The sequence below is a fragment of the Anser brachyrhynchus genome (genome assembly GCF_964034855.1).
Source record: "Anser brachyrhynchus genome assembly, chromosome: 18".
Taxonomy (NCBI): Eukaryota; Metazoa; Chordata; class Aves; order Anseriformes; family Anatidae; genus Anser; species Anser brachyrhynchus.
In genome coordinates, this window is record NC_137711.1 from 2,836,021 (window position 1) to 2,952,806 (window position 116,786).

The 116,786-nt window shown below is 54.9% G+C and overlaps 5 protein-coding genes and 1 long non-coding RNA gene across 9 annotated transcripts; 4 read left to right on the forward strand and 2 right to left on the reverse strand.

The window, feature by feature from the left end:
* Positions 1–1,421: 1,421 nt before the first annotated feature.
* Positions 1,422–15,434, forward strand: FAM20A (FAM20A golgi associated secretory pathway pseudokinase). The gene is made up of 11 exons (XM_080560608.1): positions 1,422–1,833; positions 7,674–7,858; positions 8,229–8,279; positions 8,485–8,563; positions 9,075–9,167; positions 10,365–10,480; positions 10,787–10,967; positions 11,815–11,924; positions 12,278–12,359; positions 12,438–12,497; positions 14,863–15,434. The coding sequence occupies exons 1-11, from the start codon at positions 1,502–1,504 to the stop codon at positions 15,125–15,127; spliced, it is 1,554 nt and encodes a 517-aa protein (XP_080416734.1). The 5' UTR covers positions 1,422–1,501; the 3' UTR covers positions 15,128–15,434.
* A 2,453-nt stretch (positions 15,435–17,887) lies between these two features.
* On the reverse strand, positions 17,888–33,764 carry PRKAR1A (protein kinase cAMP-dependent type I regulatory subunit alpha). Of its 2 annotated transcripts, none has more exons than XM_080560611.1 (12): positions 33,622–33,764; positions 33,060–33,127; positions 31,490–31,668; positions 26,348–26,521; positions 25,635–25,726; positions 25,293–25,354; positions 24,711–24,757; positions 23,877–24,035; positions 23,128–23,188; positions 22,726–22,847; positions 22,074–22,155; positions 17,888–20,366 (listed from the first exon to the last, which is right to left on the reverse strand). In XM_080560611.1, exons 3-12 carry the CDS (start codon positions 31,664–31,666, stop codon positions 20,194–20,196), a joined length of 1,149 nt encoding a protein of 382 aa, XP_080416737.1. In that variant the 5' UTR covers positions 31,667–31,668; positions 33,060–33,127; positions 33,622–33,764; the 3' UTR covers positions 17,888–20,193. The 2 variants fall into 2 exon arrangements, with proteins under 2 accessions (XP_080416737.1, XP_080416738.1); XM_080560612.1 differs by lacking the exon at positions 33,622–33,764 and adding an exon at positions 33,269–33,318.
* On the forward strand, positions 33,705–44,232 carry LOC308179862. The gene is made up of 4 exons (XR_013940640.1): positions 33,705–33,843; positions 34,379–39,529; positions 39,930–40,074; positions 42,988–44,232. It is a non-coding gene; the product is annotated as an uncharacterized lncRNA (long non-coding RNA).
* Positions 44,233–45,803: 1,571 nt separating this feature from the next.
* Positions 45,804–67,960, forward strand: WIPI1 (WD repeat domain, phosphoinositide interacting 1). Its single transcript, XM_080560609.1, has 13 exons — positions 45,804–45,954; positions 47,519–47,601; positions 49,113–49,282; positions 53,052–53,148; positions 57,031–57,128; positions 58,136–58,228; positions 58,553–58,623; positions 59,523–59,630; positions 60,404–60,568; positions 60,760–60,867; positions 62,119–62,240; positions 62,971–63,071; positions 67,403–67,960. The coding sequence occupies exons 1-13, from the start codon at positions 45,884–45,886 to the stop codon at positions 67,448–67,450; spliced, it is 1,335 nt and encodes a 444-aa protein (XP_080416735.1). The 5' UTR covers positions 45,804–45,883; the 3' UTR covers positions 67,451–67,960.
* A 1,430-nt stretch (positions 67,961–69,390) lies between these two features.
* Positions 69,391–112,931, reverse strand: ARSG (arylsulfatase G). Of its 3 annotated transcripts, XM_080560605.1 has the most exons (14): positions 112,401–112,931; positions 111,896–112,063; positions 110,859–110,984; positions 85,609–86,324; positions 85,141–85,328; positions 84,199–84,246; positions 84,018–84,129; positions 83,658–83,795; positions 81,012–81,184; positions 80,349–80,429; positions 77,250–77,358; positions 73,197–73,317; positions 70,074–70,164; positions 69,391–69,745 (listed from the first exon to the last, which is right to left on the reverse strand). In XM_080560605.1, exons 4-14 carry the CDS (start codon positions 85,800–85,802, stop codon positions 69,417–69,419), a joined length of 1,584 nt encoding a protein of 527 aa, XP_080416731.1. In that variant the 5' UTR covers positions 85,803–86,324; positions 110,859–110,984; positions 111,896–112,063; positions 112,401–112,931; the 3' UTR covers positions 69,391–69,416. The 3 variants fall into 3 exon arrangements, with proteins under 3 accessions (XP_080416731.1, XP_080416733.1, XP_080416732.1); XM_080560607.1 differs by lacking the exons at positions 110,859–110,984; positions 111,896–112,063; positions 112,401–112,931 and adding an exon at positions 93,891–94,930; XM_080560606.1 differs by lacking the exons at positions 110,859–110,984; positions 111,896–112,063; positions 112,401–112,931 and adding an exon at positions 88,863–90,349.
* SLC16A6 (solute carrier family 16 member 6) lies at positions 93,063–101,596 on the forward strand. Its single transcript, XM_080560604.1, has 6 exons — positions 93,063–93,260; positions 94,952–95,193; positions 95,787–95,930; positions 96,523–96,651; positions 97,827–98,654; positions 99,247–101,596. Exons 2-6 carry the CDS (start codon positions 94,959–94,961, stop codon positions 99,498–99,500), a joined length of 1,590 nt encoding a protein of 529 aa, XP_080416730.1. The 5' UTR covers positions 93,063–93,260; positions 94,952–94,958; the 3' UTR covers positions 99,501–101,596.
* Positions 112,932–116,786: the final 3,855 nt, after the last annotated feature.

Consider the following 116,786-nt stretch of genomic DNA (forward strand, 5'->3'; position numbering starts at 1 on the left):
TGAACCCTCGTGTTCAGCCGAGGTTTGTGCCTGTCGTTTTCTGACATCCTGTGGAAAATACGGAAAACTCGGTATTATAGAAAAAAAAAAAGTGAGCCCCCCAAAAGCTTAAGCCCCAAAGCTTCAAATACCAGAAGAACGGAGCAGAGCAATCCTGAAATTGCATTTCTGCAGGAGAATATGAACCAGCAGATGTGCAGAGTATGAACCAGCCTCTTCCGAAGACGAAGAGAGGGAGGGGAGGCGGAGGGGCACGGGAAGGCACTTCGGCAGGCCCGTGGGGACTGGGCTGCGGGCAGGAGCCCGAGCCATGGCCACAGCACGCTCGGGGACAGACGCACCCCCAGGGCCCTCCAGCCACCCCCCAGGGGACCAGCTCCTGCAGAAGGAGCACCGCAGGCTCCGGGACGTTTGCTTGGCCAACGGCTCCGCTGGTGGACGCCCGTTTGCGTGGCCCAAACTCCCCCGATCCCAGCACAGGACCCAGAGCCTCCCTTTGCAACGCTGTGAGGAAAGCCGAACTCTGCTGCAGGCAGCTGAGGACGTACTTCACTTTCCCTCTTTCTGCAGTTTATTTTTTGTTCTCCCTTCAGCAGAGCGCCGGAGCCAGGCTAGTCTGGTCACGCTCCCTTTGTTTACAGCCAGTTTCTCCTCCATCTCCCTCCCTTGGCCTGGTGCTTCTCAACCTGCTCCGTGCTGGCCCCCCCAAGCCTCACCCCGGGGCTCTCCGGCCCCCTGGACGTCCCCCAGCAGCTCCCAGTGCTCCCGCAGCCCGTCCCAGCACGTTCCCACCGCGAGCCTCTTGGAGCAAACTGCCGGGGCAAGTTTCCTCGAGTCTTTTTTATTTATTTTTTTTTAAGTCCTTACAAAAATAAAAGCCGAGGGGGAGCCGTGCGCCAGCAGCACGGTGGAGGGGCCGCAGCGCAGCTGGGGGGCTGCCCGCTCTGCACCCACACCTCGCCCCCACCCCGTGTCCCCCAGGACCCCCCAGCACCCCTCGGGACCCTCCAGCACCCCCCAAGACCCCTCAGCACCCCCCAGGACCCCCCAGCACCCCTCGGGACCCTCCAGCACCCCCCAGGAGCCCTCAGCACCCCCCAGGACCTCTCAGCACCCCCCAGGACCCCTAGGGGTCCGCGCCCCGCTCCCCTCCAGCAGCCTCCGCTTTCGGGAAAACGGGACCGGGGGTGGGGACAGAGGTTTGGGGGGCAGCTCCCCGAGCCCCCCTCTCTCCCTTTCTCCCCGCCCCGGCCTCCCCCCGCGGCGGGGGCCGGCCCCCAGCGCCCTGCCCGCTCCCCGCCCCGAGGTGCCCGCACGCCCCGCTCCGCCGCTCGGGCTCCCCCCCGCGTCCTGCACCGGGAGGAGGCGGCGGCGGCGGCGGCTGGGGCAGGGCTGCCGATTCCCCCACCCCCCCCCACCACCCCCCCTCCAAAAATAATAATAAGAAAAAAAAAAAAAAATTAACCCCCAACCGGGTGCCTCCCGGTTCCCCTCGCCGGCCATGCCGGGACCGCGGCGGGACCGGCCGGCCGTGCTGCTGCTGCTCGGGGCGCTGCTGGCCGCAGACCTCTACTTCCACCTCTGGCCGAGGGTGCGCAGGGAGCTGGCTCCGGGGGGACCGGGGGGTCCGGGCTGCCCCTGCCGCCCCCCTCGCCCCGCCGCCGCCGCCCCCGCCCCGCCGCCGCCGCCCCGCGGCCGCGCCGCCTCCGCGCTGCGGCGCCTCTTCGGGCACCCGCTGTACCGCGCCGCCGCGCCCCGCGGCCCCGCGGAGCCGCTGCTGGGCGCCCGCGAAGCCCTGCGCTACTACCGGCGGAAGGCGGCCCGCTGGAACAGGTGCGTCCCGCCGCCGCGGCACCCGGCCCCCCGCCAACCCGGCCCCGGCACCCGGCTCCCGGCGGCCGGATCTGGGGATCCAGCCCCGGCACCCACCTCTGGGAACGCCATCCCTGGGTACCCAGCCCTGGCACCCGTCTCTGGGAACGCCATCCCTGGGTACCCAGCCCTGGCACCCGTCTCTGGGAACGCCATCCCTGGGTACCCAGCCCCGGCACCCACCTCTGGGAACGCCATCCCTGGGTACCCAGCGCCGGCACCCACCTCTGGGAACCCCATCCCTGAGTACCCAGCCCCGGCACCCATCTCTGGGAACCCCATCCCTGGGTACCCAGCCCCAGAACCCACCTCTGGGAACACCATTCCTGGGTACTCAGCCCTGGCACCCATCTCTGGGAACCCCATCCCTGGGTACCCAACCCCGGCACCCGTCTCTGGGAACCCCATCCCTGGGTACCCAGCCCCGGCACCCACCTCTGGGAAGCCCATCCCTGGGTACCCAGCCCCGGCACCCGTCTCTGGGAACCCCATCCCTGGGTACCCAGCCCTGGCACCCATTATCCGTGCATCCATCTCTGGGCACCCCTCTCTGCGAATCCCATCCCCAGATTCCCATCCCCAGGTACCCATCCCTGGCATCTATCCCTGGCACCCACCTCTGGGTACCCATCTCCGGGAACCCCATCTCTGGGAACCCCGTCTCTGGTCCCCATCCCAGGCACCCATCTCAGGGAATCCCATCTTTGGGGGTCCATCTCTGGCACCCATTATCCATGCACCCATCTCCAGGAACCCCATCCCTGGCACCTATCTCTGGGAACTCCATCTCCGGGTGTCTTATCTCTGGCACCCATCCCTAGCACCCATTTCTGGGTACCCATCTCCAGGAACCCCATCTCCAGGTACCCATTTCTGGGCACTCATCCCTGGCACCCATCTCCAACACTCATCTCCGGGCACCCCGCTCTGGGAACCCCATCTCCAGATACCCATCCCCAGGTACCCATCCCTGGGCACCCATCTCTGGATACCCACCCCCAGCTACCATCCCCATCACCCCATCCCCAGCACCCATCTCTGGGTACCCATCTCCAGGTACCCTCTCCCCAAGCACCCCTCCCCACCACCCCCTGCATGGGCACCCCCCAGGTATCCCTCGCCCAGGTGCCCCTACCTGGACGCACACCCCGTGGCTCCCCCCGGCACCCTCTCGGTGGCCCATTTTGTGCCCCCCTCCTGGCTCGCAGCCCCCTCATCCTCCCCGATTTCCTTCTCCAAAGCACCCAAGGGCATGTGGGGCTGTGCTTGGGGGCTTCCTGGGGTCCCTGCTGCTCTGCTGGGGGAGGCGAGGAGGTGAAGGATGAGACCCTTCCAGCTGTGTCACCCCGGGGATAAGTGCCTCTGTGCTCCGTGCCACCTTTACAGCTTGGGGACCAAACAGCGACAGCCCCCGGGTGAAGCCCAGAGCCGGCTCCTTGTGCCCAGCAACCCCTGGGCTGGGTGACACCACAGCCCCCGACTATCGCCGTGGTCTGCGATAGCGGTGCCGGGGTGCCGGCTGCCCATCCGGCCCCTCTCCTGCTCCCCTTGCCAACTTCTCTGCTGCAGGAGAAGGAGTGGAGGCTCTGACTTTTAGCCAGCAAACGACTCCCAGCTCTGAGCCGCTCTCCCAGCACAGCCCTCGTCTTGCTGCCTCTCCCAACCCCAGCCATGGTCGTGGGAAAACTTCCCCCGTCCCCTCCCTTTATGTGGTGCTGTCACCCGAGGGATGGTGACCCTCGGCACGGCCCCTGCCCCTAACCCCTCACAGGATGGCCGTGTCCCCGTGTCCCAGCTGGAAGCAGACAGCATCCCCTGCATCCCCGCTCCTCCCTTCGCCCCACCGGCCTCTTCCTTCTCTCGCTGCCCATGCTGGGGATGTGACCGGGGACGGGGCGAGGCAGTGCTGGAAACGGGTTTTTACATCAGCTGGGTGGGACAGCGAGCGGCAGGGGGGCTGCAGGCGATGAGCGCACGGCTTTGCAATGCTCCCAGCGCACGAGGAGCTGGGCGGGGAGCTGGCTAACGGGCAGCAACCCCGCTGCTCCCCGCTCCAAAACCAGGCAGGGCAGGAGGGGATGTGGCCACTGTCCGACCCCGGACCCGCCGTGTCCCAGCAGAGCCCAGCACGGCCCTTCCAGTGCCCGCTGCGCCGCTGCCAAGCTCCGAGCAGAGCCGCAGCCAAAAGCAAACCCATTAATGCACGGAGCGCCGCCGGCTGCCCTTGGACTCATCGCTTAAACAGCAGCAACTCAAAATAACGAAACATGCACAAAGTGGTGGGGAGAGCCTCGGGGACGCGGTGGTGGCAGGGTTGGAGCTGCCCCGTGCTCTGAGCAGGGTCGGGGCCCCAAGAGGCTCTGCCCTTGCCGGAGGCGGCCCGAGGGAGGACGAAGCCTCCCCGGGATCCCCTCAAGCCCATGGAGCGGTGGGGAGGCGCAGGGCAAGTGGGTGCCGAGCTGGGCTTTCAGCACAGAGCACAATTTGGCAGTGACGGTGAGCATCCCGGGGACTGGGCTGGGCACAGCACCCGAGGCTGAGCAACGCCTCGGGAACGCGCCAGGATTTGGGAAGCAGGATGGGACCGCGGGGAGGGGGGACATGGCCAGCACCAGGCTTCCTAAGCACCGCCAGAAGAGCGCGCGAGGCCAGGTGCTCGCAGCAGCGCTGGCGTGATTTGCAGCCCAGCCTGCAGGACGGCCCCTGCTCTTTGGTCAGAAGGCTGCATCTCCCTCCGTTATTTACTGCTTTGTTTAAAAGCGCTCTCGGCGCTGACGCCGTGGCCGTGCGCTGCCTCGTGCTCGGAGGTTTGGCCCTTCTGCGGCCGGGAGGAGATCTGCAGGGCCGTGCGCCCTTGTTTGACTTCGCTTTGCACCTCTGGGAAGGAGAAGGGGGCAGCGTATTGATCGCGCCTCAGCCACTTGGAAATAAAATATATGGCGCTCGTAAACAGGGAACGCGCTGGGGCCGAGCTGACACCCAGCCTCTCCTTTCCTTGGCGCTGCAAACTGAGTGCAGAATGAGGAGGCACTTGCCAGGGCTGGTGCGTTTCGTAAGACCATTCGTTGCTGCGGGCACGGATGAATTTATGGCTCCAGGAGGCCAGAAGCACTGCACGGCCCGCGTCCTCCCTGCCGTGGGAGACGTCCCTCTGGCTGCCCAGGGGTGACAGCGGTGTCCCCTGGGGGGCGGGAGCCCTTGGCTTTCCCTCCTGGTCTGTGGGTTTGGTGGAGCTGCTGCGCCGCGTAGGTGAGGGCCGTGCCTGCCTTCCCCAGCCCGCCCCAAGGTACGACTGCATCTACGGAACAGGGTCAGGACCCAGTGCCTGTCGGCCACCCCGTCCATGAACAGGACATGGGACTCGTTTCTACACCATAGAAACTTTCCTGAAGCATAGAAATGTTTCTGCACCTAGGCCTGGCACATCCCTCAGCGTGCCCGGGTGCTCCCCTCGAGTGGGGCCAGCTGCAGCCCAACCCCGTACCTGCCGCATGGCACGGCTGCCTTTGTTTTTGTAGCCGGATGGGAATAAATCGGTCTGGGACTCTGCCAGTCTGTGGCGTGGCCCCAGGATGTGGCACGGTTGGGATACGTGACGCGAGGGGAGCACGGCAAGGTGCATCCTACCCACGCACAGCGCTCACTGCCCGTCCCGTCGCCTTCCCCCGGCATCGGGTGAGGAACGGAGCTGCAGGATGCCAGCCATCTGCAGAGGCTGGTGGAGGTGCAGGAAGGGAAGAGCAAAGAAACAGCCGGGCCTCTTCCGAACAGACAAAACAACCTGCTGAAAAACTCCAGAGCTTGTTTGTATCCTCGAAGGATATGCCCCAAACTTCGTATCCTCAAAACTTCAATGCCCCAAACTCTGTAGCCTGCTCAGTGCCAGCGGGACCAGCCCTGCCCGTGGCCAGAGCCCGGTGGCACGGGGACACCGGGGCCAGCAGCCACCAGTACCCCAAGCCCGGTGGCACCCAACGCCGTGCCCCTCGCAGCCCTGGCCTTCTGCTGCTGGATCCGGCTGAGCACAAAGCCTGGGCAACCCCAGGGCTATTTATAGCAAGCTATAAATGAACCCTTTTTTTTTTTTTTTTTTTTTTTTTAACATTATTATGTCTTTTGCAGAGCTCTGCTCTTACAGGGAAATATTTCTGGAATCCTGGGGGGACAGGAGAGGCCGAGGGAGCCGCGTTTTGGGTTTCAAGGCTTGCAGGGGGCCGTGGGCCCTGCAGCACCGTGCCCGCTGCACGGCGGGGCCAGAGCTGCCGGCTGCGAGCTGCCTTCCCTTGCCCAACTGCTGCATTTTTTCCCCATCAGTAATGTGTTGCTCACCGCCACCCCGGGGGGGAACGGGCTGCCTGCATGGCAAGCGGGAGAGCAAATATGGTAAAATATTCGGGCAGGGAAATTCCCCGGGGGAAAATTCCTGAGTCATTCCCCGAAACGGACACCGGGGTCTTTTCTGTGCCGGTCTGGGGATGCATGCTGGCTGCGTGCACGTGGCTGAGTGCCTCTGGCTGAGCTGGTCCCTCTGACCCAAAATCCCAACGCAAATTCAGGGAGGGAACGGGCTGCCCCGACCCGCTGCTTGCTGCACGGGTTGCCACATCGCTCCCTTCCCTCCGTTTCTCCCCAGCTGGTACCGAGGGGGGTCCCTCAGCACGGGGAGGAACCTTGTGGTCGCACCACCAAACGTGCTCGGGTGGAGAAGGCAGATGGGACAACCCCACAAAAGATGGGACAGCCCCACAAAACCCACTGCCTGCTGCCCTGCTCAGGGATAGAGGCGCTTGGCACCTCCCTGCCTCCTCCGTCCCAGGCCCCGGGTTAATGAACCACTCGTTATCAGCCCCCTGTTTGCCCTCCCTGCTGTGTCTCGGCACTTTCAGAGCAAAACGGACTTCGATTTCCCTCTGCCAGGCCTGTATCTGCAGGCTCCGCCGGCGTTAATGAGAAACTAACGCTGTGTCCCCTGCCGGGTGGATGAGGGACTTTTGGTGGCGGTTTAGCAAAGTTTGGGGCCAAACCACCAATGTTCCAAACGTGAGGGAAATGCTGGTGGCTTGTGGAGATCTCCTGGGTTTGTTGCAGCACCCAGGAGGCCCCCACGGCTCCATCCACCAGGACAGGGACGGATTCAACCCCAAATTTAAGAGGTCCTGGGCAGGACGCTGCCGGGCGGCCTGCAGCCTCCCTGCTCACTAAAGCACAGGCCTCAGGCCCTCGGGAGGCAATTTCAGGCTGATTTTCCGGCGATTTTCCTGACGTGCCAGCCCTGCTGCCTGGGACCTCTGGGCTCAGGAAAAAGCTCTGGCGTAGATGCAGTGATGGTAAAGAAAATCCTCTGTGGAGGACAAGCCCCCGTTGTTCCCCCGGGCTCTCCAGACACCTCACGGAGCAGCCAAGCCCCCAGCTATCCCCGTCACACCCCCAGTTCTCCCCGTCACACCCCAACCCCAGCTCCAGGGAGCATTTCCCCGTCACACGGCCTGCCTCTGGCGCTGCTGGAGTCCCGGGATGGCTCCAGGCATGCCCTGATGCCCCTCTTGGTCCTGACGGGGCAAGGAGAAGACAACGGGGCTTCTCGGGTCCTGTGTCCACAAGGGACTTTTCCCCGAGCCTCCATAGATGTGCTGGGAGCTACAGAGCACCGCTGAGGCCTGGGACGCGCTGCAGCCACCCCCCTGCCTCAGTTTCCCCTCGGGCAGCACCATACCCACCCCATAAGACTGCGACCCCCCCCCGGCACCGAGGATTTCCATCCTGCGGCCCGCCCTCATCACCCCCCGCCCGCTCTCTCGCAGGAGACACAAGCTGTACAGGGAGGAGCTCAACCTGACGTCCCCGGCCACGCTGCTGCCGCTGCGGCCGGAGGCCAGCTGGCTCCAGTTCCACCTGGGCATCAGCCGGGATGGGCTCTACCCTCGCTCCAGCCCCGCCGTCAGCAGGCTGCTCCGCGACATGCGGGACTTCTCCACCGTCAGTGCCGGTGAGCTGCGTCCCGGCACGGGGATGGGGACAGGCCCCGCACCCGGGGTTGGTGGCTTCAGCCCCGCCAGGTTCTCTTCTGCCACCAGGGCAGGAGGATCCGTCCTGCTGGGGGACGCTCCGAGCCCTGCACTGGCTTCCCCGTGGGTTTTGTGCTGCGTGGTGGTTGTTGCTTTGCCTTGAGATGGAAGAAGGGGCTTGGCCGGGGTCATTTCTCCAGGATTTTTGGTGCACCTCTGTGCCACGCTGCGGGCCTGTTGCATTGCAGCTCATCCCGACAGGCTGCAGGGAGCTGTGGTCGTGCAGGGGGTGGGCAGCAGGAGGGCGAGCCCTGCACGGCCCCTTCCTCACCGCTCCCCCTGTCCTTGCAGACTACAGCCAGGACGAGAAAGCTCTGCTGGGAGCCTGCGACTGCAGCCAGAGTGAGTGAGTCCCCTCGGGTCCCCGCTGTCCCCGCCAGCCCGCACCAAACATCCCCGCATGTCATCACTTCACCCAGCCGGGCAGGGTGACGCTGGGACCCCCCCCTTTCCAGCTCCCCTGCCCTACCCTTGGCAAAGGTGCCCTTCGCCAGGCAGCGCCAAGCCCCTCGCCCTCCTGTTTAAGCCAGTTTAATTTCCTCCCCAGTCGTGAAACCCAGCGGCGTGCACCTGAAGCTGGTCCTCAGGTTCCAGGACTTCGGGAAAGCCATGTTCAAGCCCATGAGGTAAGGCAGAGCCCCCCCGCTGCCCCCCCAGCAGCCCCACTTGGCCGCCAAGCAAGGAGCTGAACCGTAGTGGATTTATCAGCATCACCCATCTGCGCAACGAGCAGCGGGCACAGGGGTTTGCTGCAGCGAGGGCAGCGAGAGGTGTGGGCATCCTTGGCAAGGTCGGGTGTGCACGTCCACATCTCGTCTCCTTTGCTCAGCAGCAGCTGCCTGTAATTAGTGCTGGCTGCTTGCGCCCTCCCAGAGATGTGCAGATAAACGCCAGTGTTCCCACGCTGGTCACTGACGCTGGAAATGCCTTGTTTGGTAGATGCCAGACAGCGAAGGACCTCAGGGTGCTTTTCTCCCCCCGGCTGGCTGTTTTTCCATTAGGGACTGTGCATCCCTTCCCCAGCGGGCTGTTTTCCCTCGTTTCTCCCTGGATTCCCCAGGGCGCCCTGCATCTGCCCTGGAGCTGGGCGTGCAGCTCCCCGTGCTCGCCCCGTGCTCACCCCCTGATCTCTTCCAGGCAGAAGCGCGAGGAAGAGACACCCGAGGATTTCTTCTACTTCGTCGACTTCCAGCGGCACAACGCGGAGATCGCCGCCTTCCACCTCGACAGGTACGGGCTGCCGGGTGCTGTGCCCGCGGGCAGCTTGGAGCTGAGCCCCGCGGAGCTGCTGGGCCAGAGATCAGCGGCTGCTCTGCAGGCACCGTGGTGGGAGCTGGTGTGTTATTTGGGAACAGTCCCCAGCAGAAGCCCAGGACACACATTTGCCTTAGGGAAGGGGCTGGAAGGTGCTGTGAGGGGCTCGCATGCCGCAGCCTAGGCTCGTGGCTGAGCTAAAGCGCAGCCATGCGGCTTCGAGCCCTCAGCTAACGAGCAATTAACCTGGCACCCTTTCCCAGCAACCTTTGTATTTAATAAAATCAAAAACGCCCTGGTTAGAAGAGGAGGGCAGCAGCCTTTTCCCCTCTGTGGGGAAACTCTCAAGCACTGCGGGGAAGCGATCCCTGCTGCAGAGCTGAGCTCCCGGCCCTGCTCCCTGATGTGACCCCGCTCGGCTCCTGCCACTCTCCTCCCTGCACCCCAGCTTCACCGCCAGCAAAAGGAGGCAGGCCTGCTTTTCTGAAGTGCTTTGCAGTTTCTAGAGCTGAAAGGTGCTAGATGAGAGCAAATCACTTTTTTCCCCTTAAACACTGCTCAATAAGTAACAGGCCAAATCCCGTTTTGTGCCTGCTTCTCGGAAGCGGAGGGCATTGCCCAAGGAGCAGGGCACAGCATCGGCCGTTTTGCCCGGTGGTGCTGACTCAGCAATCAGCAGAGGTTTTCCATTCTCAGACGTGAATGTCTTCCTGCCCCGGGCCCTGTTTTTTTTTTTAAGACCGTGTGAGATGGAGCAGCTGGGAGTGAGCCCCTCGGAGTGGGGCAAGCCCCCTCTCCGCCCCCCAGTCCCAGCTGCTTGGCACCTTGCAGAAAGGCCCCGAGGGCTCGTCTGCCTCCCAGAAGACAGGGCGTGCATGCAAGGAGACAGGAGCAACTGGTTAGGGAAAAGACACAAATCCTGGAGAACATCCAGATTGTCCCAGGCGACAGCTATTAACATACCAGAATAAAACTCAGCCTCGTTTTATTGCAGAGGGTAAAATGATCCTGGCTATTTGCTAGAAAGAAGCCAGGGGGAAAAAAATCCTTTTGGGTGCAGTCGCGGCAGAAACAGGGGGACGAAGACCAATGGTTTGTGAACAGGAGGGATGCAGGCAGTGCCCGCCGCCCTGCCTTGCCGTCCGGTGCACTCACGTCCCTTTCCCCGTGCAGGATCCTGGATTTCCGCCGGGTGCCCCCCACCGTCGGGAGGTTGATCAACGTCACCAAGGAGATCCTGGAGGTCACCAAGAACGAAGTCCTGCAGAGCGTCTTCTTCGTCTCGCCAGGTAGGCGAGCGCTCGGCTGCGCGAGCTGGGGCTGCGGGCGGCTCGGGCCTGACGGGTGGAAGAGCGACTGCTGTGCAGGAACGGAGTTGAGCTCTCTTATCTGCCTGCTTTTCGCAACCTTTCCCTTGGCATGGACTGTCCGTCGACCAAAATGCAGGTATCCTGCATGATTTGGCAGTTCACGTCCATTTTATGGTTACAGATGCCCAGTACCCACGGCGTGATAGGGCTGGGGTCAGCGCGGGCTCCTCTGCAGCCTCCCACACCTCACGGCACCTTCCCCCAGCTCTCCTCTGTTCCCTGCAGCCAGCAACGTGTGCTTCTTCGCCAAGTGCCCCTACATGTGCAAGACGGAGTACGCGGTGTGCGGGAACCCTCACCTCCTGGAGGGGTCCCTCTCCGCCTTCCTGCCCTCCCTCAACCTGGCGCCACGACTCTCCATCCCAAACCCCTGGATCCGGTCCTACTCGTTTGATGGAAAAGAGGAGTAAGTGGGTAAATGCTGCTGCTTCCATATCTGCGTTTCAGGGGGTGCAGGGGGAGGAGAATGAGCAGGACGCGGGTGGGCAGACACTGAATAGGAGGGAGCAGCTCCAGCTGGGAGGGTCCTGCAAACACCATCGGGTCCAACTAGGCCTTTCAGTAGGCCTGTTCAGCCTGGAAAAGAGGAGGCTGAGGGGAAACCTCATTGCAGCCTACAACTTCTTCATGAGGGAGAGCAGAGGGGCAGGCACTGATCTGTTCTCTTTGGTGACCAGCGACAGGACCCGAGGGAATGGTGTCAGGCTGCGACAGGGGAGGTTCAGGCTGGACATCAGGAAGAGGTTCTTCACTGAGAGGGCTGTCGGGCACTGGAACAGGCTCCCCGGGGACGTAGTCACAGCACCAAGCCTGTCAGAGTTAACAAAGTGTTTGGACTGTGCTCTCAGTCATATGGTCTGAATTTTGGATAGACCTATGTGGGGCCAGGAGCTGGACTCGATGACCCTTATGGGTCCCTTCCAACTTGGGATATTCTGTGATTCTGTGATTCTATGATTCTATGATTCTGTGACTCTATGAACTGTCAAACGGAGGCCGGGCAGAGGCAGCAAGGCCGGGGTTCAGATCTGGCCCCTGGGCCCAACCTTCAGCCTCCCTGCACGCCCGAGGAGGGAGGGCGAAGGCGGCGATGGAGGCCGCGGCCCTGCACTCAGGGGCATCCCTGCCTGGCAGAGACGTGGTTCCAGCAGCAGGGCCGAGGCGTCCATCCCACCCCTCCACACAGGAGGTGGCTTTGGGGGCTGTTGGGACACCACTGAGGGCGTCCCCCCCTTCCCCTCGGTCTCCTGCAGGTGGGAGGTGAATCCGCTCTACTGCGACACCGTGAAGGAGATCTACCCCTACAGCAGCGGCAACCGGCTGCTGAACATCGTCGACATGGCCATATTTGACTTCCTAATAGGTAGGATGAACGGGGCAACAACGTTCTTCCTTCCACGGGGGCCTTCGGCAGCGCTCCCTCCTCCCTGCCCCACCTCAGGGTTTCCTGGAGCCATCCCCGCTGCTCCAGGGAGGGTTTGGGGCACGCGGGCACCGCCAGACGAGGCAGCCCCTAATGGTGAGCAGGCACGGGGCAGCTCCAGAGCCACCCCAGTCAGCTCCAGGGGGCTCCAGGGGAGCAGGGCAGCAGCTGCGAGTGTCTCGGACACTTCCAGCGAGCATTTTGCGTAGATTGAAAAGAAAACGCAGGCAGTTCAGAAAAATCACTCAGGCGCTTGCAAGGGAAACTCTGCTCCTGTGTCTCCCCTTTGCCAGGGAACATGGACCGCCACCACTACGAGATGTTCACCAAGTTTGGGGACGACGGCTTCCTCTTGCACCTGGACAACGCCAGGGGGTGAGGCGGGGAGGCTGCAGGGCCAGCAGGGAGGGCTGGGGCAGGCGGCACCATGCTGAGCTCTCTCCTTACCCGCAGGTTCGGGCGGCATTCCCACGACGAAACCTCCATCCTGGCCCCGCTCACCCAGTGCTGCATGTAAGTGCCAGCTTCGTTGTCCTTCCCAGACACGTCGGTGTCCCCCCCCCCCAGGCTGGGCCCCCCAGCAGCACCCCAGCTCCCCCCATAACCCTGGCCGAGGAGGCCGACTGAATACCAGACCATGGAAGCCACCAGATGTCCCCAACATGGGAATTAAGCTTTTATATCAGCATTAAGCTCTGTTGTGCTGCAGGCGGTGTCGTACCACCGTCCTTCCTGCACTGATGGACCCTGTCCCCTGAGAGTCCCCCAAATAACCCTAAAGCCCAGGTGAGGTTCCCAAATCCCTGTGAACAGCTGCCTTGCAGAGCAGCAGGCTAGCATAAGGTGCTTGAATGCCCACCGAAGCATTGGTCTTGCACGTGGAAAGGCTTTTGCTGCTTTTTCTGCTGGATCGATCCCTTCCAGCCATCGCCTGGCACTTCCCAGCCCATCGACATGAGGTGCTATCAGCCCGACACGAAGCTCAGAAATCTCCATCCAAAAGCTTTGGTAGTTAATCAGGTTTCTTCCCATGGCACTACGGAGAAGCTCATCAGTTTTGCTGTTTGAATCCTATCTTCGCTGCCCCTTTATTAATTCACATAAATCAACAGCTGAAAGTTAAATTACAGAGGCAGGAAAACAGCTGCTCTTCCCCGTGGTTTCTCTTTAGGAGATGCCTAACCTATTTCCTTGCTGTACCTGCTCCAGCTAAGCCTCGGGGCGGTAATTGCACTCTCCCCCCCCCCGACATTTGTATTACCAGATCTAATTTTAAAAACTGCTATTTGCACCTAGCGAGACTTTTCATTTGTAATTGCAGGCTCTCAGTGAATCCTTCACCTGAACTCCTATTTTGCGGGGTTCAAATTAACTCTGCCTCTTAATTTGACCTAACAGTACTAGCCACAGGTCAGATCCTTCCTATTCATCCAGATCCAACCCCCAGAAGCTGTCCTTAATTTAGTTCTCCTGGTGGCAGCAGTAAGAAGCCCTGCAAGTCGCACCTTTTAATAAGCCAGCTCTGGCCCAGAACAGCGTAAAAGCGACTTGTGCTGCCTGAGGGAGCCGCACAAAACCTTATTTCCTGGACCAGCCAATCCATCTGGTGTGGGGGAGCATCCAAAAATTTTTGGAAAGAAGTGGAAAGGTTTCTTGAAGTCCAGAGGTCACCGATGTGTCTGTGCCCTCCACGTGCCTGCTCCCAAGTACAGAAAGTGGCACAGATGCAGCCGTGCAGTGGTCCCTTTCCCGAGTGTCAAAACCCCAGACAAGGAGCAGATAAGCCTGAAAACAGCCCCCAGTTAATCTGACACGTGCATCTTCTTGGCTGAGAAGGTCCCTAGAAAGCTCTGGGTCAAATCTTCAACACTTCAGCCTGCTGGAGGGCTCACAGTGCTGTGTGGGAGAGGAGAGGAGCTGGTGGTGGGCTTTCCGTCCCGCGCTCCCTTCCACCTTCTGCCAATTTCTTGTGCAACCGTTAGGGCATTAAAAGAGCTGTTCCCTGCAGGGTCAGGCTACCCCGTTCTCCACCTCCCAGCACCATCGCAGAGCAAACACAGCTGGTGTTTACCCACAGCAGCTCCTAGGGTCACCCCTCGCCGGGAGGGACCGCGCAGGGCTCCTCCGGCAGCAGCAGAGCCGTGCGCTCCGACGGCGAGCTGGGTTTAGTGCTGGGCCAGTCCTTTTTTGTGGCTTCACCTGGATCACGCATGCAAGGCAAGCCCGTGAGCACAATTTTAAGCACCTGCCCTGGTGGCAGCCGGCCGTGGTGCCTCACATGGCTCCCCGGAGCGTGGCACAGCAGCAGCGGGCCGGTACTGATGGATGGCCTGGGTAAATAACAGGCATGCGAGGGCAATTTCTGCACCTGGCTGCAATGCTCCTGGCTGCGCCTTTTGCCGCCTGAAAATCCCAGCTAAGTGGGACTGGTTCCACAAACGTGTGCTGCAACTTTTCGGAAGTTTAAAAGGCAATAATTAAAATCGCCGATCGATTTCAGTAATAGAGATGCTGAAATCAAAACGCTTTTGCTAAGGATTAAGTAAATAATTTCAGAATACTTAGTTTCAGTCCCAGAAGTGTTCCAAGATTATAGCTTTTCATCCTGCTTTCTGTCAAAGGGAAATATGTAAGTCTCAGTCCCTCTTAAGGTGAGATGTCAGTTAGGTCAGCTCCAGAAAATATTCTCTTTTTGCTCAGTTTTGACAGGAGACTTTTCCTCATTCATCACCAGCTAAGATACGGCTCTTCATTTCACCTCTCCCTCTGCCCCATAAATATCTTTGGGAACATGGCACTGTTACTGATAAGACAGCTGGTTCTCGCTAGGATGCTGCAAAAAGCTCACGTTAGGCTGTCTGATTTCTCTCCCTTCCAGAATAAAGCGGATGACGTGGTTGCGACTGCAGCTCTTGGCGGAGCCCGAGTACCGGCTCAGCGACGTGATGAGGGAATCGCTCCTGCAGGACCCCCTGGCACCCGTCCTCACCGAGCCCCATCTCTTGGCTCTGGACAGGCGGCTCCAGCTCATCCTGAAGGCTGTGAGGAAATGCATAGACACCTACGGAGAAGGCAGGGTGGTGGCCAACGACACCGCGCCGCCCGGGGCTCCCACGTCGGACAGGGCCAAGCTGAGCACGTAAAGCCCTGAACTCGTGCTCAGAGGCAGGGGAGACCCCCGCGAGGCAAGCGGCACGTTTTAATAGCTGGTAATTTCCACCTACAAATTGTGCTTCCTCCGCCTGTGAGGAGAAACTCTTCGGGAGATCTTCGAGGATCGCGCTGTGGCCTGGCTGCGGCACCCCGAGGTGTGGGCACCCCGGGGAGGGACGTGTCCGGGGGGGCACGCGTGGCTCAGCCCGCCCAGGATCTCGGCCTTGCTGTGAAGGACACAAACTAGATCCAAGGATGAGGCTTGAATAAAAAGATGCCAAGAGCATTTTCCTCTTACCAAGTCTGTGTTCTGTAATCAAGAGCGCGTATCTGAGAACAGGGCGACCTTACTTCACCTGCTGCTCTGAGACGAGGTCTCCCAACAGAAAGCGCTCGACCCGCTCTGCTTTGACCTATGCACGGTGCCCAGAAGCCCACTGCCCCCCAGGGCAGGAAAATCACTTCTACCTGCCCCGTGGGTGGAAGAACCAGTCGGGGTTATAGCAGAGAGGCAGATATGTATTGCCCTTGACCCCACGAGTACAGCCCTGATAAAAATAATTAAAAAAAAAAAATCAAACAGCTCAGAAACACAGGACTGTATTTAGAATTCACAATGACACCCACTTCCAGTAAAAAACGTTTTGCCAAAGTGGAGGGCTCCTTCAAAGGTCATCTTCTCATAGCTTTGAAGTCACTCAAGTTACCAGAATTCCCTGGAAAATATAAACGGTCTCCCCTGCCCTTATCTCTGCTTATTTCGAGGAGATGCAATAGGAACTGAAGACCAAAAAAGAGTAGGGAGGGAGTTATCAGAGATCTTCCAATTTGTAATTTTCCCCTTGCCTCCCAAGGACAAGGCTTATGAATGGTTTGATTACTGAAGCTCTCTTTAATAGCTTTTTGCTTTAACTGTTCAAGAAGGATTACTCCGAGCTTTTTGGCAGCCTGGGGAAAGTCGTTGAGAACGTTGTTGATAATTTATCATCCTTAAGGAAAAAAAAACAATCAAACTGCTAGAAGCTCGTTCTAAGCTAACCTTTAAGTTAAACAAAAGCCAGCAACAGCACCGCAGACTCCTCAGGTTCGCAGCAAGCTGCTTCACGTACCACAGGCTCATTTTCCCCTAGGCTGGAATTGTGCCCAACCTAACGAGAGCTCGGTGACGCTGGCAGTGCCTGCAGCATGTAAGGAAGTAACAAAGCTTGTTTGGCCACCGCTGTTAGTTTTTCGCAGGGAACCGTACTGAAAGCCCAATCCAACCCCATAGTGTATCTACAGTCAACTGCCTGTCTCCACGCTGTAAAGCTACAGAAGAAAGCGTAGATGTAATTTTAATATGAAGGTGTAATTTGAGTACAGGTGCCTGTTCTGCTCATTTTTATGAGTGAGGAAGGTTGGAGTGTTTGTGCTTCGCACAGTGGGCTGATATTCTGAAGCCACAAAGGTCAGGAAAAGAAAAAACACACAAAGGCAAACAAACAAAAACCTCACACCTGGCTCTTTTTAGTCTGTCCTGACTTGTGGTTCAGCCACGTCCTTCCACTCCCAGCTTTCACTGAAGATTCACTAAAGAATATTTTTGGTAGCCTTAATCAGTCAGAGTTATCGACAGTGGTGGACTTAGATTTTTATTTTTTTTTTACATCAACTCTTGCGGACAGATAATAGATTAAAATAAAAGGATTTAACTCCCTCTCAGCATGCAGTCCAGCAGTTATTGCAGTACAGCACGCTGTATTCCCAGAGTTGCTTCTCCCTCTACTGGTGACTTTTTGTGCTTGTAACGCACATGACAAACCCCAAAGCAATTTGAACAGTGTTATGCAGTGGCTACTGCTGCAGAAGGTAACTTTAAATATGAACTTACAAGACTGGAAAAGGAAGTTCTAAAAAGTTTCATTTTAAGTTTTAAAAAAAACTGTTTTCAACCTTTTTAAAAAAATCAAGGGAATGGGACAAAGGAAGGCTAAGATGAAGGAAACAAACAAGGATATTTTAATGGCTGTTATGCTAACAGTGGTTGCAAGGTTTCCTTCTTCTTGTGTGTTCTCCCTTACATGGTAGCTCTTTAATGTTTCTTGAAAGTGTGATAGATTTTTATGATTTTAGATTTATGATAGATTTCTCAAAACCAGATTCAAAACATGTCCAGACTGAGCTGCTCTAGGTCAGATTCCACTTGTCAGACTTTTTCCTACCTCATCACAGAGTGAACCCCCCCCCCCCATATTTTTTCCACTGTCTGTACACTAGACCTCATTAATGATTACTTTTCAGATGTTCAAAACTTTCCCTAAGGGCATGATGCAGAGATGGGGGCATGATGCAGAGATGGGGACAGACAACTTACAGAAGTTTAGGAGCTCCAGTAACAGCGGCTGTGCCAGGAACGAGCTGCCTTTACGAGAGATCAAAAACAGCAGAAGTGACTTAAGAGAGACCCTCAAGCAAGCCGCCGGTACCTCTAAGCAGTATTTCTTTCAAAAGCAGATCTCACGCACCCAAAGCCAGAACTCCACAGAAGTTCCTGGGTCAGAGGCACAGGGTGGCTCGTGGAGAGCAAGCGCCACGAGCTCGAGGGCATGGTTCAGTTGTGCTACAAGCTAGGTTTTGAACTCGATCCTCCAGAGTTAACAAAGCTAATCCCTTAAGTTTCTTCGTTTCCACCAGCTCATTATTAAGGCATCCTCTAAGGCTGAAGGAAAACAATACAGGGATGGGAGGGAAAAATAAAGAGACTGATTGCATTTAAGAATTTAAATCATTTTATTGCTTTACCTGCCATTAGGACAATCTATAACAAAAGGAATATAATATATTAGCACATACAGTAAATCAGACTTATATAGTCAGGTAACAATACAAAAATGGTCCTCTGGTTGACTATAGCTTTCTAGGGCAATAGACTTCATATATTCGCTAAAGGTGGACTAGCAAAAAATTACTTCTAAAGCCCTGAATGTTAGCTAAGGCAAAACTATGCCAATTGTGGTTTCAAACATATTTAAATTGCACACAAAGGTAAAGCTATAACTGTGAATAATATTTAACTCAGACTTAGCTGATTTATCTTAAAATCTTGTAGGTAAAACTACAAAAGGGAGTAAACAGCAAGCTAAAAAGATGCAGTAGTGAAACTTGATTAGAAAGCCTTATATAAAAAAATGTGCATTTTTTTTGTGGAGCTCTAACTAGTTTACACAGTTTTTGGTGCTTTAAAGTAACGTGAAGAACACATGAAGGAAAAACCTGGATAGAGTCAAAACTGAAGGGAACAGTTTTAACAAAAAAAAAAGTAGCATTTGCTTACTCCTTAAGGGCTCTGGCAGAAATCATCTACTCAATATCTTCTGAACAGAGAACTCAAACCACAAGCATTTAAATTCCACTCTTGGAATTTCATGTTTGGAAATACCATGAAACCTGTTGTAAAAGCATGATACCCTCGGAATTATTTAGCATCAATTAACCGACTGTTTTTGACATGCCTGGGAGAAAGTCTGTTGAATTTGCATTCATATCATCTTGGAAAGGAAATAAAATGAGGGCTCCATCATTAAAAGTAGTTGCACAACAAATGCAAAACTGCTTGCTGTCACTCCCAAATACAAACCTACGCTACTTTATATAAATTACAGTTTAAAGGAAACTTTAAAAATTGCCTACCATTATTGAACCGTGGAATTCAGTAAAAACTTTCGGGAAGTATTGGTGCGCACAGAGTAATGTAACACAAAGCTGGTAAATACTGAAATACATTTAAGACTCCGCAACATACTGAACTTGGAAAAAAAAAGTATGAAATCTGTGTCATGGAAATTGGATAAGCAAGGAAAAGAATGCACCTTTTGTATTTAAATTAGATTCATAATCATTCTTTTTTAAAATTATGAATTTAAAAACAAACATACTTAAAATAACTGAGCGCTGCGGGAAAGTTAAAACATTCACTTTTTCCGCCTCACATTCTCCACCAAGTACAATGGCATCTATATGGACCAGCAATCTTGCCCCCTGCAACTAATGCTGGCCATAAGTACTCAAAGGTTAAAATTTCCCTGGTTTCGAAGGGTCACCTGAACTGATGATCATTTAAAAAAAAAAAAGTCAACTGAGGAATACAAAGCAAGCAAGAGTCACAGGGGAAATAAAACGCTTGCTTCCAATTTCTGCACCAATCTAGGACTTGAACATTAATATCAGCTAGACAGCTGCACCATTCTTACATCGATCTATGTACTCGAGACCAAAGTTAGGCATTTCATGTAATATTTGGTTCTTGCCACTTTGAACAGGAAGTTTCGAGTGGCAAATCTATCACCAAAGAGAGAACAAGAGAAATAATCAGTTGCGGCAAGTCAGCAAATTAAGTAACAACTGCAGTAGTTCACCAGAACTATTAATCTTGAAAGCTTTGATTTACACTGGACAAAAACATAACTAAGCAACCTTAAACCAGCAGACACAGGAACAATTATACTGTTAAATTCCAACTGTGGCTTTCTTAGCAGCTGATGCCTCACAATTGACCCCAGGATTACAGTACCCAGAAAGTTAAAAAAGAAAACCCCAAGCCCCAAGAAGCTCAATTACAAGGGCAGTTCTCATTTGAAAAGAAATACAGCAGATTATGACCACAGCCTTAAAGTCTGTCCAACAGCTTGAGAAACACCTTTAGATTTCCACCCCCCTCTTCCCAGTTACCTCCTTACTCTGTGGCAATTGGCATGGTGCCTGGAGATCTCTTCTTCAGAAAAGCAAGGCTGCATTTGCTGCATTTGCCCAAGTTGGACGCAGTTGCACAGAAAGAAGCCGTAACAGCAAACATCTCCATAGAACTTTTTCTATTTATTTAATGGGACAGAGAGCACAGAACTAATATGCTCTAAATTAAAAGTAGTGCCATGAAAAGCGATTTTACCTTTTGATTTTTGTTGTTTTTTTTTTTTTTAAACAGACAGGAAGCTGCAAATGCCAGTGGCAATGTGGCTCTGCACAAGGGTAATAAAGCAGTGTGCATTTGTGAAGCATGTTTCTGATAGGGAGGAAGGTTTCAGACAGACAGCGATACAAAACTGTTGTACTGCTGGATGTTTCGCTTGAGAATATCCGAGCACGGACCCAGGACACGTTCAAATCGGGGTCGATCGAGCTTTACACATTTCAACAGGCCACGAGCAACAACTGTGGCAGCACGGGGACGGTTCATCAACAAAGCTATTTCACCTAGAGCAACAGGAAAGTGTGAACAGCATTAAAAAAATCAAGGTGCAAAGAACCAAAGAAATTATCCTGTCATATTCCAAACTGCTGCAGGAATTGAACCGAAGTTAATTCAGGTTTTAATACTGATCAGAACAAGTATCTGTGTAGTTACATTAGAAGCAAGTGTGAAGCCCGTGTAAAAAAAAAAAAAGAAACCTTTATGAACAGACTAAAGTTTTTTTTATTTACCAGTCTGTCTGCATTCAAGTTTCTGAAGACAAACTAGAAAACTTTGAAGTTTCTATTTGAAAAAGGGTCACACCTCAGTTAACTATGTAATTTTCCTAACCAAGTACTCATTTTTCTAATATGTAAGGTATGCTACTGTTCAACCCAAACTTCTCGGACATGCAGGACAAGACCGTGGGGTATTGAAGTAAGTGTTAATGCACAAGACAGAAGCTTTTGACATTTAGCTAGCCAGAATCAAGAACGTGACCTTGCCATTGGATGGTAGAAAATGAGCATTCCAAGCCTGGGATTCCCATTTCATAAGCTCTGCACAAACATGACAAAAGCTTTGTTTCAAATACCTGTTACAACTACTAATGTGTTTTGAAATTAAGCTTTCTTCATGCCATTGTTCCCTTTGGTGTTAACAGCTATGCCTAACAAACTGAGAAGCGAGTATGAAAAAGCCCACATCAACTTTCAGGTTGGTTTGTCTTTAAGCAGTTAGACTGGTTACCTTCAAATTCAGGACTGAGGAAAGAACTCAGTGTTCCTCAGAGAATAAATTTGCCTGTATTATCAGAAGGGATGTTCAAAAGAAAGGTGAAAAACTCCTCCTCTGCGCCCAATTAAAACCCCAAACTCACTAGCCTCGAGAACACAAGCTTGCAAAAGAGTAAGCAGGTTCTAAAGGAGAGTTAAATCCTTGGGGACAGATCTGCAGCACCTGAACACAATGGTAATATTTAGTGTAGCAGTAGGAAACTCAGGGATATACATCAGGGGAAAGCTTAGAAGAGACTGAAACTTGACAAATTTAGAACAAACATCTGGTACTAGTTACTGAGCCCTAAGCAGATCTTTCAGCAGACCTTTGGCCTGAGCCAGCACTATTACTGCACTCCTGAGCTCATCCCACTTCAGGCCTTGCAACAGAGTATTTGCTGATTACATCATCTACAGAGCTGGAAAACTGAAAAGACAGCCAGAAGGCTTTTGCAAGAGGACAATTCAGAAAACAATGAGAGGATATACCTTAAACCTGAAGAAATATTTTTTGGTTGGTTGGGTTTGTTTGTGTTTTGTTTTTTTGTTTTTTTTTTTTTTTTGAAAGAGGGGAGTGTTTAAACATTAAATAGAGGTTGGATAAACAGTGGAAGAGATTGCTCAGAGAGGCTGTGGGATCTCCATCCCTGGACACACAAGGAACTCAACTGGACAGAGCCCTGAGCAACAAGATGCAATTTCAGAGTTAGCCCTGCTTGGAGTAGGGAGTTCGGACCAGATGACCACCAGTCTGTGCAGTAACCCACGGCTACTTTTCTGTAAGGTGCACGCACATTCAAATGCCAAGTGACTGATACTCACCTGACACTGACTGAAGCACAAATTAGCCAAAAACAGCAATTAACAAATCCATCCCATTACTGTCATCCACACAGCACGGGTAAAACTGACAGTGGTTTATGTAATCACAGGTGTCACGACAGAACTCACCGAAATAATCAGAAGGTGCCAGTCTGCCCACTTCAACAAATTCTTCATTTTCTGATCGACGCTGTAACACTGCAGCTGTGCCCTTTAATAAATCACAGCAATTAAGCAATTGGAATTTCTGATATCACTTGAGACACTGAATTCCAGAAGGAATGAGTTGCTTCACAGAAATAACTGTTCTGATATCTCAGTCTTTAAAAACCACTTCACAGTTCATGCATAGTTCACCAGACTGCTCCATAAGAACAGCTGGTCCTCCCTTTTCCTTAAGCTTAAAACATCTTGGGTGTTTACTTACCCACAGCACTGATTTCCTCCCATTTTTCTTGTATCAGTAAGAATATTACAGTAAAAATAGCAAAAAGAGAAGGCAATGATACCACTAGCAAGATATTGCTAGCTATCCAGAATGGGTCTCCTCTCTCCTAAACAGGACAAACTGGTTTAAGCCAGATTTTTTTTTCCTGGAAGTACCATTTGTAAAAATAGTCAAGCTAAATATAAGCTTCTGCATGTCCAGCAAGATTGCATCTCATGAGGAATTCTCTAAAAGTACATTCCTGCATTTTATTTTTCTCCAAATGTCTATTTAGGGGCAAAATAAGCAATGTTAAAAATATTAGCAAACACGACGACTTTCAGCCTTGCTTACCTCCAAGATGATGAAGAATTCATCTCCTGGCTCTCCCTGGACCACAATCTTTTGCCCATCCTCAAACTGTACCGGTTCTAACGCATCAGCTACAGTTAGGCGCTCCCACTTGTCCAGAGATTCTATAGAGTTAATAGCTCGTTAATAAATTGTCTTTTTGAGGTACAAGCTATACTTTTTCCTCTGTCCTTACAGAGAAGACAGCCTATAAACAGTTACATTTGTGCATCAGATAAAGATTTCAATTGGAATTACTTTGGAACAATGCAGAAAAAAACAATACAGGCTTTACAGTCTAGTTCATGGATTACCACAATACTCTGTAATCATAATAACACTAGGTAACACCTGAATTGCAATATGACAATTTATTCCACTTCAGAACAAAATCTTCTTACTTACCCAGTATAGACACTTTACTAAGGAATTCCTCATACATCTTTCTCTTTCTCAAAGTGCTCCCCTACAGGGGAAAAAAGAAAAAAACAAAAAGTAAGGTTTTTTTTGTCTACATCTCGTTTGATATGAGGTTTCTGCTAAACTTCAATGTAAAAATATACAGCTTAACCAGGCATTGTGCATCCTGTCACACACACCCCAAGCCCCACAAAACTAGGTGTTTTCAAATTTCATTATTTCGGTAATATTTCAGAGAGTTCAGCAGCCTTTGTAAAGCACTTATGTACTATGGTCTTGACATTGCTAACGTATTATTGTATAACCTTACAAAGGTTCACAGCACTTGCTCAAGTTATTTACAACTGCCATTCACACACAAACAACTTACGAACAGAAAGCTAGAATAGGAAAGCCAGAATACAGAGCAGAATCTAAACAACTGACAATTTAACCAGGCGTTATATTTTCAGCCCAATGAACTACGCTGCATCGATAGTGCTGGAATTGTCTCATTCCCTAATGCAAGGCTATCCCCTGCCCCGTTCCCGTATGGGCATGAGAAGCGATAAGCTTTCTGATTGCACAAGATAGCAGGATTTTGAATAAACAACCCCAGCAAAAGGCAAGCAGATAGAAAGTCAGGTGACCAGCAGAAGTTGACCGAACAGTTAAATGAAAAGCATAACTCCAGGTTAGCACACAGCTCCTTGAGCCAATTGCATGAGCCACGTGTCAGCTAGAAAAATACTTGCCATCAGGATCCTTCTGTAGCTATCTCTGTCAATGCCCCACAACTTCACATTCGTCTTCGCTTTGACAGTTGCGGCACGAGGAGTTCCATATATAAGGGCAAGTTCTCCAAAGCTTCCACCCTCACCGACACTGGTTGCCCACTCGTTGTTCACGTACACCTGGAAGGCAGCGCATGGTGCTAAGCCAAAGCCCACAGCGTCTTGCAAGCCAGCTGAAGACAGCATGAAGCTTTCGCTACCCTGCATTTCCTTCATAGTGAAGGGAAATTCTCACATCTGTACAGTAAAAGGGGACCATTCCGGGGTTTCATCAGCACTTTAGAGACACCCCCCAAGCCAGCCAGAAGTTTACTTTTCATTACCAAAGGGACTGTTCTCTGTATCACGTGCACAGACTACACACGTAAACTCCAGAGACCTTTGGGTAGGAAATAAAATCTTAAAGTCTCTATGAAATGCAGAGAACTCAAAAGGCCTTAGAAGAGGCTGTCACAGAAAGCTGTGGATGGTTTGGACTGGAAAATAAAAAGGCTGGTCATTCTTAAAGCCTGTCCCACACCTTAACTAGACCTCACCCTACACTTACAAAATATTAGTATTCTGTTAGCATCTGAATCCTTTGTTTGAAGCTCAACACAACTCACTCAGTCTGCGCAGCCAGACTGAGCTGTCACTAAGGAGTAAAATAGCTCCAAAGCAAAATAAGCTTCTACAATAAAAACTTCTTAAGAGAAAAGCTGTCTAAGTAAGGACCTGTAAGAGAGGCCAACAAATACCACACTACTCTTCTGCTAGGGATGAACGCATCATTAATAAACTACCAGTAATGCTTACATCCATTTCTCCTTGATCAACAACATAGAAGTTATCACCTTCATCACCTAAAGATGAAAAACAAAAAAAAGGAATGAAGATGAAAAAACTGAATAAACACTAAAAAAGTAAAGCCAGGCAAGCATTCGTGTTTTTACAAAATTGGCACCTCTGCCAGCCTTGATGTGTAGAATGTAATGAGGTTGGCAGGGACCAATTTTTACAGTTTGCAGGGTGAAATTTCACATTTTGCTGATTTCACACTCCTCTTAGTTCTGTGAAAGAGGACATCTACTGGTATGCAGTGTATCAGCAGCACTTCCAGGAACACTGGAAAGGCACACTGGATCCAAAAACTGTCGTAATGTATTCTACAGAGCCATCAATTCACAATCTTCCCAATAAATAACATACGCAATGGAACTGCATATTCCCACAATGGCTCCACTCCTTACTTTACAGCATGAGCTGTGCTCCAGGTAATGTAGCAAGACTCACTACAGCCAGACTGTTTTTATTTCCAAAGAAACATGCTAACACCATCACTAGGTCAGCCTGCTCACCACATCCATCTTATTTATCAATGTAAGCGTTGCCACTTGCCTTGCTGTATGACGGTCTCGCCGGCAATGTAAGTGACGGGGAACATTGCATCAAAGATGTCACTGAAAGAAGGATCCCAGAATTAGACAACTGCAGCACGTGCAGCAACCTAATCTAAGTGGAAGACAGGTTAGAACTAGCTGATCTTAAAAAGTCTCTTCCACCCCAACTAGTCTGTGATTCTGTGCACGCATTCATACATCTCCGACCAGCCACTACTTCCTCTGTAACCTCTGTATTGTTACACTGACTTATAAAGAGACTGTGCAGCGTTGTATGTCACAAAACATTTAGCTCTTCAGAAATCTACACTTTAAGACTTCTACAAAGATTTATTCCTACCTCCTCTCGTTGTCATCAAGATGGGCAAACAGCACGTTCTTCTCAATAGCTTTTGCCAATGCAGCCATAGTCTTATAATCTTTTGGAATAACCTAGGACATAATCAGAAAAAGTTACTGTTTAAATTCCTAAAGAAGAAATTTTGTATTCCCCAAGATAAATAAATTAATTAAATTGCTACAAAACTCTGACCAAGTTTTTCCAGATTCTTTCAAGCACTGTAGAGCTAATAAATACATACAGTCAACATTCATAGCCAGTTTATACAGAAGGTAAATAAAATCTTGAACTGTAAAAGACATCACTCCATGTTAACATTGTAGTTTCTTCTGCAAGAGTGCAAGTGTCTGTTCAACCTGTTTCCCTATGAATAGCAGCAAATCTGCTCTGCCACTAGGCTAAACTTAATATTGCTGCAGCTGCTGGATAACTGGAAGCACTGGGTGTGTATATTAGAAGTACGTATAAATATGTGTGCACACACATTACTTCAAAGGGAACAGGTCAAAGTTCCACATAAATGGTTTAACTGAATGCCAGTTTATCCTAACCTCCAGTGACAGAGCCACAGGTCTGCTTTTTACAGCCATCACATGACTTTAACAGACCACAGGAGCTTAGTGTGACTTCATACACTGGGTAGAAAGTGGTCTTAGGTAAACTCTTAGATTGCAGTTCCAATTCCTGGCAACATTTAAAAGAAATTAGAGCACCTTTCTAACGTAAGACGCAGCATCCTCTTCTGTATAGACTTCTGCACTGATGGCCCCACGACGTCTTCGACCCTTAACCACGGGGTTCACAGGAGGAGGAGGAGAGATTTCATCCTCCCGCGAGTCTGAGCGTGAACCAGACTTCTGTTGATTCAACAACTGCTTTGTTTCCTCCTGAACAGGAAGGAAGAGATATCTGTGTCACCTAATCCAGTAAAGCAAAAGAGCAGTTATATATCACATTCCAATTTAGTCTGCCAGTGCAAGGGAGCTTCCTGTGTACTCTTACTTCCACATTAAGGCAAGCAAGGAGATTACAGTAAGCAAGATCAAAGCCCTTTTTCAAGCAGGCAGAAGATATGGCTTTCATAACATTCATGTCACAATGGTGTTTATTTTAATTTATTAAACGAGTAGTGTCATTTATTAAGAGGTATAAATTTGATTCTACTTTCCACTAGTATATTCAACAGACAATGAAAAAAATCTGCAAATGATAAAGACATATTCCCAAATATGGGGGATGTAAATATATCCCAAACCCAGGAGCTCCTTCCCTCAGCTCCAAGGTATTGAGCCTTTTTTTCCTTTGAAAGGCAGAAGGACTCCTCAGAAATACACGTTACACGAGAACCTTCTGAAACAAGGTAGAGCCATGGACCAATTCAACACTTGGTAACCATCATTTATTTTAGGAGAAAGAAATATGAACACTGCTTACAGAAGAGGTGGAGGAAGGATACTAAAGGCCAAACAGTATTTTTTTTCCCCCCTCAAATTGCACATCTGTCAACTTTGTGCAGACTTTCTCCTTACTTCCCTCAGTTACCTTTCGTGCTGTGTCATAGTAATCTTGTAGAAAGCCAGCACGCTTACAGTAAAACAAAGCCTAGCTAACTTGACGCACAAAGACTCGATTCTTTTAGTAAGGTGAATCTTCTGGTACGTAAGATCTGCCTTCAAAAAAAAAAAAAAGAAGCCAACCTCAAAGCCAAAGCATTTGAGTCACAGCAGCTCAAATGACTTTCTCCCTGCTTTAAGGAAACAGTTTTGGGATATGCCTTAAAAGAACAAGGAGTCATCTGTTCTGCCAGAACTCGAGGCGCGTAAGAGTTGGGTTTGTCCTGGTGTCCTTGATAAGGCTGTCCCCAGCCCTGTTGGGCAGCTTGGCTGCCACACTCCTCCCCGGAGGTACACAGCGGCTATGTATAACACCACCACTTTGAGGAAAGAGACGTCAGATAAGCATTACAGTGAGTTTACATTTTATGCCTCTCGGATAGCCAAAGAGCACCGATCCGTCAAACGGCACTTCACTTCCTGCTCGTTGTCCATTAAAATAGTGCTACATTTCAATCCGATGGGGGCAAGGTGTATTTAAAGCCTTGGCACTTTTAAAGTGAGTGAACGTCAGCTGCTGGATCTCTTCCAGCATCACATAAAACACACAAACGTTGAAATCCTCTAACTCTCCGGGACAGAAGCACTTCAGTAGCATCGAGCCAGGGAGCTGTGCATCACAACAACAAGAGGCTCGCCAGCACCACGGCCTGCTTGAGGAACTGCACCAGGAGAAAAAGCACAACTGGGAACTCTGCCTGAGCTGAGCTTTAACATCATGTTAAGTCTGTTAAGGTAGGACATGGACATAGAAAGGTTACAGGCGGGGAAGACAAAATATTTAAGTATATCGGCTATTCTAGATGGTCTATTTAAACACGTATCAAGAGGAAGGTGACCCCCACAAAACAAATCACCCCACGTTTGCATTATGCATCGCAGGACAACCCTGTGCCACGTAGGGGCACACTAGAAGCTCACTGCTTTCCTAACAGCAGCTTTCCATGCATTCATGTTTCTAAAATACACCTTGTATCATTCCTGACGCTAAACCACACGTATTACGCCACCGGATCAAAGATAAATCACACTAGGCCCTGACAGAAAGGAGCGACAGCTGTTATTCTCTGGTACCCTAGAATACAACCAGTCTCATTTGTATGAGAAAACGTGTTTGTTCAAGTTTAGAAACTCCTAGAACTAAAATGCTCACTGGAGAAAGGTATTAATTTTGTTCTGTACTGATTAGTACAACCATCACTGGGATTTTAAAGAGTTTTAGTACCAAAGTTAGCCTGCATATTGCATCCAAATATCGAGCTTTCAGCTGACAGAGCAGACCAGACAAAGTTTTTATTGTCAATGACCACTAACTGTAAACTTTATTTTTCCTGACAGATAAGAAATAGTTATTATTAAACCCATTTAAATTATTAGTTGCAAGTAAGAAATATTAAAGTAATGAGCCCCACATAGTCACATTTGAATTCCATCAGCTACTGAAGATGACCATGATTTCAGAACTAAGTTCTGCACCGTGTACCCTGGTATCTGGTAACTGTCATTGCTCCAGAAATAGTTGATTTCGTCTGGTTAATTTGTACTTAATTCATACCATCTCTCCACATATTTGAAAAAACTCAGAAGCTAAAAGGTGCAGCATTAAAATTTCTGCTATACATTTAGGTATGAGTTTGTGGACACAGGGGGGTGATGAGGAGCAGGTACAGTGCTCAGACATCAATCACTAGCTTTATAACCTCAGTTTTCTGTGAAGTCCAACGTACACCCAACAGGTCCATCAGACAGCAACAATCTCTGCTACGTTTCCACAGCTCAAACCAGATGACGCAGCACGCCCAGCACTGGGTAGCTTTTAGCACGCACTGCTGTTATCAGACATGTTCACACAGCAGCAGAAGCCTTAGCGCCCCACAAATTGATTGTGTGCCATTTCATCTCCGTGCAGTAATCAAATTCATGGGAAAGCTTTCATAACCGACGAGGACATGCAAATTCCTATCGTAGCTATAACTGCTTCAGAGGCGGTAATTTTAATGTTGCAGAACATAAACTCAAAAGCGTGTTTAAACGTCTTCTATGTATTTTACTAACACGTCAATGAATCAGTTCCGTGCGCATGCTGCGAAGAGATGACTTGCCAGGATAACTAGGGAGAAAATAGCAACCCAGCTTCGGGTTTGAATTAGGTTCACTCAAAAGTCAGCCTTAATAAAAACTTAATCACACTGCATCTCAGCCTCGGTTTCGTTCAGTGCAACAGATTAGCAGATTTAAAAAGGGATATTGAAAAGTTGCTCTGCTTTACTAAAGACGTAACGGACGTTACTGGTGGGAAGTAAAATAGATTGTTTCACACATTTTTGCTCAGCCAGAACTACGTAGCAGGTTAGAGCTGGTTAATAACAGTACTTAGCACCGGTGCTTTCCAGACAGGGGTGTCAGAGGAGCTTGTTAAGGTAGTGCAGGACGTTCACTGCTCTGTTACCTGATAGCTATTAAGGTCCAACGTTACCTGGTCAAACTAAGACCAATCCATTAGACTGAATGGGGAAATTACGTCAAGAAAACTGTAGCAATTTTTAAATTCAGAAGAAAAAGACTCTGGTTTCACCATACTACAGCTGTACTAGTTGGCATGTACAACCCATGCCAACACTACTCATAATAGAAGACCGAACAAAATTGTAAGAGTAATTTGAGGGGAATAAACATTACCTAACCAGTTTTACTTTCAGCTTCCTTGTAGGCTGACAGAGTACACAGACAGGCTATTTGCACCAGAACAAAAACGTCAAGAGTTATTCAACTCCAAAATACACGTGACTACCAGGACGACAAGCCTAGCCCTGAACGTAAAGGCAAATTAAGTTCCCTTTAAAACTAAATATTGTATGTCGAACATCAGTCTGCTATAGAAAAGAACCTAAATATTCCTCTTTTTATATCCCTACACATGGATTGGTTCACAGCTTATTCTAAGTGCAGTCAGTCAGTTTACTGTGATATTTTTTAAAGTGAGAATTTTTTATATTACCTTAAACATTGATACAAAAAGCTTTAGAATCTATCCATGCTCAAACCCAAGAATATACGGTGGAATATACGGTAACAGGTGGGGACAAAGGATTTTTAAGAACCTGATTGCTACCGGGATTTTGAAAGAGAATGTACACAAGATGTTACCACAAAAAAAAAAGTCAGACATATTACAGAGTTCTTGTCCATTTAACAAGCAAAAATGTTCCTCAAACACACTGCGAGCTACAGGAGGTGAGTCTGCAGGATTTAGTCATTTTCTACTATCTGCCACGAACACTTCTATTAGAAGACTCCTTCCACTACACATACTTATGATCTCTAGCGCTAATCTTCCTTCTTTACTTCAGCAATTAGTAATAACTACCTAGAATAAAAAAATAAGACAAAGATACAGCTCCCGCATAAGACAAGTAGGTAGAGCAGCACCTGCAAATGACTGCTGCATAAGGTCACAGCTACATTATTTACTGATGCCATATCCTGAACACACTGGTTATGGCCAGCCTTTCCTCTGCAGGAGCCCTTAAAAACCTCACATTTTCATAGCAGCTTTTTCTCCTATCTGCTAGATAACGATACATACAATGAACGTTAAGTTGTTTCAGATAGGAGCACTGAACGGACAGAAGGCTTTCCGTTCCCAAGATCACAGAATGCTTCCAACAACAAAAACACCAAAGAGACCTTGAGGAAAAACAAGAGCACCAACAAAGCTGTGACAGTAACACTGAACTCCCAGCAGAAGGCAGAAACAGGCTTGCTCTCCTACAAATTTGGAAACCAAATACTTCCATTTGATTTCAGCTAGGCTTGGGTAACTACAACTGGCCTACTACTTCTGTGCTGTACCTGAATCAATGTAAACAATTTGTCTTGATGTAAGAAACCAGTGATTGTTGCCAGCCTCGACAGGGGTCACACACCACGGATATCTGACCACAGACAGGACCTCGCATCCTATAGCTTGTCAGTAAATACTAGATTGGGGTTACATCTGCATCCAAAGTAGGTAAGTCTCCTTGCCAGTTTATTTCTTGCCAAGTCCTTTTTTATGACAGAGGTGCTTTTACACCATGATCAGCTAACAAAAAACACTACAGAAAATTGGTTCTCCAAAAGCATCAATTCAAGTTCCAAACAGCCAACAGGAACACAGGCCAGACCTGAGCCTCAGTCACTACATCACACTGAGATGGCGTAAGTTTAGGTTGTTCCTTCTCTCACCGCACTTATTTTTACCTTCTCCAATCTTTCAAAGTATTCCCTGAGGAATCCCATGGGCCGTTCAGGTCTCACGGTGCATAACTGCACAATGCAATCCTTTAGGAGTTGCTGGATGTTGTGTTTTTGGACGTAAAGTTCACATTCCCGAAGGCTACGCTCCTCTTCACTGCTGCTGCTGCTAGAAGCTGCCATTGCTGAAAGTAAGAGAAAGAGAAGGTTAAATAATTAGTGGAAGCAAGGATGCTGCTGCCCAATAGTCAGGCATGTTGTGCTGCCTGAAAGAAAATGATGCTGCATTATCATCTTCCTGATATCAGAGTATAAAGCCACCTTTATCTGTATGACGAAGTTAAACTGTGAGAGAAAAAGTTATGAACTTATTTAGCACCTGGGAAGAAATAAAAATAATCTGGATGCTCTGTAGACACAGGCAGAAGAGGAAGAACATTTGCTTGAGCTGGAAAAGTTTCAACAACCCAAGCCCTCTGAGCACTTAGTCAGGAAAGGTTTCCATCTTAACTTTCTGCTGATTAAATCTAAGATTTTGCAGGATTGGAGGCTCACTTAGAGGCAGCGTTGCGTGGCCTGTGTGGGGTGGTTTAACCCAGCAGCCAGCTAAGCACCACAGAGCCCTTCACTCACTCTCCACCCCTCCACTGGGACAGGGGAGAGAACCAAAGACAAAATAAGAACAAATAAAACAAGTGATGCACAAGGCAACTGCTCACCAGCAGCTGACCGGTGCCCAGCCTGTCCCCGAGCAGCAGCCCCCGGCCAACTGCCCCCGTTTTATCCCTGAGCATGACGCCACGAGGCCCGGGACATCCGGACAGTCTGGGCCAGCTGTCCTGGCTGCGTCCCCTCCCAGCTCATCCTGCAACCCCCAGCCTCCTGGCTGGCAGGGCAGCACAGGAAGCTGAAACACCCTTGGCTTCGTAGAAGCACTGCCCAGCTAAAGCGGCCGCATGTTATCACCATCACTTTCCTCCTAATTCCAAAACACAGCACCGTAGCTGCTACTATGAAGAAGATTAACTCTGTCCCAGCTGAAAGCAGGACACGGGGTCAAGGGGATTACGCTCAGGAGATAGGTGGGTGGAAGCTGGGAATCTGAGAGGCAAGCATTAGAGGCATTAGGAAGTGAAACGTGGAACACGGTAAGGTCAAATCAGAGCAAGTTCACCAAGCACCAAGGCAGTTCGTTAATGAAAGTTATGGAATTAGAAGTGTTCCTCCTAAAAAGCTGCTCTCCGGGTTGAATTGCTCCACACTTCATAAACATTTCACTGCAAACCCCAAAACGTTTCTTCAGCTGTAAGTTATCAGGAGCACACCTTTAGACCTACCCATTATGATACCAGGTTTTCAGGTGACTTTAAAATTACGGTGTCAGCTGAAGCACTTTCATGAAAGCGTTCTTAAACAGCGTGGCTTTTTTTCCTTTCCAGTTACAATTTTTAATATATTTGTATGTACGTATATTTATAAAATACATTCACCTCAGGCTGTTTTTTCATAAAGCACTAGGTGAAGAATTAGGAAGCCATTTCTCAGGGCATTTTTGATGAAAGATAAAGACAGTTACCTGCTACGGGGACAGCTGCAGCGGCTCAGGAACACACGACACGAACACGTTGATCCCAGGATCTGCTTCTGAAAGGGAAAAAATGGAGTCAGGAGAGAGCCTTCGGGGAGCTGACAGGCCCTCGAAGCAGCTAAGGAGGGCCCCGCACAGCTCCAGCGCCTGTGAAGGGCGAAGGGCGGCGCTAATTAACGCGGGTCAGCCCTAATTACCGGGGGTCGGCGCTAATTAGCGACGATCCGCGCCAATTCACGAGGGCCGGCCCTGCTTAACGAAGCCGCGCGCGCGCTACTTAATGAAGCTCGGCGCTAATTAAGGCACCTCCGCGCCATCGAAGGCATTAAGGTAACGATAAATAGATGAATAAATACGTAAATAACGACCCCGGGCCCTCACCCCGCCCCCCCCAGCGCCCGCGGCCCCGCAGCGCAGGGGCTCCCCCCCGCTCCGCTGCCGGCCCGGGGCCGCTCCCGGCGGCAGGGCCGGGCCCCGAGGCCTCGCACCGGCCTCGTAATGCCCTCACGGCTCCCGCCGAGCCCCCCCCGGGCCGGGCCCCGGCGCCCACCTGCGCGGGGCGGCTCCGCCGGGCCCTCAGCGCCCCCCGGCCCCGGCCCGGCCCGGCCTCGGCCTCAGCGACGGCTCCCAACGGAAACGGAGCGCGCCGGCCAACCGCCGCCCGCCGTGACGTCAATGCGCCTCGCTCTTCGCCCCGAGCGCGGTCGCCATGGTAACCTTAAAGGGGCCGGGCTAACAGCGAGGTTAGCGTACGGGAAGGTTCGCGGAGAGGGTGAGTGCCCCTTTAAGGGGAGCCCCGGGATGGGCTGCTGAGGGGAGCGGGCGCCGCCTGGTGGGGCCCGCGGGGTGCTGAGGGAGGGCTGCGGGCAGAGCCGGCCGCCATTACCTCGCAGGGGGGGGTTGTGTGACAGAAAAATTTGTTTTCTGGTATTTCGTGCGTGTTTTGAGGCTAGGAGACGCTTGTGACAGATCACAAGCAGCCGCCGAGTTCACGCTCCTTCACTCTTTGAAGGCTTCTGTGGGTTAGGGGTTAATCAGAAGCCATGGTGCAGGAGTTTCTGACACTAAGCCAAAAGCATGAGGTTTTACAAAAAAATCAAGCCCATCTCAATGTGAATTGTAAGGAATCCTTAATATCGGTCACACAGAGTACAGTACATTATAAATAGATAACAAACTACATTCTCAGCTGATAACCCTCTGTAACAAAACCAACAGATTTTTCTGAACACTGAAAAAAGTTCCGTGCAGTCTCCCCTACACACTTCTTTATTTTTTTTTTTCCTTTTTATCTTCACTTTTTGCAGGCCGCCTGTCACTGTCACATCTCACTCCTCCCTGTTTGGACGAGTCCTGGTGTTTTGGAAGGGATCCCATCCGGAACAAGGCTCAGCCCCATGCGTAAGACCTGTTCCGCAACATTCTCTTTATGGAGAAAAACAAGCGTACTGTTGTGCAGCATGCTCCTGATGCAATCCTTCCCTCAGCTCTGGAGCCAGAGTTCAGATGGCAATGCGGTAGTTTAATAAAGGGAACAGAGCTGGCTTTCAAAAGCAGCCTTTGTGATGCCAACCTGAGGTTCCTCGTGTTAACCATGTACAATTCCTTCACTGTGAGTCAGCAGTGACTTATCTTTGAAAGCTAAATCCTGCTTCTCATAAGCATATGTTTGTACATATTCATGCGTTAATTCTTGCGCTGTTAAAGAGGTAAGAGAAAATAAAACAAAACCCCATTTCATTTGGTCTGGTCTGAATTACAGTCAAACTCCAGCCTTAACTGTCTAATTAAATAATAAACATTCCTGAGTAAATAACTTGCATTACCATCAGCACTGTTCCCACAACTTTCATTTCAAACAATTTCATGCGTTAGAGTTTCTCATGAAGCAATCTGTTGCCCGAGGCTGTGGCTGCTGAAGCACGGAGGAGAGCTGCCCGGCCTGCCAGCAGAACATACCCCCGCAAGCCTAAGAGAGAGCGGGGCCAGCGAGCCACCATGAGGAGGGGTAAGGTGGGGACTGTGCTTTCACAGAACCATACTAGCTCCTCCTGGTTACATTTATTAAGAACTCCATAGAACCATTTTTCTGCTTCAGCTTCATCTAACCTGTAACAGAAGCTGTCCTCAAGCACCACTTTATAATGTCCTTTTCAGAAAGGTATACAAGTCAGTCCTTGCTCCAACCCCAATGGCAAGCATCATGGGTTAAGCATGGCAGTGATTTCAGTGATGGTAACCATCACACGCTCTTAGTGGTGAGCCGTTCATTTTCCTACACTGGTAAATACCAGCGGAGTCTGAGAATGGGCAAGGAGAGATGACTCCCCAGGCCCAGGCAGGGGCTGTGAATCATCGTGTGCCGCAGCGTGGACTTGCGGAGAGCTGCAGACAGGCCTTCCTGGATTTTAGCAGCCTGATTGCTGTCACTTTTAAACCAAGAAACACTGCCTGAAGTATAATATTTCTAGGCTGATTCTGGAATAAAATGGCAAAGGCAAGTATCACAGGTCAAATTCATCCTTGGTCAGCACCCACAGGAGTCAGTAGTTATGTCAAGCCTAGAACTGGTTTCAAACAACAGTTGCTATTTCTTCGTGATCCAGGAGTTAAAAGGACAGACACTGTGGATGTGTGGGAATCCATGGCCCAGAATGTCCAAAGGTATTTAAGTCCCTGTAAGTTAAGAGGAGTTGGTTACCTTGGAGAACCTGGAGCGGTATGTCCACTCATTTTTATACAGTATTGTGTGTTAGGTTTATGTCGTTAGCCACTTCTGCTTCAGCTTCACAAGGAGGGATTCAACAGCACTATTTTCATTATTAAAACCAGCAGCCCTCTTCAAGATCATCACGATTCTTTTCACCAGCTGAGTGATAATGCCACCTCATCATTCTTAGGCATTTCGCTCACCTCCATTCTGCGTTAAGTCATGTCGGAGACATATTCCTGGTCCCATAAAAGACCAATAAATTTGTCTGTTAAAAGCATCTGAAATATCCCACGAGGGAAGATTTGTTTGCTTTTTAACAAAGCTTCCCAGAAGTTCTTACAAAGACTAAATTTATTACTATAATTTTTATGGTGCCATTTATCAACGTGGTGTTCAACAGTAATAGAAGCTGAGAATGGTCGCTGGGAAGGGAAAAATCAAGGCTTTGTACTCTGTTTACCACCATGCAATCATACAAATCCCAGAGAGATACTGACCGACTCGGAATTATCCTACAAGCATAAAGCGTTGCGGCGTTCACCAAGGAGGCCGACGAGAGCAGGCTGGCACAGCAGGTTAGCCAAGGGGACGGAGGTCCAGGCCAAGGCAGCTGGGAGAGAAGGCTGCACATGGACCAGTGACGATGGCGTGGGGCACAAGGAGCAGTGTTAACGGGACACGAAGAACAGCTTGAAGTGGCTGAGGAGTCACTGGATCCATCTGAAAGGAAAAAAATAAAAATAAAAATCCATCACTAGGCCAGAAGAAATACCTCCATGAACAATCGCGCTCTGCCAGCAGGGCAGTGACTGGGGAGGTCAGGAAAGAGAAGGCTGTATGAGCCACAATGAGAAATAAAAGCACAGAAATCGTCTACCCCTGCTGTGTGCGCGGAAGAAAAAAAGGTTCCCGGTAGGTTCTTCAGTGGCAGCGGAATTAAGAAGGCCTGCGGGTATCTGGAATGACGCACGGTAGTTATAACAGCAGGGATTTCTACCGAGGATACCATCCCAACTTAATATCATTATCTGCCCATGAGGTGCCACCGTCTCAACGAGCCCCTGGGACTGAAAGCAAATGAATCGAACAGCGCTCAGATTGAGGCAGCCTGTGTCTGTTCCCCCTTGCCTCCCCCCCCCCCCCCCCCCCCCCCCCGTTGGCCGTGTTAAATGTAAATGATGTCAATGAATCATCCTGAATGTACAAGCAGAACCCAAAGAGGCACAGCCCAACATGCACGCTGCTGTGCGCTGCCTTGGGGTTGGGGGGAACGGGGAATTAAAGAGCTTTAGTGATACTGGAAGGTTTCGTCTACCAGCAGAAACTGACGGCAGTCCCAACAGCCTCAAATTCACATCCAGCAGCAATCACAGCCAGAGGACGAAAAACCTGTGAGCTCACTGCGGACCCTGGCAGTGCCAGAGGTGGAGTTCACGCTGTGTACTTTGGATATATCTTCTTGTAATTTGGTTTAAGCTTTAACAAGCGTAGCAAGTAACTGTCTCTTGCTGCACACCGTGTCCCACTGAGCCGATACAGTGTGATTCCTAGAAAGATCCATAGATCTGGAGCCAAAAGACAAAAAAAAATCTCATACTGTTTAACAAGAGACTGTTTGAGGGCTCCTGGTTTCCACGCCAAGCTCTGGCATTGTCTGTCTGTATGAACTTGACAGCTTTCGGTGGGACACTTCAGTTTACCAGCCTGCAAGGAGAGCAGAAGGGTGCTTGCACACAGCGATGCACAACGCTGGCCAGGTGGCCTGAGCTTCTGGATGAGTGGCAGTGTGAATCAACCCGGTGTCAACATCTGTCATTTTGCCACATGAAGGAGGAATAATGCAGAGCAAGGAACTGGTACGATCACAACCCGTGCCATCTGACAAACGCCACCTGAGCTTCCTGCTCTAACCCCGTCATCACCTGTGCTGGGGGCTAAAAACCTGCCCGGACCCTGGAAGATGGTGCACGGATCCCAGCTTTGGTCCTGCCACACATCAACGGGGGCAGAGAGCTGTGAGAAATGGTCTCCACTGCAGAACCAGTTTGCTTTGAGCAGCAGATCTCAAATCATTTCCATATGTTACTTTGAAGAAGAAAACGCCTGGTAAGTCTCAAAGCAGAGTAACCAAGAGCCAAGGCAAAAATGCCCTGAAGTGCCCAGATCCTAAAGATAGGCCAGCCAGGGAACCCGCTTCCATCTGCGAGACGTGCCTGCTGCAACACAGCCCTTCAGACGCTCGGCGTGGTTCCCAGCGGGAAGGTTTCCAACACCCATGGGGCAACGCTGGGAACGTTTTACCTCCTGAGACAATGCTAAACAGCTCAGCAGCATGAGGAAGGCAACGCAGCTGGGGTGGCGTGATTATCCGAGCTATGTCACCTAGCTCCTGTCCGTGTTTGTTTAAGGATGGGCTCAGGGACACTTGGGAAAAGCCGTGATACCCTGATTAAATGCTGATAATTGTGTTCTGCCTGCTGTTCAACCACGTTTAACCTGAACTCCACGTTCTCCCTTTCTCCTGACTTATGGGATTGCATCTCGGTTAGCAATTAACCTGCACCTCAGCGGCAGGGCAAGAAGTCCCTAAGCACCCTTCCTAGATTAACCAGTAAAGGCAAGTCCTGACGATATTTAATGGAAACTCCCTGCCCAGGGGTCTGTGCACACATCTGAAGGACTTCGAGGGCTCTCAGCTCCGAGTGGGGACAAGGATAAACGCAGTGGGAAACAGATGCAGGGCAGAGAACCGGGAAAGAAAAAGCAGCAACTGAAACACCACAAAAAAAAGATCCGGTGGGGATCGGTCCTCCAGAGAGAGGGGAGGAGATGGGAAGGGAGAGCAGCAGGTTTCTGCCTCCTGCGATTTCTATGCAAATCTTCTTTCGTTTGCATTGTTAACTTTATACAACCTCTGGGCAGCCTCAGCAGCTCGGGAACTGCCCGAGCAGCTGCAAATGTGGTTCTTGACTTGTAAGGTCTCTGACGCAAACCGAATGAAAGAGCAATGAGATAGTGAGCAGCTACTGTTGACTTCTTTTCCAAGAAGGCATGTGAAGTACTACCACTGTTTGTTTTGCAATAGAATGTAAATGCTTCCGTTGAAAAGAATCCTCAGTTCCCTCGCTTTTAACATAAAAGCAGTCTGGGGAGAGCTCCCTCTCAGAGCATCATCTGTGACACAGTTCTGCTGCAAGCTAAATACACACAAAAACCTTTAAAACAGTCCTTTGCTTATGTGCTTGTCTCTGAAAGCAGGTGGCAAAGTAAACACATCATGGTCAGATCCACCATTCGTGGTCTGGACTGACATCCAAACAATGTCTGGACTGACATCTAACAAACCGGCCACAGAAACGAGCGATTTGTGATGCAAGTCTGTGCCTCCCTCCTCCGCCTCAGACACTGCTCCCTCCCCACAAGATAATGGAACATTTTTGCAGATGGAAGGAACCCACTTTAAAAACAATAGGTCCTGGAAATGTCAGCTAAGGCTTGCTTGGCATGTGCTGCGTGCCACAGCAACGCAGTTTGGCCTTTTTCACTCTTAAGCTGTACCCCTTGGATGTGAAGCAGCACGATGATCAAGAGACGTGCGTCTAGTTTCCTGCTCTGCCACTGATTTCCAGCCTCTTGTGGAAGTCACTCAGCCTCCCTTCCACTCGTCTTCCCGCAGCAGGGGGAGGATAAAAGCTCTTTCTGGACTGAGGACGAATCCAAGCTCATGCAACGTTTGCGTGCTCCAGTAATGTATTTATTATACCAACGTTTTGTGCCGTTTCTCCTCAAAGCCCCTCCTTGTCTCCTCTAGCACGAAAAGGGACAAAGCCGCCCAGATCGCGAGGCAGACAGACACGCCAGGAGCGTGGCCAGGTGAGCCTACATCTCCAGGTGTTATCCCTCCGGTCTCACTCAGCAGGTGCCCCCTGCTCTGGTCACACCAGGCTGTGCAGGAACCTGCCCGCCCCTCCGTCAGGGCCGCTCTGTGCGCTCCCACTGTCCCTTTCACAATGTTCTCGTTCTGATCTCTCAGGTCAGAACATTCTTTCATCTTTAGGTAATTACAGAGGAATTACAATTAGTGCTGTGCAAAAGTTTCTCCCCCCCCTTTTCCAGTTCTAACCCCTTTGCTCCCCGTGGTGCAGGTCTTGTGGTTCTCAGCTGAAGACGCTCCAAAGACTTTAAAGACCCTGGCGTGCACAAAGATGAGCGACCCAGCCCGTACCTCTGCTACGAGCAGTGCAGCGAGCCAATTTGTGAAAGCCTCCAGCGAGATAATCTGTTACCAGGGTAAGTGTGATCTCCTAATCCTAACCAGGGAAATGGGATGTTCTCCAGAGTGAGGACGAGATAAGGAGCGTTAATCCACCTTACGAGGAGGTGCAGCACTAGGTTGCAAGCTAGTGACCTTGACCTTGGCGAGCACTTCTGCAAGGGCTGCTGACAAACGACAGCGTGGTAAATGGCAGCGTTTTGCTCAGGGTCAGCACCTAAAACTGAAAAGGAAAAACTACCAGAAGCAAAGCTCCCAGAAAACTTTGGTGACTGGCTGTGGAGTCAGACACAACTCAGCTCTCGTCCTTCTATCACCCTGATTGACGTAAGTGCCAGAGGGTGACTCTCAAGGACTCAGTGCATCTTTCCTGGTTTCTGTAACTAAACAAAGTGCAATTAAACTTCTTTATGCACGTGGCGCACACGTCTCCTGTGTGGCCCCTTCCCACTCCCCAAACACCAGGTAAGAATCCATCCAGCCCGATTTGCAGACAAGCCAGTCGGCTTGATAACAGTCACAAATACGTTCTGTCCATCGTTTTGTTGTTTCTCTGCACCCTGATTTTTTACATTTGGTACAAGACCCTTTGGTACAGGGTCTAGGTCTTATGATCAGGGTTCTTCCAAACTCAGAGTGGCCATGAGTTTGTGTTGGGAGGGGGTTAAGCACAAGCAAAATCCGGGCGATGAAGGTCAGAGGATGCGTGATGTTTGGGTAAAGGCTTGATGAGCAAGACCTTTCCAGTCCTTCTCTTGAAACCACCAGAAGGTTTATATAATTTCATGACACAGGAGCCAACAATGTTCTTGCACATAGATTCAAAAACTGGCTCGGTAGGTCAGCTCTAGTTCAGCTGGCCTCAGCACCAGGTTGGACTGTGGGAGCTGTGACAGGACCGGGAGCTCATCTTCAGCAGAAGGAACTTGGGTTACTGCGGCTTCATCGCTTGCATCAAAACCAGCTGGGCTGCAACGTCTCAAGCACCCGTCCATCTATCTGCAGGTCTGATATACTAGGGGAGCTCTCGGTGTAACACATCTCAGCAACAGATTCAGATTTGTTTGAGAATGAGAACCCATCATTTTAATGAGGGAGGAGAGCTAGGCCTGAGGGTCTCGCTATGAGGAGCAGTTCCACATTGTTCTGATACTATATTCTCAAATGTCACTTTCTAAATGAAGCGTTCCTAGGGCTGGGAGAGACAGCGTTTGAGAGACTGTCTTAGAAAAAGACAAACAGATCACCCCATCTCACTGTTATTCAACATGTTTTATGCATAAATACACTGTAGGAATATAGACTATGCAGTAGAGGGACAAAAAAAAATAGGAATCCTTAAAGATCATATTACATAAAATTTAAAGATTTATAATCATAACAAAGAACCTGACCAGAGGAGGGGAACTTCTAAAGGGTTTAATTGTTTTTATCAGCCATCAATGTGCAGCAATTGAAGATTGTGAACATCAGCTAAATGGAGTGATCTATTTGGAAAAGCCACTGGTGTTATACATATACAGTCCAGTCCTCCACTTCCTTCACACTTTCCCACAGTAGAAGAGAAAAAAAAAAACAGCTGTGAGTAACAGGAAAATGTGAAGTATAAATTAATTCCCACATTCCTGTACATAAAATATTATTAGCAGGACTACTCAGCTCTCTCTGAAGTCAGGGTTATTGCAATACCGAAGGCTGCTAGAGGTGCAGGTAGTGCACTGGATGCTCCAGAAGGTAACCAAAGTGTGTTCTCCCCACTCAGCAAGGGTTGTACAGGAGCACTGCTGTGTACCGATGCCTGCCCAGCACGAACGGTGTGTGCATCTGGGCTCGGGGCACCAGATGGCAGCATTTATTGCCTGCAGATCCCGGAGCAGCCGGGCTGGTGGTTTAGTACTCAACAGTTCATGCTATTAAACCCCTAAAGAAGGCATTGCAACCCCTTCTTCCTCCTCTGCCTCAATCATGAGACCAGTGGGTAAGGGTGATAAGCAAGGGCAAAGCAAAAGAGCGTGTGTGATCTCTCCCCACTCCTTTCACAGACCAACGATGGTTTCTTGCTACGAGAGGTGCTTGCTCTCAGTAGAAAATCTTATTTTTTTTTTTTGCTTGTTCCCTCCTGCCTGCTTTTTCCCTGGAAGGCTCTAGACCCTCATGGTTATCATGAATACCAGTGAAGGATATTCAGCACATTCAGCCCCTGCCAAGACCTTTTTTCTGTAGCACACTTCATGCAAATACCTGACTTATCGTTAGTAAGCAGGCTTTTATCTGATAAAGGGCAGCGTGGCTGGAATTTCAACGCTGAACCAGGGGAAAGCCTAAAAGATATCAAAAGGCACCTAACCCTCCTCATGTCCAACAGCAACATGCAGAATGCCCTGGCTGGGAGAGGGCCTCCGAGGCACAGCACCCGGTTTCCCAGCTTCTTTACCCCATTTCCTCCTCAGGGCTTGAATACCTGCACCCCGGGGTGGAGAACGCAAACCAACAGCTGTCCTACAGCATTTCCTGCGTTGAAAAACATTCACAACTAGATGGCCACGCTCTGGCCTGGGTTTAGTGTTAATGACCGAGCTGAGGTTGCTCCTGTCAAAAATTACTGCACCTGACGTAGTCGCTGCAGTCACAGGAAAAGGAAAAAGGGAAGGTCGGGAAAAGGAAGGTCAGGAAAGGGAAGCCAGCTCCTGATGTATTCTTCCCAGCAAATGCACGCATCAGAGCAAGAGCTATCTTTCCGGTGTCTGGCATGACACCCTGCTGTCCCTGCCAGACCCCTTTCCCCAGATGTGACATATCACCAGATCCCAAGAAGGAATTCAGCCCCTGGCCCCTAACTACTGCCTCCTTCCAAAGCTGTCTTTCTTTCTGTCCTGAAAACCAGAAATTAGCAATTTCTTTACATTTGAGACACCTAATATCTTTACCAGGAAGACCCGCAGTTTCCTCAAATGGCACCTCAACTTCAATTTCACGCCTAAAACTCAGGCCCTGATCCTGGGATCTCCAAGAGCTCCTGCGAGGCGACTTCACTGACACACAGAGGAGCAGCTTGCTCCGTTTTTGTCCTGGTCTTACAGCCACCACCACTGCTGTGACACAGCTGGGCTCAAGAACACCCATTCCAAAGGCCACCAGAGGTTTTTGCACTGCAGCAGAGGACAAGAACAGTTTGTTTCTCCCATCTCTGCTGATTAAATAGCCCTCTTAGGCAGCTAGCCGAAAGAAAGATTGACCAACTTGGTTGCATCAGTCAAGCTACAAAAATAATTGTTGCCCAAGCCTCGGATGCTTCTGTGGCTCTGCTTTATCTAGGCTTCATTTTAAAACCAGCTCATGGTAGTTTTGTCTGATTACCCAAGCAGCAAACATCCAACCATGGCAGTTGCTCAGAAACTGTTTTTTTGAAATACAAGGCACTGACTCCCTTTTTAAAAAAAAAAAACAACAAACTTTTTCCTGCTCCCCAACCCTGCTTTCCCTTTGACATCACTATTTCAAAACCAAAGTATGCCGAATCCACAGGGACAGTCTCAGGCCATTCAGAAACAGCTTTTCTGTTTCATTTGTAGCTTTATTAGCGCTCCTCACCAGGCTCCTATGAACAGATGATGTTTTCCCCCCAAACATGATGAATTTTAAATGGCTCCCCTGCTGACTTTGCAGGGCAGTTCTTGTGCTCTATGGCCCAGGGACGGCCTGCTACCAGCCTCGCTCCAAGCCAGCGCTCTTTCAAAGCTGTCTGTTTTCATACTTCCTCCTGAAATCAATCATCTTCACAGTTGCAGGTCTTGAATTCTGAAAGGGGAATGTTATGGACACTCGAAGGCCCACATGCTGCAGAGGGGGATTAATCAGGGCAGATGGATGCGTCCACACGGAATCTGCCTCATTTAGATGGTATTGCATGTGGGTCTTTTTCCAAAAGTCCTGCGGTGCACATCAAGTGATCTAGGACCAATGACTTCAGCACTCACATGAGGATTACTCATCTAATTAGGGGGTTTGCAGGCTCTGCCCCTGCGTTCCTGTGCACTGTTAATGTCATTGTACTGACTTCTAGAACGTTTGTCATTTAGAGACCGGCTCCACTTTTCTGTGTGTTTTTGCTGGTAGATCCGACCCCACAAGGTAGCAGTGGCATTAATCACATGAATAAAGCTTTCTGCATGCACAAATGCAGCAAGCTTAGGCTGTAAATTCTGTAAAGAACTAAAAGACTCTTCAAAGCCCCATTTAACTAAGGAGGCTGCAATGTGAGGGAAAAAAAAAAACCTCCCTGAAAGGAGGACTGTCTTGTTTTGCAGTCAGTGAGACCGAGCATCATCACAAGTTTTCCTCCTATCACTTACCCCTTTCATGCTCCAGCACCTTGTCCCTCCAGCACAGTACCTCCTTTGTCTCATTTATCATGAAAAAATGCTGCAGGGAAGAGGCCTCTGGAGCCTCTGTGATGAGCAAGGTTGCCACCCGCAGCAGACCGGGTCAGCCACGGCTTTGCCCAGCTGGGAGCCGGGAAGCTCCAGCGATGGTGGCTCCTGCGTGCCCCTGCACCCCGCGTCCCGGGGACGTCTCCAGTACCTGATGCAAAGCCCCCAGGCAGATGCTGGCTGCCGCTGCCCTTCCTGCACCACACGGCGCTGCCAAGACGGGGTTTGTTCACCCCTAGTGTCTAATCACAGAATGGTTTGGGTGGGAAGGGCCCTTACAGCCCCCCACCAGCCCAGGCTGCCCGAAGCCCCCTCCAGGGATGGGGCACCCACAGCTTCTGCTCGAGCCAGGGCCTCACCGCCTGACACCTAACCTGACCTGACCTAACCCAGCCTAATCGAACCCAACCCAACCCAACCCAACTCAACCCAACCTAGCCAAACCAAACCTGACCTAAACCAACTGAACCTAACCCGATCTAACCGAACCCAACCAAACCGAATGTAATCCAACCCAACCCAACCCAACCTGACCTAACCCAACTGAACCAAACCCAACACAAGCTAAATGAACCTAACCCAACCCCAACCTCACCTAACCTGACCTAACCCAACCAACCAAACCTGACCTAACCAAACTTAACCCAACCTTACCCAACCCGACCTAACCCAGCCCGACCTAACCCACCTGAACCTGACCTAACTGAACCTAATCCAACCCAACCGGACCTAACCAAACCAACCAAACCTGACCTCATCTGACCTAACCGAACTTAACCCAACCTGACTTGACCAAACCCGACCTAACCCAACCAAACCAAACCAGACCTAACCAAACCCAACCTGACCTAACCCAACCCAACCCAACCCAACCCAACCTGCCCTAACCAAACCCAATCCGACCCAACCTGCCCTAACCCAACCGGACCCAACCCAACCCAACCGAACCTGCCCTCACCCAACTGGACCCAACCTGAACGAACCCAACCTGACTTAACCCAACTCAACCCAACCTAACCCAACCGAACTGACCCAACCCAACCCAACCGAACCCAACCCTACAAAACCCAGCCCTCCCCCCCCTTTCCCCTCCCTTCCCCTCCCCTCTCTCCTCAGCCGCCCCCCCCCCGCTCTGCCCCCCCCCCGCGCCGCACCCACAACACCACCACGTGGCCACGCGCGTCCCTTCCCCACCTCCAACCAATCGCAGCCCTCCCTGCCTGCCCGGCGGGCGGGACCTCCCCGCTTTCCCGCCTCCCATAGGCCGAACCGCAAGCCCGTCACCGGGCGGGGCGGGCCTTACGGGGAGCCGCCGACCAATGGGAAGCGCCGGCGGCGCCGCCAGCACGGCGGTGCGGGGCCGGGGCCGGGGCCGGGGCCGGGCCGCGGGCGCTGCATGGCGGCGCAGGGGCAGGGGCAGGGCGGGCCCGCGGCCCTCAGCTGCTGCTCCTACAACCAGGACCGCACGTAAGCGGCGGGGGTGGGGGGGGGCCGGGGGCACCTTGTGTGTGAGGGGTGAGGGGCAGCGGGGCCGCCACAGGCGGGGCAGGGGTCCCGTGAGGGGTCCCGGTACCGTGAGGGGTCCTGTGAGGGGACCCGGTACCGTGAGGGGTTCTGGGAGGGGACCCGGTCCTGGGAGGGGTCCTGGTACCGTGAGGGGTCCTGTGAAGGGTCCTGGTCCTGTGAAGGGTCCTGGTTCCGTGAGGGGACCCGGATCTGGGAGGGGTCCTGTGAAGGGACCCGTGAGGGGTCCTGGTTCCGTGAGGGGTTCTGGGAGGGGTCCCGTGAAGGGTCCCGGTCCTGTGAGGGGCGCGGGGGGTGTGAGGTGAGGGGCAGGGAGGCCCGGGGAGGGCTCATCGCGCCCTGCTGGTACCTGAGGGAACATGTGGGGGGCTGGGGGTGCCTCTTGTCACAGGGAACTAGCGGTAAGGCCAGAGGGAGCGGCCTCGGGTTGTGCCAGGGGAGGGTCAGGTTGGAACGAGGAGACATTGCTTGTCAGAAAGAGCGGGTCAGGCCTTGGGAGGGGTTGCGCAGGGAGGCGGTGGGGTCACCGTCACTGGGGGTGTTTGAGGAAGGGTTGGACGTGGTGCGTGGGGACACGGTTTGGTGGGTGCTGGTGGTAGGGCAATGATGATCCTGGAGGGCTCTTCCAACCCTAATGGTGCTGTGACACCGCGCCCAGGCCTGCAGGAGGACGTGGGGCTGTTGGAGTGGGTCCAGAGGAGGCCACAAAGACGATGGAGGGGCTGGAGCACCTCTCCTGTGAAGAGAGGCAGAGAGCTGGGGATGCTCAGCCCCAGAGGAGAAGGGTCCAGGGGACCTCACTGCAGCCTTTCAGTGCTTGAAGGGGGCTTGTGAAAGAGATGGGGAGTGACTCTTTGCTCAGTCAGATATTGACAGGACAAGGGGGAATGATTTTAAACTAGAAGGGGGGAGATTTAGATTGGAGGTTAGGAGGAAGTTCTTCACTCAGGGTGGTGAGGCCCTAGTATAGCTTGCCCAGAGAAGCTGTGGATGCCCCATCCCCAGGGGTGTTCAAGGCCAGGTTTGATGAGGCCCTGGGCAACCTGATCTAGTGGGCAGCATCCCTGCCCATGGTAGAGGGTTGGAACTGGCTGATCCTTGAGGTCCCTTCCAGCCTAAGCTGCTCTATGATGTGATATATCTAGAGGCAGCCCGGCCTGCAGCCCCCAGAAGTCACCGGAGGCAGCTCAGCTCCTACCTCTGCAGCGTGAGGGGTTCCCAGCAGCCCTTCCTGCAGAGGTCTGTCTGGCCATCTCACTGTCCATCTGTCACCCCAGGATCAGACAGTGGGTGATGTTCTGCTGGCCCATGGGGGTGCTCGCTTTCTGCAGGCTGCAGCAGCCACAGACAAAGCACAATGCTCGGGTTTCCCACATTAAGTGCTCGAGGTTGGAGCCGGAGTTGTGCCTTGACAGATGGCTGGGTCAGGAACCGCCCCATCCCCTTATCTGCAGGAACTCGGGCCGTAACCTTGCCATCGGGTCTCATCTCTGTCTCATCTTTGCAGCTCTCTGGCAATTGGAACCACAACTGGATACAAGCTCTTCTCCTTAAGTTCTGTGGAGCAACTGGACCAGGTCCACGAAAGCAGTAAGTCTCTTCTTTCCGAGCAGTGGCTGACAGCTTTAGCTACGTTAAAGAACTTCGGCCTGCTTTGAGTGAGTGATTCTGCGTATGGCTGCTGCAGAGATGGCATCTGTCTCCGCTGTTCCCTTATCAGGAGAGGAGCAGCTCTGTTTACTGCCCTGTGCATAGCAGCCTTTAGAGCGAGCTGCAGCCTCAGAGAAGTTTCTGAGCCGCCCGCAGTACTTCCACAGAGCTGGAGGAGTCCCACAAGTTTAGAATCCAGCTTCTTTCTCACTCCTTCGTCAGCCTGACAGCAGCAGCTTGTCCTGCAAGCCAGCGTTCAGAGCTAGTTCACTGCTACGTGTTTCAGACACGTCTGGGAAGCTGCAGGCCACCAGTGCGGGTTCTGTGATATTTACCTTGAGATGGTTTTAGTGGGCTTCCAGTGCAAGAAGGTCATTTACAGCAGGTTTAACAGCCAAAGACAAGTACAACCTCACAGAGCACTCACTCTGTGTTCTGGTTCAGGCCATCACCAGAATTGTTTCAGCTGAGGTGCACCAAATGAGATCCAGCTCACCCCCAGGAGATGCCTCTCTCCCCGCCGGCTGTAGTGGGAGCTTCAGCAGCCAGGCACAGCTGCCTCATCTGTGGCACAGTTCGAGTCCTTCTTTGCCTTACAGGGTAAATGAGCTGCCATATGGCAGCAAGCCACAGCCATCTTTTAAAGTTGTTTAGGAGTTTGGATTCCCCTCAGAGGCAGATCCAGAGACAAAAGAGAAACAGATCCCTGCTGGTGTTGTGCTCAAGGTAATGGGCTGAGATGGAAGCAGTGCTATGTCTTGGTTTTAGAGCAGCCCTTGTACCTCCAGTGCAGGACAGCCCAAGCACTGGGTATGGTTCAGGACTAGCTAATTAGAAGGTCGAGTCCCTGATGACTCAGGTACAGCAGGGCCATTGTAACGGTGCCTTTTCGGTGTAAGAGGAGTCATCCCAAGCAGTCACTGCAAGACATCCCACACCACAGTTCACCACAGCCACACCAGAGCTCTGCAGAGAGCATGACCCTAGCGAGGAGGAGGGATTAAAGGGTATCAGCTTTCCCCTGCCTTAGGGAGGCTGGGAGAAATCAGACACCATGCAGAACAGCCAGCGAGTTCCACGCAGCTTTTTCCTTACCTCAATAAGCCCTGGCTTGTTTGCTGCCTCCAGGAAGGTCCCTGACCAAGCTGACTTCTCATTTCCTTTGGTAAAGGTGAGGGCTTCCTTTTTATATCCCGTTCCCAAGGATTGACTGCAGCTGGAGGGCCCTGCCCAGGAGTGGCACAACAGCATTCTGCATCCAGGGAGGTTTCCTTAACCCCTTCCTCCTTTGATGCTTTGTGCCGTTTATGAGAAGTTTTTAACAAGAGCAGATGTTGAGCTTCTTAGCACTGAGCCTTCCAACCCTATTCCCTCCTGAGTCTCATTTGTCACAGCAAACAAACCAACCATAAACCAAGCTAAAGACCGCCTCGCTTTTCTTCTGTGCCCAGATGAAATCCCAGATGTTTACATCGTGGAGCGTCTGTTCTCCAGCAGCCTTGTGGTCGTGGTCAGTCATGCCAAGCCACAGCAGATGAATGTCTACCACTTCAAGAAAGGGACGGAGATCTGCAACTACAGCTATTCCAGTAACATACTGTCCATCCGGCTGAACCGTCAGGTGAGAGGCTGGGGAAGTGGGCTGGCCGGAGCTGTCCCAGCTCGGCTCTCTGCTGGTGCTGACTGTGAACAGAGCAGGGGCCAGCTGGGACCCTGCTGCCTGGAGAGCAGCCGCAGCCCGGGTCGCTTTGCACTGCGTCTCTGAACAGGGCTTTGAGGGGTAGGTGGGTACACGTTCTCCTCTGTCAGCTCCACCTCAGGCCTTGTAACCTCTGAGAGAGGAGGAGTGGGGCTGTGGATGTCATCTGCCATAACTGCTTGAGTAAAATCGTGCTGGGCCCTTGTTTTCTTCGCAGGTACACAAAGGTTTTTTGTTGTTTGTCTCCTTGCCTATTCAGCACGCAGTTCTGCCCAAAAAACACCTTTCCACCTTCCCCTCTCCCTTGGATTCCACTTCCTGACTTCAGGACCACCTCTGCCATCGTTGTTGCAAATAAGACTGTCAGAGTTGGTAACAAAATCCAAGAGTATCTTGAACTCCATCGATGAGGCCAAAGGCTGCTCAAGTACTGCTAGCTGCCGGGTTTTATTTTTAAAGGTATAGGAAACATTCTGACCGCTGGGAAGAAGGCTGTTAGAGTGTTGTTCTCTGAACTGACACAGCCTCACACAGCCCTGAGCCCTATTTGTAGGATTTAAAGTCTTTTTTTTTTTTCCATAATTATTTTCAAAGTATATGCCATAAGAAGCTGAGGACATTTTACAATGAAGAAATGAGCAGTCTGGGTAATTGTATATAATCAGCCTCTCCTCAGTTAGCAACAGCGGGTCCTGCAGTAAAGCTCTCCCGTAAGGAAACTCTGGGTTGAGTTTCCAGTAAAGCTGTGTTTGACGAGAAGTTCCTGTACTACAATTAAATCTGTCCTAAATTGATTTTTTTCATTTAAACGTACAACGGAGCTGGCAGAACGAGGACTTCTGCTGAATTGCAGATAGATGTATATGTATAAAAATAAACTGGGAGGTTCTGCTTAGCAGTTCTAGGAGATCTGGGAGGAAAACAGTTCCAGGATTTTTCCCATGTGCTGTTCCAGTGACTGCCTGAGGATGATGTGTAGGCAGCCACGCTCCTTGGCTGCGTTACGAGCTTGGGTTCAAATCCCAGGCTGAGCTCATCCACCGGCCATAGCACAAACAAACCTGAAGAGATTTAAAGATATTACGGATGGTTGGGCAGGCAGAAGATAAATTACTGGGCTTTGATAAGCGAGAAGCCAAGGGCACTGTCCCCAGAGGAGGGATATTTCTACCTGTGCGGCAGAGCTCAGGGTGTAAGCATGACCTTTTTCCTTGGTGGAGGCACCTGCTCTCCAGCCTGGGCAGGGCTGTGATCGCACACATCGTGATACCTGAATTTCAGAGCTAACTCGATGTCTGCCTGCTGCCCTGACCCAGGAGCCCACATGTACACCATCCGAGTGCAGAGAAATAACTCTGTTTTGTGCAACTATACAATTCCAGTCTCCAGTCGAGATTTAAGCTGGTGGCAGGCAGGTTCTGCTCGTGCTGTCATGTTTGAACACCTTCCTGGGGTTCAGAATGAAAGCCTTACTCTTCTAGAAGTCCGTATAAGGCTGAGTCCCTTATAAGCCATTAACACAGGAAGACAGTAACGAAGTAGGAACAGATCTCAAACAAATGGTAAATGTTTTGATTTGACCTCTCCGTGGAATATCCTTGTTGTGCAAGCAAAATAGTCCCTCGGCTGTTGCTGATCCATGGGAATTCTTTGTTTCAGGCTCCACTGTAACTCAAGTTTGCATTAAACTAGATCACGATTTATCTCAGAGGGGGCAATAAGGCTGTGCTGGGGGACTGCTGAGAAGCTGTCCTGTAACCTCCCTGGATTTTCAGCTACCGGACTGAAACCCTCCGGAATTCTTTGGAGAGGTTTGATATTTTTTCTAGCTGTGTCCATGCCCAGCATGTTTAAGTCCTCAACATACGGCTCAGCCACTAACCTGAGCCATGTCAAGCTGGAGCACTACAGAGAAATGCAGGAAGCAGTGCCTTGAACACCGCGTAGCAATCGCAGCGCCAAGCACCTTCCTGAGGCTCTGTGTGCACAGTGAGGATAAAAACCTTTCCTCACCTCGACAGGTCTTTCACTGATGCCAGCCTGGGCTGCAGGGCTGCACAGAGGGCAGGAGGCAGAGAACCAGCCCTCTCCGCTCCCGGTGAGCTTGTCCAGGCCTCTTTTGCCTCTTCACCTCCCACCCCCATCACTCAGCTCATCATTTTCCTGGGTTTTGTCCCCGTTGGTGCCAGCACCCCGTGCTGCAGCTCTGGCTGCTGCTTTGCTGTCATCTAAAGCCTCCCTTCACCTGTGCAGCACCAGCAGCACGCCTCACAGTTCTGGGAAAGCACACGGTGGCTTTGCCGAAATCAGCTGTATAAATATTACCCCGACGGTCTCTGCTAGCAAGCTGATGGCTGTTACTGGAGAAAAGGCAAAGTCTTCCTGGAAATGCAGAATGGCTCTGACACAGCCCCAGATGCTGTGGTTAGCAGGAATAGAAGTGGGAAAGAGTTTGATCCGAGGGGAATGGTGGAGGAAGGCAAAGATTTTCTAATGTGGGTGTTTTCAAGTTAGTAACTAAACTCCACATTTAGATACTAAATAAGTGGCCTCATTTCTAAAGAGGTGGAGGCTTCCTGTCCATGGATTTGGATGCTTCGTATTCAGGAGCCTGGGCAGAGTCTGGCCTTACATTTTTATTGGGATGTTTTCAGAGCTTCTGGACACTTGGCACTAATACAGGTGGAGCTGTGCACTCCCTGGGGTTAGAAAGCACAACCCCTCGGCCAGATCCAGAGCCCGGTCCCAAAAAAAGCCTCTGCAAAATGCTTCCGTAACAAGTAGAGATCTGGACCGCGCTGAGACACAAAGCTGAGTGATCACAGAAATGGTGGCCTAATGCTAAGGTTGCAACATGAGGCTTCCTTTTTCCTTTCTGCCTTTCCTGCCCATTGTTTGGCAGCTCCTCGCTCAGCAGCTGCCTCTTGGCTGAGTGGGTGGGTGTTCCTGGTGAGTTCGTTCCACAGAAGAGGTGCAAGCACGTTAACTTAGAAATACCCTGCCCGCCTGCCAAGCTGGTGTAAATACTAGATGTGAAGCACTAACCTCTGTGGCTGTCCCTGAACAAATTGTTCCCCCCCGGTTTTACACAATTCTACACAATTCTGGGCACACAGAGCACAATCCTGCCTGCTGATGTCGACGCGTTAGGTTTAGCAGAAATGGGAGGCCCACCGCTTGGGTGCTTGCCCCCAAATTGGGAAGAAGTCAGGGCAAGGGGCAGGCAAGCCCATCTGTAGGCATGCTAACAAGCAGGAGTGGCAGCCCCTCTGCCCCGTGGCCTACATGACCAAAAAAGTAATTTGCTATGAAAAAAACAGCAGAGAAAAGTTGGGGTAGAAATAGATGGTAACCAGGACCTAGGGTGTAGCCCAGGTGTGTCCTCGTGTTCTGGGGCCTGGAGATGTGGAAGATCAGCTCTTAAGAGTAACAGAAATCACCATGATTTATCTGCTTTCTAATACAAAAGCAGATGCAGGCAACTCTCAGAAGCAGAGCCATACAAAATCAAAGGCTGTCCAGTGAGAGGGGATGTAGAAGCAGAGGAGATCCCGTTTCTGTTGCATTTCAGTAAAACCCCGCGGAGCTTTTCTGACAGCAAAGATGAGGGTGTGTGAGCTGCGGGAGCAGCAGGCAGAGGCATTGTGCCTGTGCTGGTGAGGTTCTGTTCACGGCCCTTGTGTCCTTGCAGAGGCTGATTGTTTGCCTGGAGGAGTCAATTTACATCCATAACATTAAGGACATGAAGCTTTTGAAGACTATTATGGATACGCCTCCCAATGCAACAGGTAAGCGCGGCAGAACTGTGTGAAAGGGAGAGGTGAGCTCTGCAGGAGCTTTGCTCAGCCCCGGTATTCGCGTTAGAATTGAAACCAGCCTGCGGCCTGCGCACTCGCAGCAGCACAGCTAATTCAGCGTTGAGGAGCCAGCAATGTCTGGAGGCGCTCAGCTGGGCTTGTGAGAGAGGAAGCCCTGCTCTGCCCTGAGCAAATGCTTCCAAGGAGAGCAGGAACGCTCAGCAGGGTTCGAGGAAGGTTCGGTCTCACCCCATCCTCTCGCAGGATGACCGCGCAGCTTCCCGGAGCGTGCCTTTATTCCCCGTACAAGAGTGAAGCCGTAGGGCAGGCCAGGACCGCAAGCTTCCCTCCATGTACAGGATGACTTCAGATCCCCCCTCTGGGGCTCGCTGCCCTCCCTTCAGCGTGCCCCGTGTCCCACAGCGCTCTGAAGGAGCCGCGCCGTGCCTCCGAGCAAGCCAGGGAGTTCCCAGCAGCCTGGGCCGCCACCTGATATTACTCCGAACGCACAGGAAACCCAAGGGCAGGGCGGGGCAGGGCAGGTGGCTGCAGAACAGATCCTCCCTGCGCAGCGTGGGGTGAATCCGGCTTTCCTGCTGATGGGAGAGGAGCTATTTTTAGCGGCGAGCAGGGAAACTTGGCTGCGCGCCGGCGGCGCTGCGATCTCCCCGTCACAGGCTGCGGCATCGTCTCGGGGGCGGCTGCCTGTGAAGTTATCGATGCGCTCACGCCTGGCTGCTTCTGGGCTTTCAAGGGATGCTGTTCCAGCTTCTCCCCCGACCTACTTCAGGTCTTAACAGATGGCCTCTTCGTGTGGATTAAACATCCTCAATGCTGCAAATATAATTACAGTTTAAAACCTTCCCGAGAAAGCCCCGCCGTGGCAGGACGGACAGGGATACCCAGGCCTGGAGCTGTTCCGCAGGCGGGCTGAGTGGTCGGGGTCACGGTTTAAGAGCAGCAGCACTCAGCAATTCCTGGGACAGGACGAGGCTGCTGCGGATCACAGGACTTCATACGAGCTTAATTTTCTAAAACCCTTTTACCGCAGCAGCTGTCACTGAATGAGCTGAGTGACAAGTGCTGTGCCACGTGTGCTCCCTTTGTCCCCGAACATCTGCGCTGCTCCCAAGCCTGACCCCACGCACACCGTGCCCAGGAGGCCAAGGCGGCGCAGCCTTCTCTCTCCTTTGCCAAGCCCTTTCCGAGCAGGGATCCGGGGATTTTCTGCCCACCCATGGAGCAGTCGCTGTGAGATCTGCACCCGTCGCTTCTCAGAACCCAGCTCCCGGCCCTCCGCTGTCCTTCAGCCGCTTGGCAGCGCGGGGCTGGGCCCGGGGAGCTTGCAGCACGCAGGGGCAGCCAGTGCGGCCGTCTCGCAGCTACGGGGGAAGTGCGGTGACCTCCGGCTCCCTCGCACGCACACGCTGTGAGAGGCGATGCTTCCTGCCGTGGTGATGTGCACGGACTTTCCAGGATGACTGCACACGCTCCGGGTTGTCCCCTCGGTAAGGTCCGGCCGGCCTCCTCCACGCAGGAGAGAGGAAAACGCCTGGGGTGGGCGAGTCTGGTGTTTTTCGTGTGTGCTCAAAGAAGGAGTGAATCTCCCTCCTTAGAGGAAACCACGCTGCTTAGTCGTGAGCTTCCAGCTCCAGGCGAGAAGCACCCGAGCGTGTCTGAGCCGCGCCGCAGCCCGTGGGAGTGAAGCAAAGTCCCTGGGGCAACGCAGCGCCCTGGGAGCGGGGATGGCTGCCCGCCACCATGAGCACACCGGCGTGGGAGCCTTTGCCGTGCAGGAGGGCACCGGTGGCTCCTGTCCCCAGCGAGTCCTGGCCTGATCTGCTCCGGGGAGGGCAGGAGAGCCCAAGGGAGCGCCGTGGCTGCGAGGTGACTCATGGCAGAGGCAGGATTTGTGCTGAGGAGGTCATCGAGCTTGTGCTGACGTGCGTGCCGTGAGGGCCGAGAGCTGCAGCTTTGCGAACCACCTCACGTGGATCCCCGCACCCCTCAGATCCCACCGGAGCTGCTGGCTGGGCAGCCAGGCCAGGCATCCCCAGTGCAGCAGCTTCTCTCTGCGCTGCTCGAGGGAGCCACCTGTGAAGCAGCGCTCCCAGGGGCGCTACGCTGAGCAGCGCCAGGCTGTGCCCCCTTCCTGAGCCCCCTGCTGCATGCGCCGCCCCTCGCCGGGGCTGTCGGGTGCCGAGAGCAGAAGAGCATCTTCAAAGGCCGCCCGTGTCCCTTGTGATCCCTGTTCTCTGTGCGTCCCCGAGGTCAGCTCAGTACACTCCATCTGTGTTTTCCCCTGGCCTGGTTTCCCGTTTGCCTCGTCCAGACAGGCGCGGAGCGGAGGGAGAGGCTGACTCACGCCGGCCGGCTCAGAGCTCGCTTTGTTCAGCTGGAGCCTTCTCTCGATCCTCCGCTTAGAGAAAGGGCTGCGAGGATCCCCGGGGCTGCCGGGCTGGGGGGAGACCCTCCTCAGACGACCCCCGTGCTCGTCACAAGCAGTCTGTGGGCTGTCCTTGCTGTCCTGCCACCCCTCCCTCTTTGGGCGCCGTCACCTGCCTTTTAATTGCCTGCACTTTGCTGCTGCAGCTCCTCCGGCGCTCACGGTCCCTGGCATGATGTAAACGCTTTTGATTGATGGGGAGTGGACCTCCGGGGCCCCTGGCTGATCCCGCAGCTCCTGGCTCCGCTGCTGCGGTCTCTTTGTTTAGTTAGAAACAATGACCTAAAACAAAAGCTTCAGCTGATTCTTCCCTGCTGCTGGGCCGGGGCCAGGGCAGCGTCCCGACACGACGTGTTGCACGGCGTGTGTGCGCGTGGCTGGGTGCATCCGTGCGTGCGTCCTGTGCGGGGAGCGAGGCGCGGAGCCTGGCGGGATCCCCGACAGCCTTTAACCCCGCAGCTTCCTCCGCACGTGGGGCTACTTGGGACCCCGGGCGGGATCCAGGGAGCTCGGGTCCGTGCCGAACCCTCGAGTGGGTTCTGGGAGGGCTGGGGGCACGCGGCCGCGGTGCAGGAAGCGAGTGAGACCCACTGCTGTGTGTGACAGGATCCGCTGGGACGGTCCTCAGCCAGTGGCAGAAAGCAGAGGCAGGAAGGGATGCTCTTTCCTAGGTCACTTGGGGGGCAGGCGGATGGAGAGCCCTACGCACACGTCCATCCATCCACTTGTCTCCTGTAATTCCTGCTCTCTTGGAAGGGGAACTCTGGGGGACTTGTGCTCGTGTTGGCATACAGACAGATGGTCGTTACAGCGTAGAATTCCCTCCGTGGTAACAATTCAGCTGGGTCCAAGTTCCTCGTCTGCCAGAACCTCCCTGCACAACTGTGGCGTCTGCTGTGTCTTTCTCTGCTTCCCTTTTCCTCTGGGAGAAGGAAGTGGCACTGCCCAGCCCCACGGCCGCTGCACAGGCGTCATAGGGCTGCGTGCGGGCTGCACGGCTCATCCGAGCCTCCAGCCGTGCGCTTACACCCTGCTCAGCCCCGCAGGCGTCCAGGTGAGCCTGGACAGGAGTCCTGCTAGCCCTGAGACCACGATGTCCCTCGTTGTGTTCCATGCACCACCTCCTGCCTTCTCAAAGGAGATGATTAAGGGGGGAGAAGCCGAGAACCTGCTATTGAGCAGGACCCGGGCTTTTTCCGAGCAGGATTTGGGGGAGGCCGTGGCGGGGAGAAGGGAGCCGTACTGTCCCGCACCAGCAGGTGTCCCCACGGCTGAGGCATCGCCAGCGCGCAGCCGGCCCGCGCCTGGTACCGGACACTGGCCCAAACTGAGGCAGCGCCCGAACCCCCGCGGTGTCCGTGGCCACGTCTCCGCTTTCTGTCCTCCGCCAGCAAACAACCTCAGCTGCGTCCCTCTCGCCTTGCCAGGTCTGTGCGCGCTCTCGATCAACCACGCCAACTCCTACTTGGCTTATCCCGGCAGCGCGACCAGCGGAGAGATCGCGCTTTACGACGGAAATACTTTGGTAAGTGCAGAGCTCGCCCGTTTGGATACCAGCAGGGCCTGAAAACAAACAGCACCACAGCGAGGCCAACAGGGCCTTTGGGGAGGAGGAATAAATGCACTCTGCCGGGCTGGGCTGCAAGGAGCTCCCGGGGCAGGCACGTTCCACATCCCCCTTGCTTGGACGCCACACAAAGCAGGCAGCCTCTGAGGTCATAAAATCCATATCGCAGCTCTGGATGTGGAGGTAAATGTGTCCCCTGCCTCTGCAGCTGCCAGGCTGACATGGACAAGGGTTCACGTGAGCTCTGGCAGCGTGCACAGAGGGAGCGATGTCACTGGGGTGGCTCACAGAGGTAGGAGCTGCTGCGGGTGCAGGACCTGGGCAGCTGCTTTGCCCCGCTGCAGGCTGGAAAGGATGCTGAACCCGAAGTCATGGCGAGGGCAAGGTGCCCGCAGCCCCTCAGGAAATCTCTCCCCGGCTAGGGTCGTGATTATCTGCGGTTTGTGCCAGGGCTTTGGATTACATAAGGCTGCCGGGCTGTACGTGCGGCAGGAGCTGAGGATCTGCAGCAGGGGAGGAGCAGAGCTCGCAGGGAAGGCGCGCTGCTGCTGCGAGAGGTACTAGCGAGGGCCTGGGCTCCCCGCAGGCATCCGAGTGGCGTCACTGCAGCAGTCTGCGCCGTACAGGCGCGGTGTGCAGAGAGCCAAGTGCGCAGGGACCTGCCAGCCTTCAGTGAGGGCGCAGCCACGAGCCTGCAGCCCGCTCGGGAGAGGTGAGAGCTGAGGCCTCGTGCACCTGAAAGGAGCTCTCTGTAATCACAGCGCCTGCGGTGCGCGGGGAGGGAGCTGAAGGCGGGGCAGAGATAAGAAATGCTGAGGCTGCTGAAGGGATACCAGGACTGCGATACGGCCCCGTGAATACACACAGGCGGTCCCGGACAGGGCACACGGCAGGGAACGCCCTGCCCTTACGCAGCCCGAGGAGCAGCGTGTCTCTTTGCACTCACATTACCTTCTGTCCTGCAGAAAACAGCCTGCACAATTCCTGCCCATGACGGCCCTCTGGCTGCCCTGACCTTCAACTCCACCGGCTCGAAGCTGGCAAGCGCTTCCGAAAAAGTGAGTGAGTGAGTGAGTGCTGCTGCATTAACCTCGTCGCCCCAGCCAGCCCGCAGCTGGCAGAGGGCTCGCAGCCAGCCCCAGCACTTCGGCTGCCTGCTGCAGGGAGAGCGGGGCCTCAGGGCAGCCCCTTCCTAAACACAGCTCACAGGGGAGGGGCAATAAAGGGATTCCCACTTGTAAGAGGCCACTGTGTCGTGTTCATGTTGACCCGGGCTGGCAAACAGGGCCTTCGCGTGTAAGGAGTTACCTGGGTGTGTCAGAGGAGGGGCTCGCGCTCTTTGCCCTGCTCCTGTGTGATCTTTCCACTTGCATTTTTTGCAGGGCACAGTCATTCGGGTATTTTCCATTCCTGGTGGGCAAAAGCTCTATGAATTCCGGCGAGGGATGAAAAGGTCAGTTCATTCTTCTGTCGGTGACAAGCTGACAGAGGGCTCCCGGAGCAGAAATGTAAACACAGGGGAAGGGCAACGTCAGATCCTGGCGGCTCTGGCATCTTTTGCAGAAAGAAAACAAGAGCGAGCGTATCAGATAGAAATGTCATTGTGCCAGACAGCCACGCTGCGCCCAACTGCCGCTGGCAGTTTAGTGATTCAATTCAGTGTGCCACAGAACGGGACAATTGCAGAGAACAGAGGTAGATTCAGTCCATTTACTCCATCCTTTTGTTGTTCCTTACTTGAAATAATGAAGTCTCCAGAGTTATCATCCTGGCTCTTGGCTTCTCAAAGGAGGTGTTCTGAAGCTAAAAGTCATTTGCGCAGAGCCCAAGTCTTCATGGCAGCCATGGGCTGTTCCTGCCCTCCTGTAGTCCCCGTCAAATGCTTCAGGAGATCCTTTCCTGATCTTCCTCCCTCCCCTATCCCTGATCTGTGATTTTACGCACTTCTGCAAGTACACAGACCGACATGACCGAGATATCCTTGCCCTGCTGCGCCTGCACAGGAAGAGATGCCACCTACACCTGGCCACCCAGCACCTCGGATGTCCTCCCTGGCCTTTGCAGTTCCAAAAGCTTCAGCTGCAGTGGCGAGGCAGCACAGCTGTTTGCTCGACAGACAGCTGTGTGAGCAAGGTCGCTTCCACCTCTCTGGCTGGCTGTCACTAACACAGGGTTATCCCCAGCTCTGAGTGAAGGGATTAGGGAAATGTTAGCCCGCAGGCTCAGCAGCAGCCAGGCAGGGGGCTTCTGTCTCTGTATGAGTCTCCTTCCTCCCTGTCCTCTGAGCAAAACCTAGCAGATCCCATTCGGTAACGTGCCAAGAGGTGACCAGTCCCGTCTCCTTGGCCCTAGGTACGTGAACATCAGCTCCCTGGTATTCAGCATGGATTCCCAGTTCCTGTGTGCTTCGAGTAACACGGAGACGGTGCACATCTTTAAACTGGAGCATCTCACTGACAGGTGAGGGGGATGGCCTGGGCTCACCTGCCTGCCCCAGGGCTGTCTGTGCTTCAGGCACCTGCCTTTACGCAGCTGGCCTCCATTTCCTCGCCACATGTTCTCCGCCAGCTGCAAACTCTCTCTTTGGCTTTGTGTCCTGATGGACTCACTCCTTGGAAAAGCCACGCACCGTGTCCCTGCTGTCAGCTCCCCAGGGACTGGTCTGTGTTTGTTAGCTGCCACTGTCCCCTGCCTCCTCCCCTGTACCCAGCCAGCCTTCCCCTGGCAGCAAGGTGCTGCTCATGCTGGAGATGCCAGAGCGAACCCAGGCTCTCCGCAGTGCTGGGGCTCTCCACGAGCTGCCAGAAGGGTCCCACCAGATGCATGAGAGTCCCTGGCCAGCGGGCCCATGCGGCTCATCCGTGGGGAGAGGTTCTGTTGCTGCAGGAGAGAAGGGGGAATTCTGATACCAGATCATTCAGTCTGTGAATCTGCTACTATGAGAGTCTGCCCTGGCATGGCAGGGGGTTGGTCTGCAGGCTTCTAACGCTGCGGTGGGCACCAGGAACAGAAAGCGCGGCACAAGGATCAGCTCCGTGTTGTTTTTCCTTGGTGCAAACACGTCAGCCCTTCTGGGTAGACAGAGAAGGGCTTCTGCAAGGGTGCCCAGGGGCACAGCTGCTCCAAAGGAAACCTTCCGCATAACTGAGATCAGGATCGCTTTTGTTGTTCCTAACCTGTTTTGGCACGGATGGCTGTGGTAGCCCTACTGATGCTGCTTTGTGACCCCGCAGCCGGCCAGAAGAGCCTCCAACCTGGAGCGGGTACATGGGAAAGATGTTCCAGGCTGCTACCAACTACCTCCCTGCCCAAGTATCAGGCATGATAAACCAGGACCGAGCTTTCGCCACTGTACGCCTGAACACCTCCGGGCAGAGGAACGTCTGCGCCCTCTCCACGTACGTATTGACATCTGTGTCCCCGCTGCCACGCCAGCCTGTGAGCAGACACGGCTATCTGTGCGGAACACCACCGCTGTGGCCCGTTATCTGGCACCCGTGCCTGCTGCAGAGCACACAGCGTGTGTGTTTGCTGCTTCTGTGTGCGCCTGCAGCTGTCGTGTTTGGGCTCACGATGCTTTTCGCATTAGGATTCAGAAGCTGCCTCGACTGCTGGTGACCACGTCAGATGGACATCTCTATATCTACAACTTGGACCCGCAAGATGGAGGAGAGTGCGTCTTAATTAAGAAGCACAGGTACCGTACCTCCAGTGTGCTGGAGTTCCCTACATGACTGATACAGAGGCTGATTTTTGAAAATTAAGAAAGGGAATTTCACCTGAAAGCACAAAACGGAGCTGTAGGAGCAAGAACGTTAGAACTGACTTGTGATTTTAGTTGCTTGATCTGACAGACGTCAGAGAGGACCATGTCAGCAGGCAGGGACCTGGGGCATCTTGCAGAAGAAACCAGAGACATCCCAAATCCCCCGGCAGCTGTGGGATATCTCAGCCTAGATGGCAGAGCTGGGCAGGCTGTGCCTCAGGAGATGTCTCCAGCAGCAGAGCACTGACCCCCCACGAGGGGGGCAGGAGAGCAGACCACCTTCTCCAGGCTGGAGAGCTGATTTTGGAGGTGTGATGGCGTGGAGCGGCACTGGGAGCTTCCGTCAACAAAAACTCTCACACATGCATGCCTGCAGGCTCGCGGTGCCAAAGCAGAGCCTTCCGTGCTGCCGTTCAGTTTGTGTGCCAATAAAATTAAGCGCATAACCCCACATCTGGGCTACTTGGCTCCAGATGTGAAGCCTTTGGGGTGGGGTGCGATGTAACATGTTCTCTCAGCCGGGACGTGGCTGCCGGCCAGGAAAATGCCAGCAGATTTTTTTAAAAGCCGCAAAACAAAGGCACTTGAAAGCTGCGCTGTCCAGCGTGCTCCGGCCGCCGGCCTCCTGCCTCCGTCAGACCCCGCTGCCGCCCCTGTGCTCCCGTTGTGAAGCAGCCGTCCGGAGCTGGCAGGCCAGCGTCCTGTGTGGGTTCCTCTTTTAGCATCAGAGGACTGAAAAGGGCCCTTGGGTCATGAGTTACATTACATCATACTATATCTCTGCTCAAACTCCGTCCTAAACTAGCCAGCACTGCTTTTCTCATCTAGTCCACTCCTGTTGGAAGCCCTTCGGAGCCCCCTCCATGATTAGAAACACTGTTTGCCTTTGTAACCTAAAGCTTTTGTGGTCAGTCTGTTCCCTTCTATTCTCATGCCAGCATTGTCCTCCAGCCGAAGTAGTGCTCTCCCTATCTTCTGCTCCCCCCTGCTTTATTTGTAGAGCACAATGATCTCCTCCTCTGCAGCGCTGTAAGGGCTGCGGGCAGAGCCTGGCCGCACTGCTACAAGCGGGTGAGGTGCTTCAAGGAGACGTGGATGCACGCCGTTGTATCGGCCAGTGCTGGGGGAGGAACGGACGGAATCAGGACTAACTCTTCTCCCCTCTTGCCCCTGTGCAATCAGTCTGCTTGGCTCAGGAAAAACAGAGGAGAACAAAGAAAACGACCTTCAGCCTCCAGTACCTCAATCTTACGCAGCGACTGTAGCCAGACAAAGTACAGTGCCTTCAACTTCGACCATGCCAGGTGAGCGTCGCGGCTGCCCTTCCTCGGGGCAAGGGAGCAAGAAAGCCCCTGGAGCAAAGCGGCAAGTCTCCAAGCTTCCAAGGGTTCGATGTAGCAAAACACCCCGTGTGCAGGGCGGACTGGGACAGCAGGGCCCTCTGGAGCTCACCCAGTTCCTCCCCCGGGATGGCTCAGGCGTTCTCTGCTCTGCTTGCTGGGCCCCTTGTGCAGCGCTGCTCACAAACAGGCCCCTGGCCGAGCAGAAACCACATCCGAGCTTTGGAGCTTGTCCGACAGCAGTCTGCCAGCTGCCAGACGGGTTTCCAGGAGTTGGAACCATGGCTGTGGAAGTCAGATCTCACTATTTTTTGTGTCGAGCTCACTACAGATTCTCCTGAACCTGTCGCACTTCACAGAAACGAAGCTAGCACTGAGTTATTGCAGGAGAGGACTGGGTGACTTTCATTATATTCCCTAGTGTTAAGGCGTGCATACAGATGGGGATCCCATTTTGGAACTGGGGCTTACATTTGGGGTGGGAGGAAGCCAACTGCTGCCGCAGAAGCTAGTCTGTTCCCTAACGGGTAGTGCTGACAGAGATACCTTTCTCTACAGGCATCCCTCGGTGCCCTGCCAAATGCCACAGAAACCAGCTCTGGGTTAGATCAGTGATAAAAGAGCGTCACAGCTGTTTGTTTCCAGCCTCCGTGCATCCATTTATCAGCGATGTTCTGCCTTTTCCCTTTGGCAGGTTATTCGGAGGACGGTGGTGCCCTGCGAGGAGAGGTCATCCCAGAGCATGAGTTTGCAACTGGACCAGTGTGTCTTGACGACGAGAATGAGTTTCCTCCTGTGAGCATTCGGGACCCCTAAAACAGCAATTCAGCCCTCATGCTGAGAAGAAAGTGTTAACCTCTCACAGAAGAGATACTGTTGCCCTGACCTTGTCCCAGTTCACTGTGAAGCCTAAAATAACTAATTAAGGTATAGGGACAGTGCCAGGAAAGTTACACCCCCTAAATGGCAGCTAGGGATGGGGCAGAGATGATCAGCGTAATAATTAGAGAGGGAACCGAACAAAGTAGCAGAATGAAGTGCAGATCCAGAGCTGACCTTTGTGCCTTGCTCAGATTTCTAGTATTAACAGGAGTAGTTTTAATTTGAACAATACCATCATTTAGAAATAAAAATGTAGTATTCCCTGTTGCATTTCCAGTCAGTTGTATTAGTTTATGGGAAACAACTGGAACATACCTGAACCTCATCAGTCTCACCATTTCCGAGCTAAGTGAAAAGGAATCTCCTTTTCTGAGCACAAAGCTGAATAGCGTTAACAGAGTTTTAAACCTTTTTTTGATTTTTAAGTAGCACTTTCTCAGTTACCATTGGAAGAACATACTGGCTTTATAAAATCTAAGTTAAGCCTGGCAGTGTCTCTCCTGCTTCTCTTCCTATTATATAAGCATTTATTGTGTTAAACATTTAACTGTTACCTGGACAGACGTTGCTTACGGTGCTGTAATCAGCAGTGTCTTCATAATAGCAATGCATTAATACAGCAGAATATTGTAATGGATTTCCAGTTGTAGACTTGGCAGAATTTTGAACCCCTTACTCCATTTTTACATATCCTGCTGCTGGAGTTGTGCCTGAAGGAGGAAGTAAAAGCTTCACTGGGATCCCAGGATTTGTTCCATATGCTGAGGCTGACCTCTGTAAGGCACTTTCATATTAACTGATGCAAAGTGTTATTTATATAAAAGATGATTAGCTCATGACTCCCTTTGAAACACTGCCTAAGAGCAACTCTTCAAGTCACATAAAGCTTAAACCGATTCTCTTTTGTTACCTGTAACATAGCCTGTTGCAAACCGAGAACAAGAGTTTTCTAATTGCCCTACTCCGTTCCCTAAGAAGGATATTTAAAATGTCTCCCCTTCGGTCCAAGTTGTTTGGCTGCAGAGAAGCTGCCAGCCCAGGCATCTGGAAGGAATGTTCCAAGGAGCAGCAGGGCCAGAGAGAAATCCTTTGCTTCCTTCTGATGAACCTGCTCTCGAACATGTGCTTTGGGGACACGCAAATGCCAGCGAGCAGGAACCACGCTGCTCCTGAATGAGCCTGCCTGCTGGGACTACGCTGTGCAAAAACAGCCCCAGACCCCTGCTGTACAGCAGCAGGCGCTTTATTAAATGGACTTTGATCTGTCAAAATCCTGTGCCGCAATTAACCCGGCAGAGCCACTTACATGTGTAACGGCAGGGAGGAGGTGGTGTGGGAGGGAAGGAGCTATCCACAACTACTCCCTGGTACGGGGGCTCAGCCGTTGGAGCTTCCAGCTAGTGTCTGCAGCTAGGACTTCAGGTTTTCCCCTCCGCTGCTGACGGTAATGTGTTTTGCATCTGGCCTACTAGCTAGTGCGGCGCTGGCTCCTGCTGGGTTAGTGCTTACGGAGGCTGGGTCGGGATGTTTTGATGCTCTGAATTTCACTGAACTCCGCTGTTTTCTCAGTGCTGCAATGTTCGGTCTGGGTGACTCGTTCAAGAGGGGTTTCAGGGATCGAGGAGAAGGAGGGAGAGAAAACCTGACCTTATCCAACAAAAATGTTTTGACAGCGTTCTGTTTTGCAGAAACATGGGAAGGGTTTTGTTTGTTTTCCAGTGTGCAACAAAAAGACATTTTAAAACCTCAAAACTTGTGACAAAATGGAATATTCACCCGCAGCCCACGCCACGAGCATGGCTTTGAACTTAGGCATACTTCTGGAGAAGCAGCCCTGCTTAGACCCAGCAGTTCCTCTCCGTTTTGAAACATTTTGCTCTCGAGTGCTGGTGAGCAAGACTCCAGAGGCTCAACTGTTAATAACAAGGAAATGCAGCTTCAGTCTAACGCACGATCTGGTGTGATTGCGGAAAACGGCCTCTTCATTAAGTGGAAGGAGGGACAGGTCAGAGAAGAGATGAGAAGCCCAAGGAGGGCTTACACAACCTGACCTCACCAAGAATTAATGTGGCTATTGAGACTAATTATGGCAGCACTGCTGAAGAACCCTGTAGCAAGAGGTTAAGCAAGTTCAGTTACGTATCTTGCTTGCGCTGATGGGATGGATTAAGTGCTTTCAGGGCTGCTAGTGGCTCTGGAGTAGCTGATGATCTGCAGGAGGTAGGCAGGCATCACTGAGATGGACAGCGGGCTAAAGCCTGAGGGGAGAAGAAGGTGCTGGTTTTGAGACTGGGAGAGCGCCGCACCACCCTCCATCTGCGTGATCCTGGCTTCATGGGAAGGGAAGGACGAGCCCAGCTCCGGCTGCACGTGGTTGTGATGATCCCAGCCGTTTTCTCACCACCTGGCTAAGCAGTTGCTGCTCGTCTCCAGGTTTATCAGTGTCATTGACGTTTCCAGTGGTGTCGGGAGTTGCTGGTGTGTGCTCGAGCCCAGCAGGGTGCTGCTCGGCCAGCTCAGCCTTTCAGGAGGCACCGTAGGGTAGGGCTGTGAGGTTCGACAGAAGAAATCCTACAGGATTCATCAAGGACGAAGCCAGATGGTGTGCGTGGACCTGAAGAATACATACCAGGGGATCGCTTCAAAGTGCTGGAATTCAGTAGGGAAGGGGATTTCCTTCAGCAGATGGGTCAGTGTCTTTCCAGGCAGACGTGATCAGTCCTGCAGCTGGCTGCGCTCTGAAGCTCGTCGGCTTCAGGACCGGAGTTGACGTGAAGGCTTTATCAGGCCAGGCATTTCATAAGGTCGGGCTAGGTTGTGGACAGCAGTCAGCTCTTCAAAGACAGCATCCCCTCGCTGATGCTCAGTCTTTAAAAACATCCCTTTCACTCACAGCACATCGATTCTTGGCTGCCTCCAAAACTTGGGCAGCCTTCCTGTGCTGCCTGCGGGCAGCAGCGTGAGCCCCACCGTGCCTCCAGCAACCCCTGCACCACAGCCAGGCAGAAACCCCTGCGCTGCCACGGGGAGAAGGCTCCCCCAGGGCAGTGCCCAGCATGGGGTGTGCAAACATCGCCGCCAGGCCGAGCCAGCGATCCTAACGGGAGCAGCCAGGCTGCAGGTGCCCCTTGGGCTGCGCGGGACCCGTGTTTGCCTCCTTGCTGTCGGACGCCCGGTGTTTCACTCGTTCTGTTGTGCAGATTGTGACACTAACGATTCTCAGGGATTTTTCCTTTTTTTAAGAGCTGGCTGTTAGCAGAAGAAAGGCGATAGATTCAGCTGTGGAACTGTACTAATAATATTTCAAAGGGGGGTTGAGCAAGTCTGGCCAAACCTAAGTGGCCTCGTGTTCCTTACGCAGCTCCTGCCCCTGTAGCTCAGACAGGAATTTGGGGCAGCCGGGGCTTGCAGGATTAAGCCCAGCTTATCAGTGCAGCACCTGAGCTCCTCAGGCAATCCAGCACCAAGGCCTTGTGCCTCAAAACCAGGCAGGCGACGTTCCTGCGGGCCGTGGAGGGGACAAGCAGGCACAGCCCCTCCGGCAGCTGGGTGTGGGGATGGCACCGGCACCGCTGGGGGCTTGCGGCCAGGCTGGCACCCACCCGGGCAGAGCCGTGCCCTGGTGGCTGCGGGGGGGCGCCCACCCGGGGGGCTCTGCCCGAGCTTCCAGAAGCAGGCGTGGATCTTACCGGGGTCTCTGATCTCATCTTGTGGCGTGCGTTTGAATGAAGTGTCTCGGGGTCGTTGCTGCTCCCCATTTCCTCTCCGTGCTTTATCACCAAAAGGTGTTGCTGGTACTTGGGGTAGGCTTCCCCTCACCCCCTTCAGCCCCCAATGTAGGTGTTTAACTCCGGCTTCCGCCTGGAGTCCCCAGGGAGACCCAGGGAGGTGCGTCCAGCTCCTTTCCCCGCCTGCCATGCCAGGAGCTGAGCTCTGGGAGCACTCGGTGGGGCAAACGAGGCTCACCCCGAGTAACCCAAGTCCTGCAAGCATGGCCGCGCTCCGTGCCGTGCCAGCTAGATGCAAGAGGCCCTTATCGCCAGGCCAGATGGTTCCTGTTCCCAGGCCTGTAAATTTGGGGAGGGGGGGGAGTAAATAAATAAACCTCTCACAAATCTCCCTTTGAATGGAAAGTAAAACACTGCAGGACATCCCTCCCCCTTCTCCTCCCATGTGCGTAAAACCGACTTGAAACACACCCTGTTGCTGGGAAAAGTAAGGCCATTCTGTTTTGATTTTGGTAGATAATCTTGTGCCGCGGAGGTCAGCCGGGCAGAGCGAAGAGGTCATGATGAGACGCAAACATCCGCGCGTAGGACAGCTGCTGGGAAGCGCTTTGGAAAAGCCAGGAATTTCGAAGAAGAGATTTGCGTGTCCTCAAGAAAAGGAAGAAAAAAAAAAATCCAAGGTGGGCCACTGCTTTTTACTACAGTACGTGTGAGCGACCGCCTGGCCCGCCTGGCCCGCCAGCCCCTTCTTTTTAATGGTGTCTGGGCGGGTGTCGGTGTACTGTATGCACAGCGCTATATTTAACAGGTATCCTAGAACCACATTGTAAATGCTAATTTAATCAGATTTGTATGTAACCAGAATTTTATATACCCGTTTTTCCCTTTTCTAATTTATGCCGTTTTATGTGTATAAATGTACTTATAGCAAGGTATATTAAACTTATGTCTCTGTACAGGATAGCCTATTTTACCCAGGCAAAGTATTTTTGCAGTGATATTAGAGAAGATTTGCCATTTGCTACGTTTAAAGCCAGAAATAAAGTCACGGTCTGTCCCTGGCAGCTCGCTGCCCATGCTCCTGCTGTTCTTTGTGGGGCCCTAAAGATGTCAGTCTTGATTAAGCTTCAGCGAGCGGGTTTGGGGTGCGGGAGGGAGGGAGGGAGGAGGCTCCGGCTGTGCCCGGCCCCAGCCTGGCCAAAGCCGCGCTGCCCCGCTGCTGGCGGCCGTGCCAGGACGGCGGGGCAGGAGGCTGCAGGCCAGAGCTAATTGCAGACGGTTGGGCAGCCCCTCTAATTTGGGCAGCGCTGCCCGTAATTACAACTCCCGGTTCCCTGTGGCTGGTGTAACACCTTGCTTCGATTGAGACAAGCCGCTTACGGCTTGTCCAAAGAAAGATCTTGGGTGCGTAAATTGGAGTCCAAAAGCGTTCCAGAAAACCCTCGCTCAGCTGCTGGGAAATCCTGGTGGTTTCTGAGTTTCAGTTGCGCCTTCTGTGTTGCCTCCGCAACTCCCCAGGCCTGTGCCTGTGCCCACTCACGCCCCAGAAGAACTGTTCCCAGCCCACAGCATCGCACTGGGATCGGCAGGAGCCGTTTCTCCGCCTGCAGCCCTGCTCTGCTCAGAGCCTTCGGGGCAGGTTCCGCTCCGTGACCTCCCTGAAGAATGCAGTTACACCACTGGGCCTTCAGAACAGAGTTGACGGGGAGCGGTTACCCCGGTCCTGCATTTTTCCGACAGCCTGTTTCCAGAACGCCTTTCAGAACACCGGGACTTGGATACCTGTCCCAGAACAACCTCGGAGGCAATGCACAGCAGCTGCAGGACGAGCCAAGCACCCTTCCTAGCAGGATGTCAGGGGCGTGCAGGGCAGCTGTCACCGAGCGCACAGGACCCTCTCTTCTACAGCTGTGTCTTTACCATAACCTGTTAACAAATTTCACGTGGCAGCAGCCGGAGAGGCAGGTGCTCCATTTCCCAGAGCACTTCGTGCCAGCAAGGCAAAGGCAGGGAATATTCTCTGCAGCCGCAGACTTCCAGGGTCTCAGCACCAGCACAGAGGCTGAGGGCTCCTTCCTCCCCTGCCTTGCGCTCCCACGGGCCCAGGGGTTAATTTTCTGCAGTGGAATTTCCACTAGAGAATTTCCCAGCAGCATTCTCTCCAAAATTCAGCTCACGCAGATGGCAGTTTTAATGACAAATACTACTTTTTCTCAGCTGAAGGGCCCAACCAAAAGCCTTTTTGTGCGCAGAGCCACCAGGTACTGCAGTGACCTGCTCCTCCAGCCGCAGGGGAATCCTGCAGCCGGGGGGACGGTCCTGCTCTGTGCAGGGCTGCACCAAGGGTACCCCTCCGCCTGCTCCCCCAGACCCGCGACTAGCTCACCCACACTGCTGCACGGCACGGAGCAAAGCGAGCCGCAGCCTCCGTCCCTGCCCTCTGGCCAACCTCAAGCCTGGAGCCAGTAGGAACAACAGTCAAATTCACAAAACCAGAATCGGAAAAGGAGCAGCTCGGGCAATTGTTTGCTTAAAGACAAAGCCGCGTCGCTCTTCTCTCTGCGCTGTGGTCCAGCGAGGCTGCGGGAGGTGCTTGGCATCGGCAAGCCACGTGCTGTGCGTTGCAGCACGGCCTCGCTGCTGGATCTCGGGAGTAATCTGCAACCGAGATGTTGTCTGTTGCAATGTCCTCCAGAGCCTGCGCGTAAGCCCGGCTGATCACAGGTAGCACTGCCCGATACTCTGCGGATGCCACATCCAAAGGCTCCTGTTCCTGGATATCACGATCCAGATTGAAAATGAGGGGTGGCTGGTGACGCTCTTCTGGCCCAACGCTTCCGTTGCAAGCCTTCGCCCCTCCTAGGGAGGAAGGAGAAAACCACGGGAGTCCCAGGCTGCTCACCCCTGCCCAGGTACCGCCTCTGGGCTCCTCACCAGTCCGTGATGGCCCCTTCCCACCACGGCCCAGCTCTGGGAGCCCAGGTCCCAGCGCCAGGCTGCGAGTGCTTCTGGAGCCAACCCCGCACTGCGCAGCCCACTGCGCACACAGCCGGGCACCCACACGCTCCTTGCCGGGCTTGCTCCTGCCTCTATTAATCTGGTTTGGTTTTTACCCGTACCTGCAGGGAACCAGGAATCTCAGACTGTTTTTTTCCTGACCGTACGATCCCTACCACAGCCACCCTACCTGTGGTGTAGAACGCCTTGTACTGAGCCAGCCGCAGCGCCTCGATCTCTCCGTCCTTCCCAGCTGCCCCACTGTTGGGGTGAAGCAGAATCTGAAGGAAGAACAGAAAGAGCCCATTGCACAGAAAATGTGCTCCGTTCTATACCTGCTCCCTCCCAGCGTGAGACCATGTCCCAGCCGTGCACACAACTGGGGACACTGCTCAGCCCAGCAGCCTCAGCAGCAGCTCAGCAGAAGGGAACTGGGAAGCGCCAGCATCTCGCTTGTGCCTCGCGTTCCTCCGAGGTCACCTCCCCGGTGGCAGGAACATCTCAGGGATCGGAACCGATGGCCAGCGGCTAGGCCACGAGCTCGGGCTGAGCTCAGCTCCAGCAAAGCAGGGGCTGTGCTCGGAGGTGAGGTGCCGGAGCACCGTGCCCGCTGCGCCTCCGGCTGACCCACGCCGTGGGGGGAGCGCTCCCTGCCCTGACAGCAGCAGGGAGCCGGGGTGAGGAGAAGGGAGTTGGGAAGGGCGGGTCGAGTCTCTGCAGCTCGGTATTTGGGACACTTGATCCGCGCAGGACGCCTGCCTTGGCACTGGGGAGGGAGAAGACAAGTGAGCTGGATGGTTCGGCGGTCTCTGTCAGATAATATCTGCTGCGGAGCCAATGGCTCCGCTGAGTGATGAGTCACCAGAGGTTTCCTCCCTGGGAATTGCGTTTAAAAGTGATTCAAGAAATTTCCACTGTGCTAAAAACTAGAAACATCTGCCGGAGTTGTAGGCAGCTGCGGTGCCAAGTTTAGTAACAGTGTTCGCAGCTGATCAGCGCTGTAATGACTTAGCAGGTGTCCGGCACGGGAGCCCTGCCCCGGGCACCGCCGCGGGCTCTGCCCGCCCTGGGAGCCTCGTGGCCGCCACTCGTCGCTCCCCCGAAACGCCGGGATCCGGGGGGACCTCCAGATGCTCCCGGCTTCCTCTGTTGCCTTCAATTGCAAGATTAAAAAAAAAAAAAATCACCATCTGGAATTTGGTTTAAAAAACATATTTTATGGAAAAAAAATGAAAACCTGCATGTGGGAGGCTCGGGTGTGAGCTGGAAGAGGTCACACAGCGTGAGCGTGCTGCAAGGAGGAAATGCGTGCTGTAGGTTGTGCGGGCACCCCTCAGCCGGAATAAAGCAGCTGCAAAGCAGCGATCAGTAATTATTTAAGGGCCCACGAAGCCAAAACACCAGGAATTCAACCAGTTTGTCTGCTTCCAGCCTTAGAGCTCGGCTTTGCCTGCACCCTTTAACCCGAGCAGCACGGCTCGGATGCTGCTGCCTGGCTGCAGAGGCACTGAAACAACCACGGGCTTGTTCCTGAACGCGCCTCAGAAACCCCACGCTAAGAAAATCCATTCTAATTCACCGCATAAGTGAGGAGCTTGTTTCGACTGAGCCCTTTCAAGAAACGTTCCCAGGTCCGCAACCCGTGACTTTGTTATTAAAGAACAAAAAATGAAAAGAAAAAAAAAAAAAGAACAAAAAATACCCTTCTCCTCAGCAAACCCTCCATCTGAACTCCCAGCTCCGGGCTGTTTTCGTAAGCCAGCGAGTGCGTGGGGAGGAGGAGCACACCCCTCTGACATTAAGCTCATGGAAAGAGCTTATTTGTCAGCCGCTCGTACCCTTGATACGTTTCGTAGGATGTGTTTATTTTTACTGTAAATAGCCTTCGCTCAAAACAGGACCTTGGCCCCGGCCCAGCACCGTCACAGGTTGTGCCGGTGCCGAGCACGGGCCGGGACGCGAGCAAGGTTACGGGGCCGCGGGGAGCCGCAGCCTCGCGCCAGCCCCAAGGAGAAAACCAGCTGTCAGCGGCGTGCGTCCATCAGGCGGCGGGGCGAGAAAAGGAACTGCTTCGGCAGGATTTGTGTCAAGGAAAACCCGGCGACATCAAAGGTGGTTTTGCCATCAGCCGCTCGCTGACGAAAGGCGCCGCGCGCCCGCTGCCGAGCGGGGAGGGAGCGGGGACAAGCGCGGCGGCCGGAGCGTGGGGCGACGCTCGCCGTGCCGAAGGCCACCCCGTCACACGCGGCGTGGGGCCAGCGGTCCCCAGGGATGTCGGGACGGGTGGGGACAAGCCAACAGTGACCTCCGGGGACACGGCACCCGGGGCCGGCAGGTCCCAGCCCCAGGGGCTGATTCACCTCTGCTCGCACCCCACGGCAGCACAAGCTCCCCCAAAAAGCAGGGGGGTGGCAGCGGCTGGGGACTCAGCCCCAGTTTTGGGGAGTTGACTCCTCATCCCAAAGCACGTAGGAAGGAACACAAGCCCTCTCCAGCCCCGCACCACGTGCTGATGCCAAGGCTGCCGAGCACCAGTCCCCCTCTCCGGCACCACGAGCACGCAAGAAGAGGGTTAATCCCGAAGAGCAGCTCGAGCGCACGCTGGCCGTGTCCCATCCTCTTCCCCAGTTTATCTCACGGTTCAGTAGAGGGTTCCATAAATACGAACTAAATACCAAAACCCTGATGGACACAGAAAGCAGATCCAGGATCCCTGCTGGGAGCTGGCTTGCAGCGCTTGCAGGAGGGCGGACTTGAAAAGCAAAATCAGGCTTTATCTGTGGGACTGCTTTTAAAGCTGCTTTTTTTTTTTTTTTTGGTTCAGAAAAGATCTTGTGAAACTCTGAGAAAAACGCATCGCCATACTCCTTGTTCTCCTAGCTGCGTTTTTCATGCTTAAAGGAGCTGTCAACAGCTCCTATTGTTGCATGGGTGGAGAGCTGCAGGACACGGGGCTGGCTGCCCCACTCGAACATCAATAACGGGCACGTTTCCGAGCCAAGGAGCTCGGAGAAGAAGCGCTTAATTATGTCTCTATCTGTCAAGATAAATAAAGCAGATACAGCTAGGTCTGAGCCCTGGGGATCTTTTGTTTCCCACGCCTGTGCACCTCCTGTGACCAGGAAGGAGCAGAATCACGCTGGGCTCGGCGGGGCCGCCGGAGGTGCGGGCACGCAGCCAGCAGGGCCGGTGCTCCCACGGGGCTGCGCGCCCCGGCCCCGAGCCCTTCCGATCCCGGCCCCTCTGCCCACCTCACCCTCAGCTCAGAGGCAGCTCGGGAGGGGGACGTCACCAGAAAGGGGCTCTGCCTTACCTTGTGCCCCACGTCCGACTGCCCAAAGAGAACCGGGGACACGTCCAAGCCGTCAAAACGCCGGTTTGGGGGAAGCGTCGCTCCAGCCAGGGCCACCAGCGTGGGGAAGATGTCCAGGGTGCTGGGGAAAGAGGCAGGTTTCAGCCGAGCACGGAGCTGAGCGCCCCAAGCACCCTGCAGCCCCTCGTCTGGGGGGGTCCCCGGCTGCCTCCCAACAGCTGAGCCCTGCAGAAAAGGCCACCGAGGGATCCGGGAGGTGACCCAGCCGTGGCGAGCCCTCGCTGCGAGCACCTTGGGCATGGTGCAGGGGGGTCCCCGAGCGCGGCCACCACTGCACCTGCAGGTCCTGGGGCGCAGGGCACGGGCACAGTGGGCACGGGGCAGCCCCCACCCCGCCGTCCCCCCGACCACAGCGCGGCCGGGCACGCGGGGAGGGCACCGGGTCACCCCCGGCAGAAAGTGCAAGCGCAGGGACTTTCTGCGCCAACCCCAGCGCCTCCCGCAGCCCCAGGAAAATGTGGTCTCGCTTTTGCATCGCGCAGCACGAGCCATCGCAGCCAGAATGGAAAATGAGAGCGGTGCTATTTTGTGCGCTTCTACCAAAACGCCTGTCAGCATTTCCACCAGGATCCTCTCTTTTCAGGGGCCTCAGCCACGGGAGGAGCGCTCGGGGCTGGGTCCCGCTCGCTCCCCGTGCGCAGGGCGCGGGTGACCCGGTGTCCTGCCACCTCCGGCGGGCTCCTCGGGGACAGGGAGGGCGAGAGGCTCCGCGTTGGTGCCTGCTGCCTGCTAGTCGTGGCCTGGGGCCAGACCTCGGAGGCGGCAGTTCCCCACGCTCACTGGCCCAGCCGTTCAGGAGTGCCAGGGGCCGAGCGAAGTCGTGCCCCGCTGCGTGGCACGAGTGTCACGTCCCTCCCTCTCGGACAAGTGACATCGCAGCGCTGCCCAACCCCAGCAGGTGGCTCGGATGGGGGGGTGCTGGCACCCTGCACCCTGCCAGAAGCACCGGGACCTCAGCACCCCCCTGGTTCTGGCACCCCGGGGTGCGGCAGCGGCCGCGCTGTGGGACCGGGGCCCCTTGCTGCTGCCCGGTTGCGTGAGCAGAGAGAGAAAACAGCCCGGGACTTTAGGGCCCCTGTTTCTCCCATTCAACGAGTTTTAATTTAGCTGCTAAGAGACCGAGAGGACAAATAAGAACAAACAATGCTGAGGAGAGCTGAAAGGCAGCCCCGGCTACGCGGCTCTCATGGAGACAGCCGGAGCAGCCAGGAGGCGCCGAAAACCTCGGGCTCCCCGCTGGGAGCTGGGCGCATCCCTGCAGGAGCCGCCGAGCTCCGCGTGGGGCTGCCCCACGGCGCTGCCCGGGGCACATCCCGCAGGATCCGGCCCCAGCACCGTGCACCCGCACCCGTCCCGAGCACGGGTACCCCGAAACAGCAGCTGGGCACCCCGGGAAACCACCACAGCAAAGCGGAAAGGGCAAAGCCGGGGTGGTGTGAGACAGGTCCAAGGCTCCACGCAACAAACTGAGATGAAGCGACGCGTTTTCAGCTGCTCAGAGGGCTCTGAGCAAGGGCTCAGCTCCGAGGGGTGCACAGGTAGGGCACAACCACCTAAAAATCAGCCCTGAAAGCCCCAGGTTGAGAGCAGGGTCCCGCACCTGCAGCAGCCCCAGCCCTGCCGGCCCCGGGGCGCTGCGCTTTCCTCCTTCGCCACCCCGCTGACCTATTTCTTCAGCACCCTGCTTGGGCACAGCAGGAAGCTCCGACAATTAAACGTAGTTAAGAAGAGCCGACGAGGCAGCTCCGTGCAGGGCGCGCCGAGCAGCTGCAGGTCCGTGCAGGCGCGGGGCAGGGCGCAGCGGGGCAGCACCCCAGGCCCCCGGGCACGCTCACCCCGCTCACCCCACACAGGGCAGGTAACGAAGGGCAGGTCACGAAGCGAGGCCATGCCCGGCCTGGCCACGCAGCCCTGGGGGGAAGGAGCTCAAGGAGGGCACGGATGGAGACCCCTGGGGACCCCCGTCCTGCTGCCCCAGGGAGGGCGGCACAGACACAGGCAGGGCGCGGACGCGGCTGGGGGATTTTCCTCCCGCTGCCAGCGTTTTCATGACCTCGGGCAGAAGGACGCCCCAGCAGGCAGGTAATGCCTGCCCTTGCCCAGCCCGCGCCCTTCCCAGCAGAGGTTTCCCAGCCCCACTGCATGCCTTTAATGCTCTCTGCAGCTCTCAGCTCTCCCCATCAGGGAGGAGAAGCTTCCCACCACGTTATTTGGGCGGCAAGAAGCTGACCCAGCACGCGCGTCCAGCCGACTCGTGCCCGGTGACGCAGCACCACCGCCACCTCACCCCGCCGCTGCTCGGGGACAGCGGCTCCTCTGCCTTCAAACCGCAGGCCCAAAGAGGGCTGAGAGAGCCTGCAGCTGTGCTGGAGACCTTCAGGAACTGGGTCTTTACGGCTCGGGTGGGACGGGGAGGACGCGAGGACACCGATGAAACAACCTGCTTGACTCAGAAGCATTTAGGGTGGGAAACCCACCCCGTCCGTGTCCTCGGGACAACTCCCCGGCCAGCACCGGGGTCTGGGCGTCCCCGAGGACCCCCAAGCACCAGGGACCGCACGGCCCCAGGCTGCTGCTGCCGGCGCTCCTGGGCTGGGGCCGGTGCCAGCAGCGGCCTCAGCGCCCGGCTGGCAGCTTCCTGCCTTTTGTTGCTCCGTGTCACACGCCTGAACTTTACGAAACCTCCTCGGGGTTTGTTGACTTTGAATTTCCGCGTCTGAGGCAGGCAGGCTCCCCCGTAGGCATCTCTGAATAAGCAAAGGCGTGCAGCTGGGCCAGCAGCTTTCGAAAGGCCGGGCTGTGTTTACCGGAGCAGCCCCGAGGTGGGACCGGGCCCAGCTGCAGGGACGTCAGCGCCGAGGTGACCGGCGGCCGCCCGGCACGGGGAGCGCACGCGGCTGGAAACCACCCGGCCCCGCAGCCAGGGCGCTTGGCAGGGCGGCCCCCGGCTCACAGCAGCCCAGGGATTGCAGCTTTGTCTTCGAAATAACAAAAAAAAGCAAAAAGGAAAACGAGGAAACTCCTGGGGAGCCACACAGCCCCTCCGTGAGTGCCCGGCACGCAGCGCGGCCGCGCTGCTGGCAGCGTTCTGCCTTTACGGCTGCCCAACCTGCTGGGCTGGAAATGCAGGAGATAAGGTCCCGGGACATAACCGGGACCCCGGGGCTGCTGCGGTGCAGGGTGCACGGGGAGAGGGGGCTGGAGAGGGGACAGGCAACAGGGGGTCCCACGCAGGGGAAGGATCTGCAAGTGAAACCCCAGGGGTGCCTGGCGCCACGCACCTTGCGCCCTCAGCAAGACATCAGTGCTCCAGTGCTTGCCCTGAACCTTCGCCCCTTGCAAACACCCAGCTCCCGGGGCTCTGGGTTTGCCGCGAGGGGAGCTGCAAGAGCTGCAAGGAGGGCTGCACGGAGGGGCCCCCCATGCCGTCTCCGCAGTGCCGCCGTCCCCGGGCGCCGCAGCCCCAGCCCTTCCCTGCGGCTCTCAGCCCAGCAGCGGCAGCCGGGACAACCTCGGAGCCCGGCCGCATCCTGCGCTGAGCACAAGCGCCATCCCTCCGGCCAGCCCTCCCCACAACCGCGCCCTCCTCCACAGAAAGCCATTTCGCAAACCACAAAGCCGAAGCCTGCTTCTCGGCGGGGAGAGGGAACATCGGCATCTATTAATTATCGGGAGGCGCTCGGCCACCGCGGGGAAGAGGCGCACCGAGCCCTGCAGCTGCTAGCGTGGAGCCACCGGCCCCACAAAAAGGGCGTTTATAGCGTTGGGAGTCCTTTGGGGCAGGACAGAAGCGCAGCACCACAGCGCAGGTGACGCCCAAGCGGGGCGCTGCTGCTGCTGCTGCCATCCCAGCGATCCCCTCGGGGTCAGAGGTGTCACCCGCGGGGTGATGGCGTGCCCTCGCAGAGCTGGCAGGAGCACGCCGTCCCCGGACGGGCTGCGGGAAGCGGGGTGCAGGCGGAGGCCACCCCAAAAGCCAGAGCCGGCCCCTACCTCAGCACGGCGTGGCTGCTCCGCGCGGCGGGGACGCGGCCGGGCCAATACGCCAGCGCCGGGACGCGGTGCCCTCCTTCCCACGTTGTCTGCTTGGCCGGGCTCCCACCTGCAAGAGAAAGCGGCCGCGCTGTTAGATGACCCTAACGGGGGAAGGTTTTGCTGGATTTCGGAGCTGGGTCAGGGGAGGGAGAAGAATTTTGCAGGAGTTTTTACAAGAAACAAGGAGAGAGGGGAAAGGGGGCTCGGTTTGGCACTGCCTTTTGTTTCTCATCTGCTCCAGCAAGTGATGAGAGAGGCAGCCGGGAGCTGAGCACTAACATCCACCTGGGAGCTGAGCACTAACATCCACGGAGCTGAGCACAAACATCCATGGAGCTGAGCACGAACACCCACCCTCTGGGCAGGAGACGCAGGAATTTCGCCCAGGGGCTCCCTCCCGGCGCAGAGGGTGCGGGGCTGCGAGCGGCACCAAGTGCACGGCGCCCTCGGGCAGATAAAGCGCCACCGGCTGCCCCCGGCTTCGTTAAAAATCCATTCCTGCTGATAGCAGCGCAGCTCCCTCCTGCCGCCTGACTCCCGTTAACCCTTCCGCTCGTCCCCTGCCACAGCCCAGAGGCCGCGCTCTGCCCGGGGTTTGGGAGGCAGGGGAAGCCGCCCAGCTCCTGCCTGCGCCGAGGTGCTGAGCACCCAGACGGGGGCTGAGGGTGGAAATGGGGGGCTGACCAACAAAGCGGGGGTGCTGAGCGGTGCCACGGAGCTGCCGCCTCTGCTGCGGCACGAAGGGCCCCAAGCAGCCGGGGGGAAGGGACTGGGAATGGGGCAGAGGGAAACCCCCGGCCCCATTCACGGCACCAACTTCCCAAGCCCTTTGTCTGCCCGGCTTTCAGCGTGCACATGGCAACGGCGCGCACCCGGAGCCATTTCCTCCGGCAGAGCCAAGAGCGAGGGGATCCTCCTGCTCCTCCTGCTCCTGGTCCTGCTCCTGGTCCTGCTCGTCCTGCGCCACCAGCCCCAGCCCTGCTGGCCGCTCGGGGGCTGCAGTGATTTGGGGTGCCCCGTGCACCCCAACCACAGCCGCAGCCAGCACGTCGCTGCTGCACCGTGCTCCCCGCGTCTTCCGACGCCATCGGAAACGATCCCAGTTGTAACAACGTGAGGCTGCCGGTACCTCTGCTCGGGGATTTAACAGTCCTTGCAGCACCGCATCGGCTGTTCGAGGGGGTTTCTGCACAGCCCGGCGCCCCGAGGGCAGGGGAGCGGGGCTGTCTGTCCGTCTGTCCACCCGTCCGTCCGCGGACAGAGCAGCCAGGGAGCCAGAGGGAAGCATGAGCTCCTGGTGACGCTCCCGGTTGCAGCCCGGGCTGCAACACCCCAAAGCCAGGCAGGGATTTCTCCCAGGAGCCGAGATGACGCAAGCACGGTGAGGCCGCAGCTTTCCAGGAAAAAGCGGAGCTTTCCATGCAGGGACAAGAAGCGCGGCGTCCCTGCTCCCCGGTGGGGGCACAACGGGGCCGGAGCCTTCCTGACTCGTCCCAAAGCACCCCCAAAACACGTGCGTCCCTCTGATTCCCCTTTTTGGGGTGTTTGGGGCCAGGGGATGGGAGCTGGGCTTTCCAAGTGGGATGGGGGCTCCTGGGGAGGGGAGGGGAAGCTCCCCCCGTGCAGCCCTCGACTCGGAGCGGGGGGCCCAGCACGCGGGGCCGCTGCTCTCCGCGAGCGCGGGCTGATTGCAGTGACCACCGAGATCAGTGGAAAACATTCCTGGAATTTGGGTTGGACCCTAAAAGGAAACGCCAAGCCACGCGAAACCTATATAATCCCGAGCAGCAGCACCTCCCCTTCCTCCCTGTCCCCGGGGACGTGGGGAGGGGGAGATGCCCCCCGGCCGGGACCCCCGAGCCCCCCGCAGGCGCTGCACCGCGGGCACGGTGCCGGGGGGTGGGGGGCTTCGCAGCTCCCTGACCCCACAACAGCCGGGGGGGGGCTCAGAAGCCGCCGGTCCCTGGGGTTTTAGAGGCAGCTCCCGGAGAGCCAGCAGCCCGGGAGGAGCTTTTCGGGGTTGTTTTCGCAGGGCCGCGTGTGGGCAGCGAGATGCTGGAAAGGGGCCGTGTTGTTGTAGGTTTGTTCCCGACCGCCGGACGGCCCGGACCATATGCTCCGGGAGCTTGTGACCGTCGGTTGCTCAAGAGCAACCCAGGTCGGCGGCGGGGTTTGTTTACCAAGAAAGCGAAGGTTAGGACTCCTGCCCGAGCGCCCCACGGCCCTGGGAACCGGAAAGGGAGCGGGGGGAGCCACGGCGGGCAGCCCCGCGGCCGGGCTCGCGCGGGACCAGCCTCGGCTTCCTCTGCTGGGCAGGGGTCAGGAAGCAGAGGAGGAGGAGGAGAGCGGCGCTGTCCCCGTGCCCCCCGCCGCGTCCCCCCCCCATTCCCGCGCTGACCCCGAGCGATCGGGGCAACGGAACCCGAGCCGCGTTTACGGCGCGTAACACAAGCAGAAGTGGGAAGCGCCTGACTCATGCATGCTTCTGGCCGCTCCGGCCGAAAGAAACCCACCGGCCAGATGGCTTGGCCGGAAAAGGAGGAAAAAAAATATAGTAAAAAAAAAAAAGTTAGAGAGAAGGAAAATAAAAAGTCCCGCCGGGCTGGGCTCAAGGGCCCCGGGCAGGGGCTGCGGGGGCATCGGGAGCCGAGCAGATGAAGGGCAGGAGCTCACCTTCCCCATCGCCCACGGGGCCCCCCGGAGCCCCCCCCAGTGGTCCCAGCTCTCGCCAGGAACATGGGACCCCAGGAGCTGCTGCACCAGGGGGCTGGAAGCAGCATCTGCTCCCCCCGGGCTTGCAAAGGGTCTGGGGTAACAGGGACCTGGGGGGCTCCGGTCCCACCCAGAGGTAATTTTGGGGGAGAACAGACATCGCTGTGTCTATTTTAAATATAAGGGATGGTCGGAGGTGCCTTCAAGGCAACCCAACCCACGGCTGCCCCAAAGGCTGGGGGTGAGCAGCGCTCCCCGCTGGGTGCCGGGGGGCAGAGAGGGGCTCCTGGCAGCAGCCCCCGCACACCCCCGGGGTTCAGGGGGTCCCCCCCACTATAAGGTCACCTCGTGTCCTCTGCCAGGCCCCCACCAACGGCCCCAGCCGTCCCGCCAGCTCGCACTTCTGCGCCCAAGGGCCGTTGTCACCTGCAAGAGAAAGCAACGTCCCCGTGAGCGGCGCTGGGAGTGGGGGCACCTCTGTTCTGGGGGACGAGTGGGGTCCCTGCGGCCCCTTCCCGCCCCCTCAGTGCTGCCCTACAACACCAAGAGCAGCACGGGGCCTGGCGGGCAGGGTTGGGGTTCCTAAAGGTTTATTTAGGGGCAGGGCTCGTTTCTGGGGGGCTGCCCACTGCTGGAGTGGGGCCGGGCACAAGGCGGCTGCCGCCGGCTCCAGGCGTTAATGAGCGGCCGGGCAGTTCCTGCGCCAGGAGCAGGGCGTCCTCATTAGGGAGGCTGCCCAGCCTGAGCGGATTTGGGCTTCTTAACGAGCAAGGATTTGAGCTTTAATTAGGCAGGGCCGTGGCCGAGGTGGGTGGCGGGGTGAGCAGCAGCTGAGCCGGGCTGGGAGCCACGTCCCCAGCGGTGGCAGCTCCGGTTCCTCAATCCCCCGGCCACGGAGCACCGAGGGCTGGGGGATGCCACCGGGCTCGTCCCCCTGTGCCCCCGCTGCACGGCCAGGGCTGGCACGGAGCTGTCACCCCGCCACTGCAGGAGGTCCTGCGGCGTTACCTGTGAACCACAGCAGCGTGTCGGGGCCGGCGAGGCGCCGCAGCCGCCCCACCAAGGCGTCCATCTCGCGCAGGGCGGCTCCGTAGACGTCCCTGCCCGGCGGCGCGGTCACCTCCAGCGGCACGTGCATGTGGGCCAGCGCCACGTAGAGGAAGAAGGGGCGCCCGCTGTCACTGCGGGGAACAGGGGGAGCAAATCCAGCTGGATTAGGGAGAGGGGAAGGGGAGGACGGCTGCAGGAGGTCACCGCGGCAGTGGCACTGCTGGGCCGGGCACAGGGAGCCGTGACCCTTCCAAAACCAGCCGGCTGCAAACCCGCCCGCCCCGCGGGACGCTTGGTCCCGAAACCTCAGAGAACCTCTGGAAGGAAATGGGAAGGAAAGGAGGATCACTCCTGGTTTTGGACAGCGAATCAGGCAGGTGGGGTGGCCGTGGTTTGTCCCCCACCGGGTAGGGCACGTTCCCGGGGGGCACCTTCATGTGCCCGCACCTGCCCCGGTACCGCCGCCGGGAGGAAGCGCCAGGACGAGCGCGCAGCTTCCCCCCGTGAGTCACTTCTTCCCCGCTCCTGTTGAAACCTCCCCGGTGCTGCTTCCTTCCCTTCCTGCTCCTGCGGGTGCCAGGGCTGTCCTTCCCCGAGGTGCTTGCGTTCGGGACGGGCTCGCCCCTTCCTCCGGCCCCCTGCACCCCACGGCACCCAGCCAGGAGCAGAACGCCCCGCACCGACGCGCCCCTCGCATCCTTCTTCCTCCCCTCTCTCCCGGGGCCCGTTTCGGCATTTTGCCCCCCCCCCCGGCATGCTGTGCTCGTCCCCTGCTGCTCCGGGAAGTTATTTCAGAGGAGGATGAGCAGCACAAGGACGACCCCGACGCCGCAGCCCGGCCCTGGACAGGGAGCGAGGCACGTTCGCTGCAGCGTCCCGCTCGCCGCGCGCTGCCCCGCTGCCTGTTTGCTTTTAAATCATCAGAGGACACGTCCTGTTTTCTTGTTTACGGCTATATTTATCTCCTCCGACGAGGCCGCTCTTCCTCAGGGACCTCGGAGGGGAAGGGTGGGATGGCGGGCGGCGGGGAGGGGCCGGATCCCGGGGACGTGCCTGCGTGGGTGCGCGCCCCAGCCCGTGCCCGTGCCCGGCCCCATCGCGGCTGGGGGGAGCCAGGGGCTTTTGGGGTCCCCCCCCCGACCTGCGTTTCCTTCCTTTGCCCCACGCGCGTCACCTACGTTGGGGCCACAGGTTCCCAAATCTCACCCCTCCCGGCACAGCCGCTTCATTGCCCAGCAAAACCGGAGCCCCTCAAATTTCTGTGCCCTCTGAGCGCTGCAAAACTCCTGCAAAACGCTGGGATGGAGGAAATGGGGGGGTGGGGGCTGCAAAGCCCTGCATGGGCACGGCCACGCGCTGCCTCCTTCTAGCACAGAACCTTTGCCCCTGGGACTTCAGGGTGCCCGGAGCAGGGTGGGCACTGCTCAACATGCCGGGGAGGATTTTGGCACCCGGGGGTCGCTCACTGCCTTCGCGAGCTCGCGGAGAGCGCAGGAACCTGCCCGAACCCCGCAAGAGCCACCGGGCGCAGGAACGTCCCCGGCATCCCCGTGACTTCTTATCGGCAGAAATGCCTGAGCGAGGCCCGTGATCAGCGCCGTGCTGGGGCAGGGCCACTTGGCTGTCCTGCCACCACCTGGGGCACGGCACCGCCCGGCTCGCGCCTGGAGCCCCGAAGGGCCGCGCGAACACGGGGAGCTTGTCCCGGCCCCTTCGAGGGGCTGCCGTGAGCAGGCCGGCACGCGGACCGGTGGGAAACAGGCTGCGGGGCCCAGGGGAGCACTGCCCTTACCCTGGCACTCAGCTGGGAGCCCCGTTTGCCTTTTGCATTCCTAATTCAGCCCCTCTCTCTCCCGAAAACGGAGCAAACGTTTAATCGATAACTTAAGACCAACGTCCTTGGCTTTTGCTCCCGTGTTTGCTGTGCTCTGAGTGTCCCGGGCAGAGCCAAATCTCACTGAATTGCTCAACCTTGACACGGCTGGTTAAAAAAACACCAAGATGACAAATCCCGTGTTCTTTTCCTTGCCCCATAACAAGTGAGTCAGGCAGAGGAAAACTGAAATAAGCCATCAAAGAGAGGGAGAGGAAAGGCAGGCACCTGTTTAATCCTGTTCTCCATAAACTCAGACAACCCCAAAACAGCACCCAGATTTATCCAGAGTGCTGACGCAGCCCTTTCCGTGCAGTCCCCTCCTCATTTCTCCCGTCCCTTTGCCCCCGTTGCAGCCCACGGCCTTTTTTTAGCACCCCTGCACACGCGGCCCCCAGGTGGGTGCTGAGCAGCGGGCACCACCCCCGAGACGGCCTCGTCCCGCGCTGCAGGAAGGCGTTTTGCAAAGTCACGGCTCCTAATCCTCGAATAACAGGGATCAGCACTACGAAACCCGTCAGCAGGGCTCGGGGGCTGTCGTCTCCCAGGAGCTGCTCCGCACCTTGGGGAACGGCAAGCCTGGACTCCGCACGGCCCAGCACCACTGGGGAAGGTCGCCCATGAAGCCCGGTGATCCCCAGGTGCCCCAGAAGGAGCACAGAGCGCTTGCAGAGACCCACGGGCTGGCACGGGGACGGGGACGGGGACGGGGACAGCGTGTGGCACCTCACCTTGCCCTCCGGACGAAGCGCGCCGCCGCCTCTGCGTAGCGCTCCGTCAGGCTGCTGAGGTCGACGGGCTGCTGGACGATGGTGAGGTTCTCCAAGAGAGGAAGGGCCACGTCCGTGTAGCACTCCTTGTCGGCGGCGCTGCGGGAAGAAGGCACCCCGTGCCGCTCGCACCGCAGAGGGGACCAGCAGCACGCCGACGTCCCCGCGGCACAGGGCGCTCGCCGCCCCAGCGCCCCACAGCTCACCTCCCCGGGGCATTTCCAGGGAGCACGCGGGAGGAGACGGCGGCAAGGAGCAGACCGAGGGGCCGGGGCCGCAAACCCCAAATCCCACCTCGCGGTGCCGTGCCCGGAGCCGTACCTGGTGGCGGCGCCGTGCCGCGGGCAGGGCGGGCAGGGCGGCACGTTGTAGCCGGGGGTGTCCGTGCAGCCCATGTCGTGGCTGTAGGGGATCCCGAAGTAATAGTCGAAGCCTGCGGGGCAAGGAGGGGGTCAGCAGGAGCCAGGCGAACGCGGGGCGCTCGGCTCCGCTGCGTCCTTACCGCGGGCAGTGGGGTGGTGGCGGCCGTGGTGCCCCAGGTGCCATTTGCCTGCAAAAACCAGAATCATTTCAGAGGTTAACTCGGCTTCGGGCGCTGCCGTCACAAGTGACTACCCGCAAGGCGCAGCGCAGGAGGTTTTAATCTAGCGGCGAGAAAGGCCACTTGTTTGTGCTGGCCTCATTTCCAGAATGCCTTTTTTTTTGCAGAAAGCCAGCAAAAATGCCGAAGGTATCTCGTGTCCGTGCAAATCGACCGTCTCCAGCCTTAAAAGGCTCTTTGAGGCCTCTGCGTTCGGAGGAGACAACCTTCTAACCTAGCACAAAGAACCAGCTTCATCCTCGGGTCCTCCACGTCCCGAGGCTTGCTCACACCGAGCACGCTGATAGGAGAGGGGGAACAGCAAAAATGGAGCAGGAGCAGGGAAAGGGAGGGCTTTTGTGCCAGTGCAGCCCCAACACACGCGATCGGGGGGAGCGAAGGACTTGGTGCTGGTGGTGCACTTGCAGGTGGGGCGGGTCGTGCTGTAGGGGCAGGAGGGCGCCCAACGTCACGGACCAGCAGCACCAAAAGTCCCTGCCAGCACCTGCTGCGTCACGCCCGGCATCACGCCCGGCATCATCACACCCCCGCGGGGCGTGCGCGGGCAGAGCCGCTCGGCACCCTCACGTTTCCTAAGGAAAATTCGGCGTTTCCAGCGCAGGGTTAAGCAACCACGGCTTCGACTGGAAACTGGGGCAGGCCCAAACTTCAGGCCGCGTCTTACGCTTGGATACGAAATCTGGGGATTGCGGGAAGAGGGGGGGGAAGTGCAGAATCCCTCCCGCTCATCCTTTAGGCTTTCCTTTAGCTGCCAGCTACCCGCTGTGCCTCCTCCGTGGGGGAAGGCACGGACACCTTCACCATGGGCACCTTCATCCCGGCCGGTGCCACCCCCAGCCTTACCTATCGCCCCCGTGCTGTACCCCGCCGCCCGCAGCACCTCCGCCAGCGTGGTCTCGTTGAGGGGCAGGCCGCCCGCCGAGGTGACGGCGAAGTTGTGGGTCACCCCGTTGCGCGCCCCGAGGCGCCCCGTGAGCAGTGAGGCGCGGGACGGGGAGCAGGTGGAGGCGGCCGAGTGGAAATCCACGAACCTGGAAAAGGGAACAGAGCCTGGGCTGGCGAGACCCGCACGGGGCGGTGCTGCCCTGTCCCTCCCAGCTTGCCCACACACAACCCTCTGTGCCCCCAGGGATGAGGGGCTGGTGCTTGCACGTCCCAGCTGTGCAGGGACCTGCACCCCAGGGTGCCGGGCTCTACCCACGAACCCAAAACTACGCCGCTGAACCCCTACTGGGAGGGAGACCCCCTTTGCTGCAGGGCAGAGCACCCAAGGATGCTCATTTTGGGCCAGGGAGGGGGCACGGCCGTTACCTCGTCCCTTCGGCAGCCAGCTCATCCAAATTCGGCGTCTCCTTCGTCTCGGCCCAGTTGGCCCCGAGGTCCCCCCAGCCCAGATCATCCGCCAGGATGACGAGGAAGTTCGGCCGCCCCTGCGCCGCGGGGGGAGCGCGGAGCGTCGCCAGCAGGGCGAGCAGCAGCACGGCCCGCGGGGACAGGGTGCCCATGGTGCCACCCGGAGTGGCACGGCCCCGCTCGCCACTGTCCCTCGCCGCGACGCCGATGTCCCCTCTCCAGGCACTCCTCCTCTGCCGGGCCGCCTGCCAGGCCGGTGCTTCGCTGCCTCGCCTACAGGGCCGGCCAAAACGCCTGCTCCAGCTCTGGTGTGCAGGCACAGCTGATATTCCCAAACCCAGCGCTGGCAGAGGTGTCGTTCTTAGAAGTCAGGCACTCTCTTTGAAGTCGCTGTCACCCTATTTTTAACTTGCTTTGCTTCCCGGTAAATACCTCATCAAGCACAAAACCGAACTGTGATTTTCCCCTCCAGAAGCGCGCTCGATTTGTGCAGCAGCTCCTGTCGGGGCGACGTTCGTGTCTGGCGGGCGGCTCTTCCCCTGCGGAGCTAACACACGGAGCTGGCAGCAGACCGCGGCCTCGGCTCTCCGAAGTGGACAAAGAACCGCCGTGGCTGTCCCGACGACCGTCACGCTGTCCCTGGCCTCATCCGGGGGCCACCACCACGAGATCGCCTGTGCCAGAGACACACGGAGCCATCAGGACCTGCAGGAGCCCCCCGGACTCCGGCCGCAGGAGCGGCTTTGCCCTGACGTTGTGCCCCTTGCTGCCCGAGTGCCCGCCCGCTGCACAGGAACGGTGCCCGTGCGCTGCAGCCAGCCGGGGCAAAATAAGTGAAATCAGGCAAACCGGCAACGCAAAAAAGCCCAGAAACTTCTAGGATTACAGGATTAAGCACAGCGCTTCGAACTGGTGGGCTGGCTTAGGGCAGGGTTTGGCCACAGGCGGCAAAGAGGCACCAAGAGCGAACACCCCAAAAACCGACCGCGGGGACACGGCTGCGAAAGTCAACCTACGGCCAAAGCGAGGTGAAGCTGCTGAGCTTTGCCAAAACCACGCCGAGCCCCGCACAGGAGCGTGGCAGCAGTAGGAACGCGCCCCGGGGACGCGCGGCCAAGCAGGACAGGAGCCACGGAGATAACCCAGGAGGGCGAGGAGGGAAGGGAACGGCCACAAACCAAGGGACGACGCGACAGGAGGCAGGAGGGGGGATCGGATGAGCCCCATCTGTAGGCCGGGAGATTTGCAGCTGGCAAAACGATTTATTCACGGGTTTGCCACGCGCGTCGTCAAAGCTCGGCGCCGTCAGCTCCGCAGCACAGCAGGGCAGCGATCAGGGATGTAGCCCAATTCGCGACCCGTTGCCCAGAGCTCTCCTTTGCAAACTTCCACGAGGGCCTCGCGGCTCCGCACAGCGACCCCCGCACACAGTCCTGTGCCCACCGGCACCGTTGCTGACCGAGGTGAATGCTCTTGTCCAGAAATTGATGTAGGATTTCATAACCCCTGCCTAAACGGGAGAGGAGCGGGGCCACAACTGCGATTCCTCCCCGCCAGCACCGGGCAGTTTCAGAGAGGTGTTCTCTGCGGGGACCCCGAGCCCCTCGTAGGGACCGCCGCCCGTCAGAGGGGACGTGGCAGGCACGTGGCTCGTAGGGAGCTGAGAATTGGGGCTCCCGCACAGCAGTGGCAGGGGAAGCCCACACTGGAGTTGTGCTTTAGCACACGAAGGGCCGGGGCGCACGAGCAACGCGCCGGGGCTCTCCGCACGGCGACGGGGCAGGAGGACTGGCGGGGGGGCCTCCAAGCGGTTCGGGGGGGGGCGAGGAAAAGGACCGAGTTGAGCCGAGCTCCACGTAAGCATCCCGGCTGAGCCGTGCTGAACCCGGCCGGCCGCAGCCTTGCCAGGAAGCCACGCCGTGTAATTCAACCCTCCGGCACCTCCACCGGCGTCCAGCAGCTCCCGGCTCCCCAAGCCGAGCCCCAGCAGCCCCGAGCATCCCGCAGCCGACCCCTTCCCGCGCCGGGGCTGGCCCCGCGCCGTCCCCCTCCCCGCGACCCCACAAAACCCCGTTCCTCGTGAGGGCCCCGAGGACGGAAATCCAGCCCGTGCGCTCCCTGCGGAAAAGGCACGGGCAAGGTTACGTTTTTTTAATACGAACGCTAAAAAACGAAGCCAGCTGCTCGGAGGCTGCCTGCTAATACGAGGGCTTCTGGGTTGGCCTGGCAGGGCGGCTTCTGGCAGGAGCGATAGACCGCAATTACAGCCGCCGCACCTCCGCCTCCCCACGCCCGCCGAGCATCCAGATAGCGAGAGGCAGCCTTGAGCCTTGGCAGGGCTGCCTGTTTGCTTTGGGGAGGTACGCCGGCGTGACACGGCTAAGGAAAACAATGGGGCCGTTTTCAAAGGACGCTCTCTTCTCTCTAATTTACGCGGAAAGCCAGCCGGGGCCCCGAGCTCTGCAGGAGCGTCGGACAGAACTTCTCCATCTCCGATCCTCGGGAGCCATTTGGAAGGGACGCGGGGTCAGGTGGTGGGAGCGCGGCACGCGCCTCTCGCCCTGCTCCCCCTGCCCACGCCGGGACTATCGGCAGCGGGTCCAAACCCCAGCAAGGTGCCACCTGCATCGCCCTCCGCGTGCCCGTGTGCAGGACCGGGACGTGCCCGTGGCTGCGGGCACCCGTACCCGCACCGCCTGCGGGTGGGCAGCAGGGAACGGGGCCACTGGGTCCCCGTCCCCACCTCGTTACGGGGCCACCCATCCCCGCCACAGCTCGCCCCACAGCACCGCGTCACTCGATCAGAGCTTGCAAAAGGCAGGATTGTGCCCATGCAAGGCAGCGTGCCCCGAGGGGCGCTCCCACCAAAGCCCTGAGAGCCGGCAGCCGGGGGCTGCCCGGCGCCCCCTGCCCAGCCCTGCCTTCACCGCCAGCCTCTCCGCGTGCTCCCCCCCGACCCCCTTGGCCCAGGTGCCTCCCCGGCCCTTTTGATCCCCAGTTCCCGGGAAAGTCTGGGCTCCGCTGGCGTTGTGCCCCTGCCGCATGCCGCGTGTATCCCCGTATCCGCTGCATCATCCGCTCGAGCCCAGGCGCCCGCACGGCATGGAAGGCAGCGCGGCGCTGCCTGTGCGGGCGGCTCCGGCTGCTCCACGGGGTTTTCTCCTTCAAACCCCCTTGCGAGGACGAACCGGCCCTAAAACGAGCCCCGGTACCTGCCGGGAGCTGCGCCTCGGCAGCATCCCTGCTCCCCGGGGACGCCGCTGCAGCGGAGCCGGACGGCACCCGGGGGACGGAGCTGTGCGACCGTCTGCGCCTCTTTTAGCTGTTTCTGCAAAAAAAAAAAAAAACACGACTCTGAAAAGATTCTCCCAGGCTGCCTACGGTGGGAACATGGCGCCTCGCTTCGCGCTAAGCAGTTGTCAGCAGGAAACGCTGCACCGGCGGCCGCAGCCCGATTAGCTCCTCGTGCATAATTAGCCCCGGGAATCGAGGCCTCTTCCCCCTCCGGATAACCCGCCCGGAGCTCCCCCAGCATCGCGTGGGCTTCGCCGTCGCACCGGGGACTGCTCGCACGGGCATCACAACAGGCACTTTGCAGCTGGGAATAATTACCAAAAAAATAGCGAAAGCGTGGTTTTACGAGGCCGATAATGCAGCTCGCAGAGAGAAAGGGGGGGATAAGGCAGAACCAGACGAACCAGTTGAGGAAAACCCCAAAGCACCGGCAGCCTGCGCTGAGCAGAGAAGGAGGAATAGGAGAAGGCACCTCCGGGGCTGACCTGCCCGGGCAGGCGAGGGCAGCCGCCCGCTCTGCCCAGGGATGCCACCGGCACCTCCTAACCCCGAGCGGCCGAGCTCCCTGCCCGGCGCTGCGCAGATCCGTCACCTGTTTATTACACATTAACCCGAAGCTGACAAATCTCGGGGCCAGCGCCATCGCTTTCACATTTTTCGCATGCTTTCACCTTTTCGCGCCTGCCTGGCGAGCGGAACGGCAGGGACCAGGAACCCAAACCCCAGCCCCAGCACCACACGAGGACAGACGCCCTGCCACATCCCGGCAGGGGGAAAAATCCTCGTTTGGTTCCCAAAGTAATCACGCACGGGCTTTATTTCTGGTTCGAGCGCAGCAAAGGGCAGCAGGTGCCTTGTGAGTTCTCTGTGCGGGGCAGAGGGTGCACGAATCCTGCCTCCTCGTTACCAGCACGTTTGGCAGCGAAGCCCCGTTCCCGGTAACGCCGTCCCGACGGCGCTCCGAACGCGGGACTTTATTCCAGGAAAAGGTTTTGGGCTGGAATAGTTTACACCAGTTCCCCTAACAGAACAAGCAGCGCTGACAAAAACATACTTCTGCAGATTTACTAGGATTTCTGCCAGGTCCCGAGATGTGGGGGGGGGGGGGGGAATGTTTTTCACCCATCTCACTGCTGGGTCTTTCAGAGCAAACATTACACATGCGGAGCAGGGCCCGGCGAACCCGAGCAGAATAAATGAACTGCGAGTCCCCGAGCCGGGCGGTGGCTGGGGCCCTGCGCTCCCTTCCCCATGCGCCTCCGCTCCTGCCTGATTTATGCCCGCGGACGGGGCGCTCGCTCTTTGCTGCTGCGTTTTGCGGAGCCGCGCACGCCGCTCCCGCGGAGCTCAGCGCCCGTCGGAGGCAGAGCCCGGCCCGGGAACGGAGGGCGAGCGACGGGGGAAAGCGGCCACGTGCCGGGCTCCGACAGCCCCCGCCGCTCCCCGAAGCCTCGCCGCGCTCGGAAAGCGCCGGGGAGAGGAACGGGAAGGTGAAGCAGAGAGGGAGATGAAAAGGACTGACAAGAAATACCAGGCAGTAAATCGCCCTCGCGTTGGGGCTCTTTTCGTGCCAGAGATATTTGCATTCTGATTTCTCCCCCGGAGGCACAAACCTCTCCTGTCGGCCCAGAACCACTCGCGCCCGTCGCTGCCAGGAAGAATTACGAGGCGGGGAGGGCGACGGGGGCTCGCTGGGGTCAGCGGCCGACGGAGCAGCATTGCCGGGAGGAATTAGTCAAGTTAATCGCTTTGTCTAAGTTACCGAGTGGGATCGAGAGCTTATTTGCCCCATTTGCTAGAAGTTGGCCGAATTTTGCCCCCGCTGCCCACTAAATGTACCCGTGCGGCCCCACCGGCAATTCCCATTGTGAAAGAACCGAAGGGACTGCAGCCAACCCGAAAGCAGCAGCCCTGGCGGACGGGTCAGGGACCGAAGGAACGTCTCACCTCGGGTAATTGCCCCAGGGCTCGGAGCCAGCATCGCCAGGCTCCCCGTTACCCCAGGCTCCCCGGGCAGCGCAGTGCGAGAGGGCAGCGCCCGTCGGTGCCTGGTACAAGGCGACACCGTCGGTGCCAGCGCGGCACCGCAAAGCCGGGCACCGCAGCGCTCCTTCCTTGCTCAAGGACACCGGCAGCTGCAGCTTTTTCCTATTTTTTTTTTTTTGTTACCGATCTCAAGGAAAATTAGGGGAAACCCTGCAGCGCCGTGGCTCGAGCTCCAGCCCTGCAGCCGGGCGCAGGAAGCCGCCGGCCCGTGCCGCGTTTCCAGTGCCCCGCTCCCTTCCTCCCCCGGGCACGTAGGTGCCGAGCCGGTGCCGCCCGCTCCCGGTTTGACCCGCACGCCGCCGCCTCAGCTCCCCGCACGGCGAGATGCTCTCCTCCAGGAGCTGCCCGCACGGCGCGGAGGGGACGGTGCGCGTGCCCCGAGCCTCCACAAACCCTGCACCGGGGCTTCGGCGTGCAAACGCTGCTCCCGTCCCGTCCCGCTCCTGCCTCCCGGCTCCCCGGTGAGCCTGAGCCGGGGACGTTCCCGGCCCCGTACCCAGCTGCGGGGTGAGGAGGGAGCAGGGGGCTCTGCCCAGAGGTGGCCGGACCACGGCCGCGCTCCCCACGGGCCTAAACGCGCGCGCGATGCCCTCCGCTTCCAGCCCAGGCCGCATGTCGGAGCCCTTCCTGCAGACCTCGGGGGCACAAAATTTGGGCGCAAAAGCCCCAGGGCTGAGCTCGGCGCGAACCCAAACGTGCTCCTGGGGACGCTTCGTGCTGCTCCCTGCGGGCACCGCCGGCTCCCCCTGCCCTACTCACGGCGGGGGGGTTGCTGCACCCCCGGTTCCTGGACCGGGACCCCCGCACCCCGTCACCCCCCCCCCGAACCTCAGCAGGTGCCGGGGCGGGTGGCGGGATCGGGGGGCATCCCCCCTCCCCAAAACGCCAACCGTGCAGCTTTGCACCCCCCCCTGCACCCCCAATCCCCCGTCACCCCAGCAGGTGCCAGGGTGGGTAGCGGGTTCGGGGGACAATCCCCCTCCCCAAAACCCCAACCGCCCACTTCTGTGCACCCCAGCAGGCGCTGGGGGAAGGATCAGGATCAGGGTGCTCTCCCCCTCCCCAAACCCCCCACAGCCCACCTTTGCACCCCCCTGTGCACCCCTCATCCTGTTCCCATTCCCCAAAACCCCACTACCCCCCAAAAAAACCCCATTCCCCCCTCCCCAACCCCATTCCCCCCCATAAACCCCCTTAAGCCCCCCAAAACCCCCCTAACCCCCTCACAACCCCCCTTAAACCCCTCACAACCCCCCTTAAACCCCCCAAAGCCCCCATAATCCCCCTTAAACCCCCCACAACCTCTTTAACCCCCCCATAGCCCCCCTTAAACCCCCCACAACCCCTTTAACCCCTCATAACCCCCCTTAAACCCCCCCGAACCCCCATTAATCCCCCATAACCCCCCTTAAACCCCCCCAAGCCCCCCCAAACCCCCCATAACCCTCCCCAAACCCCCAATAACCCCCCCATAACCCCCCCTTAACCCCCCCTTAACCCTCCCCAACCCCCCATTAACCCCCCATTAATCCCCCCATAATCCCCCCCAAACCCCAAATAACCCCCCCGTAATCCCCCAAGGCCCCCCAAACCCCCCATAACCCCCCCCAAACCCCCCAACCCCCCCTTAACCTCCCCATAACCCCCCCAAATCCCCCCATAACCCTCCCCAAACCCCCATTAACCCCCCATTAACCCCCCAAACCCCCCCATAACCCCCCCAAACCCCCCATAACCCCCCAAATCCCCCCATAACCCTCCCCAAACCCCCCCATAACCCCCCCTTAACCCCCGATAATCCCCCCAAACCCCAAATAACCCCCCCGTAACCCCCCAAGGCCCCCCAAACCCCCCATAACCCCCCAAACCCCCATTAACCCCCCCAAACCCCCATTAACCCCCCCTTAACCCCCCCATAACGCCCCCCAATTCCACCATGAGGCCCCCCAATCCCCCCATTAACCCCCCCAAACCCCCATTAACCCCCCCCATCCCCCCCATCCCCCCCCCCGCGCCCCCAGCCCCGCCCCCCGCCCCCCCCCCCCCGCCCCGTTCCGCTCCGTTCCGAGCCGCGCCGCAGCCGGGCCGGGCGCGCACATGGCGCTGCGGAGCCGCCGGCGGAGACCGGCTGCAGCCGGTCTATAAAGGGCCGGCCCCGAGCGGCCGGGCGGGCACCGAGCAGCGCCGCGGGCCCCGGGAGCAGCCGGCGGGCAGCGGGGCCGCCTCCTCTCGCCGCCGGCCATGGGCCGCCCCTAGCCCCCCGCACCCCGGTGAGTTGGGTTTTTTTTTTTATTATTTTTCCTTTTTTTTTTTTTTTTTCGGGGACACCTTGCCGGGTGGGGGAGGGATGGGCTTGCGGGTTATTTTTTATTATTATTATATTTTTTTTAATTTTAATTTTTTTTTTTTGGTATTATTTTGTGCGCCCCCCCCCTCCACTTTTCCTCCCCTCCCCTTTTCCGCATCCCTTTATTTTTAGCCGGCGGCCCCCGGCGCCCGCCGAGGAGCCGGTGCGGCGGCGATGCAGAAACCGGGTCTGAAACGTTCCCGAAGTGATGCTGGGGGGGGGGCACCTCCATTCTTATCCCCCCCCCCCCAGCCTCACTTTAATCCCTCTCCGCATCGCAATGCCCATTATGCACGCCGAGAATTGCCATTATTGCTTTTTTTTTTTTCCTGCTCCTAAATAGCCGGGCGCCTCCTAACCTCATCCCCCCCCCGGTGCTCAGCCCCGAACCCGCACCTCTCTCTCGAGGGGGGGGGCTCCGACAAACTTCGAGCCCCGCCGGTGGTCGTGGCCCCCCCCCCCCCCGGGCACGGGAGGGATGCTGGAGCCCACGGCTCGCTCCGTCCCTCGGCAGGACCCCCTCGGGGAGAGCCATGCACCGGCCCGCACCCACCTTGTGGCACCGCAGAGCGGGGGGCAGCGGGGTGCTGGGTGCCCCCCTGCACCCCCCCCTACTTTGGGGTGAAGGGGGGGGGGCGCAGAGCCCTCGCCAGGCACCCGCGGGGCTGCTCGCCGTCACCCGTGGGTGCCGCAGCCGGGCAGGCGCACGCCTGCCGCCGGGCGAGAAGTTCCCCCGTGGGATGGGGAAGCGCTGCCGGAGCCGCTCGGGGTTCCTCCGGCGTGTAAAATGGAGGAGGGAAACGCCTGGCGGAGCGGGGAGCCTCAGCCCCGGGGAGGTGGCAGCCCCTTGGGGTGCAGCCCCCTCGCCGTCCCCGTCCCGGGTGGATGCCGTGCCCCCACCGCCGGGACGTCCCCATCGCCGCCACCGCCGCAGGTGTCGCGGCGCGGCTGAGCCCCGAGGGCTGCGTGGGGAGCTGGTGGCGGCGGGGGCGTCCCCGCTGCGGGCACGCTGAACCCCCCCCGGGAAGGTGCAGGCAGGCAGGGCTCGCAGCCCCGGCGTGGTGTTTTTGGGGAAGGAGCACGCTCCCGAGCAGCCGCCGTCCGCCCCGAGCGCCAGCAGCCGCTCAAGGCGATGTGCGGCGGCTTCGGCGGGCGGCAGCGTGCCGTGGCCGTGGCTTGTGGCACCCAGCAGCCCCGCAGGAGAGCGGCAGCACCCGGAGGTGCTGGTGGCTGCCCCGCGGGAGGGCCGGGGCCGGGGAGCGCCGTGGGAAGCCCCGGAGGACCGAGCCCTCTCCGGGTGCCGCGGCGGATCTTTCACGAACTGCATCCAGCCCCCTGCGCTGAACCGCAGCCGGTCGCTGGGTTTCGCTGATGGGAACAGCTCACCCTGGTGCCGGGCGGGGAGTTTCTAGCCCTCGGTTCAAAGGGCACGAGCAGAAACGGTCCCTGGGGGACCATCAAGGGAGGAACTTTAGCCCAGCGCCTGCATTTAATTCCTCAGCAGCCCGGGGACTGGCCAACGGCACCTTGGCGATGGTTTGGCTGCTAGGCCGTGCCTCCGTAAGCAGAATTCTTCTTACGCTGATGCCTGGCTTGTTCTCCCCTCTCTTCCAGATCAAAAATGACGGTCAAGGCTGTAAAAATGCCGTGCACCACTCCAAATGTTTATACTAAAGTGCCTGACGGAGGATGGGGTTGGACGGTTGCTTTTGCTTTCTTCTTCGTGGAAGCTCTTACATACGGCATTATAAAATCCTTTGGAGTCTTCTTCAACGACCTGATGGAAAGCTTTGACGAAACCAACAGCAGGATATCCTGGATCATATCCATCTGTGTGTTTGTGCAGACCTTCACAGGTAAGAGTAAAGGGCACGGGTCAGAAGGTGCAGCCGTGCTGCTGACTCGGCACGCGAGGGCCCGATCTCTGGGCTATCTGGGACTCGCGTCCCTGATGGCTCCACGACACGTAGCCTCCATAAAGCCTGGAGGCCGTGTTCCTGAAACACCACAAAATGACCGTCTCGACCTGCCAGGCCCTCTGAGCCACTTGTCCTGCTCGGCATGAGGGCGCAGCCTGCGTCCCCGGCTCCGGGGGCTGAGCCCAGCCCAGCTGCTCGGCTCTCATCAGAAATGAAACTGATGAAACGAGAACTTCACAGCCTAATTCCTTAGTGAAAAGCCTCACGTATAACCCGAGCTTTCATCAAAACCCGCTTGTTTCGGTGGGTTTTGCAGCAGGTTTGTCCCAGGCTGCCATGCCTTGGTCTCTTCTGGAAGCTTTTCATCCGAGGGTGGCTGCAGGGGTGATGCTGCGCTCTGCGAGGCTGACGGCGAGGTGGCACGTGGTGGGGACTGGGAGGGGGCAGAGGCGCAGGGAGAGGCTCCGAAGGGGACGGCAGCTGGGGAAGCTGCCGACCTGTGTGCTGACCACGGCTCTCTTCCCACCCAGCTCCTCTGTCAACCGTCCTAAGCAATCGCTTCGGTCACCGCTTCGTCGTGATGGCCGGCGGGGTGCTGGTCAGCACCGGCATGGTCACTGCCTCCTTCGCCCGCACCGTCGCGGACATGTACGTCACCATCGGCATCGTTTCTGGTGAGTTGTCCCCGTCCCCGTCCCGCCGCACGCTTTCACGTCGCTTCTAGCGAGCTCCGCCTGGGCGCTGCGCCTGCACTGGGCAGGAGCCCCGCTCGCTGCTGGTTTAACTGGGATTGCTGGGGAGGGGAGAGCCCTTCGCAGGTCAAACCCTCTCCTCTCCCTCGCTTCTTGTTCCTGTTACCTTGCCCTTTTTCCAATCTGGCCTGGATGCCCTGCTCACGTCTGCTGCCAGTGAGCTTTGCCTCGCTTACGGGAGCAACCGCTGCAGGCTCAGAGTCTTTAAGCAGATGAGGTCCTCAAAGCAAATACGGCTCTGTTTGGGAACAGGAGGCACTGCCTAGCAGGTTTGGGGTTTTGGGCCTTTTGTTTTTGTTTTTTCTTGGGTTTTGCTTTTGTTTTTTTTCCTCTCGTCCAATTTAAAAAAATAACATTTTGGTTTCCCCAATGGTTTTCTTCCAGGGTGACTTGCTGAGTTGGCCGAAATGATACTGTAATCTCACCACCAGGAAAGCTGACTTAACGTGTTCTCGCATCAGTGTTTCCCCCTCCCTTACTTGTTGTTATGGCAATTTTTGGCATTTATTCACAGGCCTCGGATACTGCCTCTCTTTCCTCCCGACTGTCACCATTTTATCACAGTATTTTGACAAAAGGCGTTCGCTGGTCACAGCAGTGGCATCTACAGGGGAATGCTTTGCTGTCTTCTCCTTCGCACCAGGTACAGTGCCTGCATACCGTGAATTCCTGCATGCCTACACCACAATCCTGCTCTGATCCTTTTCCCAACCCAGTGGTGCTCGCTGGCCTTACCGTGAGCTGCTGCGGCCCCCAGGTTGTAGCTGATGTGCCTGCGGCTCTCCTGCCCCGCAGGCAGGATTACTTGTAATCCTAAAGAGCGGTCTAACCGTGGCAAATGCCCTCCCCTGTCCCCAGCAGCCGAGGTGCCGTGCTGTCAGGGAGGGGTCCTGAGTCCCCCAGCGCAAGGGATGGTGCTGAGCAGCTTGCAGCTGCCCCGAGCTGCGGCGGGGAGAGGGAAAGGGGCACAGGCAGGTGCTGGGGAAAGGGCTGCGCTCCCCCCAGCGCTGCCTGGCACGCCAGGCCCTGCTGCACCGCTGCCCGACCCGCTGGTTCCCTTTATAGAGCTCGCAGGCTAAAAATAAGACTTGAGAAACTCCAGCTATTTAAAACACAGGCAGTACAAATAACTGCTCCTAAAGGTTAGTGGGCTCGTGCTGAGCGCAGGCGGCTGAGCGGCCGCAGCCTGCTGGGGACCTGCCCCCAGCCCAGGAGAGGAGCACATCCCACGCGTCCCCATCGCTGCCCTCTCCCCAGCAGCGTGTCCGGGGCCTTTCCTTCAGATGGCGGCCTCATGGGCACGCTTGTGCTCGGCTAATACCCATCCCAGAGCTCGTTTGGTTGCAGTTGAGGGCTTGTAATTAAGCAGTTGCACGCACCTTTGAGTGAGGCCGACAGACTTCCTCTGGTAGCTGCCTGCAGGGTGGGGTCAGCTGAAAGAGGAAACTCAAACGTTGCGTTTGCTCTCATTCACTAAAAATAACACCACCTACATCCCCGCACATCCCGAACGGGTTGGGACCTCCAAAGTGACAAGCAGCAAGATAGCTTCTGCTAGCCAGATGTGCGATGTGATGCCTGGCCTTCCTGCTGAGACGTGGGTGCCCACCCCTGGGTGGCCCTGCAGGGCAGGATGAGGTCCATGGTCAGGAGGGGCCCACGCTCAGCCTCCGTCTGGGCTGAGGTGCTCCGGACCCTTCAGCTGGTGCCAGAAGTGCTACGGCTTTGGTTGCTCCGCTAACCAGAAATTCAGATAGCTTCTTGGCGTAACCGCAGGGGTTTTTAGTTACGCGCTGTTCCTGTGCTCTCTTTCCTCAGCAATTACTGCTCTGAAGGAGCAGATCGGCTGGAGATACAGCCTGCTGTCTGTTGGGGTGCTGCAGCTGAGCATTGTCATCTGCGGATCGCTGCTGCGACCCATTATAATCAAAGAGCAAGCAGAAGAAGAAGTGAAAGTGCAGCCTTCGGAAGAGCCCACGGAGACAAAGTACATGCTTGAAAACGAGCAAACACGCACCTCAATAGAGTCCATCGACTCAGGAGTCGAAATAACTACCTCACCCAGAAATGTGCCTGGAAACACCAAAGCAGAGCCGAAAAGTGAAGAACCAAAGGAACACGCACAGACCCTCGTTGAAAACAACAGCCCCCCTACAGAACCAAAAACCAAACTACTGGACTTTTCTGTGATGAGAGACTCTAGCTTTATCTGTTATGCATTCTTTGGCCTATTTGCTACCCTGGGGTTCTTTGCTCCCTCCCTGTACATCATTCCCCTGAGTCGCAGCCTTGGCATCAGCAAAGACCACTCTGCATACATACTGTCAGCCATGGCGATCGCAGAGGTCTTTGGAAGAATTTCAGCTGGCTGGGTTCTCAACAAAAAGCCTATCCGCAAGATCTACATCGAACTCATCTGTGTCGTCCTGCTGTCCGTAGCACTGTTTGCCTTCCCTTTTGCCTCCGAATTCTGGGGGTTGATGACATGTAGCGTATTTTTCGGGTTCATGCTCGGAACAGTAGCGGGCACACACATTCCTCTGCTGGCAGAAGATGACGTGGTTGGCATTGCAAAAATGTCTTCCGCAGCTGGAGTCTACGTCTTCATTCAGAGCTTAGCTGGGTTGGCTGGCCCACCCCTTGCAGGTAACCAGAACTTTTCATCGCGCTTTTTGTATGTCTGATAAATACTGGTGCTGACCTCTCTAGAAGGTATTGTGATGGCCCTAGTCATAGTGCTACCCTAAAGACCTGCAGCTAGCGTCAGGAGGCTCTCGGAGCCTGAAGACTGCTGCAATGCAGCTCTGCAGAGTCCCAAAGACGAGGCAGGCTCCACGGAGGAACCTCAGGGCAGAGAAAAACACTGCAGTGCTGCCCTGATCCTGTCAGAAACCCAACACTGGCATCAGTTCAGGCTGTAGCGAGCGGCAGAAGCAGACTGCTCTCCCTGTGCAGGTGGTCTTACCACGCACTGCAAAAAAGGTGACATCTACCAGAACACATAGCTGCCTGAAGTGTCCTAGTGTCCCTGCAGTGACTCAGGTCTTCTCAATTGCGTAAAGATGACTGAACGTAACGTTTTCCCACCTTTCCTTTAAGGTAGCATCTGTTTGTCATCAGTTAATCTCTTCCTTGCAAATATTGATGCAGCGGTACCCGTAGGAATCCTCTTCTAGGCAGGGTGGGCAAGAATGTGGGAGAAGGTTGTGGCTAACTGGTGTGAATGTGTCTTCCATAGGTGTCTTAGTGGATAAAACACAGAACTACAGCTCGGCCTTCTACTCCTGTGCTGCTGGCATGGTCCTGGGCGCTGTGTTTCTGTCCTTGGTGAGACCGTGCAAGGCTGGGCTGTGCCACCGGCAGCAGCCGGGCGCGGAGGAAGGCGCGGCGGAAGGCACGGCACAGGGCACGCAAGACTTGCCAGAGGACTTTATTGAAATGGATATTGGAAAAGCAGATAATTCAGGAAAAGGCTGTGACAGCGTGGCGTAAAAACTGTTCCTTCTCCATCTAATATACGTGGTGTAAGCCTGGGGAACGTGTCAGCTCTGCTCCACATTTTAAAACTACATTCTAAAGGGAATGTGAAATTTTAAATGTGAACAGAACAGTTGCTATTAACAAACAACTTTTTTATTGTTAGAAAGAACTTTTTTAACCAACAATGGAAAGCTCCATAGAAAATACAGATAGCCACATAAGAATAATTCGTGTCTAGCATGAAGATGCGATGCACACTCCTGCTTTCCCGATAACACGCATAGGTAAAGGCTCAACTGATCCCATGCGAAAAACCGAACGGCAGAAGCAGCCCGTGCAAGTGAACCTGGCAGTGCAGTCTCTGACTGCCTCCGTTCATCCCATCCTACAAATCCTGCACAGTCACAAACCAATTATACTAACTAGAGACGAGTACTTGTGCAACACTAGTAGCCAACTGCATTTTCTTTCGGAAGAATATGGACTTACGTTTTAGATTTGAGGAGGAGGCTAGGCTAGATAGCTGACTTAAACATTGCTATTTTTCTTCTAATTAACTTGAATGTCACAAATGCTGGGAAATCAGAGGTTCCATATGTCTTTGTGGCCAGTTATTACTGCACATATTTCATGATAAGATCATTTTTCTTCTCCTGATTGGTTTCCTTAGAACCGTCTTGTATCACTAGTCTGACCAGATGTACTGTTTTCTAATTTAACTAGTATTTATTAATTTATTCTAAGATAGTTAAAGGATGTTATCTTAACTGGAGAGGAAAAATAATCTTTTGCATAATGGCAAACTGTCTTTACATCAAACCTTTCAATACCTATCTTGTATTGCTAGCTTGTGAAATTGTTGGGGAAACTTACTTTCACAGCATAGAGTATAGCTGTTTTTAATAGGTAGGCCCTAGGTAACCCCCTTGTTATTTAAAATAATAATAATAAAAAAATCCCTACAGATTCAGTATCTCCTTCCATAACGCCTCAGCTGCTGTCAGTGGACCTCGCTCTACTGCCCTAAGCAGACCACCACGCAGTGAGGATTTGGCCCAGCATGTCTCTAACAGCTGAATGTACCCAAATGTCTCACCTAGAGGTGCACGAGGACGTCTCTGCCACATCTCTGAACGAATGTGGAGTCCCTCGATGCTGTCGTGGCCGGGGGCTGGTCCTAGCGGTGCCCCTTCGTCCCCAGCCTCAGTGAGAGGCTTTTTGCTGCTGACTTCAGTGAGAAAAAAAACTGGAGCCCGTGTGTATTTAATGTGTAAAAGGAATTATAAAAGACCACGTACTAGCTGTTCATTTAGTCTTAACAGGAGAGATTCCTACTCACAGTGACACAAGCTTGCTTACCCCACCTATGTGCATCTTAACGCCTCTAGGCAACTCAGGGGGATAAATAAAACGAGTCTGTTTCAGTTTGAGTACACGTGCTTTGGAAAAAAAAAAAAAAAGCATTTCTGTGTATTTAAGTGGAAGTGGCATCATGCATTAACTGCTACACTGACATGTCTGTGTGTTTCACCAGCCATAGAAACGTGGGACAATCTGTAGAACTCCTCTTTGGGAAGGTGCTTGAATTGTTTTTGTCTTAGATGTCCAAAAAAAAAAAAAAAGAAACAGGCACTCATGCAACAAAGTGGCTAGAGCAATCCATCGTCACTGCCTGAAAACTGTTGTGACCATGCTGCAGTCTCGTGTCCTTTCTATGCCTCAGCACTTTATCACCCACAGCAGAACCTCGCTGCGTCACGCCAAGGACTGGAAGACCCCTTACCGAGAACTCGAGTGTTGCGAGTCAGTGAGTAACTGAACAAATACCGTGTTGCATTCAGATGTACTTTATTTATTGTTAATTTATGATACTTCAAGCATTTTGGTAAATGTTCTGTAGCCTATAATTGTAAGATTATTGAAGTCTTTGTAATATGAGACCTCACTACAGCACTTTGCTATTACAACTCTGCTTGGAAGTGGAATAAGGCCTCCAGGTTTTGCGTGTGTGTGAAAGCTCCCTGTTCTGCAGATTTACGAGGTTCTACTGTAACTTTTTTTACAACAATTTCCAATACAGATCAAATAATACGTTTGTCACTGACCTCGCCGTACGTTTCTGTCCTGTCTGTGTGTGCGCGGGCTCGGCGGGCCCAGAAGCGGGCTTCAATGCGCCCAGAGCAGGATTTACCCATTTGTAACGTACCTAGTGGGCTCTGGAAAAAAAAACCCTAAAACACTGACTTGGCAATAAACTTTTCCTTTTTTCCCTTTTTTTTTTTTTTTTTTTATAATTAAGAAAATGAAGAAACTCTGTTTCCCCTCGCCTCCCTCCTGCCCGTCCCTAGGAGCAGGGCTGGGTCTCTGCTGGCCTGGTGGTGCTGCGGGGTCCCGCTGCTGCTTTCCCTCCCGGGGCTGTGGTGTTGCACTTCCTCGGGCTGAAGCAGCGCGGTTACCCTGCAAATTGGGCAATCGTACAGTCGTACCTTCTCCTAAGCGAGCTGCTTGGAAGCCGGCCGCTCAGCGCTGACCTCGAGGGGACTCTTGCAAACGCTCACCAGCGCAGGCCTGGTTCTGAGCAGCCTTTTCTCCTTCTGAGCGGCGCCTGAATTGGTGCTACTTAGGGACATTATCCTCGCGGCTTCAAGAAGCAGGCAATCATGTCATTATTTTATCATCTCGCTGAATTGCAGAATACTTTCTACGTGCCAGGCTAGGCGGCTCACATATCAGAAATCAAACTAATAAATACCAGGCCAGTCGCGCTAAGGGGCGGTTTTCCCTTCCCCAAACCTTATTTCTCCCTACACCAGGTGAGGCTGTGTCCTTCCTCGCTTAGTCTGTAGCTCCTAGACCCACCGAACCCTGCGAGGAGTAATTTGGCCGTGCTGCTAAATTCCACATACAAATGTGTGTATAAGATTTGCAAATGGCTTGCTGAAGGACTCATCGCGCCACTGATACACGTTAATTGCCACTTGTTTTCGTTCTAGTTGCAAAAGTCCTAGAACAGAGGTAGGTGATCACACGTGCAAGCAGAGCAGACGACACAAATACCAAGCTCCCCGGAAGCCAATCTGTCTCCCAGTCTGGCTCTGGCTCCCTTGCAGCAGTGAACAAACATGATTTGCAACAACTTCCACAAAACAACAACAAAGAAGCACTACAAAGGCCGCACACTGTTCACATACTTCTAAATACGAGCACATAAAACTGTAACACTATCAGATGTCTCCCAGCACACAAACAATTTTGAGTAATTCTTCCCACCTGGTTTAAATTAATGGCCCATGACCTCCCCTGTTATCCTGGTATGAAGGCATCAATGCCAGAACAAAATAGGATGAAAATGCTTTTATTCAGTAACTGTGTATAGCTACTTCATGCCAGTAAATCAGAGGGCAACGCGCGACGGAGCTCACTCCTGCGAGCCTCGGTACCCCTTTCCAAAGGACTCCAACAAACTCTTGCAGCCATCTAGTCACTGAGGCCACTGCCAGGCAGATGTAAATAAAGGAAATTGCACAAGGGCAGCTTGCAGCAGGACAAAAAGCCCTCAGCCCCTAGGTGTCTGCCCATTCTATAGCAGAAAGGAAGCCGCACAATGTTTTTTTTGGTCATTTTTTCCACTTAAAACTAAAAGGAACGGCAACCTCTTAGTCTTTTTCACTTGTTTTAGATAAGCCAACATCGGGTTCTTAAAGGGACAAACAAGTCTTTAAAAATAGCTAAACTGGTTTTGGAGAGACCAAAAAAAAAAATGAAGTAGGTGCTTACAAAACAACACAAGTGTTTTAATGATTCCCCTCAGATGTTACTTGTTAGCATCTGAGATCATTGTTTTCCAGCTGCCCGTAGTAAACATGACCTGAATTTTCAGTGATGCAAGCACAAGAAGCAATCCTTCTCCCTCTTTAAGGCTCATCCTTAAGATGTCTCAGAGGTGGGTTGTAGCAGGACGTTCACTGACCTGCTGGCTCGGCTGAAGGACAACGACAAGGCGCCGTTTCCCAGAGGTGTCACTCTGCACTTGACCACTTGCTAACATGGGAAGGCAAAACCGCCTCCTTTTTCCTGCACTGCCACGCCGAGGGCTCGCTTTCCCTTCGGTCAGTGAAGTTCTGCACCATAAGCGCAGATCCAGAGGGACGGGGGATGCGGGCCGGGGCTGGAGAGGGAACGGTTCCCTCTAGCGTAGCACTGCTGCAGGAGGCCTGGGAAAGGCTCGCAGGCATCCGAAGATGCTCCCGATTCCAGAACCCCCTTTGCAGCTGAAATGTGTGTGCCTCCCACGGATGCAAGCGACCTCTGGGGCTCCCGGCAGAAACACGCCGAGTTTTTTCCCCCCGCAGTTTCGCTCACCCAGACTTTTACTTGCAGGATATGCAAACTCGTGGCTGCGCTGGCATAAAGCTCTTTTTTTTTTTCTCTTGCAAATTGCAGCAAGCCACCTAATAAATCAAACACAACCCCCCACCCTCTTTCCTACAGCAGTTGTCAAGCTCCAGTTACGACAATTTGTGGTAAAATATTACTCACCAACACTTTGGCCTGTGTGAGAAGCTCTGCCTCCGTAAAGACAGCGCCCTAAATCACTGCTTTGTCACAGAAGCCACAAGCATAACCAAAAGACTTATTACACGCAGACATTATGAGAACAAGGCCAACGAGACAATAGCTTCCCCGGCTTCCTTTTTGTCAAAGCTTTCATTAATGTTGTGAACGGCTTCTTCTGCTGCAGCCACTGCCGGCTGCCTGCCGCAGCCCGTCTGGCAGCGGCGCGGCACAAACCGGCCCCAGGGAGCCCCAGCAGCAGCGAGACCGAGCATCTCCTCCTGCTCAGCATCACCTCCTGCTCAGCATCACCTCCTGCTCAGCATCTCCTCGTGCTCAGCATCACCTCGCGCTGGGTCAGACCCTGCCCTCCCCAGGGACTCCGGCAATTTCCTTTTAGTCTCCGCGAGCTTGCGCCGAAGCCATGGGAAGTTATCCCAGGGAGGCATTTTAAGCACATCAAGGTTTTTGCATTTCGCCGTTGATGTGGCTGGTATTTTTTTTTTCTTTAAACCTGCTGCAAAATGAGTCAAAGATACGAAATAACCCGAGAAATTAGAGCTGGGGTTGAGGGCCTGCAGGAGATGGGCACACCAGGCAGCGGGCACCAACTCCCTAGCAGGTGTGTGTCCTGCCGCAGCCGCAGCCGGTGGGAGCAGGGCTCTGAGGACAGCCCGGCTCCCCCGGCCACCTGTACTCACAGTTTGGTGTTTGCAGGCAGGAGCTAGCACCGTAATCCCCACGCTCTGGCACTCACGCCCTGCATTCCCCCAGAAAACCCGCAGCAGGGGTGAGGGGAAGGGGCTGCTCTCGTTTGCACAGCGGAGGGGGGAGCAGGGCAGGACCCGGCAGCAGCGGCTGGGCTCGCGGCAGGCTGGGGTGCACCCGCTGCGGGACAGGACGTCTCTGCTCCCCACAGGCAGCCGTGCTGCACGAGGCAGCCTTTGCTGAATTCTGCACTGTGCACGCCAAGGAACTTGGGATTTGACAATGCATACGGAGCAGCAGCCTGTGCCCTGCTACGAGCTGACCAGGCAGAAAAGCCAGCTCCTTCCCAAACTCCACAAGGCTCCCTGCCCACTGGGAAACGTCCCTTCCCCTCCTCCTGCAACAGCCCAGGCCTCCAGCACGAGCTCTGAGCTTGCCCTGATCATAACAAGTAAATCAGCAAACCCTGCCTGCGCTTCTATCTCCCTTCCTTACGCACCCCAGGCTTTATCAACAACAGCTTATCAGCAGCAGCCACGCGGGAGGAACAGCCCCACAGCACTATCGGGTGCCACGGGGCTGGAAGCGCTGCTGTCAGCCGGTCTCACCAGCCGAAGGGATCAAGCTGGCTCAGCACCTCCAGGAAAAGCCGGATTCCCTCCCGTACATTGCCAAGAAAGACCCAAAAGCCCACGCGCTCGCTGCACAGAGCTGCCTGCCGCGCATCGGTCCTCCCAGCCACGGCGGCCACAGGAACCCAGCTCACCCCTGTCCCCGTCCCCACTGGGGACACCCTACAGCTTGCACGGGTGTACGGGACTGCCTGCAGGAGGGCCCACCACCAGCACGGCTCCTGTGGGCCCCCATCACCGGGAACAGGCAGGAGGGGAGCATCCCACCCCACCTACGAGGACCCCACAAACCAGCCCAGCACCCGCTGGGTCCCGCTGGGTGCCCGCTCCCCAGCTTGCACCGAGCCCCTGCAGCGCAGGAGCGCGGCCGTTCCTTAACACGCGGCCCCCTTCCGCTCCAACGTCGGCTGCACGTAGCCCCGTGAGATGTTCAGCCCCTGCCCTCGCATGACGGTGGCGGTTCTGGCAGCAGCCAAAGTCCCGTCCGCACGTACCTGCAGGGAAAGCACTCTGTCCTCGCAAGGCGTTCCCTCCCCCAGTGACTCACGCCATTCCCCACGCGCTGCCAGGAGTGAAATACATTAAATAAACTGTACCTGGAAAGGCAGAGTCTGCAGGCATAAAAACAGCTTTTCTGTTTCCTCTCCCTTTTACTGGCTGTTTTTCTGCCGCCTCGGCTGGCGGAGAGGCAGAGCCCTCCAGAGCTCCTCTCAGTATCACGATCGAGGGCTCTCAGGAGAGAACCTGGAAACGCGCTCCCTCAGCAACCACCAGCAGAAATCCTGGGGCTAACAGATCACCTCGATATTTAAATACTAAACCACATCCAGTCTCTAGTTCATAAAACATTTTCACTGAGACTGCCCCTATCCTTTCCCGCGGTCTTCACACCTCTAAGATGCTTTTTCATTCTGTTTTGGACAGCTCGGAACGAGACAAGCGTTTTCAAGAGTTTCTTCAAATACACGCCGAACTTTAAATGCAGGAAGAAAGCAAGGCTTTGCAGAGCACTGGGAACAGTGCTTTTCCGAAGGTTACAGGCTACTAAAATCTAGCGGTAATAGCCTTGTTTCTTTATCTTTCACAACTGTACTAATGTATGTGCTTGTAGAGGGTACGGCCCACCTCTGTAGGCTACTGAGTTGGTGAAGTCTGACCAGTGGAAGCGTTTTCTGGATGGTATTCTTCAAGGACCGGACGCTGATCTTGCAGCCCAACCTACACGTTGGATTTCTTGGGAAAAAGCACCTTTGGTGCAGGAGAAGGGGCCAAACCGGTCAGCTAACAGTGTGCAAAGTGATAACTGAACAGAAACTAAACTTCTATCAAACTCACTCATTTAAATGCAAGAAAATAACAGTAATAAACATCAGAATGTGTCAGCACTCTATTTCAAAGCAGCATTTACATACATAGATGCACTTTGGCGTGTACTTCCTCACTGTCAGAATAGCAGATAATTCACACGCTTTAGAAGCACTAATTGCTCACAGTGTGTGAGATCGTGAAGGGAGCACAAAGGGAGACTTGTGCACCAGAGAGCAAAAATGAATCCCGAAAATTGTGCGCAGTGGGAACTCTCACCTGTCAGCTTGGTTTGGGGCCCTGGGACGAGTGAGTCAATTTTCCAGCAAAGGAAATATCCTACCTGGGTGATGTGAGGCAAAATGAAAGCCTAACCAAATCCTGCTAACAGTAATTAAAAATAACACCCCGGCACAGGAAATTAAACCTTTCACACGAAGTGCCAATTAAATCCGTGAACCCGATTCAGAAAAAAACAGAAACTACGTAAACAACCTGGATTAAAGTTCCAGGCACCTTCTCCCAACCTTCCTGCAAACTCTCGGGTGCAACTGGACTTTTGATCCTCCCCCTGTTACCCTCTCTCTACGGACAAATTCTGGTACCTGCGGAGGCTCTCCTTCAGGGCAGCACGTACCGTGCTCAGGGACCGTTTCTCCCCACCTACAGCCAGCGCCCTAAAACTCAGCTGTTCATTCCCAGTTGCTCCTTTCACCTGCAAACACTACTTTACTTCTGCACAGGGACTCTCACTCCTGCAGTTTCGTTACTGGTCTTACAATAGAGGAAGAATTAAAGAGCCCAAGAATCCGCTGCAGCTGTGTGCAGCACAGCACACCCCAGACCCCATTTATAAAAGAAGTGCTCAGCGGTGATGAAGACAAACATTCCTGGATACACGCGGCACCAGCAGAGACCAAACACTGCAGCATCGTGTTAGCAACCAGTGTCAGCCAAGAGATGATACAAACATTAGCTTTTCAGTGAAGAATTTTTAAGGCACTGGTAGATTCTTGTCACACAGTGCATTTTAAAATAGTTCATAGTAAATGACGGAAAGTAACCCTTTAAATACATGAGCTTCTCTGTACAGACTAGACGCTTTTCTCACGTGCTTTAGTCCTGGTAATAACCACCTGCAGCTCTCCTCGAACACTTCGAGAGGCTTTGGGGAACGTCTTCATTCCGGTACTGAGTCCTGCCACTGTTTTGCTGTTGACTTCAGCCCTGACAGTGCTGACACAACGCATTAAATGGGCAACATGAAATAAGAAAGTTGAAAGGCTTTTCTCTTAATGTTACAAGATTAAAGCTACTTTCAAATTCATTCTTTCTCATCACCACACTCCACTTCTCGTGCTTAAAACCAGCAGGGGTTAATGCTAGCTAGAAGGTTGCCAGCCCCCAGCAGAACCCTCCTGCTTCGCTCCCCAAGTACCCTGACTCTTCTGCAACACCTGCTTCTTGTTAGCAAAACAAATAAACAGTTTGTTACTAACCACATGTATAACTCTCTACCACTGACATTTCTTTGCATGTCTCAGACCACAGTTTCCTTTGGAAACCCTGAACTTACGTGCTCCTTTAGTTCTTACGTTTGTAAGGCTGTAGAACGATGAGAAAAACAAGAAAACACGCAGGGACAGAAGCTACAGTATCTACAGCAACAGCTGAAACACAAACTAACCTCGGGCTTGTGAAATTCACCCCGCAAGGAAGTTAAAAATGAGGCTGACCGGCACACGCCACGGGTGTTGTAACCGAATCTCAAGGGCTAGGTGGCAGTTCCCAGGCAGGGCTCCCGCTGCCAGCTACCTGCTCCCATCGCCCTGCGCAGAGCGAGAGAGAAGCTGCCACGCGGTTCCAAGAAAAAAAGGAAAGGCACCAACCCACCCAGGCCGCTTGGGTAATAACAGTCTGCTCCTGGACACCTTTGTCCCCAGGAGGCCTTGGGAAGGGCTGTTTAGCTTTGAAGACACGCTGCTGGCAGGCAGGAAGCACTGCTCCTGCCCCAGCTCAGCACGGCCGACCTGCAGGGCAGCGGGTGACGGCGACGGGAAGCAGCTGAGCCCGCACACGTGCAGCAGCTCCAGGCGCCAGCGAGCAGCACGCTCACAGCTCTCCCCTGCCCCCAGAGCTACGTGGTTTGCCCTGCTAGGAGGGACGGGCAGCAATGCCGTGCAGGTGGATGAGCAGTAAGAGCTCTGCGGCAGGGGCTGCCAGCAGCACAGGCACGGTGCTGCTGAAGGGGAAGAAAGGTTTGGGTGCTGGTTTCTGTGACTGCCCCGTCCCCAGATGTGACAGCTTTCTGCAGTGACAAAGCCGATGGCTGCTTGTGCAAACGAGTTGGGCAGAGGCGCAGAGGGTGCCTGCCTGAATCCTCCGGTGGCTGGCACCCTGCACCACGCGCTGCAGCCACAGAACCCAAAAAACCACCAAATTTCCCTAGTCAGGTCTGAAAAACTGACTGCGTTAGGTAAACTGTTCCTACCTACACTTCCTCACCTTCCTCCACTCCTTTCCGCTGACAGCACCTATCACAAAACGGGCTCCAGCTCACCTTGCGGGACCTCAGCAGCAGCAAACCAGAGCCCAGGAGTAAAGGAGCCGTGAAAAAAGGCACGGCTGCGGCGGAGAAGCCGCCTGCTTCCCTCGAGCCGGCCCCTGCTGCTCCCCAAGTCGGAATCCCCTGAGCAGCTGGCAAAGGCGAAGCCCCCCGGCTGCTCCAGGGGGGTCCGGCCGGCAGAGCCCCGGTACCTGCCGCTGCCTGCGGGCCCCGGGGAGCAGGGCTGGGGCCGGGGCCGGGCTGCACGGCCCGTGGGCGCCCCCTGCTGCCGCCCCCCCGGATGGAGGAGCTCGGACCAGCCCCGGGACCGGCTGAAGGAGGCTAAGGGAGGTCACTCACCGGTGCCCCAGGCCCGGATTAAATGGGGCCGAAGTGGGATGGCCGCTGCGGTGCTGGTTTGGGGGCAGCGTGAGCGCTGGCACCCATGGGTGCCGCCAACCGGTGCTGCTCTCGGAGCAGTGTCCTGCGGGCAGCTCCCGAGGGACGCGGCCACCCCCAGCGCCCTAAAAAGCCAGCGTGGGCTGCAAGTGAGGTGCGCTGGGGAGCTTGGTCCTGCTGACGTGTGGGTGACCGAACGGGGAGCGGAGGCACCGCCGGGCTTGGCTGCTACCGAATGGGAAAGATGAGCCTGGAGACAGGCGGCAGCTGGCACGCTGACGCTCACAGAGGCGGCGGGACGTGGGGGGGAAGCCGGGACCCTAACCTCGCTGTCATCATTGCTTTCCAGCTTTCCACGCTGTTTTTAAAGCTGTATTTCTCACTGAAGTCACCGTGGGATTGCTACTGCCCATACCCACGCAGCCTCGTCGCTGGGCACGCACACGTACCCTGCCACTGTATTAATCTGACTTTTTAAGCACAATGCCCTCAGCAAAGTCTAGCTTTATCAAAGCCACTTGATAGCTTTAATGAACACAGACTTTGTTTTATGAGGGAAGGGCCAAAGAGCGTATTTATGACCGGCATGGCTTAGGTATCAGAGAATCCTGCTGTGACCAGGAGGCAAACTCATGCTCCGAACGTGGCATGAGATCTCGGAGGGCCTGGCTCTTTCCCCTACTGTCCTTTCATACTCTTTGCCTTTAAGTTTACAGCAAAGTTACATTAGACTTAAATCCAGTCGTCCACATGTAATGAAGATTTTTAGTATTTAAAAACAAGCACATATTTTTTTTCCTCTGCAACCAAAAAGTCCAGTTGCAGGCTACAGGGCTGCCTGCGTTTGTTAGGAATTCCCCTCCTGGATTTTATTTGCATGGGAAATATGGCAAAAGAAAGGGTGCCTGAGCAGCACGGTGAATCAATACCACTTGTGGGCCTGCTTTTTCCAATGACTAGAACTTAATGAGTTGGAAATATATCCGTCTTCTAAAACTCACAGAGCCATAAAACAAACTGTGAGGCACTGAGTATCGCTGCTCACCTTCTGCTACACACACACAGCAAGCATGATTTGGCATTTTTTCTATTAGAACAGAATAGAATAAAATGGTTCAGCTGGAAGGGACCTACAATGATCACCAAGTCCAGCTTAAGCTGTTTGTTCACATTTTGAAAGCCATTCGAGTTTTCAAACATACCAGGTTATGCTGTAAGACACAATACCTTCTGTCAAAGCAGCTTGTCCAAAGACAAAATTCCAAGACTCAGTCTGGATAAAGGTCTGTCATTGTTATTCCCACAACACACAAAGCACCTGTCTTTTCTCCTTCAGGTATTTCAACAGATCCCCTGGGGGAAAAAAAAAATCAATGAAAAGACTTTTGTCAGGAAAAAAAAATAACTTTTGTTAGGATAGAAACAGAAATACATAGAAAAGCTGTGAACACACAGGATTATTTTTACATACGTAAATACACACTGTTGAACAGGAAAGTCTGAGTATTCAGACACAATAATATTCCAAAGAGAGACTTTTTAAGTGCAAGTCCTCTTTGCAGTTTTGGGCCTTCAGACAAATTAGCCCTTTTTAAAAATTATTTTTTATTTGGTTCACAGATTGTTGAAATATTGTTTTATAAAAGCAGAAAGAAAGGACAGTAAGAAATTTAGATATTTGAATCTATTTCTGATTGCTAGAGGAAAAAAAGTCTTCCTAAACCTATGGATACTAAGTGGGCTCAGCAAAATTGCTAGTAGACCACATCACAAAAAAAAAATCACCATTATGAATGATCAAACAGCAAATTTTATTACTGTAGTCCCCCAGATTTTTTCTTAACTTAACCAAGTTTGACAAGAACATAAATCCTACATTATTACGCTCAACAACAGGCAAAACATCTATCTGTCCACTGCATTAATTTAGGGAGTTTATTTCTCATACTCAGTGGCTGACAGAGCATGGGCTTCACAGATGTAACAGCGTAATTCAACCAGCTCACGAAGCATGAGCCTGCTGCTCTTAGATCATCCTGCTGTCTGCAGTGCGACTACTTAAATTAATAAAAGTTACAGGAACCAAATAACTGCAGGAGCTGGGATTTGGGCTTGCAAGACACCGACTTCTAAACTGTTTTCACACCTGTTCTCTTCAGTACAAGGCACCAGGAACAGTCTTTTATCAGACACCTCCCCTCTGATCAGTGACTAACAAAGAATCCCAAGTTCCCTCTGTCCATCAATTTGTCAGCATTATGTACCTGCATGAGTTTGTAGGCTACTTGTAGTGTGTTCATTTACTCCAAAAGCACACGCTGTACGTGAAACTGGAATGGGTTCCAGGATTTTTAGTCAGATCACTGGAAAAGGCTTCACAGTACTCCTTCGACCATGTCACATAATCTTCTGTGCCGAGTCCTCGAACAAACCTGTAGAAGGAATCCAAAACGACACAAGGTTATTAATTTTCCTGCAGCAGGATAAGCCAACCAACTTGCTTAACAGCTTTTTCTCAGAGCTGTAATATCCCCACTTATTTCAATTTTTAATGAATTTCAATCCATTTTGTGGCAGAAAAGTACACGCATAGCTGCTGCGTAGCATTTAGAACACGCCCCAACTACACATGCAATCTTTTACAGCTCCTGACAATCCCAAGACCTTGTTGCACCGACATTTGCCACCTTAAGCAGTGACTAAAGGATAAAATAATTACGTGCACTGGCTCAAACTAATGCACCCCACAGCAGCAATACAGATGTTTACCGGTAATTACTGCAATGCCGGATATCTTCTGCTGTGACAGACCAGGGCTTTGCTTATTGAAGCCCAGAAGAAGCCGATGAAGGAAGAGGCAAACATTCGCGCCAGGCCCTGGCACGCCGCGTTTGCTGCTGATTTGGTTATTTTCAGCATACATTTACAACAGGAAGGCTTGTGAGAGGAGGAGCGTACCTTCTGAACACGGTTAATTAAAAAGTCGTGAAAACGACAAGGGAAACGCGAACGCGAACGCGCTGCGATTCCCCGTCCCCAGCCGTCGCGGGCCGGGCGGGGGGAGGCCAGGTCAACCTCGCAGGCCGCGGTGCTGCCGCCGCCGCCGCCGGGCCCTCGGTGCCGCCGAGCCCCGGTGGGACGAGGCCTCCGCCCGGCCCCCGGCTGCTGCCGGCCCCGGCTCCTCGCAGCGAGGCCTGGGGGCTCGGGGAGGGCCGGAGACGGAGGCCCGCGGCCCGCAGCCTTCCCCCGGCCGCCGCCCGCCTGCGCCCTCCGCCCCGTTCTCCTCACGGGGGCGCCGGGACCGCGGCGGGCGGAGCCGCGGCCGGAGCGGGGCCGGGGCTGGAGCCGGGGCTGGGGCCGGGCCCGCCGCCCTTCCGTGCCCAGCCCGCAGGCCCCACGGCCCCGCAGCGCTGCCCGCGGAGCCCCAGCGCGGCCCCGGCCGTGCCGTGCCGTGGAGAAGCCCCTGGCCTCGGTCCCCAGCCAGCCTGGGGTCGCTTTGGTCCCTCAAGTCGGTGTCCCCAGGACTGCGGGTGCCCCCTGAGCCGGGCTGGCGGCTCGCAAGTCCCCCCACGAGCAGCCCGTTTACGCAGCAAAGCACAGCACGGAGGACGGTCACCCCTGAGCTGGGCGGATAAAATCACCGGGGTGGCTTTTGTGGCACAAGCAGAGCAAGTGGTGGCAAGGAGGGGACAACAAAGAGGGCCGCACCAAGTGCTTTTCGACTTCATACACCCCTGCATCGCTACGCCAGCCAGAGCTGTGCGGAAACAGCAGCGAGCGAAAGGGACCTTCGTGATCTCGGTAGCCAGAGCATCGCCCTGTCTAGGGCAGAACTTGTGTAGGACTCGGAGCAACGGGGAAATGAAGCGCCATGGCCAGCAAGGCACCGTGCAGGGTGTCCCGAGGGAGTCAGACCATCCAGGGACACCCCGCCGACAGCCAGGAGAAGCTTTGCACGGGAACGTTACGGCGGGAGCTGTGCCTGGGCGCACTGGTTTTTGTAGGCGTGCCCTCTCTATTCCCCTGCCAGAAGCAGCATTTCCCCAACACACCTAATAGTTCTTCGGTGTTTTTATTAAAACAACAAACAAACAAAGGTCTGGTATTTAACACCTGTGATGTTTTCCGTGTTCAGAAGCTTTAGCAAACATCACTGAGGCGTGCTGGAAGATACTATGTGCAGATGAAGGAAGAGTTTAGCCCATGATACCAAAATACGCTGTTTTATTTTTCCTGATATTTTCATTATTCTCTCAAACGTTTCAAAAATACATAAACCAAAACAGTGAAAAGACAGGGATCCCAGGATTCCCAAGCACTGCTTGCCAATGCCCTGACAGGGATTGAATTTCACACCTCCCCTTGCAGTGGCCTGACTCCTGCGAGCCGTCCCGAAGCAGGATGTTATCTGCTGCGCCCGAAGCCGCTGAGTTAGCACGGCTGCTATATTTAGTGCTCAGATGTTCCTGCAATCCAGTTCTGCGCTCGGATCCCAGTGCTTCTCCCTCCGCCTCTCGGCTTCTCCGAGACGATTTTGTCTGAAGTAAACAGAGGCGGTTCGGATGCCTCCGACATCTCAACCTCCATCGTCCTCGTCGTTTTGAGGCACAGCAAGGCATTGACCGGTGCTTCCCTGCAGCTGATAGCCAGCAAACTTGCTTCCAAACATTCCCGGGCTGTTCTCTGGCCAGAATTGTAAGCAGTAAATAATCTCGCCGTTTATGTCAAACAAACCAGCCACGTGTTACAGATCTGCTGTTTCTCGTCCTAACGTTTTCAGCTCCGGCCTATTTTTCCTAAGTATCGCCTTAAGAGCTCTTCTCGGGCTGTCTGGGTTTACCCGTGCTGAGTGAGACATGAAGATGGAGTGACATCCACGTCTGCACAAACAGAAGTCCTGTCTGACAGGAAGATGGAGAAAAAAATTAGCCCATGAGACAAAAATATGTGATCCAAAGAGCTCCAGCTAAGGAAATGAGGAATTATGGTGGGTTTTTTTTTTCTTGCTTTTAAGGATCTGTAAAACGCGGGGTTATTTCCTACACAACTGCCAAAGTCTGGAGCCATTTATTTGCAGTGGCTTGTGACTGTTGAAAAGTGAACATGAAGATGGAACCAGTGAAATCCTGCCATGAAGCTACTGGAGGATCCTGTACGGAAAATAATTCTTAGTGAGCAGATAGAATAGACGCAGAACAGAATAGATCCTTTCCTCCACGGCTGTCGGAGTGCTCTGCCAGAATTAACATGCTAACATCACACTGCCTTTCCTGGCTGAGGAAATACAGCACCCAGGCACGGTGGTGGAGGTGATTTCATTTCTCTCGAGGTGTCTGAAAGTGCGGTGACGAAGCCTGAGCTGGTCGCTGCTGCGGGGAGAAAGCGGCCCTGCCGGGGGGTGACTCGAGCTACCTGGGACACGGCTTCAGGCTGAGAACTGCTCTCTGTCGCTGCTTTTCTCTCCCTAATGATGGAAGCTGGCCCTTGGAGAGGCCAGCTACAACAAACAGTCTACATTTGGGCAGTAGCTCTGGGCAGCAAAGCAGTGATTTCCACCACCAAAGGCATAAGCAGAGGTGCGAGGCTGCATTTTCCTCCTGTGCTCTCCTGACTTTGGCACAATCACAGACATTTGTCTAGCTGAAAGCAAATGAGACAGGGTACGGAGACAATGAAAATACAGCCTGGCTCCAGCTAGAGGGTTGGCTGTCATCCAGGTGCTTTCATATTTGATCCCTGCTACTGTTAAGAGGGAAATATAAAACATTTTACCTTGCTAGCCTCTTAGAGGGGAGCTACTTTTGGCAATTAATTTGCATATCAAATGTATGAATACTCTCCCCGTATTTATCCTACTGTTGCAGGCAAATGGAGTTTCCTTTCTGAAGGAAGAAATCAGTGTCAATCAGTGCTTTGACACGACAAAGAAACATTCAGGGTGACTTACTGCTGACGTTCGTACAGAGAAAAAATGTTCCCTTGCCTCAAAGGCATCCACAAATAAAAGATAGCGGAGATGATTATGCAGTGATTTATTATAAGCACAACGAACGGCAACACTTCGCTTGGAACAAAAAGAGGATTTAGGATTTGCTAAATTCTGAAGAAAATATTTCTCCCTTAGTATTGCAGAGGTGAGAGAAGAACAGCCTGCTTGGGTCTTCTGCACGAGTAAGAGGAAGTTTTCCCCTTAATTCTGGGCAATTTTTAGCAAATGCCAGACATGAGCTAAGAAGGCTGTCGCTGCTGAAGGCTTGCTCAACTTGCTCCCATGCGAATCCTGATCTTACCTCTTTGAAAACACTGGTTTCTTTGAAGGGTTTCTGTTTGCTTGTTTTCTCTTTCTTCAGGGAAAAGGGGCTTCAACAGGAATGGTCATCAATTCGTAGCTGCTTCCGTGATTAGGTTTGGATTAATTTAAGAGAAGCAAGATCGCACAGAAACAGTGCAAAACATTATGCCTAGGCAACCACACGAAGATCTGTATCATTTATAGATACTGCCTTTTCTTTCTGTAAAAGCTTAAAACAACAACTCCCAACCAAGGACTGCGGGCACACAAAGTTGAACCTCATGTCAGGGGTGATGATCACACATACTAATTGTGGAAGTGCTTACTGACTGCACAGCCTGATGCGGTGAGTTGCTAGAGATAAATTACTCGGGGCTGGTGTCATGCCACAAACATCACTTGCATGGTATACGTTCTATATGGAACACAGCACACGAGTCTGTGGGGGGGAGTTTTCAAGGTAAAACGCACACCCTTTTCTCCACTACTGCCTCCCCTTTGAATCTGAAAGGGGTAGCTGTCTTTTACAGAAGAAAAGTTAACTGTCCTCCAGGCGGCAGGCAGCGTAAGACAGTGAACACGGGGCAGAGCCTGTAACATGGCTCAGAGACATCAGAGGTCTGACCCGGTACTGGATTGGAGAAATGGAAATCGAGCAGGATTTTGGCTGCAAGCAAAACTTCAATAGGAAGGGGCCTGCGAAGACAGTCAGCATCTTCTGTGCTGGCGAGACACAAGATCCACTACGCTGAACGCTGGAAGCCAAAGGGGGGATTCACTTCTGAGGGGTCCACAGATTCTTATGCTTCCTCCTAAGTCCTAAACTAAACAAAATCAGTTTGCAATGATCAGCACCATCTTAC

Bases quoted from the DNA above. Each gene is read 5' to 3' on its own strand.
- FAM20A (XM_080560608.1), top strand. From the start codon at position 1,502: ATGCCGGGACCGCGGCGGGACCGGCCGGCCGTGCTGCTGCTGCTCGGG. The intron at 10,481-10,786 runs GTAGGCGAGCGC...TGTTCCCTGCAG, and splicing joins CGTCTTCTTCGTCTCGCCAG to CCAGCAACGTGTGCTTCTTC. The intron at 12,498-14,862 runs GTAAGTGCCAGC...TCTCCCTTCCAG, and splicing joins CCGCTCACCCAGTGCTGCAT to AATAAAGCGGATGACGTGGT.
- PRKAR1A (XM_080560611.1), bottom strand. From the start codon at position 31,666: ATGGCAGCTTCTAGCAGCAGCAGCAGTGAAGAGGAGCGTAGCCTTCGG. The intron at 26,522-31,489 runs GTAAAAATAAGT...CTTCCTGTTCAG, and splicing joins ACTTTGAAAGATTGGAGAAG to GAGGAAACAAAGCAGTTGTT. The intron at 24,036-24,710 runs GTAAGCATTACT...GCTGCCTTCCAG, and splicing joins TTGATCAAGGAGAAATGGAT to GTGTACGTGAACAACGAGTG.
- WIPI1 (XM_080560609.1), top strand. From the start codon at position 45,884: ATGGCGGCGCAGGGGCAGGGGCAGGGCGGGCCCGCGGCCCTCAGCTGC. The intron at 53,149-57,030 runs GTAAGCGCGGCA...TCGCCTTGCCAG, and splicing joins TACGCCTCCCAATGCAACAG to GTCTGTGCGCGCTCTCGATC. The intron at 60,868-62,118 runs GTACCGTACCTC...CTGTGCAATCAG, and splicing joins GTCTTAATTAAGAAGCACAG to TCTGCTTGGCTCAGGAAAAA.
- ARSG (XM_080560605.1), bottom strand. From the start codon at position 85,802: ATGGGCACCCTGTCCCCGCGGGCCGTGCTGCTGCTCGCCCTGCTGGCG. The intron at 81,185-83,657 runs GTGAGGTGCCAC...TGTTCCCCGCAG, and splicing joins CGCTTCGTCCGGAGGGCAAG to TGACAGCGGGCGCCCCTTCT. The intron at 70,165-73,196 runs GTAAGGCAGAGC...TTCTTCCTTCAG, and splicing joins AGTCGGACGTGGGGCACAAG to ATTCTGCTTCACCCCAACAG.
- SLC16A6 (XM_080560604.1), top strand. From the start codon at position 94,959: ATGACGGTCAAGGCTGTAAAAATGCCGTGCACCACTCCAAATGTTTAT. The intron at 95,194-95,786 runs GTAAGAGTAAAG...CTTCCCACCCAG, and splicing joins GTTTGTGCAGACCTTCACAG to CTCCTCTGTCAACCGTCCTA. The intron at 98,655-99,246 runs GTAACCAGAACT...TGTCTTCCATAG, and splicing joins GGCTGGCCCACCCCTTGCAG to GTGTCTTAGTGGATAAAACA.